We start from the raw sequence: 144,179 nt of genomic DNA, 5'->3' as shown, positions 1-144,179 counted from the left end.
TGATCGCACTACAGCTGGTTCCCATTTGTTTCCCTGTTTGATGTATGTATCATTAAACGGACTTCCCTTTGCCAAACTACTGAGTCCTCGTTATTGAGTTGTGTTGGAGTAAGTGAATCCTGCACCCCCTGTCCTCACATGGTGCAGCTATCTTGTCTTACAAGTTCTAGAGGGTGAGTGCTGACCTATGGTTATGGCCATCGATTATAGATTATCGATTGATATAGTCATAAGACAACCTTAGACCGAAGGCACAAAGTAACTCTGAGCCTTCGGTAAGATCACGAGTCCTTTCGCCATTCCGGCTGAGTAGACTGAGAAGCTTCCCGTGGACAATGATAGAGTAAACATTTCAAAAAATCTGCAGTGGGTCTGAAGGAACCCGCCTTTCCAAGCATAACCCTTCTCATTCCCACGGGCAGCGGATCGGACGAAAACCTTAAAAGCAGGAAGAGGAAGGGGCGGCGATCCCGAAGTTCCAGAGAGGAAATTATGCAATCGGTGAGTGAAACAGTAAACTCGTTACTTTGGCAAATGTCGTGTAGGCATTAGAGCCAAAAAGAGAAAGGTAACGGAGGGTGGTGGAGAAACAATAAAATAGTTAGAAGTAGGGAAGACTGTATATATGTATAGGGCTTAATGACTCGAGCATATGAAGTAAAAACGTAAATCAGGGGGCACCTGAAGTAAAAACGTAAATCAGGGGGGCACCGGAAGTAAAAACGTAAAGATTCGCCTTGTTCCTGCACTTTAAAGAGTGGTGAGAAGGAACGTGAACCCAGAGCCCACAGTGGGGGGACAAATTAGGCTACGATGACCTTTAAAGACGTCATAAAGGGGGTTTGTTCAAATCCCATGACGGGGTATTAATTAGAAGGCAGGTATACGTATGACCAGCTGGTGTTTGTCTAGTCTGTCAAACGTCTGTCATATATGTTCTGTTGTATGTCGATTGTAAAATAATTGCATTGGTGATTGTTTAAAATGCATTTTGGATTTACGCGATTCTGTAACTTTGAGGGAATCACCACTGAATTGATGAGTTTTGAGTAAATTGTTGGTATAACATTTGTCGGGAAAAGATTGCATTGGAGCTTGCATATTTGGTGCTCGCTCATACTATTAAAAGAGTAAAAGAACTGTATAGTTATTGATTGGTGACGGAATTAAGAATAGAGGAAGTTACCCCGCTTGTGCATTTATGCAAGCAACTGCCCAAGCATGCAACAAAGCTGAAGAAATATAGCCAGGAGTGGGTTAAGGGCACTGCAAATAAGATGTTTATGCCATGGCCCCAGAACGGGTCACTCTCTAAGGCTGTTTTACAGCACAGGACCACCTTCCTACATGCCACATATACCGGCAAAAAGCTAGACAAACGTCTTGCTGTGCTGGAACTGTGGAAAATGTTTGAAGAAACGAAGGTGGAAGAACCACCCGCAGATTGGATATTAAAAGTATGTACAGAGGGGGGGGGGACGCCTACCGCGCCACCTGCCCCACCTGAACCAGTAATCGAAGGGAGCAAGTCAGAGGGTCTTTACCCGCTAAGAGAACTTAAGGCAGCCACGGGATACAGCAACCCGGCATTTAAGTCACCTGCATGCAGTGGTGACAACATCAAAGAAAAGGGGCAGGAAAGTAATCTTGCCTCCGTAGTCCCGAGGGACAAGGAGAGACGCGGAGATGGAGGAAAGGATCAGGTACGGAGTAGTACATCTCTCTCTCTCGAGAGAGGGAAAGAAGCAGAAAGGTAGTAGCGAGTTAGCATTCACAGAGGACGAGTGGATGGGAGGTCAGATATTACTAAATCTTGATGGGAAAGGGAGTGATGACATAAGACCGAGGGAATGATCTGATGAGGTGCTGAGAAAGGAAAAGGAGAAAGAAAAGGATATGAGAGATGAGAGGATAAGAAAGAAGAATAGGTTGAGACGAGAACAATTATATCGCGAAGAGCAAGGAATACCGGTCAGTCGCACACAATGCGCAGCCTATAAGAAGTACAGGCAGAATATGCTAAAGTTAGAGGAAGAAAGGAGAGTGCAAGAAAGGAAAGTAAAGAAGCGGGAAGACGAGGAAAGTAGAAGGGCAAAAGAACGTAGAAATGAACGGATGAGGGAAGTAGATAAGGCTAGAGAAGAAGCAAAGAAGCGAAAGGAAATAGATGAGGAAGTGGAACATAAGTGCAGACAGAGGGCACGAGATTTAGAATATTTACAACTGGAAGTTAAAAAACCCAATCCTGTTGTAGAATGGGTAGACATAGAAGAATTCTTTCCTGCAAGCGATGCGGTACCAAGTACAAGCGGGACAAATATTGAAGATGACTTCAACACCACTAGCATCAGGGAAACGATTGATAAAATTTATGATGAGATGGGGCTGGAACTAATTTCCAAAGGGGGAAGGGAGGATGAGTGCTTAGAGAGCACTCTGCAATACGACTCTGAGGATGTCAACCGAAGTAGTGGGAGCATGGGACTGTCCCTAGACAGGCTATAGATTCTGCAGAACGAAGAAGATGCAACAAGTTGCGTAAACTGGGAGTATTCAGGGTCTGACTCCGGTAGGGAAACGGAGGAAGTGGCATATGACAAAGAGAGACAGTGCGAAAAACGGCTCCCAAGGGACCGAGAGGTACAATGGTCAGATGCTAGCGGGTCCGCAAGTAGGACACCGAAGTCCGCTGGACAATCTAGCTGACATGAAGAAACACCCCGCGGACAGAGGGGGGCGTCGGCGCCTGCCTATGCAGACAGGTTAAGGGCATTGCCAGGCAGATGGCAAGGTGGGAATGTAACCCCAGCCGTAGACCGGAAAACTATGGGGAAAGAGAAGGAGGACTGTGCTTTCCAATTCCCGTTGCTGGAAAAGGGGGAAGCAAGACCACAATATATTCCATGGCCACACATGGACCGAGAAAACCTAAAAAATAAGCTTCCAATGCTGACATCGGGAGCCGGAAAGTGGATACATGAGTTAGAGAAAATGACGGAGGGTGTCACCTTAGCTATAGGGGACATTAAGGGCTTCCTAATTGCCATACTGGGTGAAAGAGCCGATGATGTATGGAAACGGGCAGGCTACCCTAGGGTAACCCTAACTGACACCTCCCATGATGGATCACCATTTAATAACTGTAGAGCAGCAGTATGGAAAGTGCTGTGTACACTATATCCAGACACGTCTGATATGGGAGCGATAATGACTCAAAAAATGAAAGAGTCAGAGGATCTGTTGCTTTATATCCAGAATTTTCAAGACGCGTGGGTGCTCGAAACGCATGAATCTTGGACATAATCCATCCCTGTATTCTATCATATATTGTGCCAAGAGTTACCAGAACCGGTGCAAAAACAGCTCAAGAAATTTGTAGGAATTGAAGCTAAACCATGGGCCGAAATCCATTTGACAATTGCACATTATTGCAGATTGCTGCAAGAAAAAAATCGCAAAAAGGAGGCAACGCGTAAGGGGGAGGAGGCAAAGCTGGTGCAAAGGAAGCTCTCGAAGTATGCTCTCGAGGGAGCAATGCTCACCAGCCCGGCCGAACCAAGCATACAGCAAGCGACTAACCCCTCGCAAAATAATCAAGGTAGCATGGGATTTTACCCGAGGGGAAGAGGGTTTGGAAATAGAGGATGGCAGAGTAATCAGGGAGGGTTTCGAGGTAACCAAGGAGGGTTTCCGAATGTTCAAGGTGGCTTCCAGAACACACAGATGGGCAATCCAACTATGCCAGGGCAATCCAACTATGCCAGATGGACAGATGCCCTGACCACCGCCATTATGTTGGCTGTGTGCAATGACTGGACACGTGGCACGCATGTGCAGAAGCTATGGCATGTGGCAAATAACCAAGGGATGGGGGCAGGCATGGCGAATCAACCTGCCATCCCGCAACAGGGTGGTGCCCAAAATTACACAGTGCAGCAGCAGGCGGCAGGCTTGCAGCAAGGTGCACAGCAAGAAGTTCAACCACCGAACATGGGGAGTATGCCACAAGGATAGCCCCAGCAGGCACCGCTGCAGGTGGCTCAGGGCAATAATCCCGGAGGGGGAATTAACCCTGGAAATGGGGGAAACTCACAAGTGTACAGTGGACCAAACCTAGATATAAAATAGGACCTCACAGGAGACACTGATGTGTTCTATCCTATCAGTGACACCAGACCCTAATAGGGAACCTAGGGTGAATGTCACCATAGGGGATAAAGAATATTCCTTCCTAGCTGACATGGTTGCAACACGTTCGTGGATACGAGAAGGCACATTTTCCTTGTCCGGCAAGGCCATAGATACCCAGAGTTTCACTGGAGCTCATAGTAGAGTTCCCTTTACAGATGCACTCCCAGTCTCAGTGGGAGAGCGCGAAATAAATGTACCTCTATTGTATTTGCATCAGACCCAGTAAATATTCTGGGTCGGGAATGATGACTAAACTAAACATGACCATCTCGTTTACCGAGAATGGTATAGTGTGCTCCACCGCAGGAATGCACTACTCAAACGTGTGCGAAGTAATCAGAGCATATTCTGAACGTGCAGCCATGAGGGCTATCCCGCTGGAGCCAGAAGTCTTTGCATATGGCGTGCGGGTGCTTATGGCAGGATTGCCGGGCCTCGCAGACAGAACTATGAGAACCCCTGATGAATTTCTATTCACACCAAGAATACCCATGCACGAAGAGGAGAGACAAGTATTCTCCCTAATGATACAATCTGCCGCAGTGCGAGGGAGAGTGGTATTGGTTGAAGGATATGGCGTGCGAGTGCTTATGGCAGGATTGCCGGGCCTCGCAGACAGAACTATGAGAACCCCTGATGAATTTCTATTCACACCAAGAATACCCATGCACGAAGAGGAGGGACAAGTATTCTCCCTAATGATACAATCTGCCACAGTGCGAGGGAGAGTGGTATTGGTTGAAGGATATGACGATGAAGACAGACAATTGTGTGCAATCGTTGTCATTGAAGAAGGCTATCGAGTGACTGATGTCAGCGATGACGATCTGTTCGAAGAACACCCCGACCTAGAAGAATCAAGGGTGGTACTGAGTCTCATATTTTGGGTCAAAATGATCAAACGGGAGGTGCCACAGAAAATGATGTTGGCACTAATACGCCCAGAGTACTTTGATAACGACATGGCCCAAGTGCCTGCCGCAGTTTGGACTACAGGGCCCTATGATGTAGGTCTCCTGAAATGGGCAGGTGAAGTAAAGATTAAGCTGAAGCCAGGAGCTATTTTGCCGTTAGCATGACAATACCCCATGTCCAGAGAAGCGGATGAAGGGATCGCAAAGACAATTTACGCCATGATGGAACAGGGCATCTTAGTGACGTCAGAATCACCTTGCAACACAGTGATTTATCCTGTTAAGAAATCAAAGGGCGGGTCCTGGCGTTTAATCCAGGATTTTTTAGCATTAAACGATATAGTCGAAGCCGAGTTCCCTCTAGTCCTAATCCATCTAGAATACTATGCAATATACCAACTGAAGCAAAATATTTCACGGTGATCGATTTGAAAAATGCGTTTTTCTCGATTCCATTGCACCGTGACTCACAAGACCTGACGTCATTTACTTTCAGACAAATGCACCTGAAAAGTACGAGGTTGCCACAGGGGTACTGTGGCCCTCATTACAAGTCAGGCGTTAAGGGTTTAACGGCGCCGTCGACGCCATTAACCCTTAACGCCTGATTCACACTTTAACGCCTGCTTTTTGCAGGCGTTAAAGTCCAAGGTGCTAAGCAACCTTGGTGCTAATTACGGCACTGTAATTTATGGTGCCGTAATTAGCGCCTTCCCCATCCCCATTATGCCCTATGGGGCAAAAATGGGAATGGGGAAGGGCAAATGGTGAATGGGGAATTACTGCCCCACTCACCTTGGAATGGGGCGGTAATTCCGCCATCCACCATGGCGGAATCCGGCATGGACCATGGTGCTAATAGCACCATGGTCCACCGGCTGAGTTGTAATGAGGGCCTGTGAGTCCCCGTCAATCTTCAACAGGGTCCTGCAAATGGACCTAAGCAATATCGCGGTGGACAGTGTTGTTTTGCAGTATGTTGATGACATTCTGATCTGCAGCACCACTGAAGAGCAAAGCAGGCGTGATTCTGTCCAGCTGTTGACTATACTGGCTAAGAAGGGATACAGGTAACAAGAGAAGAAATTTAATGGAATTAAGCAATGGAGAAAGGGTTTACAAAGCTCAAGGGGGCAATTTGTAAGGCCCCAGTGCTCGGGATTCATAATTATGCAGAGGAATTCTACTTGTTCTCACATACCGATGGCAGTTTTATGACGGCAGTGCTCGCACAGAGAACCTTGCTGGGGTACAAGCCCCTAGCATATTACAGCGGGAATCTGGACCCAGTCATGAAGGGCCACTTCCCATGCGAACAAAACCTAGCTACTGCCGCATTTGCTATCAAAAAGGCATCGCCCACTGTGATGGGATGCTGCATGACATTGTATGTTGACCACTCACTGTTTGCCATACTAGAGAAGCCAAAGGGCATACTGACATCTAAAAGAGCATCCGCCTATGAGGTGATTATCTCCAACCCATCGATCAAAATAGTGCAATGTAAAACTGTGAACCCTGCTACATTCATAGCTGAGCAAGTCACAGAGGGAGAAGCCATAAACGACTGTGCGAACTATGAGGAATTCTTTGATGAGATCCCCAGGGTAAAAGAAAATGCCCTGGCAGGTGGAGAGATCGTCTTTATTGACGGGTCTTCAAGAATTGACCAAGAAGACGGAAAAATGTATACAGGCATTGCCGTGGTAAAACACATAGCGAATGGAAAGTTTCAAGTACTCGTTAGTGCACAAATACCATATCACTGTTGGGCACAGGCATCAGAACTATTTGCATTGATACTCGCCATTGAGAACCATGCAGACCAGGAAGTAACGGTGTATAGTGACTCTGCCTATGTGACATCCACAGTTCACGCAGGACTAGCGTGCTGGAAAAGGAGGGACAACCTCCGAGCAGACGCCACGCCAGTGCAGCATGCAGCCTTGTTGGACAGGCTGATAAAAGCACTACAGCTCCCAGTGGGCATAGCGGTCGTGAAATGCGCCGATCATACCAAGGGGACAGATTTCGTGTCTCGCGGAAATCATGAAGCGGACACGGAAGCCAAGTGCATGGCATCCAAGAATGAAACAATCATTGACATAGAGGTGGCACGTACCCATGAAAGAATGATGATAGCACGAGCCACACCAGAATTATCTGCCAGCAATTCACCGCTGGGCACACATTAAAAGTAGTGAGAGGAATCATTCCCAGACCAAATGGACCATTCCAGCACCTACATATCGACTACGTAGACATGATTCAAGTGTGCAACGGTACAGGTATTTAATTGTGGTGGTGTGTCCCTTCTCTAGATGGATATAAGCAGGCCCCTGTACACACCCCAACGCTGCCTGTGCTGCTAAGTTCCTGGTGAGGGAAGTGTTCCCTAGATGGGGTGTGTGCGAGGTAATGAGATCAGATAATGGGGCCCACTTTGTAAATTCAGTGTTCGAACAGATTAGTTAATTGCTTGGTATAAAGCACAAGTTCTCGTCGGCGTATCATCCAGAGGGGAATGGGATATGTGAACAGATCAATTGCTTGCTTAAAGAGAGGATAGCCAAATTGAAGCTCACATTAAAAAAGGGATGGCTGCACTGCCTACCACTGGCATTGTATGCACTTCGGAACCAACCAGGCTCTAACCATCACCTCACACCGCACCTGATAGTTACCTGCAGAAGGATGAGGGCCCCTCTTTCCCCCAGAGATAGAGCTAGTTGTGATGTCCAGCCAACTAGAGAGGTACTAGAAGAAGAGATGAAAGCCCATCTGGACTGTTTGACATCCAGTATCTCCGTCATTTCAGGCCAACTGCAGTAACGGCGAAAAGGGGGTGGCGCAGCACAAAACGCAGCAGGAAGTGCTGAAGCAGACACCGAACAAGGAGTACATGCGCCCCTCGTCTTCCCTGGTGACAGCGTTTTGGTGAAGAAATTCACCAGAACAAGGTGGGACGAACCACGGTTTAATGGCTCTTTCATCGTAGAGGACTGCACCCCCTCCGCCGTCCAGCTCCAGGGCAGAAGGGCATGGATCTTCCTAAATGACGTTAAACCCTACATAGGAGAGAGCCCTCCTGCTACATCCAACCGCAAAGAAGCCACAGACAACAGGGAAGAACCTCAGCACGTGCAGACAAGATCCATGGCGAGGAAGAAGGACGCATGAGCAGAACACCAAGACAAAGATCCGTAATGCAAGTGTGGCATAGAACTGGACAGGTTCCCCAAGCAAAGGGGGATAAGGACATAACGAACACTCTGTACATCCCAGTTGCAGGGTAAGGGGAAGCACAATCAAAGCCACAACAACATTGATAAAATGAACTGTTGAAAGCACAAAATGCCCAAAGTGATACAAGAATCAAGATCCTGATAGACTCTAACCAAAACCTTGCTTAAGAGTACAACGCAGTATCCTGAAGCAACCAGTATCGAGACTTCAATCACAGAATTCATGGTACATTCCAGCAGGAATCTCAACTAGGATGTGCTAACCGACCACAAAAGTGATGGGTGGAAGGTTTCGAATTAATCTAAACCGCTGCCAATTGCTCTGGTCAACCTTCCACACCACCGTTTTTTAGCCCGTCTGCGCCATTGCAAAAGGGGACCAGCCATGTGCAAATCAGTCAGCAGCTGCCGCCACCGAAGGTAGCAGCCCAGCCCGAACTGCTAGGCCAGGTCCCCTCTGCACAGAAAATCAAGCAACCCCAGACATGTTTCGGCCTTGTTGGACCTCCTCAGTGAGGTGCAGCCTGGTTCCCTGTGGCGCAGCGAGCGGACTGGGGTGGGGCCAAGCCTGATTTGCATATGGTCTTTCCCCTTCTGTAATGGCTTGGCAGGTGAAGAACGATGGTCTGGAGGGTTGCCCCGAGCAATGCCAGTGGTTAAGATTCAGTCTAAACTTTCCAGCCATCACCTCTTTGTTTTTGTATGTGCTAACCTACTTTCAGCTTGTGGTGTTATCGTACCTGTCACTCATAGGGAGAGGAACCAGTGTCACAGACTTTATTCGAGATCCTGCAAACAAGAAGGTAATCCGGCAACTGCTGACTGTCATAACGGAAGCCTTCATCAAACTACCCGAGCACAGTAAAGTGGCCACTAATGCTCCCACCTCAAGTGATCATTGATGAACTTACATATAGCCTATTTTTCCACATCATAGAGGAATGCCCAGGACTCGTCGGGAGAACCACAGATAACCTAACCTTTATGAGAGACCCAAGAAACAATGACTTTCTCAACCATGTATGGTACAAATTGAAGTACGTGGTTGCAATCCACGCAGCAGGAAAGTGTAAAAACTGTGTGAATCAAAAGAAAAGCTTGTGATCAGGACACAACCAAACAGGGCAAATGTCCCTATCACCTGAGGTCACCCGGCTGGTGCACAATGTCCTGTTTAGATTAGTCACAGTTTATCCGGAGATGGTGGGGAGGCCTGCAGATGTTGATGTCATCACCTTTCTTAGAGATCCGGCCAACGCCCCACACATGGGCACACTCCTCCAAGACATAATGCTCCGGTGGAGCTGTCCAACTTCCAGCGAGAATTCCTAAGAAGATTCCAGTGAGACATTTAGCCGAGAGACAGATCGAGGAGACAAAACTGTTAGCACTGAAAAAAAAGGGGCCTGTAATCTAGAGGTTAGAAAAACAGAGCAAATGTCATTAACACCAGAAGACAGACAATATGCATACCGTGTTTTCTTCCACCTCATTAAAAACTTTCCAGAACTAGTGGGTAGACCCAGCAATGTTGACATAACCGCATTCCTCAGTAATCCAGCAAAAAACGCGCAACTGAACAGACTCCAGAGGGCTATCATAGCGCAACTAAGAAGCAATTATGGACATCCACTGCTGAGGAGAGCCTTAGAAGGAGGAAATCCAAAATAGAACTTTGCCATCATCATTTCACTGTGGAGCAGATAGAGAAGAGGGACACTGTTCCTCAACTTCCCGCCGAGAGACCGAACGAAAGGAGCAGACACAAGAACTTCGCCATTGTATTTTTCCTACTCTGCATCCTTCTCATTTTTTTCTATTTTTTCATATATTGACTTCTGCTATTATTTTGTTCCTGTTGGTAAAACATCTTATTTTTGCGATTTTGACTCATTTTTTATTTTTTCATATTTTTATTTTTTATTTTTGTTCGTATTTTTACAACTTATTTTTGTACGATTAGCTCATCCTTTCCTATTTTAGCTACACGTTCAGCTTATATTTTATTTTTTATTTTTACTTTATCTTTATTTTTACTTTTCATGTTTGCTTTTGTTTTTATTTTTACTTTTATTTTTACAACATTTCATTTTGCGTGATTTTGTAGCAGTTCCATCATTTTGTTTTTCACATTTGAACTGTTTCCAGCACGTCCTCAGGACCAAAGCAAATTTGAGGCGTGTACTGGGACCTCACCTAGTATCAATATGCTTAGATGGACGTGATGTACCAGCGTTGATAGCCTAACCTTTTTCCATAGTCTAGCGAACAGAACCGTGCTGCATACCCAGAGACCGCCATCATCACCCACAAGAGGGGGGACACTGAAAGCACTCGACACTTTAGTAGTAATAAACTTTCAAACTGTGAGACCAGAGAAAAAGAAGGGATAAATAACTGACTATGAACTCATTTGAAATGGGGGCCAGAACAGTAACTTGGTTTTACTCCCAACAGAAGGGCGCCCCCGCTTTCCTGGAAGAAAATGTGCAAACTTTCACTCAGAACGATTATCTGCATATGTACAGTGATCATAATTGTTTTTCTATTATTAACAATCAGAACTGCTTTCTTTATTGGTGCACTAAGTGTCCCCCTATCAGTGCACCCACCAGATAATGAACATCTGGGGCCTACAAAAGCACCCAGACCCTAAATAGTGATTCCTGTTCAAAGAAAATCTAACGATGAAGCAAATGATTTAAAATTGAATATAATTAGAAGTGATACATATACACAGGAGGTGATGAATAAGAGAAAAGGCTGGAGACAGGGTCTGCACGGTATGAATGATAATGTAGCACTGGCCACGTTATTGAGTCATGTCGGAGTAAGTGAATCCTGCACCCCCTGTCTTCACATCGTGCAGCTATCTTGTCTTACAAGTTCTAGAGGGTGAGTGCTGACCTATGGGCCGTCAGCGAAATTCCTCTCCTCCTGAACACATCTCGTCCACCCTCTCATCCGCTCCTCCTCACCCCCTCTCCCTGATACTTCTGGCCCACCTGCAGCCGCCTCTCCTCCCTGCTTCTCATCTTTTCCTTTATTCTACCCCGATGACATCTCCAGACAAGTCCGATCTATGAAAGTCTCGTTAAAACAGGTTCTTCCCTGTATGTCCAAAACCATCAAGGACCACATTGACACCCTTGCTCCAGCTCCGGCAGACTTCTGTAACCATTCATTCACCTGAGAAGCCTTCCCTCCCCTCTGAAGCATGCTCTTGTGCACCCTCTTCTCAAAAAACCCACTGCCAACCCATCTTGCGTGGCTAATTATCTTCTGATTTCTATCACTTCTTTCCTGGGAAAACTCTTGGAAAAGCGGGCCATCTCTCAGCTTAATCTTCACACCGACACAGTTAGTTGTGTCCATGACCATCAGTCTGGCTTCAGAGCTGGCAGAAGCACACAAAATGTTCTCCTGAACATATGTGAAGACCTGCTCTCCAACCTTGACTCTAACATCACCTCCGTCCACGTCCTACTCAATCTCTATTCTGCCTTTGACATGGTAAACCATGCCATCCCGCTCAACCATCTCTGTGATACCCTGGATATCACTGATCAGGGCCTGGACTGGCTGACCTCTTTCCTCTCTGATCAACCCTCCCAGGTCTAACTGAGGTAGTTCCTTTCCTCCATCTCACACTCTACTTGTGGTGTTCCCAGGGGTCTAACCTCTCTCCCTGGTGTTCAATCTATACCTGCCCCCCTTGCTCACCGCATTGCCGCTCTCTGCTCCAACTTTCAGTGCTATGTGGATGACAGCTGTTTTCAGGCTTCCCTCCGCCACTTCTTCTCCCTCTCTCATTGCTGACTGTCTGTCTTCCATCCAGGAGCGGTGTGCCACCAATGATCTCTGCCGTAATGCCAGTAAGACGGAGATTCTCCTCATCGGCACACCTACAACCTCCTTTCCTGTCACTCTCTGGCCGGCCTCCCTTGGCCCTCTTCCTGCTCCCACCAATGAGACTAAGAACCTCAAGGTCATCTTTGACTCCACATTCTTCTTTTCTCCTCACATCTCTGACGTCTCTAAGAAGTCAAACTACCAACTTCACCTCATCAGAGGTATTCTTCCTTTCCTCTCCTTCCCCCAGACGCTTACTGTCTCTAGAGCTTTGGTTCTCTCTAGGCTTGAATACTGCAATAGCCTCTTTCTAAATCTGCCTGCTTCTACTCTCCGCCATCTGCAACTCATCCAGAACAGGACTGCAAGACTTGTCCTTGGGCTTAAGCCCTTGGATTGTATTCCTCCAGTCCTGAAATCTCTTCATTGGCTCCCAGTGGCTGCAAGGGTTAAATTCAAGACCCTTTGCATTGTCCACAAGGCTTTCTGGGGCCTGGGTTCAAAATACCTTAAACTCTCCCTCCTTCAATACCTTCCACGCAAGCTCTTCAGCCCTCCACATCCAACTCTCTCAGGGTCAGTCGCTTCTCCAAGCAACGAGTTGGGGTTAGATCTCTTTCCTCTGCTGGGGCCTCCCTCTGTAACAGCCTCCCTGCCACTATGAAACTTGAGGAGAACCATCTCAGGTTCTGGAAGCACCTCAAGACCTTCCTCTTTGTTTCTGCCTTCTCTCGTCCTCTCCCTTGTTGATCTGTATGCTTTGGCTGCATGCACCTGGCTACCCTCTGACTTTGGGACCATGTCCCTGCCGACCCAGCCACACACCTGCACTGCCTCCTGGCAACCCTTGCACTTGGGTCTGTATCTGTAACCCTACAGTCCCCTTAACTGCACTTATCAGACACCCCTTGTCTGCGCGTTAAACCTTGCACTTGCCACCATTATGGCTGCACTATCAGTTGTTGTTGTTTTTATCCCCTGTTCAGCATTTTCCACCTCTCCCCACTCCCTTCACTTTCCCCCATCCCTCTCCCCTGCATTTGCGCGTTCTCAATGTCACTCAGCCTAGTAAGATTGTGGTTTTTGTCCTCCCTTGTTCCCCTCCCTTGCCTCGTTGCGCTCTGAAACAAGTGTGTATCAGCATGATACAAATAAAATATCATATCATATCATACCTCACCATGCAACACAGTGATACACCCTATCGAAAAAGGCAACAGGGGGCAGTTGGAGGATGGTCCAGGATCTGCGCCCCCTCAATGACATAGTACAGAAGGAATTTCCACTTGTCCCCAACCAGGTGTTCATTTTGTGCAGCATCCCCAAAGAAGCAAGACATTTCACTGTTGTAGACTTGAAGAAATGCCTTCCTCTCAGTGCCCCTGCAACCAGACTTGGGTACCTTACAACATTTACCCTGGGTCGAAAGCGCTACGAACATACTCATTTGCCTCAGGGGTACTGGAAAAGCTCAAGCATATTCAATAGGATCCTACACAAAGATTTAGTTAACATCGAGTTACCCAGCACAATAATTTAATACGTTGATGATTTAATGGTATGCAGTGACAGTGAGCAAAATTGCTCCTGAGACTCCAACGCCCTATTGCAACTGTTGCCACATAAGGCGTTCAAGGTAGATAAGGCAAAGCTGCAGCACTGCCAATTTTAAGTACTGTACCTAGGGCAGCTTATCTCTGCAGATGGGAAACGTTTCATCCATGACAGGGCAGCAACAGTGCATGCCACTCCCAAGCCACTCACAGTGAAAGACATGCAGAAATGTTTAGGATTGTGCATTGTGTATTCCAGGGATTCTTGACTATGCCACATACACAAGGCCACTCTTATAGGGTCTCAAGGAAACTCAAAAGGTGAACAGTAAGATAGAGTGGACCACAGCCCCAATCCTTGCCACTCCAGATTACACACAGGAATTTTACATCTTCTCACACTCCAATGGCACACTCATGATGGCATTACTCACACAAAAGAGTACAATTGGCCACAAGCCTCTGGCCTGTTACAGCGGTACACTCGACTCTGTGATGCAGGGGCAGTTTGCATGCAAACAGGCTCTTGCTGCTGCAGCCTTTGCAATCGAAAATAGTTCCACATTTGTAATGTTTTCAGTAACACTATATGCAGAGCATTCATTATTTGCGATCTTGGATTGCTCAAAGTCCACTCTCACCACCCAGTGGGCATCCACCTATGAGATTGTATTATCAAGCCCACGCATCCACGTTGTAAGGTGTAAAACAGTGAACCCAGCAACATTTCTCACACAACCATGCACTCCCGAAAATTTGCAACAGCATGACTGTGCAACCTATGAATGTGAGGAAGATGATATTCCCACAGCTAAAGACAGCCCCCTGGAAGAGGGTGAAGTATTTTCTGTTGATGGGTCAGCATCAATTGAACAGGATACAAAACAGAGACATGTTGGGGCCACAGTGGTTTGTCTAGAGGAAAATGAATATGAGACAATTGTAATGAAACGGTTACCCATGCACTACTCGGCCCAAGCAGCGGAACTTGTAGCAGTACTCGAGGCCCTTAGGGCGTTCAATGGGTGTTCTGTCACCATCCATTCAGATTCTGCTTATGTCACCACAATGGTACATGCAGGTCTTTCATGCTTGGGAATTAGGGGCTTCAGGTGGGCGGATGGCTCACCAGTGCAGCATGCCTTACTGCTCAACACACTGACTTCCGCCCTCACAGAACCCTCTGTAGTGGCGGTCGTTAAGTTAAATGCACAGCACACACCAGCAACACTGACAAAAACGGGTTGGGGAACGCAGCCACCGACACTGCAGCAAAAGCTGCAGCATACCTCCCAGTGCCCAAATCGGCTGAATATGTTGTCACAGTAGTTACAGCAAGACCAGAAATAGACGCATACACAGCCCTCCCTATAGCACAAATAATAGAGCTACAGCGTGGGGCACCCAAATAAGAGCAGGAGATTTGGCTCAAACGTGGGTATCTGCAATCTCCAATTGACCTATTGTGGAGGCAACAAAGCACAGGAAAAGTAGCAAAGTCCATGGAATTATTACGCACAGCTTTTGAGCAGTTGCATTACCCCTCTCGTAGCTCTAAGCAACACATTGCAGCAGACATTCAGGAAGATTGGTTTGTGCCTAATCTCCAAGAACACCTTTCAACAATTGTAGTTCAATGCACCACCTGCCAAGTGTTTAGTACAGGAATGACACTCAGAACATTGCGAGGCTGCCTTCCCCAACCAATTGGGCCATTCCGGGAGCTGCATATTGATTATGCAGACATGGGGGAAAGATGCAATGGAGCAAGATATCAATTGTGGTGGTATGTCCATTCTCCAGTTGGGTTGAGGCTACTCCATGTGCCCACCCAGATGCAATGTATTCATGAAGAATCCTAGGATGTGAGATTCTCCCCAATGGGGAGTATGTGACGCTTTGAGGTCCGACAATGGCACCCATTTTTTCAATGGACCCTTCAAAGAGATCACAGCACTATTGGGCATAAAGCACTGCATGTGTTCGATTTACCTCCCAAAAGCAAATGGGGTGGTAGAACGGATCAATGGCTTACTCATAGCAGGCTCTCCAAATTGTGCAACACCCTGAAAAAGAACTGGGTGTATTGCCTACCCCTGGCCCTGTTCAATTTGCGTACACAGTCCTGTAAAGACCACTATCTCTCCCCTCATGAAATAGTGACAGGAAGACGTATGCAGACACCCAGCTCACCGGTACGGAGTGCATCAGATACCCATAGAGCAGCAGCAGTTCTGGGAGAAGAATTCAAGCAGGTCTTGACACACCAGACACGGGTGATCAGGTGCGTGTCTGGACAGATGGCACCACCACACCCAGAGGATGCACGAAATATAGCAGATTTGCAAGCTGACCCAGCACCCGCCCAACCATTTTTGCCAGGGGATCAGGTGTATGTCAGAAGCTTTGTCATAAAATGGAACAATCCCAGGTTCCATGGGCCCTACGAGGTTGTATTTTGCACCCCTCTCACAGTAAAGGTAAAGGGGCTCTGACATTGGATACACCTTTCAGACGTTTGCAGGGCCCCAACCAATTCCGCACCCACCACACAATTGTAAGAAACAAGTCTACCTCAGTTTGAGTAGCTCAAAGCTGACTATTTAAGTGCATGTACAAGAGATAAGCAAACATGCATTGCTGCTAAAAAAGCATCAGCTACCGAAGGATTAAAACTCTCTCTCCCTCTCTCTCCCTCTCTATCCCTATCTCTTTCTCTCTCTCTCTCTCTCTCTCTCTCTGTCTCTCTCTCTCTCTCTCTCTCTTTTCCTTTCTTTCCTCCTTACCCCCACCCAATTTATCCATGCTTACTCTAACTTCCCATATCCTACCATCCCTTTATTTGACCCATTTTTCCCTACTACAGGTACCACAACGATGAAGACTTCAACGTCAAGCTGTTCTTTGTCTAGTGATAGAAATATTGGTAGGAGCACGAGAATATATTGATATTATTGTGGCCCACACTTCACAGCCATTTTGTTTGCAGTTTTAATGTTTTTATTAGGGATATATTGGGGGATATCTTTTTTCTGGGCTGCCCATCTAAAAGAAGGGGGGGACCATTGGCGCCTGGATTCAAAGTATACCCTCTAATTTAACTGAATTGACTCCAAGCCTAACCCTGGAAGTCTCAATGAAAGCACACCCTTAAATCTGACTGACCAAGCAAATGCAACTATATATACGTATAACATAACCCCCAAAAGTGACATCAACACCCCATGACTGTGTGCACCAGTAAACTGTTTGAAGTAGTACTTCCAAATGTTAAAAACCTTTTATGTGGTGTAAATAATAGTGTAAATGTCACAAACAGCAGGAATAGAGTTGCAAATAGACACATATTATGCCATAACAGAATAAAAAGACAAGCACGAAAACCCAAATATGATGCATACCATGGCATAGGCTTAGATGCAGTTGAAGATATCTGTCATCCCGAGCACTCCAACAGTTGGTATTCTGACATGAGTGCAGTGGGAAGGCGAACAACCAATGGTAGTTGCTATGTGTGCTCCTTAATACCGCACGCATCTGGGGCACCTAAGGTTTTAGTACTGCAGGGAGTACCAATTGTAGAGGCACAATGCCTAATTTATCTTCAGTAATGTAGGATCAGAGGCACTTTACAAGCATGCAGTGTCTACTTAGAACTTGTTGATCTAGATGCTCAAAAATGCAAAATGAGTTCGACCACAACCAACTGTCTGAAACAACCCTGCTTGTTGATCGAAGGGGCAAAATACATAAACAACAACTGGCAGGAAACAACGCCCACGTGCTAAACTGAAGGACTTTTAGGGCTTCCAGAAAAGACTGTGTGGGCCTCATTATGAGGAGGGCAGTAAGGGGTTAACGGCGCCGGTAAAGTTGCCAGAGCTGTTAACCCCTTACCGCCCCATTCTGAGGTCCGCTCACGGGACCTGCTGAGGACGTCTGGTTTTACCAGACACCCTTAGCAGGTCCTGCGAGCGGCCCAGCCTGCTAACAACGGGCCCGTCAATAACGGGCCCATTGTGAGCATACTCCCCATTCCCATTAAGCCCTATGGGGGATCAAATGAGGATGGACCAGATCCGCGTTGCCTGAATGGTGAAATACCGGGCCCTCCAAGGTCGGAATTGCCTGGAATTTCCCCATTCAGGGAACCTGGACCCCGGTTTTGGGGGTAGCCATGTCCTTATTAAGGGCATGGCTACCTCCAAACTTGTAATGAGGCCCTGTGGCACTCGTGAAACAGACTTGCACACAATCATGGACAGGGAATGTCACAAGATTGACATGCATTGCAGCCATAGAGAAGCCTGTAAAAGTGCACCATGAAAAGATTTATGAACTCTGCTTTTTCAGTGAAGGAACTATTTCTGTTGGCTCAAACGAGCGGTGTAACAGAACTCTGCTGATTCCAGACCTCAAGAAGCCAACCGCAGTGCTGATGGTCTACTACTGTGGGGGTGGCCAACAAGAATATGTGCACCTCTCCCCCTCCTGGAAGGGCTATTGTTCTCTAGCTATGCTGCACTCAGCCCTGTGAGTAGTCACAGAAGAACACCTGAATGGGCGGCCACTGCCTGACGAAGTGCCCACAACAAGCAAATCACAGCACGCATTGCCACCACCAGACTTTTGCATCCTTCCTGAGAAAGAGCCATATGATCAACTGCAAAGAAGAAAAAGAGCATCAATTTACATATCAACAGACTTGACCGACCTGCTTACACAAATACCTGATGAATGCAAGCTCTACAAAACCACAGAGCAATTTTTCGCATCCCTTCTACCCAGTAGGCAGACACGAGCAAACACCAAACGGCTCCAGATTGTTTGATGGGAGCTGATCCAATTGGCCAACGATACTGAGCAGGGGTTCAACGTCATAAGAGTAGAGCTGTGCACCCTCAGGCTGATGAAAATGCAGAACCGGTATGTACTGGATCTGCTGACAGCAATGGAAGGTGGTGTTTGCAAAAAGATTGGAAGTTCATTGGAATTGGAAGCTCATGTTCTAGGGGTGAAGATGAAAAAGGAAGCTGGCATTCAAGAAGAAGATTGGTTCTCACTGATGTTCTGGTGGCTCCATCCTGGGCGGAACATTGGTGAAGATTGTGGTGCCCATCATCGTGTTCGTTCTGGTGATTTTCTGCACGTGCTATTTGGGCCTCCGATGTTGTGCCAAAGCATTGCCTAAGAGTGCAATGATGAGGGTTTCTATTGGCAGTCCTAAAGTACATTGTAATACAAAGGAAGTAGAAGTGCAGACTAATCACCCCATTACTCACAAGGTCCACATCCCTGTGGGAGATATAGTTCACCGATTGTATTACACAACCAATGTCCCTCCCCTGACCCCGAGAATTACAAAGAAGTATGGGTTGACCTTCCTGGTCATTTATATGACATGTACACCTGAGGAGTATGCTCGAGCAGAAGGAAAATTGAAACATGTAAGTAGGGCCTGGATGCCGATAAAGGGAACAGCCGCCTATGAGGAAGCAGTGAGGAAAGAAAACAAGCGCACATATGGATAAACATTAATTCCTGTAGAAGTACCGAAAGGGGGGGATGTTGGGATGGAAATTAGTCTATCCCACCTTGCAGGTGCTTTGAGGTGAGACTAATCCCATATGAAATTGTGTAGTATGCACAGGGGGAGAGAACAGTGCAAAGAATCGCAGCACATATATAATATAGCATGAACGATAGAGGCATAACCATAGTATGTGCATAGAAAGAAACGCCATTTTGTAATTATGGTGGATGCATAGTCTTGCTTAGCCGGACTGCACAACTCTTAGCTCCATGAAACGGCTCAACAAAGCGCAGATCATTAAGGCAGGATGGGTCCGCATAACCAGTTCTCACAGAAGCAGCCTCTTGACCCTCTATTGTTGCAATTACTTAATATCATTTTGAGGAATGCGCCGTGCAATGAGGTGAGACAGCAGGCTCCTCACAGTGCCCATTCATAACGGCCAAGCTGCCAGCAGGCCTCTAGACCCCACAAAGCCAACCCAGAGCCATGACCCACACCACTGACCTGATCCCCACATCCCTGCATTCTAAGATAGTGAATGACCCAGCTGACATCATAAACCTACTGGCCATAAAAAATCTAAGCATCAGCCACTGTTTCACCTCGTCACATAAATACATCCTTTGTAATGCAAGGTACAGGGAGGGATAAATTATAGATCAAAACGAGGGTGATAGCCTTGGGTGCAAGAGGAGCAGTAACAACAAAGCACAGAATGTGTGGGTCACTCTGACTGTATTTCTTCCTCCCACGCTTCCCAGGTGCATGCCACAGTGATGTAGTAGTAGGCTTAGTGTATAATAACAGTTTTTACAAAGTAACTTATGAGAGACCTGACTTTTACTCCGTGGAGAGATGAGCCCAGCTGACCCATGTGGGAACTGACAGACGGCCGATAAGGGAACCAAGTGTAGCCTGGCATCCCCTATGGAGCAGGCCCATGTACATAGTCTCACCAATCAGTGATGCCAGTTTTTACTGTATACAAGTGACGCATGTCAGTGTCCTTTGCTGATATTCTGAAGTCTGTACAATTAAACCTTGTTATCCTTGCAAGCTATCTCTTGGCCTATTTCCCTAGAGGGTTGTATTTACTCTGGTGTGAGCGTAAACAGGGACTTGCCTTCAATATATTCCCCAATGTCATATCTGACTGGTAGGCTATGTATAACAATCTTAATGATTTCTGGTGGAAAATGCACTCCATGAGTGTGGGTTTCCCTTATGTCAGGACAACGATTAGCATCAGCATGTGATTTAAGCACACAGTACAGAAAAGGAACCTCTGCATAATGTTAAAGGAGAACGTGTATACTAACATATGAATATTTTTGCAAATGAGTGTAACTGTTTCAATGTCATTTAACAATGCTGCTGGGCATGGTGTGGAGGCTGTTTTCTCCTCTCATTTGGTAAAGGGTCTTGGGCTTCATTACAGGTCTGGCGGTAACCGTGCCGGTGATACCAGCAGGTTGCCGCTGGACCGTAATGATTTACTGGCGCCTGACTTCCCGGTAACACCGGGGTATTACAATCCTGGCGGACCAGAAAGTCAGGCGCCAGTACATTGGAATTCCCCATTACCCTAGAGGGGACCACAGAAGCATCAGCACCATTAATAACGGTGCCAGTGCATCCATGAAAACTCTGCAGGCAGGTGCCATTCCGCCTGGCAGGTCTGACATGCCGGGTGGGACGGCACCTGTCCGCAGACATGTAATATGCTGGTCCGGGAACAAAGGTGCCAGCAAGCTTAACACACTGTTGTTTCCAGACCAGCAGGCCCAGAATGAGCTCCCTTGTGTTATTTCTTGTAAGGAAAAAACAGCAGTGCCTAATCCAAACAACAAGGTTTCATGGGTACAAATAAGCACCACACAATTTTTGAACCATTCACCGTAGGAGAGGGTCAGAGCAATTAAAATACGCATACGGTTGCAGTAAGAACCTGGGAGCTTAAGAATTTGACAAAAATGATGAAATGGAAACATTGGAAAATATTTTAAATAGCAAATCTACACTTTATTTATTTATTTATTGTTTTCATAAAGCGATGCACGCTCATAGGCCTCAAAGAGCACACAAAACAGAACAATACTTACAGAACAACAAATTGTAGGACAGGGTGCAGAGGAACCTCATCTAGGCTATTCTGATCAATTGTCTTGGGACCGAATCTGGATCAAGGTTGAACAAAAGAGTTTTAAGGCTTTTGTTGAACTCATGGCAAGAGTTAGATTGCCTGAGTTCGAACGGGAGTTTGTTCCAGGATAGAGGAGCCTAAAATCAAAAGTAGAGCCACTGAAGGTTTTGAGGTTATACCTTGGCTGGATGAGCTTAGGGGGTCATAAGACCACAGATTGCGACCTGACGGCAGGGTGGTAAGGTGGTTCATTAAGTATTGAGTGGCTTCATTGTGACAAAATGTATAGGTCAAGGAAAGTAGCTTGTGCATGACCCGTTGTTTAACAGAGAGCCAATGGCAACTGCGTCTTGCAAGATTGATATCAAAGTCAATATGCCTGGTTTGGCCAATTTCGAGAATACACTTTTTGTCCTGTGTAGACTTTACAAAGAAAGCACCCTCTAAATTAATAAAACCAGACCTGTGGATTTTTCAATGCAAGTATCTCTACTGTAGATCTGAATGTTTTCAGCACATGTGCATTTATTCATTCGTTAGAAAGCTGCGAGTAGGACAGACAATCAGATTAATCTGAATTCAATTTGCAGATATTGTTAAAGCACTGCTCTGCAATCTCAGAACAGAAAGCATTCATATCACTGGCAAATAGCAGAGGATGCACTGTGGGGGGAATAGGCAAAACCCGCAACTGGTATTGTATATTCTTTAAATTGCATTGGGCCTGATTCACAAAAATGTTTGAAAAGTCCCCTTGAAAACATGGTTGTGAGTCAGGTCAATTGTCTTTAAATTGATGATGGAGGTGTGATTGTAAATAGTTTGGCGCAATATCATCTTATAAATGCAATACTTTACCATAATCAATAACAGCACACGTCGGTACTGTTCAATTATACAGTGAATATTTGTAGGAATATTTCCTGCAAATATTCCAGTTAATGCAGTGCACTGCAGAGGATCTCTGAAAAAGTTGTTGACTGACATCATTTGTAAAGCACTGAAGGTGTACTCTCGTCCCAATACCTTAATTTGCAGTGGCTTTTGTAGGCACCATTTGCATTAATTCACCTGCATACTACAGCTCAAATTTTGCTTCATAAACATTTCACCTCATTGGTGAACGAGGAGGATTGCATTTTTGGCACAAAAACGCTTAACATGGTCGTATACAATGGGGTGATAGAATGTGACTTGAAAGCCAGATGTTGCCGGGGAAGGTGGAGGCATAAATTAGGGACGAGGACAGGACAGAATGACACAGGAACAGGATGGTGGAGAAACTCCTGAATTAAGGATGGAGGGGTTGACGGAAAATGATGCAGGGTTGTCCGTGAAGAATATGTAGAGAGGAACACAAGGAAAAAAGGTTCTTTGGAAAGGAGAGCTTTGAGGTTGGATTTAAATAGTGATAGAGTTGGAGTAGTATGGAGAGGGAGAAGAAGGGCATTACATAGCAGGGGTGTGAGGAGAGAGCAGAAATGAGTGGGAGAACAGGGGGCTCGAGTGGTGAGGTGAGCTGAGGATGACCTTAATGAGCGAGGAGGAGAGTAGGGAGTGAAATGAGTAGATAGTCGAGTGAAAACTACTCGCTCTAGGATTTCGGAATTGTGTGGAGGAAGAGAGACAGGGTGGAAGTTGGCAGGCTAGTTAGGATCTAGACCAGGTTTCCTAAGGAGTGGGATGACAGTAGGTATTTTATAGATCAGGGGAAAACCATTGTCAAGAGAGGAGTTGAACAAGGGTATTGTGAATGGTAGAAATTTTAGACGCGAAGTAGAGAGCAAGATCATTTGCAGAAAGAGTACAGAAGATGGAAGTGGGTTTAGGAGGTTACAGAATTGAATTGAGGATTTAGGCAAAATGAGAGAGATGAACTTCATGCATTATAGCTAGCTGGAAGTTTGTGACATATTATATTTGACCTTTTTACACAATTTATTTTAGATTGGGTAGCATGTTTATGATGACAAAGCATGCAAAACATATATAAAATGTATGTCTGAAATTGGTACACATGTGTTTAAGCCTGTGTCATATTTTTCATTAATGTGTATGGCGGGGAGGATGCATGCCACAAAATTGCCTTTTCCACATCCTCCATCCTTTCCATCATACAAAGGCACAGGCATTTATGCCAGCATGGCATTTTCATGCTAGTGCAAATGCTTTGGATTGTTATGGAATCGGACTGCTTTTTGCACCAGCTAAAAGCAGGTCGAATTCCAAAGGAATCCACTGCAAAACACTGCTTGCTCTGCATCAATGCAAAGTGGCATTTACTCAATTTGCACTATAAAGTGAACACACTAACACACTAATGCATACAGGAAATTATACTTGCAAATACACCTTTGTTTTGCCCTTAAGTGTACATTGCTAAAATTGCATACATGGGACCTATTCACACATAAGGGCAAATGTGACAGCTCCGATCTTTGCAATTTACATTTTTAAGTGAAGGATCTCCTGTACAATTGGAGATTTTTCTGGCTATCATTATTTAAGCAATATGCCCCGAGCGGCAGGGGCATTACCGACTCGGGTAATGCCCCAGGGCCCATAGTTATAGACCCGAGGGCACTAAAAGCATTCTTTTCTGTCCTGAAACGCAAAAGAAACGACCAAGAAAATGGCCGCTGGCAAAGGGAAAATGGAGTGCATTTTCCCTTTCCATGGCGTCCATCGAGAGCGGACGCGCTGGGAACAGAAGTCTTCCAAGCACATCTGCTCCCGATAAAAAGGAGCAGAAGGTAAGTGGGGTTGGGGGTATCTCGGGGAAGGAAAAAATGTACCTTCGTCTCTGGCAGGGGAGACGACAGAAGCCTCCAGCCGAGTGGAGGCGCGGAGCGGGGATGGCCCCGCTCTGAGTCTCCACACGGCTGGAGGCTGCCATCGTCCTCCACCGGGGACGAAGGAGCAAAAAGGTAAGTGGGGTGGGGAGGGCAGGAAGGAGGGAGAAGGGAGGAAATGGAAAAAATAAATAAAAGAAAAGCCTTACCCGAGGCCCCGGCGGGGGGCTAAGGCAGCCTCTCAGCCGTGGGGAGGCTCGGAGCGGGGATGGCCCCGCTTTGAGCCTCCTCATTGGCTGAGGGGCTGCCACGCCCCCTGCCGAGGACAAGGCGGCTGGAATCCCAGCCGAGAATCCTTCGACCCAGTGAGAGCCAATCAGAATCCGTGTTGCATTCTGCTTGACTCTCGCCGGGTACAAATGATGGTTATATTAGCCTTGTGACAATCCTACCATACATGAGCAAAGGCAAAGGTGATAAGTTCAGGGGAGGAGGAGCAGGGGCCGGATGGGAGGGGTGAAGGGCAGCACTGGGGGGCACAAGAGGGTGACCGTTCACTGAGGGCGCCAACTAGGGCAAGTGCCCGAGGGAAAAAGGGGGAAGGGCAGATAAGTGCAATGGACAGGGTGGACCAGTTTCGGGCTAGTTCGGGAAAGTGTGCTTGAAGGCAAGTTCTGGTAGGGGATGTTGGGGGAGTCTGGCCAGGGGTGATCTGGCCGCTGTATGACTCTGAAAGGACCAGGCATCAGTCACAGAGGCAGATGGACATTAGCATGCGAGGGGGAGATGGAAGGAAGTGGAGAAAAGGAAAGTCTTGAGAAGTTTCTGGAACTTAACTTATTCCAGAGGGATCTACCTCCCCCTCTCTGCTTGGAGAAACGTTTGACCTGCAGTGAGTTGGAGCTAGAGGACTGAAGAACTCTAGCAGGGAGGTATTTGGGGACAGAGAGCTGGATGTAGAGAGATTCCCAGGCCCCAGACAGCCTTGTGAATGATGCAGATTTTGATTCATGCAGTCACTGGGAGTCAGTGGGGAGAATTTAGGGCTGGAGAGATGCGGTCCCTGAGCTTGAGGCCAAGTATACGTCTTGCAGCCCTAAGTGTTGTGAAGGGATTAAAAAGGGAGATTGAGGAAGAGGCTGTTTCAGTAGTTTGGGAAGGTGAGGAAAAGAGAATGCCTCTGAGGAGGTGGAGCTGAAAATTTGACTTCTTTGCAAGATCTGTGTTGTGTGGAGGGAAAGAGAGAGAGGAGTCAAAGATGATACCAAGGGTTTTTGCCTCACAAGAGAGTGATTGGAGCAGGGCAAAGTAGAGCTCAGAAGGTATTTGGTCTTGTGCCCAATTTGCAGAGTGCATTAAAATCTTATGTTCACTGCTTAAATAAAGTTTGTAATCTCACTATGGGCCTCATTACACGGATGGCGGTAAGGGTTTACCGGTATCGGTAAGGGTATCAGTGCGGGTAAACCCTTACCGCCTTACTACGAGGTCCCTTTGTGGGACCCTACCTTAACGGCTGGTTTTACCAGCCGTTAAGGATGGGACCCGCAAAGGGACCTTGGAGGTAATTATGGTACCACAATTTGCGGTACCGTAATTACCGCCTTCCCCATTCCCATTGAGCCCTATGGGGCAAAAATGGGAATGGGGAAGTGCCATGGTGAATGGGGAATTACCACCCCCATACACCTTGGAATAGGGCGGTATTTCCGCCATTCACCATGGCGGACTCGGTAAAATACCGGCGGCAACCATGGCGCTAATAGCGCCATGGTTACCGCCGTCCGTGTAATGAAGCCCTATGACTTCATTTAAATGGAGTCCATAGAGATCATTACGTTTACACTATTAAATAAGACTGCCTTACAGTGGGACAGATTTCATGATTTTAAGGAAAGAAAATGGTGTCCCTTGTGCTACTGCAATAATGGCCCCCGAGTCTGCCACTGAGAATTGTATTATTGTTGCAGTGACCATTCCTCAGATCCCACATGACTAAATTTGACAATCGGAAATATAGTCTCACCAGCAAGTCACTGCACCGGGGAATGTTCCATAGCAGACTGACATTGATTTCCTACCCTTTTTCTGCCAATCTCCGAAGTTGCCATGGCCATTCAGCATACTACGACAAAATGAGAATGAATGAAGCTCTTTGCTGTGTTTGGTTATGCTATGTTATTGAGCCTTCTCCCTTTTTCACGGTTACTCAGAACTTTAGGATCTGTAAGTGCTGGGCTAGGGGACTAAGACAGAGCAGGGCAAGACTACTTTTCTGCAATGGTGATGTGTGCAGATCTGAAAATATGTGGCTGTCTGTCTTGTGTAAGTTTAAGTTTTTTAGTGACTTGTTTAGAGCAGTGGTTAATTTGTGTACAGGTTCGTAACGTAAATTGTTTATGTGGTTGACTGTGGTATCTGTCATAGTCGTGTTTAAGGAGTGTGGAAAGTTGTACCAGTGCATCTGTGGTGGATTAGTGTGCTGCTTAGTGTAAATTAATATATACATTTGTCTTCAGATGTGTACTTTTCATTGTGTAACCTATTTTGTTTGGCTGCTGCAGTTGTGTGTCAAAATGTTTTTTTAGGCCAGAGTATGCTACATCAGGTGACACTGTCATGACAAAAATTCAAGGACCACAGTATTTTTATCTCGGCGGTTTCAGGGACCTCCCTTCTGACTGTCCACTGATACCTCTAACATGTTCAATCTTACATGGGAATATGGTACACTGCAGCAAGACATGCCTCAGAACGAACAACTGACTTATTTGCACCACAAAACAACCACAGCAATAGCACTTATCAACAAAAATTAGCATTTTGTGTTTAAGACAAATCATGTTTTTGGGCAATATCACTTGCTAGTACACCATTGGTTGTTAATTTGACACTAGTTTCCAAAACAAGATACAAGTACCACCCACGCCCCCAGACAATGGGCCTCATTATAACACTGGTGGTACGTAACAACGGTGCCGGTAAGCTACCGGCACCGTTGCTACCGCAGTACCATATTACAAGTCCGGCTCGCAGGTGCCAATTTGCCCTCCAGGTCTGACCTGGCGGGCAGACCGGAACCCGCGAGCAGAACATGATGGTAGTACTGGTACCGTTATTAACGGTACCAGTGCTATCGCCCTCCACATTCCAATTGAGCCCTATGGGGCCGAATGGGGATGGGGAGTCCCCTATTACCGGCATCCTCAAATGGGCAATTACCGGGTCTGCCAAACTCGGCATGACCCGGTAATTGGCCATTCGCGGGTGCCGAAAAAATGCATCTCCGGTGGCAGCCGTGACTGTTTTACAGGCACGGCTACCGCCAGGGTTATAATGAGGCCCAATGTCTCTTAATGTAGCCCCTCCCCTTCCATTTGATGCGTTAGCCCTCTCGTCCCAAAGGTCCTGGTCTTGTTTCTCGGGCTCCCCTGAGCACAGGAGGCTCCCTTCTGAAAGCAAATGCCCCTATTCTCTCATCACACAACACCTAGAAACGCCCCCAAACGCATGGCTCAGGGTACTGACTGTTAGAACCCACCAACACAACAGAAAGCGATATTGCATTTTCCGTCTTCCACTAACCCAGCAGACTTCCGCTCCTTTCAGCTCCTCTAGAGTGCCCCAAGCCCAGGCAAAGGACAGCAATGTGCATTATAGATCCCAGTAACAAGATACAGAGGGGAAGGAACGCTGAGCATTCTAATGAAAGACATATAAAGTCCCAAAGCAAGTTGTTGATGAAAGAGGAAAGTCTCTAGATCATTATGCTCTTTATAGGCCAATGGGTGAGAGCAGTGGTGAGGTTGTTTTGTGTATTAACGACAACGATGACGAATCTTAGAAAGCAGACATCAGACCAGATGCAAGTGCTGACATCCACGATGGACAGAAACATGTACATTGTCCTGTTCATAACCATTCTTCTATGTATCATCTTTAGATGGTAAAGCAAGGTCGTAATGTTGAGAACAGTCTGTAATGGCACTGGCAAACCTATCGCAGGAAATGTTAATTTTGCACCCTGTACTAAAACACAGGAGTGTAAGTATGATTACAAAATACACTTTGGTTACTGCAACAGGTTGAGCATATTAGAACACGGTTCTTGTCTGTTATTAATAGTTGAAGCCGTGTAACCTTTTGAGCTGTGCTTTCTTTTTTAGATGTGAAAACTGCATAGAGGTATGCAGAATTATGCTGCTGAAACAGCTCCACTGCCATCAAGTCATTCAACGCGTTAAGATATAGGCTATCATTAAAGCTATATCAAATTTAAAAAGTCCGAAAAATGTTGTCTTGCCAGCCAGAGGCACGATCTGGTCCCAACCACCTGTGCCAGCTGGATACAACATACATACATATGGGGAGATGTCAAATGTCGTGCAAATACGCAAATAGACCCATCGTAAGATAATGCAATCATCCTTGCAAATAATGGGTTAAAGGCAGGCTACATTTGGAAAGCGAACCGCGTTCGTTTTCACATTCCGAGCACCCATTCTATCATGTCAATTGTCGGAGGCAGGCAATGGGGGTGATGGGTAATGCCTATTGGAATTTGAAAAACCAATATCTATGAAGACTCCTAAACTTGATCTCCCATTGGCCATTGCTCACCTCAGTTTAAATTAAAGTATTTAATTAAAAACACATCACATGTAAACAAGGATACGACATTATTAAATCAGTGCACGCCTTTGTTAAAACGCCCTGCACACATTGGATGGGAAAGTGTAACATCCCAACTCTTCACATCCTCCCAGCCTCAGTGGAGCAAGGACAGGAACGTGACCGGTCACATATGTTATCTTGACGTTTGCAATGGAGCTCAAAGATATGTACTGAAGGGTGAAGGAACAGCCCTTCGCAAGGGTTGGGCGTCATCCAAATAGTCTTGTCAAATCATTTAAATACCGCATTGAGATATTTCTGAAGTTGTTACCAAGTTACTCTTGGCATAAGGCACGCATTCGCTGGCAGGTGCTTGCTGCATGGAGCCGTTTTTGTGTAATTTGCCTGCCTCAGCACTGCTTCTGGGGTGATCTCTAACCTGCGAGCTTAGCAGAAAAAAACGACTCCCCAAATGATGCCTTTGGGGAGTCTTTACGTCGGATTTCTCACTGGGTTTCAGTTCTGCCTTTCGGGCGCCACAGTCTGAGCGAATACTGGAGCCATATTGTGTCTTTCTGCTTGGTGAGGCCCGCGGAGCTGCATTCAGCAGAAAAGAAAACTCACACTGACAGCTTTTTCACTCTTTTTTTCTTCTTTTTTTCGTTGACTAATTTTAGTATGCAGAATTGGCAAGACCGGCCTACAGAAAATTACGCAATTTCCTGGTCAAGTTGAAACATGGGCTATTGATAGGTGTATGTCAAAGTCAAACTCACTTTTAAAGGTTTGACCTACATGACAATATTTTTTTTAATTTATTTTTTAACTTTTTTCGGCGTTGATCCATAAAAGTAAATTTCAACAATGCCATAAAAAGATTCTGCGAAAAACATTATACATCAGCAAACCAGAGTAAAGGGCATATAATAGCAACTCTAAAATGCTTACTAGGCATAAACATTACTTACGAGGAATACAATTGTGAAGTGCTGTTGCTAATGCAAAATACCATTGGTCCATTTCATTCTGGGCGCCATAGCAACAGCTGCAAGATTTAGAGCATGAACAACATTGGTCAATTGGAAAGTTTCTGACTTTTAAGCCTGCTTCCCATAACACAACCAGAGCGATCAGGATATAAGAGTACATTTAAATGAGGGGGCGGAGATAAAACACAGTATCCAACGTGCTTAAAAGGGACAGGTTAGGGAAAATCTCAGGCCTTTGCATAGCACAGTGTTATCATACTGTTCACATTATAGATCCAGTCCATTTCGCAACGTTGGTCTTACGAGCCTATTTCTATTTAGTCATGTTCGATGGAGGAATATAGCAACAAAAAAGACTCTGTTTCGGTCAACTGTGTTTTTGCAATACAAAGTTGCCAGGTGCGCTTGCTGTATGTTCTCAAGTCTACACTGCCTCAGGTCCTTATATCCTGGACAGAGTAATTAAAAGTGAATGGCTGTCTCTTCCAGCAACCCACAGAGCCTACACTCTGGACTAGTAGTATTGTGCCAGTTCTTTGTGAAGGTTGCTAATTTTACTGTGTCGTTCCGAAATTGAATGAACCATGCTCGCGGAAAACGCAGACTTATAATATCAAGATATATTTCAAATCCATAGGTGGTCTTAGTACTTAGATAGCGCTGATCTGTATGTAACGCTTGGCATCCTTCCAGCATCTGGTGAATTAAATCCTCAGCACTGGCTTTTTTTCAGATCTTTTGCCACCCCTGTCTTTCTCTCTGGTACCTCCCATAGTTGAACAATATTCAGCTTTAATAGCCCAAGCCACATGTGCTTGAGCCATGGGAGAGCTCGAGAACCCTTCAAGGACATTACGTAGGCTAATACTCCTCTGTATTTAGATATGAAAGGAGTAGACCATATTCTTGCCCAATAAAGCAAAGGTTTTAGTCCTAGGAAATCTGATAGTGGGCAAAGGTCACATTCCATTCGCAGAGTTGATGAGGGAGCACAAATTGGTTGCATAAGTATTTGTTTGAGGAATTGATTTTCAACAAGAGTTAATGCATAGGTGTTTGTGTTCCCCCATATCTCAGCACTGTATGTGGCTGCGGATCGGGCTTGCAATCTATACAAGTGAAGTACAGGCATCCTCGCTCCACCCCCATTAACTGCATGGAATTATTTTATCCTGCCACTGTGAGTCCATAAGCAATTCTCTTAGAGCCTGGTGCCTAGATGGTCATAGGCAGACACTTGCACCAGGATGGTGCCATCAATATCAATGGTCAATGTGGTACTTTTTGCCCACCTATGTCTCAAAGCCATTGTTTTGGTTTTCTCTTTAGTTCAAGACACGGCTGTTTACACTTCTTACTAAATACATCTAGTTTGTGTTTTAGGCCAATTGGTGTGGTGGCTAACAAGAGTGTGTCGTCCACAAAGAACATAGCTGGGAATCTTTCATTATCCATCGTTGGGGGGTCTAGGGTGTGTGTGACTTGCTCTTCAATAATCTTGTTGATGTTCATACAAACAAGGAGGGGAGCTAGCACACAACCTTGTGTTCCTCTCAACACTTCAATGGATTCTGTGCCCCACCCCAGTGCCCAGTACACTAAAGTCTTGTTGCCTTCATGTAAGAGCTTCATAGCTGCCAATAGGTTCCCAGGGATGTTCCTCTTTAATAGTACCTGACAAAGATGATTTCTGGGAACGCAATCAAAGGCGATGCTAAGGTCTACAAAGATGGCATACACCTTGGTTCTGTTTGATAATGTGTTTTTTTACAAGATCAGTTCAAGCCAATAGATCTGGTGAAGCATGCTGTTGCCTTTCAAGAAACCAGATTTCAGGTGGTTTATTATTCCATTATCATCCATCGAGTTCTGTAGGTGGACAAGTATAGCTTTAGGATACATTTCCCCAGCATTATCTAGCAGAAAGATTGTCCGATATGTCCCTGGTGAGCTTCTATCTCCCTTAGAGAATTGGCACAATCTCTGCTTCACGCCATGATTGTGGGACAGTACCACTTTTCAGGGCTGCGTTGAAAATACAGCACAACAGCAGGGCCCAGATCTGAATCTCATCTTTGATGAGATATATTGTGATTTTGTCTGGGCCTGGTGCTTTTCTGACCCCGAGAGCCTTTATTACTCCCTCTACTTCTTTGACGGTTAGGTATAAAGGCTTGCCAACCAAGGACAAGCCCCCACTGCCTGCTGCAGCTAATGAAATGTGTGCTGGCTGATCACAGTACAAACCCACAAAGTGGTTCTGCCAAATTACTGCAACAATTTAAACTGTAAGGACTCCAATCGGGCGTCACACTCTGGACCAGGACCTTCGCCCTCAGCCTAAGATGTATCGCGTGACTAGAATGCTTTTTCATAAATTTTCAATGAATTCAAATTGAGCCGATACCCAACCCATCTCACACCCCTTTTAACAAATACCCCGGGTCACAATGAAACATGAACCAGGCCGGTGGGTGGAAACACAATATTTATTTATTTTAATTTCACAGAAAATCACACCATTTTTATATTGGGCAGCAATCACCACAGGGTGATAATTACAATAAAAACTACTGAAATACACTTGGGTAACCTTCTACAAGAGCATATCCAAAGAACAATTGAATAGGAGCATGTTTTCAATTAGGATAGATAGCCCCAGAGTTAAGGTTTCCCCCTGCAATGTTCCTTCAACCCACAAATAATCTAATTCTGATATTAGGCAGCAAACAGAATCAAAATCCGACCTTCCCTCACAAAATAAGAGGCAATGGCCTAAAATGACACTCAGATTTTAACAAATAATTAATTATATGTGTAATTAAATAATGATGTACATATGTTTTATCACAGTGTTAGGGCTATCATATCACTAGTTAATATAAGGTAAGGTATCACAAAAGGCACACAGTTCACAAAGCAGGTTGAAAGTGAAAACACGGTTCAGTTAAATCACAAATGGAAAAGTTGCATTTTTTCAAGTTTGCAGTTTTAAATGCCAAAAGGTTTTTTTCAGAAACACAGGTGAAATACTCTGAATTGGAATGCAGTATTTGGACTGGGGGATAGATGCACGTCACAGGGAGAACATAGACGTGAAAGGAGGGCCATAACTGAAGAACTGGATGAGCTTTGCAAGATACAGGGAGTTTGGAGTTTGGGACAGCCAACGGGGTTCTGGGCTCAAAAAGGTTCTGGTCACGAATAGCGGGCTTTCCTGGCAAAAGACAGCTGGGCAAAGTCTGGTTACGGCACAGTGACGCGTCAGCTGGATGGAGCGGGTAAGCAGGTCAAGTAGGCAGCACTGGAGAATCCCAAAGAAAGCTCAGTCACCTTTCCCCTTTCTCCCAGAGGTTAGTGGGATTTTGTTATGGTGTTTTAGTGCTGAAGTGTGGTTCTGCCTGGATATGAAGGCCTGGGTGAACTATCCCTTTTCTGGCAGTGGAGTCTGAAATCTTGCAGAGTGAAGGTGGAATATCTGTATTCGCAGGTGCTGAACAATTCAGAAGAGAGTGTGTCCAGAGTTCTGTCAGGCTCCCTTATTTATAAGGCATGGTGACATCATAGAATTATATGGTGGGTCCGGCTTAAGCTAGGCACGCCTCTAACAACTAGATTGGCAAGGGGTGATTGTTACCGCCTTGCTGTCAGCTGGTTGGATTGTTAGGGGCATGACATCAGCTTTGTGATGTGGCTTTACAATGCCAAGGATCCTCCCACAGTTACTTTATCTAAAATCCAGTTTTGACACACGTGGCAAATTTTTAAAGTTGTGACATCTTAATAAATTACATAGGCAGATTACATATTTTATGAAGAGCATGGCAGTCCCACCCTCATGTCTGTAGGACTTTGTTTTGCCCATCGAATAGTTTTTTTTGCGATTTTCAGTGATAAACATTTGACCTAAAATTCTATAACTTTATACATGGGAATAGATTATCATAAGGCATGTAAGTATTGCATTTCATAGTGGCATCATGTACACTTTCCTCAAACTGTCCAATTCTCTGCCATTTCTGTTCCCAATATGGCAGTGAAGGCTACCACGTCTTAATTTAAAAAACACACAATTACATTTAAACTGTTAACATTTTACATTGCTGTGAAGTCCTGTTGCAAAGATACAAGTCTTAAAAGTTTATTTTATTAATATAATACTCTTAAGAGCCAAAATGGTCAGCATTATTCACCACATAAGGGCATAATTCCAAGGCTGCTCTTGAGTTGGCTTTGAAGCTCCCAGTAAAAGTTGCTAGGATGTGTGATTTCCTATTTCACATGTCCGTGTCCCAGAATCTCTATTGTAAAAGGCCTCAGCCCAGACAAAAGTCTGATGAGCCTGTCATATGCAGCCTTTGGGCCCATTCAAAGTTTTCCAAAGGTAGCAATTAACATGCACTTGTTCTAGAATCTATTATTGCTCATTCTTTCGGGGGTTAGGCCACTCCTGTGGTCAGCCAAATGTCCCTTGAGCAATGGCATAAACCGGTTTGGCTAGTTATCAGAAGGCAACCCATGTCTTTATTTCTTATTTTATTTTATTTTGTTTTAAATCAAAAGAAGGCCTGTTGAGTAAAACATCCCATACATGTTTTCCAGCAAAAAAACCCTTTACATTGCTAGGTCAAAACAGGACCTTCTTTTAACATTACACTTTTAAAACAGGCATTTTTCCTTATTTGCAAAAGTGCATTTTAACACATGGTGAAGTCTGCTGGGCTGACTACTTTAAAAGGGTTTCTCTCAGAATTTCCCACATTGTTTTGCAGCCCTAGCCAGTTTCCCTTATACAGCAATCTGTTTAAGACACAGGCTCATTGAAATTGATGTAGTCCCAGAGAGCCAGAGTCTCTTTTGCAGCATTGATATTTGACATTTGTAACTCAAAAGTCAAGCCTTTTCCCATGCAACTGAAAATAAAGCTTCTTTTGATTTCTTAGATTTGGCTGACACAGCCTGTCATGCAGGGATAATGTTCTATTTTGCTGGAGAACAATCTGTATGGCAGGGTCACATTGATGAAAGCAATGTGATGCTGACCAGATGGAAATAGCGTCAGGGCGCCATCATTATAAAGGCCAAATATTTCCTTTTTCAAAGGGAATGTGGATCAAGCAGCAAAGCAGTGCTGCTAATCAATTTTCTCCTTGGTGCATGTAAGAAACACACTGGCAGGCTTTCTCAGTGTGTCCCCTTGTTCCATCCTGCCCAATGGTGCTTGGCAAAACAGTCCAGCCATCCTTTTGTATCTGCAAAATGCAGTTTTGAGGCAAGGCCCTGGTGCTCAAAGGATCCAGCGCAGCCATTTTGCTGGTTCTGCTGAAGTGCAGCTTGGTGATGTGGGGAAGTACTGCTGAGTGGGTAAATATATCCCACAGGTCCATTAGTTCCCTGAAGTTTCCAGAAGGAACACAAGTCCCCATTCTTACACGCTATTAGCATTTAATCCCATCTGTTCTTAATAAATTGGTCCTTCTTGGTTTAGACACATTCCCGGAGGGCCACTTGGAGTTTGCAGACTCTCGGAAGGCCACAACACCTTCCACATGACAAACGGAGGACTCAATCAACAGCAAGTTCAAACTGTGGTTTAATACAAACACAACCCACATGGATCAGCACAGGGATAAAAGAAATCCATGGACATCTCAACTTCTGCTGGCTCGCAGGCCAGTTTTGATGTAGCAAGTTGGTTTGGAAACCCTATTTGTATTGGCGCAGGAACTAAGTACACCTGGATGTGTTTCAAGTCTTGATTTATTAAGCACATGAGTGCTGATGTTTAGTTTTTCATGTGTAGTGCTTGGTCACATGAGAAAAGCCAACACGTGTTTCGACCAGGGTCTTTATCAGGGCATGTGGTGATACATGTTGGTCCTTGAATAAGGAAGGTGGTTAGCCACTGATTAGCCGGGTGGCTCAGAGGATTGGCGGGTGCAGTGAGGTAATCTTTCGAAAGATCCCCTCACCGTACCCGCCGATCCTCAGAGCAATCAACGCAGTTTTGATGTAGAATTACGTCACTGCTCCATCACTACCTGGGCCTTCCTCCAAAAACCTATTGATGTCTCGGATTGGCCGTCAGGAGCCTAATAACCAATATGGTTGCCTATATATGTTATTCTACTGGCTTTCCCATGTCAAGTGGCTGGCCTGGTACATCCCCAAGTCACTATCTAGAACAATGTTGCAGTATGAGGGAGCTACCTTTGGTTCTTGCCCGTTGCTACCCAACCCTAGGATACTGAATTGTGATTTGCTAGAGCTGACTTGCCCAGGCCTGGAATCTGCAAAGGTTCTCAGCTCTTGGTGTACCTTTTCAAGGTAATAAGAATGACTATGTGTCTGCATTGTAACTGGTGTGTACCACCTCAGTGTATCAGAGTTCTCTTTTCGCACCATGCAACACTTGTCTCACATTGTAACATTTTTGTTGCAGTCTTCTCTCTGGTAGCGTGAGATCCGCTTCCTTTCCCAGTGCTGGTCACTGCCCATTGTCTGCGTCGGCTGGGTCACATGTTTGGAGACCATGATTTGGGGCTGTGCAGCTCTGAATTATGAAGAATTATTCATATTTACTGCAGCTGGTGCTTTTATTGTTTAGGGAATGGAATGTCACACATATCTTGTGGCCTTGGCAGCGGGTCCTGTCTCACACATGTTTCTCTTTGTCCAGCCTGAATTCAGCTCAGCTCATCTCTGGCTGAGAGGCCTGTGGCCTGCTGTAATTTTCCTAAACCATTATAATGCGGTTTCTACAGTGTTTGTGCTATACTACATTCTCCATAGGTTAGTCACACTTGGTTCTGTCAGGTCCCGTAGGCGCTCCTGCAGTTCCATAAGGTTATTCCGATGTAAGCATCTGCAAACTTTGCTCAGGATTTCTTGCTTCTTGCGGTTTCTGCGTTGCTGTGTTTGGCTGACGATAAAAATTATAAAAGCAATGACAGTATGTATATGCATCTGTCCTCTAACTATAGAACTATATGCTTGCGTTCTTCATGTATTCGAGTGTGTGGTTATGTCCCGGAGTGCGGATGGCACGTGTAATTCATGTCTAACGCTTCTAAGTCATAGTGTCTCTAACGACGTCAGCAACATGGCTTCTTGGCGGTTTAATCAATACTGTCAATTGAGGTGTCTTTAGTTGCAGCCTGGAGCTCCATGTCCACTCTAGGGTAAATTTGTACCCCACCTGGCCTGTAGGGCTGGCTGAGTGGGTACTAATCATCGCCTTGTTATTAACATTAAAAAGACTAAAGTTATGATGGTAGGTGCACAATCCAGGAAAAAAAGAAAACCTTATTCATGGAAGATCAACAATGAATGCCTGGGCGTTGTGGCTATGTATTCGGATCTGGGCATGCCGGTTGTCAGTCATTCGACTGTCTCAACAAATAAAAACATATTATCTTGTAGGATGATTAATTGTTGGAATGTTAACAGAAGGCAAGTTGCAGTAAGGGGTGGCCATTCTATTGAGGGCTTGATTGGAATAAATAAATATACCACTATTCCCGGAGCATTGTATGCATTGGAGGTTTTAAATGAGTAACATGTTCAATGGCTCGATGAACTTGATGGATGTTTTGGAAACCAGTTCTCAAACTCCCTGGAGCAGTCCCAATAGAAGCAATCAGATATGAGTTAGGAATCGTTTCGCTGTCTACTCTGAGGAAAATGTGTTGTGTTAATAACGTGATAATAGTGTTATACGGTCATCTCAATCCAAGATTCTCTTTGGCATTATAGCCAATGCTACTCGCACTGGCCACATGAACACATTTGTGAGTACTCCACAACAGATTGTGAACTCTTTTCTTTTGAACATTAATCTTAATAACACTGACTTTAATAATGAGGATCCTTGTTTGAACATGCTAATGAAAAGGAAAGCTATTGAATGCGACATGATCAACTCCTTGGACTATTTGAGCACTAAAAACATTTGCTTCCTACATCACACACGGTTGTCAGCTTGGTAAGCCATTTCATTATTTGTTAAGATAAAGAAAAGCTAATTTAAAAAGATTCATGATGTTTTTACAATTCAACAATCTTCCTTGTAATGAGTATACTAAGGGAAGGAGATTGGTCCCGTATGAGTCCAGGAAATGCTGAAACTGTGGTACCGAGGTAGAAACAGTGAAACATTTACTTAACAGGTGTTTTAAACTTGGCAGATTATATTTTTAGGGCTACTCCCACCTGGTATGTAATTTGCATATGATAACCTTGGAAAAATTCAGGGCTGCTATTTACGCATCACAATCTCAGGTATATATTGGTGCAGCATATTACATATGGAAGACGATTGTATGTAATGTATATGATTGATATGGATATAATGATTTTATCATGTATGGTGCATTGTGTGCTATATTTCTTTTATGATTGTTATTTTCTTAATGTGATACTGTTTTATGAAATTCGTATTTCTCTTTTAATACATGTGTTTGTGTTTAAGGTTTTAATTAACCTATTTTCACAATACAGATAATAAAAATGAATCAGGTGAAGTAATCTAGACAAGAGTAAAGTCCTCTTCAGCAAAACAATACATAAGATTCAAAAAGACAAAACCATCCTGAAAATAAGTTGCAACCAATACAATTAACTTTCTCTGAAACCACCTGATAGTAAATATTGACATTCCTTTTCTGGAGCTGAATCACCTGTAAAATGTTGGACAGCATTGGTTTGTAGCTTGGACATCGTTTCACAAATGATTGGTAGGGTTGAATTAGAGAAATACTTGGGTACAGGGTTGAACCCTTTATTTTGGTGGGATACATATATTGGAGCATTAAAGGTCACACAAACAAAACATTATACATTAGAAATAGAAAAGGAATCAGTAATTTAAATGGAATTGTCATAGGGAGTCCACTTAAGGCAGAATCATATTTCTGTGAAATGTTGTTTGGAAACAGATGACAAACATCATTTAAAATGACATTATTTTCTTGGGAACAAAGGAGAGAAACTAGTCTTCTTCAGATTCCACATTGAGGAATATAAAGCTCTATTCAGTATGTTTCATTCATGTAAACTGTTATTCACAGGTCAGGGAATTTGGCAATCCCTAACAATATATCAATCAGGTTGTATACCATATTCCTATGAAAACCCAGAGAGAGAATTAATAATTGGTTACTGTCAGAGACAAATGGGGCAGTGCAATTTTGGATACTCTGACAATCTATTTTAAATATACGTTCACAAATTATAGTAACATAGCTTGTAAACAGGGTTCCCCCGATGCACTTTCAATTGATATCTGAGATCAAATAATTCTCTCAGCATTTATTTAAATGTCTTCTGGTTAGTATACACATTTTTCGTTTCTATTTTAAATGTCTTAGACAGGTAGGGACATCAACAGCTAAAGGCAACTGTTGCAGGTACTTTCAATCTTTCCCCCAATCCCAAATACCTCTCATGCAATATGCTTCTGTTTTGGGAAAATCTTATGCATTCAGTCCTTCCTCGAAAAGATCATCTGAAGGAGGATTCTATAAATTACATCTAGGTGAAACCTCAATCAGCTTTTCTCCATTTGGACTGATGATCTTTCTTTGATGCTTTGCCAAAAACTGTCTTCATATGTGTTTAGCTTTAAATAATCAACACACTCTACCCACACAGCATCATTTGACACAGCTATTCCGGATTGGGAAAAGTCTGGATAGAATTGCTTCACTTACTCGCACACCGTAGAATCCTCCCCTTTGCTTCATTTTCTTCCAATTTATTTTACCATGACATACGTGTATATATTGTGACAGGGTCATGGCCCTGAACCTGTCAAAGGGTGTGGGTGCCCCCCTCAACTTGAGGCAGGGGTACCATTACATTGTTTGCCAGACCAAGTCCTGTTCCAGAGGTAGGTTAGATGTATTGGGAGTGCCCGAGTGTTTGTCCTCTCTACATGAGCCTCGCTACAATTGGCAAGTACCACTTATCATCACCTCATAACTACCATTCCTTTTTCTGGCTAGGGTTTTTGTTATTTTCCTCCATCTCAACAAAGCCCAAAAGTACTTGCGCAGGAGCAGGAGGAGGGAAGACTCAACCCACTAGCAGGAATGCTGGGGATGAACAGCAAGGCAGCTGAGTAATACACGCTGCAATCCGATGAACAGTACACTCGAGACCACAAGAAGAAGAACAACAAAAATGACTTTTTAGTTGTGGAACAACCCAGATAAAGATTTTCCAAGGGATAGGGTGAATGCCAGGAACAATGGAAGTAGGAGGAGTATTATAAAGAGGCACAGGCAGTGTGGGTTGTTATGATGATGCCAAGGGAGGTGACGGTATTGCCAGAGAACAGGCAGAGGACAGACAGTGCATCAGATTGTGGAGGAAGATTGCAGAGAGTGTGTGCAAGGTGAGGTATTTGTTGGTGAGAGAAAGTGGCACTTGGGTGTGTGATTGCTTGTATGCCGAGTGAGTGCCGAGTGAGTGAGACTAAGTGGGAATGTACGGGAGTGAGTGAATAGTGAATGAGAGAGTGCTATTAGGCTGACTTTGAGAGAATGAGGCATGGCGTTTACTGTAGAGTGGGAATAGACTGTTGTGGAGGGTAATTGAAGGAGTGCAAATTTGCATTTTTTATGGTTAGCATAAAGTAATCCATTCATTCATTAATGTAAACTCTGTTTAGCAGTATGGTTTTTTCTGAGCTATCATGGATCAAGATTTGCTGAAAACCATGGAGAAAGATATAATGTATTATACTTGTTATTTTGTATAGCACAAATTCTAGTTTCTAAGTGCTAAATGTGTTTGTGTGCCAATGTGAAAATGCTGAATGCAGCTGAATACACTGTAGAGATGTTATTTAGAAGAGCGTTTCTTTTGGCAGACTGTCAGCTATTCTCAGCACAGAGAAACATCATTGGCTACAGAGAAAGAGATAGCATGACAAATGTTTTCATTTTTGGCAGAATTGGAAAGTCGTGTTACCAGAGAAAAATGCTCACATAATATGTCTTGCTTTCTCCGAATGTTTCCGGACTACATATGTTCCAGCACAGTGCATGCTATAATGAAAAGTATTTACGTAAGCAAAAGCAATGATGTTTTTCTAAAATGCTTCTACGCATGTAATGTACATCACTGCCACTAAAAAGAGTGGATTCATTTTCTGTAGAAGGGGGGCTTGGCTTGTTAGTGATCAGCTGACTTAGCTGGCTTAGCTCAAACACTCACAAGCCACTTCACTACTACCCTTGGGACATGTTGAACATGAGCCAACATATGGAAAATATGTTTCTCGTTTACTATCTCTGTGTCTCTTGTGATCTTATTTTATATTCATAGGTTTATAATTTTGGGACTTACAAATGGTGTCCAAAGAGGAACCCTTCCAAGGTTGATCGAGGACAGTGTTTGGACCAGGGTACCAGGGATCCTTGCCAAGTAAAATGAAGTTGCTTGCAGTTGCTACTCCTGATCCACGTGTCGCCAAGCGATCACCTCTAGTGAGGGTTTTGAACCTTTGCAGCCGTATGGATGTTTTGCATCTTTTGAAGATCATTGAGCACAGCAATTGAGTTTTCATTTTACAGGAGATAGCATTGCCTTTCTTTGATATCAAGTAAGCTTGCTCCAAGTTCTTTGAAAAAATGCATGCATATATTTTGCCAGGCTAGAATAGTTTTTTTTAAAAGATGCCTGATGTTAGAAGATTCACACGTGTTGTGCAGAATTTTGTCATGATAAGAAAAAAAACACTGGGTTAGAAAATGCAATAATAATGAACACCTACCTCAGTGAACTACGAGCAATACAGGGGAGTTTGAGGAGTAATTTGGACAATTGGGATGTGGTCCCAAAGTCAGTACACCCGTTTGTTCAAAAGAATAATAAAATAGGGGTTGCCCAGGATCAGAAGTTACAGAGGACACCCTCATTCTTGATAGATACCGTGTCACAAAAATGCTCCATTGATTCCAGATATTTCCCTGTTAGAGCAAGAGAAAGTTTCTGTAGGGTTTGCAGGTACACCATTAATATTCCCGGTGTCTCAGCCAGAACCCATTACTGTTGGTCCATTACAGATCCATTCTACTTCTTGGCAACATCCAATTGTGGAGAGAACCTATTGGGATTAAATATGTTGAAAAAATTGTACACAATGATTCATTGCAGCACTGATGGTGTATACTTAACAGTGTCCTCACAGAAAAATGTTTCCTCACAGTATTTAGCATTGCCTTCTGATCTAATGAGGAAAGGGGTACTTAAGTAAATATCTGACAGTAATTGTAACAGCACCATTTTGCAAGTTTATAAAAAGGGTGACAACATTTGCCCTACCGTTTTGCAATTAATTTAAAGGCAATTGACAAAATAGTTGTGTCACAATTTCAACTTATCTCTGACATTGCCACCAGGTTGACCATGATTCCTGCTCTGGGAACATACTTTAATGTGATTGTTTGTTTGTTTGTTTTGTTTGTTTTATTTGCTTGCATAGCATGCCAAGCCCAAAGGTATCTGGGTGCTTTTCTTAAGGTACATGGTTGTAGATTTATATACAATACAATGCGAAAAATACAGTAAATTATACATTAGTGGGAAAAATATTGGCATTTTCAAATATTTACACGTATTTACAAGATCATGGAATTTTTACAAGAGGTACAGAATGGCTTGTTCTTGGTTATAGCTTAGGTAGGAGTAAGACTGGCCGTATAGGCCTGAGAATGCTTCCTACCGTGGTGCTAGGCTAAGTCAAGAAGGTTGCTGAGGTCTGGAAGTCACGCTAGAATGAGGTGGTTGTTTAGTTAGATTGCAAGAATAACCAACATTTTGTTTTGTTCCAAAATTAGAGGAATACAGGTTCAGTTCTTAATGCAAGTGGAAGCTTATTCCAGGTTTTAGCTGCTAACACAGGGAAACTGGACCCTCCTGCTTTATTTAATTTGATCGTTGGAATGTTTAGACAGTGAGAATATGCAGATCTGGATGGCCTAGTGGACTCTTTCCTAGAGAATATGTTCATCAGGTACTTAGGGACTGAGTTGTTGAGGCACTTGTGTGTGATCATGAGCGTTCTGAAGGTGATCCTGTCTTGGATCGGCAGCCAGTTGGCGTTTTGTCTGATATGTGAAATGTGGTTAGAATCGAGGGATGTTAAGGGCAGCCCTGAGAGCATTATTTTTCAATACTTGTAAATAGTGCAGAATCCTTTGACTGGTGCCCAAGTAAAGAGTATTGCAATAGTCCAATTTGGACATTATAAGGGCTCTGGCAAGGGTGAGACAACTGTTGGTGTTCAGGAAAGGTCGACAGGCATTTATCAATTTTGAAGTGTATGGCATTGAGGAGGCAGTGGCATTAATCTGTCTTTGAAGGTTTAAGGCGGAATCAAGGTAGAAACCTAAGGTTTTAGCTACCTTGTCTGCTTTGATGAGGTTGTCATCGATATTGAATGACAAATATTTAGGGCCAAGTTTGCTGAGTCTTAGCTTGGAGCCGATGACGAGGATATCAGTTTTATCGTTGTTGAGACAGAGGCCATGGTTGGCCATCCATCCCTATATTTTGCTATAGATTTCATTGAGGAGTGTAGTGTCAGATTGGTAGTTACCTGATAGAGTGATGAGTATTTGCGTATCATCTGCGTAATTCGTGTATGATACGCATAATTCATCTAATGGTCAAACAGAAGCTTTGTGTATATATTGTAGAGGGTGGATGATACGCAAGATCATTGGGAGACTCTGCAGGTTATGCGGGATGGAATAGCTGAGGCGATGGGGGAAAAAACCCTCATTGATCTGTCTGCTAGGAAGGAGTTGACCCAGGCTGCAACTTGGCTCGGGAGCAAGGCAGCTGTGATGAGATGGTTGGTTAGGATGTTGTGGTTGACTAAATCGAACGCTGACGACAAATCCAATAGGAGGAGTAGGGCAGGCTTGCCATTGTCCCTTGCCTCATCCATTTGGATTTTCAGTTCCAAGAGGGTTGTTTCTGTCCCATGTCTTGGTCTGAAGCCCGATTGTCTGAGGCCAAGTAGGTTGTTTGATTCAAGGTGGTTTTGAATCTGAATATATGCCGCCTTGTCTAAGATTTTTAGGAGGAAAGCCACAGTGGTAATTGGACGGAAGTTAGTTGGGATATTAGGGTCAAGGTTTGGCTTTTTGATGAGTGGCATGACCCAGGCGTCTTTAAGATTTTTTGGGACGATGCAGGAGGCAAAGTAAGCGTTTATAAAAGAGGTGATCAACGGAAAAAATTCTTTGTCACCTTCTTTTATTATGGCGGCAGGGCATATGTCACCTTGACACCTGGACGGTTTAAGGCTTCTGATGATAGATTCCACCTCTAGTAAGGTGACAGAGGTGAATTTAAAGTCTGTGTTTGGAAAGGTGGGGGAGGCGGATAGAGAATTCTGGTTGTATTGCATACCGTTGGGGGTGCTTGCTTTGGCAAAAGTGGTAGAGCTCAGGTTAAATTGCGTAGTTTCTGGAGTACTTGTTTTGGTAGTAGCCGAAAGGCTTGCTTTTTTTGCTTTAATTTTAGTTTGGAGTAATGTGATTTTATTGAGAAGAGTCTTCAAGATATTGGTACACCAACAGGTGTCTTTCTTACAAGAGTCAGGTGGTGTGATAGGAGATTCTAATTCTTTGAGTGTGGTGAAGAGCTTCTTAGTATTAGATTTGGGGTTGGAAATTCTATTGTTGTAGCTCTCCTTTTTGGTTTCTATGATAGCAGTTTTGTAGGAGGTCGAGGCGATAATAAATTTGTCATTGTTTTGAGCGGAAGGTTTTTTTTTCCAAGACGCTTCAGCGTCTCTTTTTACTTTCCGTAGCTATTTCAGCTCAGAAGTAAACCATTTATTGAGGTGTGCTAGAGGTTTGGCTTTCCTCGATGCATTTACCTTTAGTAGAATACGATAAGGATACACTGAGAGTACTAGCATTTACACTAGGGCTCTTAAGGAACAGGTAAATACATTACAGTTGCCACAATACTGCACATTTTTACTAGTTGCAGCAGACTACTCTGAAGCATGCCAGAAGGGCACTATTAGTGTACTAAAGGATCTTGCAAATACAGGTCACAAAGTTTCTTTGAAAAGGTTCCAAAATTGTCAGCATGAGGTAGCATATATAGGGTACCTCTTGATGCAGGAGTGTAGGAGCCTTCCTTCAGAGAGAGTACATGTTGAATCACCATTGCCATGGGATGCTCACTGTCAGACACTTTTGTCACTTCCTGAACTAGCACACAGTAAATTGGAATGGCCTGAAACCCAGCTCCTAGCATTGCTGTCTCTGACACCGACTAGAACAGGTCACACATTCTATAAAATTGTCAAGGGGAGTGTTTATGCAGTATAAAGCAGGAATTAATGGCATTGACCTGTTTGAAAACTGTTTAACAATGTTTGCCATACCTGAAACTGTACTTTTTTTTGGTTTCTTGAGTTACATCTGATGCAGGTAGACTGGTCTAGTGATCGGCATACTGACTGGCCTAGCAACTGAACAACCATGCCAAGTGATGTCTCCGAGCACAGCACAGCTGATCTGTGGAATGCGTAATGCCTCAGATACAGGCATGTTAACAGCTTTGTCTGAGAAGTACACAGTTCATGATGCTGCTGGCTCAAATCCCAAGGCTGACAGAGGCTGCCTCATAAAAACTGCCTGCAATTGAGAGATGTACTTCCCTGCTGTTCTTCGTAATTGACATGTTTGTCATAGGTACATTATACAAGCTGTTCAAATGGACAGCAAGAACAAAAGAAATTGGATCCATGCTGCACATCTGAAATAAGTACCTTTGCATGTGCCTTATGACAACTGGAGAGGGTAGGGGACAGAGAAATATGTACCAAATACATACCCCAGTGTGCCCTTCAGTGAAAGAAAAAAAATACAGGCCCTGGTTTTGAGCAACCTGAGAGTCCATTGAGATTGGAATATACCTGAATGAGAGCCCGGAGTGACACGATACAATCTATGCCAAGGGAAGACTAGGGAAAGACTTTTGGGGTAGGAAAGTGATGCAGCAATTTGTGCGACATCTACAAGAAACCAAAATATGTTCCCTCTATACATGCCCCAAGAAGCCTGAGGTAGAGGGGGTTAGGGAACTGAAGACTTGAATTAAGAAAGGACATGTGGTCAGGTGCCACCCATGGATGAACTTCTAGAGCATATATCAGTGAGGCTTCTTAAAGGACACTGATAAACTATGCCCATTTTTAGTTTGCACAGAAGTGAGGATTTGGACATTTTTGCCACAGAAATGATCAGGTCCAGGAGACCATTATCAGCGAGAGGAATATGTGATACATGGTCTGATAATACCGGTGCTAATGATAATAATGACTGTCTTTTCGGTGCTAGAGAATGCACACTATCTCAGAAAACTGTTGCCCACGTCCATCCCACCCACTATACTATGCTATGCTGTGCTTCCTTTCTTTTCAAATACACACAAGTTCTTGATCCTCTTCATCTTGAGCACCAGGTTGATAAATATACATATCCTGATTTTATCAACAGCTTGCTTTGCATCCTTTAGAGCAGTATTTTCAGATAAATAGAATGATAGCACCAACATTTATGTCTATGTACATGTTCCAGAGATCTGGCACACTTACTGGCCATAATGGTAAATTGCCAAAGGTTTACCTTCTCTCACCAGGACACTACTAATAGAGTTTCATTATGCTGTTTCCATTGTGTTACTTTCCCAGTATCACTATTCCACTGTCTATGTTACTACATGAGTGTCTAGCTACACTTTCTGTGTCTTTTATCTCTGTTTTGACTGACCTCTCTGTCATGTAACTTCACTGATGTCAATGTACCATCTCCTCCAGACTACTGCCCAGCATTACTGTCCTAGAATTGATTAGCTCAGGCTAAAAGGAGCATTTGTGATTCTGCATCGATATTGGTTAGCATAAGCCAATCCATTCATTCATTAATGTAAAGTCTGGTTAACAGTATGGTTTGTTCTGAGCTATCATAGATCAAGATTTGCTGAGAGCCATGCAGAAAGATATATTATAGTTGTTATTTTGTATAGCGCAAATTCCAGTGTCTAAGTGCTAAATGTGTTTGTGTGCCAATGAGAAAATGCTGAACGCAGCTGAACACAGTGAAGAGATGTTGTTTAGAAGAGTGTGTCTTTTGGCAGACAGTCCGCTATTCTCAGCACAGAGAAACAGCCTTGGCTACAGAGAAAGAGATAGCATGACAAATGTTTTCATTTTCGGCAGAATTGGAATGTCTTGTTACCAGAGACAAAATGCTCGCACAATATGTCTTGCTTTCTCAGAATATTTCAGAACTACATATTATGTTCCAGCACAGTACATGCTATTACGAAATGCATGTACGTAAGTGAAAGCAATGATGTTCCTCTGAAATGCTTCTACGCATATAATGTACGTCACTGCCACTAGCTCGAATGCTCCTGAGCTCACTTCACTACTTCCCTTGGGATGTTTTGAACATGTGACTTAAGGAGAGTAGAGTGGATCGTACTGGGGAGTAGGAGGTGGTGAAACCAGAAGAGAAGGGACTGGAGAGTAGTAGATAGCATTGTAGTAGACTGATGCACATTGGAGGGACAGCGAGAGAGACAGAGAGTGAAAGAAACAGCAGCGTGCAAGGAAGAGGAGGGAGAAGAATAGAAGGAAGGGAAAGGAAGGAAATAAATCAGAGCATGGAGTATAAGAGCATGAGAGGTAAAGACTGAGTGAAACCTGGGTGGCTGAAAGGCACCACTTCCTCACATCCTCTGTATTGTGAATCCAAGGCTAGGATCCACCTTGAAATTACCTGGGAGAGAAAAATAAGTTAGCTATCTATAGGCCCTAAAGGCTAGATGTACAGATTTAGATAGTAGGTGTTACCAGTCTGTAGTGACGTTGCTGGTAATTGAGGTTACCGGGACAAGGGAGGGAAAGTCTACAAGAGGGAGCGGGACCGTAGTCAGACCCTACTCAAACATTTTAAAAGAATACCTTGAACTGTCTTCATGAGTTGGTATGTTCTTGAACCCAACTATGTCACATGGTCTTATTGTGGGAAAGTTCAGACCCTTATATATAGATCAGCCATAGCCAATGGGGAAGTCAACAATAGTGCAAGTTGACTTAGACTGTCAGAGTCCTCACTAGAGCAAGACAAGAAGACGAGTAGTGGGATGCAACCTATATGGCAATGAGGAGGTTGTAGTCACATACAGGTGCATGATCCTAGTCAAAACTGCACTGAATAACTAGAAGGAACATATAGGTGGATAACTCCCAAATCAGGATTGGCCCATGAACATCTCCTAGATGTGGGAGCTGGAGCCACTGATGTGGACTACCTAGGGGTGGTCAAGGTAGTCCTCTTTAATCGGGGAAAACTTGCATATGTCATAAAATTCATCCAGACTATATATCCCAACTGATCTGTGAGAGGATATTGATTCCAGAGATTGAAGCATTGGAAGACCATGATAATACCAAGAGGACAGATGCTGGGTTTTGGGAAATGGCCAGAGGGGAGACTCACAAACCATTGAAGTCTTGGCCCCACATCAGTGGAGTTCACAGACGCTCAGAGAATGTATCATCTTCTGGAACAAGCTCACAAAAAACTTGTCTCCAAAGCTGTTAGCTGAACCCCGAAGACCAGCCATCATCCCTCCATTCAATTGACAGAAAGGCACTCCTGTACTGAGTGGACATGAATCCAAGAGAAGAATGTGCCTATTAGTACCAGCTCTTGGTCCATAAGCAAGTCCAAAAGGTGGTTATGTATTTAGCTCACTCCAGCCTGATAGCTACACATAATTTACTCATCAGTTTCTACTGGCATGGCGTGTATTGTCAGATCAAACAGTTCTGCGCAGTCTGCCAGAAAACCTTGCCAGATTATATACCCAAAGACCCCCTCCAACTATTGCCTGTCATAGAGATTTGATTCTACTGAAACAGCCTGGATTATTTTGGCCCCTGGAATCATTCAGAGTTGGGAACAAGTATCCTGGGGGTTTTCCATTAAGGAGCAATAACACTAAGGCTATACTGAAGTTTCTCATTGCATTCTTCATATGAGGCTGATGGGTAAAATGAACAATCCCATAAAGATCAATAGCCTTAGAACATTGGTATACCATTCTCAGAATGATGTGCTGGTCGAGAGGTTTTACCAAACATTAGTACCAAGCGAGGGTCAACCAGAATACAACATGCATTCCGAATGGCCCTCGCCCGGGCATTACCCGGCCGGGAATCCCTTGCACGCTGTACGTGCCTTTGGTCCCCAGTGGGAGGGCATGGCAGCCCCTTAGCTAATAAGGAGGCTCGAAACAGGGCAATACCCGCTGCGAGCCTCCCCATGACTGGAGGCGGCCTTTGTCCCCCGCCGGGGACTCAGGTACGTTTTATTTTTCCTCCACCCCGTCCCCTGCAAACTATCCTCTCCTCCCCCTCCCAACCCCACTTCCCTTCTTTTTTCTTCTTTTCTCGGAAGCGGACGCGCTTGGAACAGAGTGTTTCCAGCGTGTCCGCTCCCGATGTCCACCATGGAAAGGGAAAACGGACTACGTTTTCCCTTTCCAGGCAGCCATTTTTTGACTTTTTTTATTTTTATTTTTTTTCTGTTCCGAAACGGGCCGCGTACTAATGGCTATAAGTCCCTCAATGGTGGGCCAATACTACCCACGGTAAGGCCCTCAGGGCTTCATTAACGTCCTTGCTATGCTCGTGCCTGTAACTACAGCCCCGGGGGCATTACCTGGGGTGGTATTGGCCGGCCGTCTCGTGGCTTATTGCCACAATGAAGCATATCTTGAGTAAGCTGGTCACAGAGGATGGAAAGAACTGGGACAATTTAATCCCATGGGATATTTTTCCTGTGAGGAAGAGACCTCTGTCATCCACTGGATCCTCTCCTTTTGAGCAGGTGTATGCCTGGAATCCTCAATATGTCTTCAATATCACAAAAGACCTGATATCTGACAGACTAGCGATAACACCATGGTACAGAATACACTGGAATAAATGGAAATGGTACACAACCTGATAAAAACCCATCTTGAAACAGCCCAGTCCTGACGTAAAAAAGCATACAATAGAAAAGATAAGGTAGGCACCTTTCAAGTAGGGGACATGGTCATGGTGGTACTCCCCACCACTCAGAATAAATTACTGGCCACAAGGCATTCACCATATATCATAACTGAGGTTGTGTCCCAACTCACATATAAAGCCCAACATGCTGATAGAAGGAAACTATCTGAGATGTATCATGTCAAAGTTGAAAGCTTGGTAATAAAACAGCAACCTACAGATCCTGTCTCTCTATGAGAACAATATCCTAGAGACTTCATTGCCAGCTCAAGTTTACATATGGTCAGATTTCCACCAGACATTCCTACACCCAGCCACAAAGAACTGCTGAAATTGCTGGAATGATATGCTGACATGTTCTCTCTGAACCCAGGAAGAGAATGAGGTGTAGTATAATAGACTGACCAAGAAGTGTGACCAGACTGAAAATATACCGTCTACCTTAGTCCAGAAAGAAGCTTGTCAGAGAAAAGCTGAACTCAAAAGATCCTATATTGAGTGGTCCTCTGTAATTGTATTGGTACCAAAACCAGATAATCGCTGGTGGTGTTCCATTGATTATAAAAGATTGAATAAAGTATCAAAGATCAATGCCTACCATATTTCATGAATAGACAACTAGCGTAAACCATAGGAGATGCACATTTCATTGCTATGTTGAACCTCACAAAGGATTATTGGCAAGCGCCCCTTGATGAAAATGCCAAATGAAATACTGCATTTTAAACACCTCAAGAACACTTCATTTGATCCAGCGGTTTGTCCTCCATGGGACTCCCGCTACTTTCCAACGTCTATTGGTCCACATCTTTTCTCTCTGTCAGTCCTTTGCTGTGGCCTATTTGGACAATAACATTTTATACTGCAAGACCTGGGAGGATCATATCAGCCCCATAGCAGCGGTTTGAGGTTGACTGAGAAAGGCCTTCCCATGGCCATCCCTACAAAATGCCACATGGCACAGTCTTCTGAGTAATATCATGTTTTCCAGTTTGGGAATGTGATGGTGCCTCTACAGAACAGTAAGGTGGTGGTCATTCAGAGTGTCCAACAGCTCCTAACCAAAATGGATATTCAAGTTTTTCTGGGGCTGGGGTTATTACCAAAGGTTCATCCGCAACTTACAGGAAAAGTAATGTCTTCAACCTCAGCATTGCTGGCCTGCCCGCTCTCCATCATAGCTCTTCAAACTTGAGCAACTGGTCAACCCATCTGGCAATTCCTTTAGACATTAATCACACCAACCGAATCAAGCATACCCATCAGAAACCCAGCAAACAAGCCCTAAAATCATTCAAGAACTTCCCAGTGGAGGCTCCCAAGGAAGGCGACACTAAACCCTTCATTATATGGGCAGATCTACCTCTGATTAATCAAGACTGAGACTCGCATTTTCAAGTACTCAACACCACCATCACAAACAAATTCAAGGGCCATGCCCCAGTGAATCAATACACCGTTAAGCCAAAACCTCCCTTAGTCTGGTACACATAAGAACTCAACTGCAACAAACTATCCACCTGAAAACAAGCAAAGGCAAAAAAATCATACACAGCATCTGATCTTGCATTTCTCTAGGAACTCTGTGCTACACATAAATGACTTAGCACCACTGCCAAGGCCAACTACTACCAAAACACCGTGGACAAGACCAGCAATTAATTCAGAGTCCTCTTCAAGCCATCAAGTACTGCATAAATGCTCATACCAACCTACCTGTAATGCACTCCAAAACTCCACCAACATCAACTCCTTCCTTATCAATAAGAACAGCATGATACACCAAAACATATAAAATCAATGCCACAACTGACAGCAAACAAAACAACCCATCTCGCAAAACCACAACTACCTGTACAACTTTCAAGACATTAGCTATAGAAAACCTCACTGCCACCCTAACCTCACTCGAGGCCACTTTCTATGGGGATGACATCCTAACTCCGGCCTCACTAAAGACCTTACTGAATGAAGCACTTCCCCCTTTGCTGTCAATCATTAGTAACTCACTAACTGAAGTCACCTTCTTCTCAACCCTCAAGACCGCACAAAACCTCCCTCTTCTCAAGTAACCAAAACTGGAGCCTCATGACCTCAGCAACTTCCATCACCTGTCTTCCCTTCCTAGATAAGATCCTTGGAAAAACAGTAGCGACACAACTCCTCTGACACATCAAATTCAACAAACTCCTTCAGTCCTAAACGCAACACAGAAAAGGCTACCATCAAAGTGATGTATGACACTCTTAAAATCCTCTTTGCCCACTTGTTCTCCTTGACCTCTCAGCAGTATTTGACACAGTAGACCACCAGACATGCTGAAACAATATAATTTACGCATGGGGATCAGCAAGATCATACTTAGCATGTTCAAATCCTACCTTGATAACCATCACCAGTTCATACACATGGATTTGTCCAGATCACCAATACTACACATCACCATTGAAGGTCCACCTGGTTTCATCTTCTCCCCTTGTGATATTCAATATTTACATGGAACCACTCAGAACCCTCCTAGCTCCACACAATATCCACATTCACCAAGATATCGTCCATTGAAGACAGCCACAGGCTGAAGATCTGCTTCATAATGATTAATTGCTGGATGTTCAGTGCTTACCTGAAGGTTAAGCCCTACCAAGGCTGAACTCCTTCTGCTGACAACCCTGACATCTAGTCCTGGCTCTCTGCTACAAACCTATACAACTTTCACACCCTAGCTGGACACTTTCACCAAGCCTCTTCAGTTCAACTTCAACAAACATCTCCCCTTAAAACAGCACATAGCAAGGTAGACACAGATGGCTTGGTACCAACTTTCTCTCCTGTTGAAAATCAAGCCTTTCAGCTGTCCAAGCTTTGGTCCTTATTCACCTTCAAAGGCAAACATGCTGTTTTGGAAAGCCTTCCGGTGACTACCCTGTCACCTCTCAGATATATCCTGAATGCTGCACCATAACTTATCAAAGGACTGACCATCATCAAACTGTACTGGCACTCACTGCAAGCACACATTATCTTCAAATCCTGCTGCATCATCTACAAGGCTGTCAGCCAGAGGAGCACATGGCACCTCATTGAGAACCACAGAATCTCCAGAAGCGTATGATCTATCAGAAGTATGGCGGTGTGCAGGAACAAAAGAACCAGGAGACAGCCCTTTCTCTTTATGCCCCAAGACAGTGGTACTTCCTACCAATCAACACCAGACTCTCCCCCTCGCTTCAACTTTTCAGGAAGGAGTTCAAGAACATCATCTTAATGCAATTGTTCCTCCCTAAAATCTATGTCCACACACCCTCCACAAGACTGGGTGATCTACTTCCCACTGTTTCCTCCTCTGGTTGCTTGCTTGTAGATCGCTTGCAATCTATACCCCTCTTCACCCTCCCCCATTGGTAGGTGCCTACTCCCTTGTATCTCTGCTTCCCCTCACAGCATTCTTCCCCCTATTATTTGTAAGGTGCTCTGTTGCATCCGGAAGTTCATTATAATAATAATAATAATAATAATAATAATAATAATAATAATAATAATAATAATAATAATAATAATAACTTTGCAGAATTAGCAGCAACACTAGCAGACAAACTGACCAAGACCCATCCCAACCCTGTATGCTGGCACCAAGAGTTCCAAACAGCATTTGAAAAATTAAAGACACAACTTTGTAAAAGCTCTGTGTTAGCCAGGCCCAACTACTCACAATTTCTACTCCAGACAGATGCTTCCTCAGTAGGGCTGTGGTCCAAGATGGGGTGATAAACCCAAGATGGGGAGATACGCCCAAGCCCCAGCCCCAGCCCAAGTTCTTCTCTAGGGAGAAAACCTATCCAGTGGTGGAATTAGAGTGTCCTTACATACAATTAGGTGTTCATAGCCAACACTATTGCCTGACTGATCATCTGTTCATATTAATTAACAGCCATGTCCTTTGGTATGGATGGCATGGAACAAAGACACCAACTATCGAATCCTAAGACTGTTCTTGACCATCCATCCATACTCATGAACAGTCGAACATAGGGCCAGTGCAAAACAAAGAAATGTAGACATTCTTTCCTGATACCCCCAGGTAGCCAGATGCCCCAGGGAGTATGGTGACTTTGAAGAAAGGATGGAGGCACGTGACATGGTTAGGCAACTGATACTATAAAGGGGGATTAGAGAAGCCTCTCAACTTGGGGCAAGAGGCCTACCAGGGATTTTCTCCAGAGACAGTCCTGCCCCAGAGGCAGGGTAAGGGTGTGGGAGGGCCCCGTCTCTGTTCCCTGGCTACAATTGGCAAGTCTCAGTTATCATCACAACATCAAGGGCTGGTCCTTAGTGTGACCCTTTTCAAACATTTCTGAAAAAACCCTTGCACTAATGTTAAGAGTTGGTGTGATCCTGAGGCCATCTATTTCCATATCTAGCTGTGAGATAGCCATCCCCTCAGGAATGAGGAGCAAATTGGACTCAAATATTTATTTCCCATGTAATTTCTTGTATCAACCTGTGCCATTAACAAGAGCTATGTATGCACAATTGCCCAGGTTGGACTCAATCCTTTGAAGATGGCCAAAAGGAGACAAGGTGTTGGGGATTAATAAAGGGGCAGGAGTCTCCAGTTTTCAATTGGGGCTGGGAGGCATTCAACCCATTTGATAAATTGGCAAGTAACGGTAAACATATATGTGTTGCCTTGGGCAGAACAAATCGCTGCTGTAATGAAATTGATTTTCATGTTTGACCACAGTATTGCCTTCATTTCTTTGTGGAGGAGCCCAGTGAGCTGAGAACGTGTTTGGAACTGTGCATGCAAACACCAGACACCCCTTGAAATATATATGTTTAGGTCATGGGCCATGTGTGGCCAATAAGCAACCTCACATAGAATCCCCATCATTTTGTAAATCCCTGATGGCCAGCTGTTCCTGCATCATGGGCATAATTTAACATTGTACTTTGGAATGAAGAACCCATTGATTGTGTCTAAACTGTGGTTTTGAATCAAACAGTACGTCTTGGATCTTAAATCATGTCATCAAGACTCTTACATCTTCATTTCCCTGGTTATCCTGTTTGGATAGGGGATCATGTTGCTAATACTAATATTGTCCAGTGATTGGATATTCTTTTTTGAGCAGTAAGTAAATCAAAACACATACAACATCTACTTGATTGTATTGTGGAAACATTACTTTCAGCAGGAGATTGTGATTGAGTTTCTTCTTTTATGTGTATGATCCTTATTATTGGATTCCCCTGGGAGATCTCCACTTTTTTCTAAATGATCTGCAAAATCATTTCCTGTTTTGTCATGACCCTTTAACTTAAAGTGACCATTAATTTTCCAAGAGAATGGAGAAATTCTATAAGGCATCAAGAGAGTACCAGGATAAGTGAGATCTTGGGATCAAGGTGAAGAAGCTTATGCCACAGAATGGATGAAGATATCAAGTCAGTTTACTTGATATCTTCATCCAGGGGTTCACAGGTTTAATTCATCCAAACATTTATTTTGCCAGCTACTAATTCTTTCTCATTATTTTCTGTGATTTGGTAGGAATATCCATCCACATCAACTATGGTCATCCCAGGAGAGGCGTTTTCTTCATACACATTGTGAGGGAAAGTTATATGTGCCTCTATATCATTGGTTGTTTTCAATTTGACATCTTTTAAATAGTTGTGCTTGACAAAGGCATATAGGTATGCTCTTTCATGAGCCACTGGGCTCTTTTTAATAAGTCATATCTGATTTTTTCAGGTTAGCCTTAGAAAGAATCAATCCAGGAAGTAATCATTCTGTAGTGAAGGAACCAAGTACCCCCACCTCAAGCAAGTCACCGATATTGGCTATATGTTGGGAGCAAGAGTGTGAGACACGTGCGGTGCCAGTAAGAATACCCATACCAAAGGGAATCCTGGAAGCAAGGTTCCCATTGAGACAACCATACCTGCTTACGAGAAAATATGATGGCCAAATCCCAGAAGAAGCAGAGCAAATGGATGGCCAAGATGAATGGTGACGTCATATAGAGTCATGCTGACAAGCACAGAAAGGATGCAGAGACAAGGGAATGGAGAAATTCTATAAGGCATCAAGAGAGTACCAAGGATAAGTGAGATCTTGGGATCAAGGTGAAGAAGCTTATGCCACAGAATGGATGAAGATATCAAGTCAGTTTACCCATGTACATATGCAAAGAAATGTAAGCAGACAAAGTATTCTTGAGGCTAGCTTTATAGTGAATAGATTGCGGCATGCACCTACATATACATATATGCATATGTGAGTAAAGGATGGATGATTCCACTACATGTTATAAAGGAGATGGGCTAAAAAATAAAGGCCTCTTTTCCAGTGGGTCGCAGTAAGAAAACAAATGAATTACAAAGTGAATCTCAGAAAGGTGAGCCATGAAGCCAAGCCAAGAAGCCAATGTCTTATCAGGCTGGGGTGAGCTGACATTGGATACAAAATCGTGTGAAAGAACAAACTCCTGTTCAGAAGGCATGAACAAAACAAGAAAAAAGGTCAGCAATATGCTTCTGATAATCCTCAAAAACTCACTCACAACAGTGCTCCGTCTTTGTTGACATTCATGGCCCATATAAGTATAAAGTGAGTCAGAACCAGAAGCCCACATTTTCTGATAACGATTTAGTTGCTTTCATAAGACTCGACTCTTTAAAGATTGGAAGCCCAACGCCCAAAAAATGGATGCTAGGGGTACACAGTACACATTGTGGCAGAAAGTATAAAACATTCTTCCATACCAGTACTTTGTAATTGTCCATTTTCTCCATAAGCCATATGGTAGTACCTCCATACCAAAAAGGAGCTTTGGGACCACCTTCCCTCTATAAAACTGAAGTATAGGCAACAAGGTAAACTTCCCATACTTCCTACCAATTATTCGCATTTGGCACGCCAATTTGCGGCTCCTTTCTTCTCAGCATATCCCTTAAGAAAGTTTTGTGAGGCCACATTATTATGGGCACTCCTAGATGAACTAGCTGGCCAACTACCTCAAACATAGTATTACTTAGTGAGTGCACACATTTTCTAAATTTATCTTTATTCTGCCTAATCTTTACGACTTTTCATTTCGCTGGATTTATCTTTAATCTATTTGTGGCCATATAATCATCAAAAGCAGAGAGCAACCGCTGTAGGCCGATTGGAGTTTCATCAAATAAAATAAAATATCTGCGTAGGTGAGCCAAGTAATCTTTAGATCCCCGATATGAGGAGGAACAAAGGAGCCTTCTCCAGGCATTCCCCTATTCTAGCAACATACAGCTTAAAAAGGGCTGGGGCCAAAACACACCCCTGCCTTAGACCAGTGTATGTGAAGATATTCCTATTTAAGTGGCGCTCCCTGTCCAGTCTAACCTAGATAGATGTTCCTGGTACAGATGTATAAGGATCTTCAGCAAACCTTTATTCAGACCCCAATGGTCCAATTTTACCCACAGCAGATTTCGGTCCACTAAATCAAAGGCAGCTGTTAAGTCGAGTGAAGCTGCATATGTAGGAGAAGCCCCTACTCGCAGGACAACTTCTGAATACATGAGATAGTAAAGCAATCATAATCCACACCAATTTGTCTCCTTAACCCTGCCTGATACATTTTTAGAATTCTGCTATCACTTCCCTTGTCTCCAGTTATTCCAGCAACAAAGCAGCAAACACTTCACTGTCTGCATCGAGCAAAGTGATTGGCCGATAGTTTGTCAGTGATGTTCGAATACACTTTTAAAGATTTTAATAACAATCGCATTATGCCATGTTGGGGGAGTGCTTTGCTGCCGATAATATTGCATAACAAAATATATACGACGGTCACCCACATTTCAGGATCCTGCTTAAGCATTCTATTTGATAATTGATTTGGGCCACTAGTTCTAGAGCTGTTTGATGATCTAATAATACTTTCAATATCACTTATAGTAAACCCAAGGACCATTTTATTCCTCTCCAAGATCCAATAGACCAACATCATTACTCTGCACACTATAGAGAGTCATATTCTCTCTCGCCATTGTAAAGGACCAATGTCCTCCATTCTGTTATCAAATGTTCAATTGTTCTCAACATTTTTGAGCCAAACATGTATTGCTTTCCTTATAAATCATAAATAAATGAATGAATGAATAAATAAATAAATAAATACATGACTTACATTCTCTTCTTGTTCCTTCACATATATTATAGTGATGTCACAGACATGAGTGTTTTGGAAATGGGAATGCTTTCAATCAAGTGACAAGTAGAGCTTAAACTAACATAATTGGACCTTCTTTTTAACTTGATTGGCTAACTATTGCAATTCCGCTTGCCATGTTTAAGTTTGGACAATGTTTCTGAGAGTCTCAGAATCAGATTTTCTCTGTTGGGATATTATCTTTTTAAGCAATTAACTCCTTCACTTGTTTAACCTGACAATCAAATTGGCAAATCTTCAATCCAGTCTCTTGACCGCGTAGTGATCTCTTGTCATATCTCAATTCCCCCCATGCAGTGCTCCAGATAGGATTTTGAGGTAGGAGTATTTTACACCCGAATTTTATTATTTGACAGTACATGTGATTTCAAAGGAGTAGCAATTAGTTGTCTCCTTGACAAAAAATGTAAAAGTATGCAACAGCCGGTGGACTCCTGGAAAAGGTTAAAACTGTATGGAAATCATTATCATGCAGGTCCATATCATGACAGAAAAGCAGGTTTCTCTCATCATTAACAGAAAGCACAGTGTGCAGTAGTACTCACAAATGCAACGGATGAGCAGTAACATTTTGAGCTCACCCTGCATGCAAAGAATAGGTGTGACAGCAGCATAAACTGTTTAACACTTTCCTGACACCTAACAAGTCAGCTTGAGTAGGAGCTATTCAGGCTTCCCACGTGAAGAACAGATGGATTGGATCAGTGAAAGGTAATGCAAGGGTAGAAGATACCCACACAGAGGACATATAAGACATGTGTCTCAGTAGAAGCCCCCCCTCACAAAGAAAAGGTGCAACATAGGTTTCAGGAGTGCACACTCACCTCCTACTATAGATAAGGTAGATAAGGCCTTCTGCACATGGAAAAGAAACATTGTGGGTCTCAACGGGACATCATTAGCACAGATAAATCATCTGTCTCAACAGCAGATGTTACACTTGCATAGAGAAATAAACTGCATGGGTTGGGGCAGTGCAAGCGCCTGCACACTGAACAGGTAAATAAAGGGCATCAGACATGCCAACTACACATAGAATGGGAATAGCATCGGATTTGGCAGTCCAAATTCACATCACAAAGAATGTGCTCAGCAGGGGCTTAGGGATCTAGGTCACACAGAATGTGAATAGCATAACAACATTTTGAGCAACACCCAAATAGATCAGGAAACGTTATTTGGCTCTGCAGTGTAAAAGCATCATAGAACTAGTATCACATTGATAGTGACTAGTTCAAATTTAAAGGCTAACTGCTTCTGAAATCAGAAAAACTCCAAATAGTAGCAATGTAGTACACCATAAGGAGAAGCAATTCAACCTTACAACGAAACATGATTTGTATACCGTTTCCAAGCCACTCTAGAGCTGGTTTACTTCCTAAAACATGTTGCAGACGGGAATGTTTATATTACAGGAGGAAAAGTCACTCAATACGCCTTTCAATTTTCCTTTACAAAGGTCTGACCATTTGATCTCTTGTACATATATTTTACTTTTTAGGATACCAACAAACCTAACCAGTCACAGAGTAAAGCAAACATAATTTTTATTCTTTTGTATGAGATTTGATAGCAGAATTGTATGTTGGTGATTTATAAAGTCCTCATTTACTGGAACTAGTATTGCTTAAGGTATGCCAGTGTTGTAATACAATAGCGCAGAAAGGCAAGAGCCCATTGCTAAAATCTACATCTAATCCAAACCTTGGCTGGCCAAAGATATCCTTACATCTGTCAGAGGTCAGTAAACTGACCATCGAATGAGCTAATAATCATCACAGCGCTTAGAATTTGGAGGAATCCTGGATGAAGCGGTACATACAAATTGAATTACTACTACATGCACATGTTTCGATAAGTTTCTCTTTGATTTGCAAATGCAATCATTTAATTCCGTTTTTTAACAGTGGTTGCAGTGTCCTGGGAGTCCGGTTTTATATGTTTTGAAGTCTAGTATGGAAGATTTGAAAGTGACTCTGACCACATGTGATTGATGTAATGACAATCACTCACCCTTGCTGTCACTGACCATTTATAGAACCATTTACCACATTGACGCCAAGTTAAGGTTTACAGGATGTTTAAACTAGTCTTTGCATACTCGTCTGTGCACCAGATAAGGTTTTAAGGTGGAAGCATTTTCCACACTTTTGGAAAATAGAGTGTCAATTAAATTGTTGGAGTAAACATAATTTGCCTCATCAAGAGTGTACAAAGTACCCAACAGGCAACCAGAACATTATTTAACATAAAACTGAATAGAAGACATAACTGAAACAGTTGTGTAGCAAAGATGACTAGCTTTAACAAGTTATTACATTTGTAGAAAATGTTCTTCTACACGTTAATGTTTATGAACAACCCACAAGATGCAACTTTATGATAAATGCACACAACCAAGGAACTCTGAAAAATACCTTAGTGCAATTGATGCAAGCATTCACTGGAAAATCATTATTTGTTTGTTAAGAGTATACCTTCCCAATTGCAACTAAGTTGTCAACCTTATTACTGCTACAATCCTAAAATGCTAGAAACATAAAAATGCAAAAGAAGGTCTGGGTGTCGCTCTGCCGCATGAACACAGCCCATTGACCTGTTCTTGGGTGGATGACCCCTGGGAGAGTCTTAACCACGCTTTAGCTCACTGCACTTTTCACAGAGGAGACATTTCCATATGCATATCTGTCCTTGTCCCACCCAAAGGCAGTCCAGCACCGAAATGCTATGCAAATCTCTTCTAAACGAGAGTACCAACAGCAACCCCAGACACGTGTTTCGGCCTAGTCGGGCCTCATCAGTGAGGTGGAGCTGTGCCTCTCTGAGCACAGTGAGCAAGGTGCCCACGACTGGATTACCCTGGTAACTAAGTGTGAGAACCCAAAGTACCTCAAAACATGCACAAAAAAGGTCTGTGAGTCACTCTACCAGCACAAACACAGCCCATTAACCTGTTCTTGGGTGGATGACCCCCAGGAGAGTCTCAACCATTATTTAGCTCACTGAGTGTTTCACAGAGGAGACATTTCCATATGCATATCAGTCTTTACCAAACCCAAGCATAGTCTAGCACTGAAATACTAGGCACATCTCTTCTGAACAAGAGTACAAACAGCAACGCCAGACACATGTTTCGGCCCAGTCAGGCTTCATCAGTGAGGTGGAGCTGTGCCTCTCTGAACACAGTGAGCAAGCGGTCCACGTCTGGATTACCCTGGCAACTAAGGGTGAGAACCCAAACAACCTCAAAATATGCAAAAGGAGGTCTAGGAGTCCCTCTACCGACACAAACACAGCCCATTGACCTGTTCTTGGGCAGATGGCCCCCGGGAGATTCTCAACCACGCTTTGGCTCACTGTACTTTTCACAGAGGAGACATTTCCATATGCATATTTGTCCTTGTCCCACCCAAAGGCAGTCCAGTACCGAAAAGCTAGGCAAATCTCTTCTGAACAAGAGTACGAAAAGTAACCACATACACATGTTTCATCCTAGTCGGGCCTCATCAGTGAGGTGGAGCTGTGCTTCTTTGACCACAGTGAGCAAGTGGTCCATGTCTGGATTACCCTGCATGCATAATGCTCCTCTCCATTAAAGTTGAGCAGAATATAACCATTCATCATCTCAATGTGTGCTTTTTCTGACAGGCTCTGTGCACACATATCAGAGGAAAACATCTGAACCACTCCTTAATGGCCTGACATTTCATCCATGCAGATAAGAATCAAAATCTGTGTTCTGGTTTCAGTCACATCACCTGACCTTTGCCATGCCCTCTGCTCTTGACTGGTGCGTAAATGGTATGCATAGAAATATAAAAGGTGTTGTAGTTACAAGATTATAATGTGTAAAATGGCCTGGTGCAATACTTATCGAGAAGCCTGCTCCCTTGGAACATAATTTTCTCTTCATGGAGATTATTTCTGTTCATTCTAATTACTGTTGTTGTACATTTTGCTCGGTCTCCACTCACCCTGATACTGGCATCTGTTATCCTGTATCCTAGCAGGAACAGTAGAAAAGTTGCCTTGATAACTTGTTCTAGAAAGAGGTGATTTGTTATCTTTGGAGGCATTCAGGTATTGATTTCCCATGGGAAGCTGTTTTTTCTTCTTCTGTGTAGTGATGGAATATATATATGTAGCCCAGAATATATCAAAAACTTAACTACTGGGGACTAATGTAATTCTCTATATTAATTGATTCTGTGTTTTGCATGCCAGGTGGATAACTAGATATGATATATGATATGATATGGTATGATATCATATGGGATTTATAACGTGCCTATACACAAGTGTTTCAAGGTGAGACGAGGCAAGGGAGGGGAAATAGAGGGAAGACAGATACAACTATCTTAGTAGGCCAGGTGACATTGAGATTGTTCAATTGCAGGAGAGGGGTAAGGGGGAACATTGTGGGGGAAAGGAGGAGGGGGCAGTGCAGTACATAGGATAATCAGTAAAATAAATAATACAATAAATAGAAAGGGTGGCTAGCTGGTGGCAAGTGCAAGGGTAAGTGCAGACATCAGTTATCAAGTGCTGGTAGGGGGTGTAGGGATACAGAAACAGCCCCTGAGTGCAAGGGTTTCCAGGAGGGTAGTGCAGGTGTGCATCTGACGGGGAGTGCACATGGTCCCAAGATCAGAGGGTAGCCAGGTAACCAGTGAAGTTTCACTTTCAGCCAAGAGATCCACAGGCGAGAGGAGGAGAGAAAGCTGAAGCAAAGAGGAAGGTCTTGAGGTGCATCCAGAACCTGAAATGGTTCTCCTCAAGTTTCAGAGAGACAGGGAGGCTGTTCCAGAGGGAGGCCCCAGGCAAAGAAAGAGATCAACCACCAACTTTTTGCTTGGCGAAGCGACTGGCTTTGAAGGAGTTGTAGGCGGATGAGCGAAGAACTCGAGAAGGAATGTATTTAGGTAGAGAGAGTTGAAGGTATTGAAGTCCCAGGCACCAGAAGGCCTTCTGGACAATGCAGAGCGGTTTTAACTTAATCCTCACTGCCCCTGGGAGCCAGTGCAGAGATTTCAGTCGTGGAGAGATACGATCACTGGACTTGAGGTCAAGGATAAGTCTTGCCGTCCTGTTTCAGATGAGTTTCAGAGGACGGAGAGTAGAGGTAGGCAGATTCATAAAGAGGCTGTTGCGTTAGTCCAGTCTAGAGAGAACCAGAGCTCTAGAGACAGTGAACTTCTGGGGGAAGGAGAGGAACAGAATAATACCTCTGAGGAGGTGCAGCTGGTTGATGTGACTTCTTAGAGACGTCAGAGATGTGAGGAGAGAAGGAGAGTGTGGACTCAAAGATGACCGCAAGGTTTTTAGCCTCACAGGTGGGAGCAGGAAGAGGGCCAAGAGAGGCCAGCCAGAGAGTGACAAGAAAGGAGGGAGCAGGTGTCCGATGAGGAGAATCTCGGTCTTACTGGCATTAAGGCAGAGATTATTGGTGGCACACCACTCTTGGATAGCAGACAGGCAGTCAGAGATGAAAGAAAGAGATGAAGTGGTGAAAGGGAGTCTGGAAATGAGTTGAGTGTCATCCACATAGCACTGAAAGTTGGGGAAGTGAGCGGAAATACAGTGGGCAAGAAGTGGCAGGTATTGGTTGAACAGACAGGGAGAGAGGTTAGACCTCTGGGCAACACCAGAGGTAGAGATAGATATAGAGGAGAGAAAGGACCCAAGTTGGACCTGGGAGGGGCGAACGGCGAGGAAAGAAGTCAGCCAAGCCAGGGCCTGATCAGTGATACCAGGTTATCACAGAGACGGTTGAGCAGGATGGCAGAAGAGAGATCAAGTAAGAAGAGGACACAGGAGGTGTTAGAATCAAAGTAGGAAAGCAGCTCTTCACGGATGTAGAGGAGAGTAGTTTCTGTGCTTCTGGCAGCTCTGAAGCCAGACTGATGGTCATGGAGACAACCAACAGATTCAGTGTGACGATTAAGCTGGAAGATGGCCAGCTTTTCCAAGAGTTTGCCCAGGAAAGGAGTGATGGAGATTGGGCAATAGTTAGCAGGGCAGGACGGGTCGGCAGAAGGTTTCTTATGAAGAGGGTGCACAAGGGAGTGCTTCGGGGGGAAGTCTTTGTCACACTGTCATCTCTAATTCTTACGTAGGAGTGCTCTTCACCTTAGCTACTATAATCGTGTTTGGGGCATGCATCTGTTTTATTTGTGTTGGTAGCTGTTGGGTTCCATACTTCAAAACTCCTTGTAGCTTGACTGATGATCCATTTGAGTGAAGTAGAGTCAACAACATTGTAATGGATTCACTACTTATTTTGGAAGTGCATGGAAGAATGTTGTTTTAAAGTTCTTACTTTTGATGTCAGCATATCAAAAAAATTTGGCAAATGCACACTGGAGCTCTTGAACGAACACCCTGGGAGATTTATCCTCACCACACATTACATTTTAGGCTACCTTCTGGTCTTCTTGGGGTTTCCATGAGTTGAAAAATATCTTAAAATGGCCTACTTCGAAGAGGCTCATCCATAGTAATGTTCGTCTTCCAGTCCAGCAAAGAAACAAGAAAACTCTGGAAAAAAGTTAATATACTCAATATTGTTCTGGTAGCTCTTCAATCCATGTGATGTCATCATCTGTTCCTACAATTCGGAATGTACCAAAACAGAATATTTTGCACTTTTTCTGTGAATGGGTGTTTTCACCCACAGCCCACCCTGGGACCCCTTTGTCTCCCTCAGTCTCATGATGCCATTGAAATGAAACTGGAGGTTGTAGCTGTAATGAGGGCCACCGCTACTAGTTTCCGATATTACTTGCATCAAGGAAGGAAACATGAAGCACCCTGTTTGGGCAATCCAGCAACAAATTGCCAGGTCCTCACTGAGCCAGAAGGCTGCGTCTGCCGTTTGACAAGGCTGATTCTCTTAAGGCCAAGGGGACACTCAGCAGCTCTCCGCTGTACATCAACTCCTGCTGTAAAGTCTCCAGAGGCAGCACAAAGCCTGACCTCCACTCGTTATCCATAGGTAAGCGTAAATCTGGTTCCGTTTCCATGCTGCTATAGAAAATTGCACCTCCCTTGATGTTACCTTATTGTCCTCATCTGATCTAAAGACCACATGTACAAATAATGATTTACTCTAAGCCGCCATGCTAGCTCAATCTTCTACACCTTCAGGCTTCCACGCTACTATGATATCGATCATTCCTATGCTCCAAACTCGCCTTCATAAATCCCTGCCCAATACACCTTCCCCCTCAAATCCCTCAAATGCAGTAATGATGCCTGTATGCTCTCAGCCATGCTGCATACATCCATGCCCAACACAATGCTGTTACAGCTGATCAGCACTGCACAGAGGTTTTCTCCATCCGCCACTGTTCCTCAACCACGCCGAACCTTCCGGCAACTTGGTAGATGCCCCACTCAAGTCATTCACCACATTATTCTACTGGTGCACAATAGACTAAGGCATTTGGCCCACATAACCCCCCATGATCACCACATGAAATTGCCCTAGCACAACCTGTACCTTTTCTGCCAACTCCCCCTACCAACCAGGCCACACTTAAGGTACCGCATATGAAACCTAAACGCACCATGCAGCTAACAAGGATCACTCTGTCTCCCAACAGGCCAATATCAAAGGAGGGTTGATAAATGTGAGATCTCTACCTGCCCATGACTTGGAGGTCCCTTATCCCATCACTGCACTAGATTTAGACCTCCTAACCATCACTGAATCATGGCTACATCCATCCTCTTGTCATGCCTTGTCCCTAGTCATTCCACCTGGATTCACTATCTTGAGTGCAGAGAGACAGGACACCAGGGGAGACTGGGTTACACTGATACAAAGACACCTTGAAATTTAGTGTACTTCTAAACTGAAAGAAAACTTGAATTTACCCTCCTTAAAACTCACAACTTCCCTTACTAGCTCTATACTTGCTCTAAACTTCTTAACCTAATATACAGGCCAACTGGACAACTTGGCACTTTCGAGGATCACCTCCTACATCTGCTCAATGCTAACCTCAAACCAACTACCAAAGTCATTCTCCTAGGGGATCTGAACCTGGGCCTCAATCACCCTACAGATGGTAACACCGCCTCCCTAGCAAATGCACTGAATGCCCTGGGCTTCTCGCACTGTGTAAACACTCCTGCCCATGTCAAGGGCAGTCCCCTGGACTGGTTGGAGGACCTCAATTGTAAAGTAAACTTCATTGCTGTCTCACCATGCCCCTGGTCGGTCACTTGTTGTAACTTTCACCATCCCCTAACCCCGGGAAAACCCACATGCCAGTGCCCTCATGCCACCCATCTGAGCTAGGAGCTACCTCAAAATCATGAAAGACAGTATCACACCACTTCTCTCAAACCTCCAACCAGCTTATCTCTCCCACCTGGCCAATAACCCAGTGGCATTGGCAGGCATCTATCTAAAAACACTGGTTACTGCAGTGGACAATGTCACTCCCTTGGCAGCATATAAGGCAAAAGTGCTCTCTCACACCAACTCCTGGTACACAGGTGACCTTCAAGACCTGAGAGCAAAGAAACACCAGGCTGAAGCATCCTGGAAGAAATCTCAAACAGATTAACATAAGGCCCTGTTTAAGTCTATTGCCATGACCTATAAACTAGCTATCATTCAAGCCAAAGCTTCCTCCTATAGTAACAGAATCACTAAAACCAACTCCAACACTAAGGAGTTGCTCACTATCCTTAAGGAATCAGAAGCCCCAGCTACACAGCCCGAGGCATCACAAAAGATTAAACCTGGTGTGTGAATATCCAAAAGGCCTTGCTAAAGAAAGTAGCCACTCAACAGGAAAAAATCATCTCCAAGCAAACCTTGATTAAAAAAAAGAACTCCTCCTTCCCTGCCTCACTCCAACCCCCAGGACAAAGCCACCTTCCACCTCCATCAGGTCTCAGAATCTCAAAAGCCTCACGCCTTCCATATGCACAGGTGACACCAGCCCGGGACAGTCATCAAGGATTGTGCTAAAGCTCTTATCCCGCTGATCACCAGCTTCATTAATGCCTCCCTCTCTTTGAACACAGTTCCCACTTCCTTGAAGGAAGCGTGGGTCCCCCATCCCATCACACGGCCCCTTTCCTGCAAAAAATCTTAGACAGGGCTTCATAGCTACAGATCCAGCATTAACTAGAAAGCAATCAGGTCCTGTGTCTACGCCAGTCCGGCTTAGGCCAGACCATGGAAGCCAATCAGCCTTGTTGGATCTAAAAAAACAGCTTGATTCTCTCAGAATTGAAGGTAAGCCTGCCCACCTCCTCTTACTAGACCACTCTGCCACCTTCGACTTGGTTGACCAGAACATTCCTTGCCGACATCTTATTTCAGCAGCCAATTTTTCAGTCGAAGCCATGTCCTGGGTAGCCTCATTCCTGGCTGGAAGATCAATACGAGTCTTCTCAGAAGTTGCCTGTGCCCCCCATCCCTTATCTCATGTGGATTGCCCCAAGGCACCTCTGTTTTCGCTACACAATCCAACATATTAACCAAACCCCTTTTCAACCTTCTGGACTCCACCTGCATCTCCTACACCAACTATGTTGATGATATGCAAATTCTGCTACCTCTCACTGGCAACTACACAGAAGACTCTTGCTCTCTAAACACAATCTACTTAGCCATCCAAGCCTGGATGGAGCCAATGGCCTATGCATTAACTATGAAAAGACAGACATATTGATGGTCGGGTGCCCACCAGATATCTAAAAACCTCTGTCCTCAATATGCCAATTTCAGCATAGACAGTCTTCTGATTCCTGCCTCCGCATCGGTAAAGACCCTTGGTGTCTACCTGGATTCGTCTCTCTCCTTGACATGCCAGGTCAATGCCATTTCCACCTCAGCTGCCTACATGACAAAGCTAACTAATGCCGCCAGACCCTTCTTAGCCCCAATCAACTGCCTTAACTGTGCCTGAGCCATCATTGGAGCCAGGTTCGACTATTATAACACCCTCTTCGCCAGCACATCTGAACACAACATTCATAAACTACAACTCTCCACAAATCCGATCACCACACCCACTACCATGCGCCATCCAACCCCCAAACAACCACACATGCTGCTTAAGGGAATGTTCAGAGCAGTACGCTGAACTGCAAGTTTCAATTTCTTCTGACACAATTATTTTGAAATGAAACCATTCCGCAACAGTTTCTTTTTAAAATAAAAGTATAGGAATGGTAAATAGAGGATCACAGCTCCCAACCGCTCCCACCTACTTCCACCACTGCTTTCCTGCCCAAGACCCAAGCGAGTGAAAAGTGGAGGTGCCAGTTTCCCTTCCATGGCCGCCCACTAATGAAACTTACTCCCACCTCACCTAAGGTTGGAACATTCTTACTGGGCCTTCAGGAAGGCTTTTTAAACCTGGATTTTTACCTACAGCCTCAGACACTGCTGCACTCTTTGATATTCTGCTATTTCTCCTCCTACCCTACCCTCTACAAGTTAAGTGTACCTGGTTGTAAAAGCGCCTTGATGCCCTAGGGTTATGTGCACTCAATAAATCGAAAAATAAATAAATACATCATTTTATTTTCTTACCACCTGATTCACAGAACGGTTTCCTATGGGATTGTGCCATTATAAAATGCTTCTGTAAATCAGGCCCTATATGTTATGTTATGTTATGTTATTTTGCATTTATATAGCGCCTTATATACCATTGGTATGGTCTGAAGGCGCTGGTAGGTTGAACGCCCTTGGGAACCGAAGTTCAGATCAGTAGAGGGAGTAGGGAGAGTCAAAGGTGCGTGTGAGCACCAGGTATGTGTGCAGCTTGAGCGTGTAATAGCTGCTTCTTAGCGATAGGTGTGGTGATTGAGGGGTCAGGAATATGTGTTCGTTCTGGCAGGATTTATCCAGACCGGATGTGGCTGTGTATGGCCAGAGGAGAACACTTCTCTGGGGGTGTGAAAACAGCAGTGTTTACATAGAGTAATGTGGAGTATGTGGCGGTTGTAGGTATGAGAACAGTTATACCGAATTACCGAATGGTGTTATAGTATCTCTGTGTTCTAGTTGAGTGGTGGTGTAAAGGAGAGAGTAAGCATATGGTGGGTTATGTGATCATTCGAACGTTTTCAGCATTCCAACTATCCTTTGTACTTCACAACATCCGTTCCATGCACCCAATCCACTCCATGCACCCAGTCTGTTCCCAACATTCCTGTCCGCTCCACGCACACACGCATTCCTGTTTGCTCTGTGCGATCTAGTCCATTCCGTGCGCTCCAGACTGCCCCGCGCTCACGAGTCTGGACCACACAAGCCCAACGTCATCATCCGTTCTACGCAACGCCTCTGCTCTACGTGGCACATCGGTTTGTTCCAGGCACTCCTTTGCTCGTGGTACTGCACTCCTTCGCTCCAGGCACTCATTCGCTCCAGGCACTCCATCGCCTTATGCTCTTACACGCACTACGCATTCATCCCCTCCCCGCACCCGTCCCCTCTCTGCACCCATCCGCTCTCTGCACCCACCCGTTCTCTGCACCCACCCGCTCTCCGCACCCACCCGCTCTCCGCACTCACCCGCTCCCCGCACTCACCCACTCCCCGCACTCAACCGCTCCACGCACTCATCAGCTCTACGCATCTATGCATCCGTTCCCCGTGCTCATCTGCTCCCCGTGCTTGTCTGCGCCCCCTGCTCATCCCCGCCCCGTGCTCATCCCCGCCCCGTGCTCATCCCTGCCTCGTGCTCATCCCCACCCTATGCTCTTCTGCTCCCCGCGCTCATCTGCTTTATGTACTCATCACTTTCCGGGCATTTAACAGCAATATCCCGTTCTACATATTCATCTCTATACTCATCCGCTCTATACACTCATCCACTCTATACACTCATCTGCTCTACACACTCATCCACTCTACACACTCATCCTCTCTACATACTCCTCTTCCCAGCATTCTACACTTTCATTCGCAGTCACTCGGTCTACACACTCATCTGCTCTATGCACTTCTGCATTCTACGCACAACTCTGTACTTACGCATTTATCTGCTCTACGCATTCATCCATTCTGCACATCCAGCCGCTCTACACACTCATCCGTTCAACATATTCATCTGTTCTATACACTCCTCATATCTACACACTAATCCGATCTACACACTCATCTGCTCACCGCTTTCATCCGCTCAGCGCAGTCATCCGTTTCACATGTTTCGTCGGTTCTAACAATTTCATCCACTCCATTCACTCCATTCATTCATCATGCATTATATCCATTTCATTGATTTAAATCTGTTTTTGTACGATTTATTCTTATTATTCACTTCACTGCTTTACTCTACTTTACTCATTCTATTCTGTTTGTCTTTTCAGTTTATATTAGTGGTTATTAGATGTCGATTTCTCACATCTGGTAGTTTGTTGGGTTGGTGTCAATGAGGTGCTTTTATTCTGTTTGGGTCATTTCGTGTACGGATCGGTTCTAGGGGAAGAGCCAGGTTTTCAGCAGTTTGCGGAAAGACTTTAGATCCTCAGTAAGGCGGATGTGGTGTGGGAGTGCGTTCCACAGTGTGGGGGCCAAGGCTGAGAATGATGATCCACCTAACCTGACTGAGTTTGTCTTAGGGATGACTAAGAGGCCGGCGAAGCTTGATCTTAGAGTGCGTTCAGGGTGATAGGGTTTTAGCTTGTGTAGTCGAGTCTTGATATAACAATTGATTGGACCGCAGAGAGTCTGTTGGGAAAGGAGAGATATGGAAAGATGCGCCTAAAGGTTTTAAGGTGGTAGTGGCATGACTTTGAGATGTTGTTGACTTGGCGCGAGAGTGTTAGGTCAGAGTCAAGCGTGTATCCAAGGTTTATCAGAAACCATAACCAGGAAATCTTCCCTCCGTCCTAAAAGAAGCCACCATGCCAACCAACGCCAAGTTCCCACCATAAGAAGCCGGCGGCATTGGCTTCCTACACATAGCACCCAAGCTCTGGAACGACCGCCCCACCTCTCTCAGAGCCGAACACTCTCTGTACTCCTTTTGTAAATCCCTCAAAACCACACTTTTCACATAACCTGTATCCTCCTCTATCCTCGCCCTCCCCCCACTGACATTAACTGTACCTCAACGTTTTGATGTCTGTACTGCCAGCTTATTTAACTAATTATGCAACTGTAAAGCAAACTGCCTTGTAATTATCAGCCTTCCTTTGTAACCAGCCTAATGTTTTATATACAACAGCGCCATGATGCCTACAGGCTGTTGTGCGCTTTAAAAATACGAATAAATAAACTCTGAACCACTCTGCTATTTTCCAAATGAGAGGTCAAAATCTGTTGCTCTGGTACATCAGTGTTTTCCACTATATTATTAGCCTGATCTTCATTTATCAATAGGCATAGTTCACTCAATTAATCTTCCTTTTGTTCATGTGTGCTTACATTTAATTTGTTGGATAATTTTTGCTGATTTTCCTTCTGCACCAATTCTTTCAACATCAGCTGCTCATTCATCTTGGTTCAAACGTTTAAAAGAATGTCTACGGTAGTTAAAAAATCAATTTTTCCATTTAAACTGAGCGTACTATCTACCTCTGAATCCGAACCACACCAAGATTCATTATCTTCATCTAACGTTATCGCTCACCAATTTTTCTAAATCCGGCGTGATAGATATATTAGTCCAATTACATTATTCATATCGGCCAAAGTCTCTTCTCTCATGATGTATTCTTTCCTCATTACTGACCAGCCCCATGGAGTCTACGATATTCGTGCTGCATATTTGATAGAGTTCTATCCTCCTTACTTGGGTGGCCTGAAGGCTGACCCATTGAATGGCGCTGAAAATCCTTAGAGATTTCGAAGGGAATTATTATCTATTACTGTACTGTTCCCTGAGTGTTGGGCTAACTCTTCGTTAAAGTCTTCCTTCCCTTCCTTCTTTTTTAGTTAGGTAATACGAAATTTTAGTTTGTTCCAAATTTGTCCAAGTCATTTTCCCCCATCACTTTTGCATTTGACCTAGTAGTTAGTTTTACCATAGCCCCATTGGGAGTAGTTTTGATAACTATTTCTTCTCCCTTTATGTGATCTTAATTTAGGAGCCATTCTATTCCGAGAGGAAGGTTACTACTAACTTACTATGTACAATTTCTATCAGTTTCCCAGCCACAACTGTCTGTTAGATTGGGTCTTCCACAACATATGATTGTGATTCTTTTTTTCTGTGTCTCCTTACTAGTGTCCAATCTTCCCCATCAGAGTCAAAGGCACTACTTCAATCCTTTTCCCTGCTTACTTACTTGCTCAAAATCCGCTTTTCCATTTCTATCTGGGGATTCTGGGGTTTCCTCCTAATCCTTGGTACAGAAAGAGACATTTAAGAAGACTTTTCTGGGTTGTATTCCTTGTTTTTCAAAGTGAGCTAGAGGTGCTAAATGATCTCTCTGATGGATCATAAGATGTAATTATTATCTTGGCTCTTTTTAGTCAATTTCTTCTCTGATTCACTGTGTATCAGACCTCTCATTCCTCTCCTTTATATTTCTGCTATACTAAATGGGCTGCTTCCTCCTCTCCAGATCTAGAAGGTCTAGATATTCCTCTGCATCCAACAAGGAGTTTGGCACTTCTGGTCACTCCATGTGTTTGGGAAGGAGGAATGGTGTATCAGGCCCACCTATGTCTTGGCTAAGACCAGCTGTATCAGATCATACAGTTGTTATCATTGAAAAACTGGTCAATAGAGAGATAATCTCAGAAATATGATTAAGCATCCCTTCTTCCATGAAGCTTGTCTCTGAACTTTAGCTACTGATTTAGAAAACAATCTATTTTCTTTAATGTTGTGTCTTAATTTGGCATTATTATCTCTCAATTATCATTCACTTTTTTTACAGTGCACTAATGGTTCCCTATGTTCAATCAGATAGTCCGATGTGAGGGCCAGTGTTTCTTGTTTGTTTTGCAACTCCCTTTGTAAAGAATGTTTGTATTACTGACAAGCATGTATTTTATTTTATTCACTGCCTCTTCGTTTGCAATCTGCCAGCTAGCTAAATCTTTCTTCAATTGATCAATCTGCAATGTTGCACTATCAAGATCCTTCAGTACGTTTCACTCAAGGTCACATTTTCTTCTATTCTTCTAACTAGATCTTGCAAAGACAACTAACGCCTTGTACCTGTGCTTCTGTCAGTTTTAATGTCAGTTGGTGTATTTCTTAAATAGCTGTGTATTTTCCTTGTACTTACTGGGATATCCACTGTTTGATTGTTTTCATATTAGGTTGTACCTGATCAATTCCAGCTTGTGAATCTACATATCATATGATGAATTTGGCAGCTGTTTCCTGACTATAGGAAAACCTGGCCTATGAATGTCATTAATATTCAATGCTTCTCTTTCTAATCATTGTTTGGCTTCTCTGCACACTTTCAGATTGTCTTGTATTGACTCAAAGAGACTGTGGGTGTCATTATGAGTATGGTTCAGGAATAAAGGTGGTGACATGGCAGTAATTATGTTGCTGCAGCATTACCACTGTTACCACACCACTATTCTCTCAATTTGGTGGTAATGCATTTGGTGAATTTAGTGGTAAGGTGGAGCACACATCTCTAGAAAAATGCTGGAGTGAAATCCTCCACAATACAAAGAGGCAGAATTGGTGGAATAACCACTGTCATAATTACTGCTGCCTGTATTTCTGCCGAAATACCCATGGAGTCCTTGGACTCCAGAAATGGGGATTTACACTGCCATACCACCTCGTGTAATCTCACTGTAAATCTGCAGGATCTAGTGGTCAGAAAGTTAATAAAGTTTGACTGCATTTTGGTGGATTTACAGCTGAGATACTGGCAAACTAATAATGAGGTCCTGTGTTGTTTCTGTAATGATACCTGGGGCAAGATTACAAAACTGTTGCACGGGTGCAAATGCAAAGTTGCACAGTATTAGCACGAGAGCATAGTTTGCCTTAGTGCGATAAACAGTGGGTTCATGTTAGAAACCTTTGCACCATGATAAGTGCAATTTTGCATGATATTAGCACTACAATAAAAAATCACCTAGTGCAAATAAAATACACATTCAATGTATTTTTGATCAGGCCAAATTTTGCCTTAGCACTAACACAATTCTCTATTAGCAATAGGCAAACTTTGCTCTGTTGCAAACATTTATTGAAAGAATACTTTTTTTATTGAGCAAAGGGTTAACAAAGTTAGAATCAATAAGGTGTTACCAGCAAGGCTGGATAGACTTTCCCACAGAAACCTCCAATCATTCACAATGTGATGATCCAACCAGGTCGAACTTTGGTTGAACTTCTCCAAAGGTTTTTTTTTTTTTATTTGGCACCATAGCTTAAAGTGGAACATGTGTCTAAAACTCCTGTTCCATCTCCGGTAGCTTTAAGATGGGCAGGAGTCTGATGCAAGATGCACACTTAAGGAATTCAGGGAAGGGCTAATAATCTGAAGGGCATTTCAAGTAGTTAAGTAGGAAGAAGGATGGGGAGAGGAATTGAATGACTGACATCCGAGTCAGAATATTCAATTTTGGGTTGGTTTTCGATATGCAGTGCTGTGTGATGCATTCAGTGATTTGAAGTGGTCAAAACAACAAGTGCCATCACCAAAGGTTTAGGTTTGGATTTAGACACCAGTCAGCGGCTGTCTCTTGAACGGGTGGACAAGACATTTGTAGTTGGGTAATACCTGGGTGGAGGAGTGAAATCAACAGACAATTTCCGAGGGAAGTCTGTGGGAGACAAATACTGACATTAATTTGCTGGGATGAAGATGCAGAGATCTGAGCAGCTGGAGACAAGCCATTCAGTGATCTTTTCTTCGAGCAAGAGCGTGAGACTTATGCAATTGGGTGACACTTAGTTGGACGAGTGGAAAGAGTGGGTAGTCCCTGACTACAGCTTGTGGGAGAGTCGGGCTCAGCTGATTTTTTTGTCAGGGAGGAGCAGAGGATCGAGAACAAAGCATGTGGCACACGAGTCAGTGTCCATCCCTAGAGTTGGGTGGATTACGCGCATGCCATTGGATGATACCAGGGGGAGGACTCAGAGGAAAAGGGAATCTTTGAGGGCAGCTTGTGGTAAAGTCACACTTGCATGATTTGACTGTGAGGGAGCAACAGAGATTTAGGAAGTGAGTGTATGTACTTGTGGTGTTTGTACAAGACACATGCCGTTGGATCACACATGCAATTAGGTGCAGAGAATCAAGGAGGGCAGATTGTGGGAGAGACAGGCTCAACTAAGTTCCCCATGATAATTCCATCAAGAATCGTCTGAATTACCATGACAGTAATTCTGCCAAAACTGTTGTAATTACAGCCAGGCGGAAACTGCATTCCCTGGGAAGTTGATTTGCAACATAAATCCACCATCTGGTCAGAGATTCATGACAAGGTGATGGCAGTAGGATTGTACCCAGTGATGTGGAGGATCTGAATAATAGGTGGAATGACCTGAAGGCCAGGATGCATAGTCTCCTTTACCGACACCACAGGGAGACAGCTGCCACAGGAGGAGGCACACCTGGTCTTGACCCCCTAGGAGGATATGGCCAGCACCATACTCCACCTGGGCTGACTGGTGGAAGTAGGAGAGGGTAGGAGGAGCTGAGTGCAGAGCTGGGAGCTAACTTGATATTGGTAAATACAATATGAAACATCAGACTGACAACAAAGAGCACACGGTCTCGACTGCTCATCAACATGCTGACTATGGGGCTGGGGACAAAATGCACAATGGCACACATAAATGAGCAGGCCAACGCACACTCAAGCAGACTTGACATGCATTGAGAGGACCTTATTGTGAAAAGTACTGTATGTGTAACATATAAGTAGCCACATCCTGTCCACCCTCTCTTTCTCCACCTCCATTTCCTCCTCCTCTACCACTCCAAGTCAATCTGAGGCCGACTCTTCTCCTCCTTTCTCCTCCTTTTCCCTGTTTACCCCTGTCAATGTTTATAGACAAGTCTGATCTATGAAAGTCTTGTCAACGCAGGTTCTCACCTGCTCATCCAAAACAATGAAGGACCACATTGACACCCTTGCTCCAGCCTTGACCGATTTCTGCAATCACTCCTTTGCCACTGGAACTTTCTCCTCCCCCTTAAGCACTCGCTTGTGCACCCACTTCTAAAGAAGCCCTTGGCCGATCCTTCGTCTCTGGCTAACTATCACCCGATCTCCATCACTCATTTCCTGGGGAAACTCTTGGAAAAGCTGGCCATCTCCCAGCTTAATCTATATACTGAATCTTTTGGTTGCCTCCATGACCACCAATCAGGCTTCAGAGCAGTCAGAAGCACTCCTGAACACTGTGAAGACATCCTCTCCAATCTTGACTCTAATCTACCTTCTGTCCTCATTCTCCATAGTCTATCATGTGCTTTTAACACAGTCAACCATGACATCCTGCTCAATGTCTCTATGAAAACCTTGGTATTACTGATGAGGCACTGGCCTGGTTGACCTCCTTTCTCACCGACATACCCTCTCAGGTCCAACTGGGGTTTTTCCTCTCTTCTAGCTCTCTCTCTACTTGTGTTGTTCCCCAGGGGTCTAACCTGTCTCCCTGGCTCTTCAACCACTACCTGGCACCTTTTGCCCAACATCGCTAATTTCTGCTCCACTCTTCAGTGTTATGAGGATGACAGCTCTCTTTCAGGCTCCCCTCAGCCACCCCTGCTTCTTGACTCATACAAGACTGTCTGGCTGCAATTCAGGAATGGTGTGCTGCCAATGATCGCTGCCTTAACGCCAGTAAGACTGAGACCCTCCTCATTGGGACACCCTCTCCCTTCTTTCCTCTCTCTCTCTGGCTGCCCACTCTGGGCCCTCTTCCTGCACCTTCCTGTGAGGTTAAGAACCTTGGTGTCATCTTCAACTCCACCTTCTCCTTCTCTCTTCACATCTCTGACGTCTCTAAGAAGTCAAAATATCAGCTGCTCCTCCTTAGAGGTATTCTTCCTTTTCTCACTTTCTCCCAGAAGCTCACTCTCCGCAGAGCTCTGGTCCTCTCTAGGCTGGACTATTTCAACAGCCACTTTCTAAATCTTCAGCCCTCTACTCTTCGACCTTTAGAACGTACCCAGAACAGGACTGCAAGACTTGTCCTTGGCCTCAAGCCCAGGGATCGCATCTCTCCAGCTGTGAAATCTCTTCATAGGCTCCCCATGACTGCAAGGATCAACCTCAAGACCCTGTGCATCACCACAAGGCTCTCTGGGGCCTGGGATCACTCCACCTCCAACTTTCTCTTCCAAAACGTCTTCCTTCTCGAGTTTTCCACTTATCCACCTCCAACTCTTTGAGGGTCAGATGCTTCTTTAAGCAGAGAGTTGGGGGCAGATCTATCTCCTCGGCTGGGGCCTCCCTCTGGAAAGGCCTCCCTGCTTCTCTCAAGCTTGAATAAAACCACCTCCAGTTCCTGGAAGTAACTCAAGTCATTCCTTTCGGCTCCTGCTTTCTCTCTTCCTTTCCCCTGCTGTTGCATCTGACTGATGCATGCACAGTTCACCTGGTCACGCTCTAAACTCAGGCCCAGGCATCTGCATGCCCAGTTGCCCTCACACTGCCTCCGGGCTCCCCATCACTTAAGGGTCTATATCTGTAACCTTACAGTCCCTTCTCTTTGCATGTATGAGCCACCCGCTGGCTGCACTTGTGAGTTAACTGCATTTCCGCCTTCCCCTGCCCCCTGGCACTTCTCCCCTTCCCTCTTCCCTCCACTTGCGTTATCTGAATGACACAAGGCCTAGTTAGATAGCTATTTTGGCCTCCCTTTGTTTCCCCCTCCTTGTTTTGCCTAGAAACACTTGTGTACAGGCACGTTATAAATGTGGGGCTTATGCCAGTCATCCATGCACACACAAGTCACATGAGGGATGCTGCACACATCCATGAAGTCCTACTAAATGAAAATGCAACCAGCCTTATCACCACGACCAATCCCCATGGACACTATGCAATCCCTTCAGTGTCACACCACCTATTGCATTCAGGCAGTCAATATGCATATACCAGTTGCATGGTACAAAGCCATCAAGTCCCTAGCATCACATATGATACACTGACACCCTTCCCCATATGAACTGTATTGAGTGGGTGGGCTAAGCACAACACTGTAATGCAATGCATAAACATTCCATTATGCACATTGGATCTGAATGCATGCCACTTATCTCACCACAGGTGCCATGGCAACCAGGAGCAACAGGAAGGCCGCAACACAGCAGGCACTTCTGGCATCACTATTACAACCCCAGCACCACCCGTCCAGCCACACCACCAGGGACTCAGGCCAAAGTGCTAGCAAAGGGAAGAAAGGCAAGAAGTCTGCTTCAGTCATCAAAGTGCCAGATACCCTGACAGAAACAGCAGCTGCGCCTGCCATCACTGGTGACAGCAGTGTCATCCCACCCTCCAGCAGCTGTGATGCTATGGCCACCACTACCACCACCATCACCATAACCACAGCCATCTGTGTCCCCACAACAGCCACAGTGGTGAGCACTGGCACAGCTGCAGCTGTCTCTGTGGTTTCAGCCACTGGTGTGCCGATTCTCAGCGACAATGGTGGCAGTGGACACCGAGGCAAACATTCCCCACACTCCTGCCATCATGAGGGGACTCTCCATCACTTCTGTCCCTCTTCCCTCTCACCACAACACCTTTGCCCACATACACTGGCCAGCCTCTGCATTGGCATCATGATCAGAAGAGCAATTCTACTCCTGATGATGATGACACAGCATATGGTGGGCCACATGCATATGGGGGGCATGCCCCATGGGCCACCATCACCAGTACCCACAACAACACTGGAGGTGATATGCCAGAGACTGAGCCAAATTGAGCAGAAATAGCAACACATGGAGGCCATTGCACAGGAGTACCTTGGGCATGCTCAAGCCAGGCAGGATTAATTCAGGGGGGGCTCAAGAAGGGTGGCAACAGCTGTGGAGAGGCAGAGCAGGAGGGTTCACCAGCTCATACAGAGGGACGTGTCAAGAGCCAAAGGAGATTTGAGAGACCATGGAACAGGTATTGTTTTGGGGATGTGGGTGGTGGGTGGGCAAGGGACATTTGGGGGTGAGGATTTGGGGAAGGGGATGGTGTTGGGTATGAGGGTTTGGGCAGGGGGGTGGTGTTAGGGATGAGGGTGTGAGTAGGGGAATGATATTGGGCATGAGGGTGTGGGGAAGAGGATGGTGTTGGGGATGCAGGTGTGTACATAAGGTATTAATCACTGTTGAGTTCAGTCATGTTTCCATTGCTCATTTAATGGAAGTGAATTCAGTGCATGGTCACAATACTGTAAGAGATGCATATCTGTGGAATGACAAATAGTTGTCTATTAGGTCCTGGCGGACTATGTGATCTTCTCTCACCTCCCCACATATGTGCTTAGGTGCCAGGATGTTACCTGCAATGTTTTTGTCATCATTGCCAGGCGGAAATAGTCCTCCTCGGCGGCAGTGGAATGTTCCATCATATGCACAAGTTGTGCAGTATTGCGCATATCATGACAATTCTCTCAACTTTAAAAGGGCTATACATGAGTGCAAGAACTCTCTGGTGGAGGCACCTAAATATAGCCTTTAGCAGTCCAAATGTGCGCTCAGTGCATGTCCTGGACCTCCTGAAAGCCTCATTATAGGTTCTCTTTTGTGGTGTACCAGGGTTGCTCATAGGTGTCATCAACCAGGGTAACTGAGGATAGCGTGAATCACCTAAAACAAATTGTAAGTATAGCGTTGAAAATAACAGTTTGCTCACATTCATACTCAATTTGGTCTCCATGTGGGCCTCTGTGCCATATCATTGAAAGATTGTCCACTAGCCGGATATGCTGTTCTCAATGATCTTGGGGTATTCATGTAACTGGTAGGGGGCTGTTCCTCTTTATAATGGCATTGTGGGTGGCACCTAGGAATCGGGCACAGAAGTGGCTGATGGTGAGACCTGCATCACATGTAATCTGAATGTTCATGGAATGATACAGTTTCTGGTTCCTATATGCCTGCTCCACAGAATGGGAGGGGGCGGCATTAATGCCACATTTGTGCAATCCAGTGGCACAATGATCTTGGGGAATTGGGCAATGGAGTAGAAACGTGCTTTAGCAGCGTGCACCTGAGCCTGGGTGGTAGACAAGGATATTTGCTGATGGGCATGCCTCATGAGCGCACCCAAGGCTTGTTGCAGTTATTTGGAGAATGTTGGCTGGGACATCTCATGGAGCATCCCAACAGTTTGATGGAATCTGCTTGTGGCACAGAGGTGTAGGATGGAAAAGCCTCCCTGCTTCTCTCAAGCTTGAGTAGAACCACCTTCAGTTCCAGAAGCAACTCAAGACATTCCTTTTCGCTCCAGCTTTCTCTCTTCCTTTCCCCTGCTGTTGCATCTGACTGCTGCATGCACTGTTCACCTGGTCACGCTCTAAACTGGGGCCCAGGCTCCTGCATGTCCAGTTGCCCTCACACGGCCTCTGGGCTCCCCATCAATTAAGGGTCTCTATCTGTAACCCTACAGTCCCTTCTCTTTGCATGTATGAGCCACCCGCTGGCTGCCCTTGTGAGTTAACTGCACTTCTACCTTCCCCTGCCCCCTGGCACTTCTCCCCTTCCATCTTCCCTGCACTTGCGTTATCTGAATGACACAAGGCTAGTTAGATCACTATTTTGGCCTCCCTTTGTTCCCCCCTCCTTGCCTTGCCTAGAAACACTTGTGTACAGGCACGTTATAAATGCCACATCATATCATATCGTATCATATCATGTACCCTGAAAGGACCAACAACTCTAGCATAAAGCATCACCCTCAAACGCAGAGGCATAGCAAACATGCAATGCCAAGGGTCCGAAAAACATATATAGGGCATATGCCAGTCATCCATGGACACCCAAGTCACATGAGGGATGCTGCACACATCCGTGAAGTCCTACTCAATGAAAATGCAACCAGCTTCACCACCACGACCAATCCCCATGGACACTATGCAATCCCTTCAGTGTCACACCACCTATTGCATTCAGTCAGTCAAAATGCATATACCAGTTGCATAGTACAAAGCCATCAAGTTCCTAGCATCACATGTGATACACTGACACCCTTCCCCATATGAACTGTATTGAGTGGGTGGGCTAAGCACAACACTGTAATGCAATGCATAAACATTCCCTTATGCACATTGGATCTGAATGCATGTCACTTATCTCACCACAGGTAGCCATGGCAGCCAGGAGCAACAGGAAGGCCGCAGCACAGCAGGCACTTCTGGCACCACTTTTACAACCCCAACACCACCTTTCCAGCCACACCAAGAGGGACATACGCCAAAGTGCTGGCAAAGGGAAGACAGGTAAGAAGTCTGCTTCAGTCACCATAGTGCCAGATACCCTGACAGAAACAGCAGCTGCGCATGACATCACTGGTGACAGCAGTGTCATCCCCACCTCCAGCAGCTGTGATGCTATGGCCACCACCATCACCATAACCACATCCATCTGTGACTCCACAGCAGCCACAGTGGTGAGCACTGGCACAGCTGCAGCTGTGTGATGGAATCCACCTGTGGCAACAAAGTGTAGGATGGACACAAGTTGTATCAGCGGTGGCATGGAAGTTCTGATGGCGATGGTGCTCTGGAGGTCAGCCTCGATCAGGGTCAGCTGGTCTGATATGATGTGCCGGTCTTAGTGGTAGAGTGTGACTATTTGTTTGTCAGTCTGTGTCCAAGGTGATGGATGGACATGTGGTATGGGTGGCCTCCACAGCACACATCTGCTCCACCCTTTGTTGTGCTTATCTCCTCACCTGCTGTAGCCTTGCATTCTGCTGTAGCTCAATGTACAGAAGCAGGCTGTGGTTCCAATAGCTGGGATCTGATTGTAGCTGCATGTTGCATGCATGTGTGTTTGATGAAGGTGTGGGCCTTATGTCGTGAGTGGATTATGTGCACCTGCGGCTTTTTTAGATACCTATATTCGTTTACCTCGACCTCTGAGGTTGGGCAACTGAAATGCATTTTGGTGGAATTACTGCCTGTTTTATTGTGGCAATTTAGCAATATTTCCCCTTATAATTCAGTGGAAATACTGTTTTTTTTGGTGCTAATTCCAATTACCAATGGCGGAATTACCACTGTATATTTGGTGGTAATTCTGCTGGCGCTAATTTTGCCAGTGGAATTAGCGCTGGCAAATAACTGCAGTTTTTTTGTTCTTGTAATTTGGTGGTGAGATAAATATGGAGGTAACGCAACTACTGCCACTTTTTACTGCACCATCACACTTATGAGGCTAAATGGCCTTACCTTGAAGCAGGTGAATGAGATGTATTCCACAAGGTGACAAAAGGAGAATGAGGAACAGCAATCTGTGAGGGCAACTCAAGGTAGAGTCACACTTCTGGCAGTGAGCAACAGAAATTGAGGAAGACAGGTAATACAGCAGTCAATGGGCCTTATTACAAGCCTGCCGGTCCGGAAACCACGGTGGGGGTAATCCCGCCACCACCATTGTCTCCGGACCGGCAGACTATGAGTTCTGCAGGCCGGTGGTGTCACTCCCGACAGATCTTACCTGGCAGGAGTAACGCCACCCACCTGCAGACGGAAATGGAATGGAAACACCAGCACCGTTATTTAGGGTGCCAGTGTTTCCTTTGTTGCCATCCTCCATGCGAATGGGGTTTAACGGAATTATGCCTCCTGAATTACCGGGTCACTGGGGTTGTAATACCCCGGTGATTCCGGCTATCACGGAGGTGGTAATTCATTCCGCGTCCGGCGGCAGCCTGCTGGTTTTTCTGGCACGGCTACCGCCGGACTCGTAATGAGGCACAATGTCTGTCAAATGAGGAAAGGTGACAAGACATATGCCATTGGGTGATACCTTTTAGAATGTGTGTGAGGAGGAGGGAATCCATGATCAAACTTGTGGGAGAAACATATTTGCCTGACTTTAATGGGAGGGAGCAGCAAAGGTTTGGGGATGTGGGAGATACACCAGCCAATTTTCTTATTTTGCTTTAACTAGATGTGACACATACGTCTGAAAAAAGGTAGAAGGGGCAGGATAAAGAGGGAATCCGTTAAGACAGCTTGGGCTAATGCTTGATTGGATTTCCTGGGAGTGAACACCAGAGATTTAAGGAGGCAGGTGATGCACCAGTCCATCTCATGAAGCGACTGTATGAGACCTCTGCCATTGCATGACATGTGGGAAGAGGAGTGGGAGGAGCAGGAAATATCTGAAGGAAGCATGTACACTGTCTTGTGAACAATATACACTGTCATGAATCTTCTGGGAGGGAGATGCAGAGATTTGGGGAGGTGGGTGACACACCAATCAGGGTGCATCTCTTGAAGTAAGCAGACATGACATACACTTGTATGACAACTGTGATGAGGGGTTTAGGAGCATCCTGTGGGACAGTCCCTATCACCAGAATTTTCTGTTAGAGAGCAGCAAATGTTTGGGGAGCTGGCAGGTGACATACTGTCAGTTTCCCCCTCTTAAAATGTGTGAAAGTGACACATGCCAGTGGGAGACACCTGGAAGGAGGATCAGATGATCAGAGAATCTCTGAGGTGAGATTTTGTCAGAAATATGCTTAACTGAATTTGTAGGGAGGGAGCATCAACAATTTGACTGGTGCTTAACACACCAGTCAGTGTTCCTTTTTTGAAGTGATTGTATGAAACACTTTTAATATTGTAAGAAATAGACAGTTGAACAACAGGAGCAGAGAATCCCTTAGGGAAACTTGTGATATAGACATGCTCACCAGATTGTCCTGGTAATGAGCATCAGAGATTCAGGGAGGTGGTTGATGCAACAGTAATTGGCAGTCTCTTGAAGAGAGTGGACAAGACACATGTCATTTGGTAACATAAAGGAGGAGGGGCTGGGGAGTCAGGAATCTCTGATTGTAACATGTGGGAGAAATTATGGGAGAGTAATGATTGCTTGATTTAGCCAGGAGGAAACAGCAGTGGTTCTGTGAGTTGGATGACAAAGCAGTTTATGAATACACAGCACATTTGGAACAACGAGTGAGCAGCCAAATGAGCATGAGGTAGCGGAAGATGTGCTGGCCCTTTATGCCTGCAGTAGAACATGCTCTGTGTGCTGAGGAGGCCATAATTACATGTTGTCAATTGACGGTATCATCCAGCTTGTTTTCCACTCAACCATCACATGTTGCGCTGGAGTACAAGCACCAGTACCAATAAATACACAGAAATTGCACCACAATGATGAAAATCCACCAAGACCATCAGGCGAGGTTACACGTTCTGAACAGTATACTTTCTCATGTGTAGGAAGGGAATTTTGCAGATCTTATCTACTTATTATCAGGGAAGAACACAGACAGAGGGACTGATTTATAAAAGTGTTTTACACTGGCACAATCCCATTGAAAAAAAGCTTTATAAATCAGGTAGTTGAACAGTGGGAGGAGTTTGAAAACACCAGTTCTCTATCTGTTCTGCCCCCATTCAATAAAAAGTCAGACAATCAGGAAGATGACATGATTGATGATTATCAAGAGGAAGTTTATGATCCATCAAAGTACAGACCAACATGCGTATTGCTGGTAGAAAGCAGCAACAATGAGGGGAATCTAAGTAACATCACAAATGCAGATGATTTAGTGTACTTTCTCTTCTAGAAATAGTCCTACATGGCAAATCAAAAAACATATCACATCATTGCATGGCATCTAGAACACCAAGAACACCACCTCTGCAAGCATAATCAAACCCACATGATCATGGCTTATGTGACTGCCCACAACAAATTTGAAATGTGAGGCAGTACTTCAAAAAGAATAAACCGCAACTGAATCTGGCCATGTGCCCACTTTTCCAGACAGAGTTGTGCCGAGTGAAGGCAGCGGGCAATTTGGGTTAAACATTGATATGGCACGACACACAGACATGGAACAAAGTAAAGTAATCTGAAGATCATCCCTCCTCATACCATAACACATGCAACATACCTTCACCAGTGCACACAAGTATTCCTGAACATTGTAGGATTTTTTGTGTAGATCTGGGGTTTGGCGGTATTTTCTTACTGCCAAAAGAAGGGTGGTAATTTGGTGATAACTTATCCTTGCATCTAGATTGGGTTTGGCCTTACCTCCTTCCAGTGACCACATTGTGTTACACTATATTGCAAAATTTAGTAATATACACTATTGGCAGTATTTTCTGGTGGTAAATTACATAGTAGTGAGCATCATTTTCCTCCCCTTCTTATAGCCCTATCATACACAAAATCTTCCTTATTCTTATAATATTCTTGTGATTTATAGAGAGCCTTGGACCTACATTCAGGGATGCCACACTTTCACATAGAGTGCCCCCTACAACCTGTGGCTGTTATCACTGATTTATCTACACCAGTGAACTATGCGTCCATAGGCCTCATTACTGATTCATTACTGGTTCATGGACCCCCAGTAATCTATATATTGTATTAGATTTCACCTAGACAGCATGCACTGGGGAACACACGCATACAGCTATTTATTACTGCTAAGTCTTATTTTAGGACAGCTTATTCTGTCTTTTATTTCATCTACATGGGAAAAATGACAAATGTACTACCTAAAATAAAAATCTTCCCCGTGTCATAAATGCTATTCCAAATGCACCAAGAAAAGTGAACAACAAAAACTCTCTACACGTTCTGCTTTAATATTGTGTGTATTATAAACAATTGCAATTCAAAACAATATTTTACCATGTACATCGCGTTATTTTATGTAATAGAAAACAAGAAAAGAAACAATACAGAGACAGAGCAACATTCACTTTGCAACATTATCATATGACAAACTAACTGCAGGGGATTTCCTTTGGCTACTCTACCTACATGACATTTTAGATTGTTACTGTTCATTCACACAAAAGTACACAGCGACCCCCTAACTTAACTTTGGCTGCTTACCAAAGATCTGTGGTTTTCTCCCCCAGGAGACCTCCTTCAGAAGAGCGGGCCCAGTTGACAGGGGTTGCCTCTGTAATCTCAATGTCTGATATGCAGGGCGAAAATTCCAAGCCAGTGCCAAGACACCAAGATCATCTGTCTCTCGAGCCCAGCAAAAGCGAACTGCCTCTCCCTCTGTCAGACTTTCCCCAGCAAAACACTGCACCTTCCCCTTTTATTACGTAAAATCACTGCAGATGCTTTGCACCAATCAGATTAAAAAGGCTGCATCAACCTTCCTTCCACAAAAAAGGGCATTTGTATAATGAGAAACTGTAACTAATATCATGTCCTGGTATGCAGATTCTGCTTACTGCAAACACAGTGAAAAGAAGAGAAAACAAATATTCTAGTGCACATTTGAAAACAAATTTCAGAACATGTACTTTCACCTCATTTTTCACATAGAGATTATAATATAATGTTAATGAGTTAGCACTAGTGATTAGCAATTGTTAATTAAGTCAGTTAGATGAATAATGTAGTCCCCTATGTATGAGGCATTTCAAAGAAGAGAAAAGAAACATTTCTGGTGCACTTTTAAACCTGCAGCCTGTCTCCATCTGCATACTCATATGTTATGCTAGCAACATATGACTGGCTGTATGTGTATGCCACATTATTGCTGGCAACAAAATGCCATCACATTTAGTGAGTTTCTATACCCCAAAGTGCTCTATATTATACTACAACATACTGCAGTTGGGATAGTACATGGGATTGGGACATTACACTCTGAATCCTGTAGTAAAACAGTGCATAGCAGTTTGTCCCAATTACATCGGCTAGGTATTGTAAAAGAATTCAAGTGCGGCCAAATATTTCACAAGTCCCATGATGGACAGTGCCTCATTGATAATAACCTGTCTACAATTTTGATTGTCCTGCTATTTTATGGAGAATCTTAGACTCGGCTGTCTCATTGAAATAGCTGCTCACTTCTGGGAAGTTTCCAACTGATCTTTTCTCTCTCACACAGCAATTCTGGGTTTGCACAATGAGGTTAGGGCTGATGAGGGGTGGGTACTACAGTAGTTAGTGGGACAAAACATTACACGTTACCCTGAATATGTGAACCACTGGTAAGAGCATTGAAAACCTGGCAGTCACAAGACACCTGGTCAACTTTCCTTCCTCTAAGATCAACGAGGGCGACCCAGAGTAGATAATGGGGGTAGGTGAACGCAAAGGTAACTTTATGCATGTAAGCGTTTTACAACATAAACCACATGGAAATCACTTCTACAGGAAGTTGGATGATGTGGAGACACAGTGACTAAGACCGTATTGTTGCATTTGGGCATTGATGAAGCATAACATGGATAACATGCCCATAATGCTGTGTAAATTGACTAGACATTGCACATCCCATGCTTTGTGCATGTCCTTCACATGTGGTCACATGCTTTATCAGCAATTATGAGTCTATAAAAGAAATGGTTACTGTCACCCTGAGGATCAGCTCTCACTCTAGCAGGATTTACCATGCCAAATATGCACTTCGCCAACTGCAGAGGAACCACACATTGCCAAAGTGCAAACTGAAGGCAACAGTTGGCACACATTGGAACCCTTTATGAGCGGTGCAACACCATCACTGGGTAAAAAAAAAGCAACTTTAGTCTAAATGGGGCATTTCTATCAGGTGTATGGCCTCTCTTGGCTAGTGTCTACTTCCGGTTAGTCATCACAATGTATCACAGAGGGAGGTTCTCCCTCTTATATACCTGCCACAGCTCAACTTGACCAAAATGCTGAGGGCCTCTGGCTTGGTAGCTGATGCAAATACAAAACAGCTGGTGAAACACCGATTTCAAACTTGCTTGATAATCCATAGTTATTTGGATTTTAATGTAACTTTTAGTACATGCTGGCTTCCTTTATGGGGTTCCTTTTCAAAGTCAGAGTGCCCCTTTTCATTTGCATGTCTCACAGAAGGAGGATGTGCAGCAAGAATTAGGAGGAGACAGACTTAAAATGTGAAAGGATGCTTTTCTGCACCACTTGCAACATCAATTGAAGACAGAATGCAGGCAGTAAGAATAATACCAAACACCAAAATGTTGCCAGATGCACTGAACATGTTAAGCTGAACATGCAGTACATCACTGACAACTGTTGAAAGAAGTGTGATCAGTTTGAGGAGATTCTGTGTGACAACTTCATCAGTGATTCATGCCTTTTGATTACAAATGGGCCAAAAGCAGGATAGCCATATCAGAACATCAGCCTAACAGATGCTTTATGGCTATCTACTTGACACCTGATGTGTGGGAGGGGTTTAAAACCCAGTGCAGTATTCATACAGTAAATGGCATATCTATCCAGAGGCACTTCTGTGAGTTGTTTTTCAATCACTCAGCTGCTCCCCAACCAGTGTGCAGTCCAAGAGAGATTTTCATGCAGCTGAGACTTTTTTCTCTAACTGTAGGGGAAGCTTCACAGTGCGACTTGTTGAAGAATGGACACATACAAATTAACATTCAATTTATTAGGGAAGACAGTGAAACAGCATTTACCCCTAGCCAACACACCAGCCCAGGGATGATGATTATGTATTACCTTGTTCATGTCAGACAGTGAACAAAGAACAGAAGTTGTTGTTAGGAAACCAATAGCTAATGATTGAGAGGCCTGGAAGAATTGCTGTCTCACACATGTACTGTTTTTTAATCATTGCACTGTGTTATGAAGAGTACACCACTTGCCAAAAGTTTGGTTGTTCTTCCACAGTGCACAGTTTCCCCTTAAGCTTCTCTGGTTCTCCCAAATGGTGGCACCAAATACATTTCTTGGGTTCTTGCACAGGGCACAACTACCCTTCCAGGTTCTCAGGTTCTTCAACAAGGAACAGCCACTGCATAATGTTTTCATGTGTTTCAGAGGGCACAGCTGACTACTACAATTCTCAACCACTCCCACATGGCATCCTTAAAGTTTTCCAGTTCTCCCACTTACTGCTGCCAATCAAATGGGTGGCAAGTCTCTCTCTGATTCCAGTCCCATCCGCATACGTATTGCTTCTATTTGCTCAATGTCTTAAAGGAAGGACATGTGGAGGAGTTCAATGCGTTTCATCGAGTTTCACAACTTCCCTCCCTAATGCAATCAACCGTGCTGGTACCTCCATGCCTCAAGATGTAGTTGATGGGTTACTTCTAAGAGGTGAATTCTATGAGTGGTTGCAGGGGCCTGCTTTGAGCTGACCATGATAACACAAAAGTGTGAAAAACCAAATAAGCTCTGAGAACAATGGCAAAACTCAAATATACCAAGTAAACTCATAATAATATCTACTACCCGATATTATTACAAGAAACACTACTGGACAAATCAACATACCATAAACTGTGAAGATGAGACAACAACAAACATCCCAAAGGGAAACGGGGACAATAATTTCCCTTTTTTTTTTTAAATATATTAAACTAGCAACACACTGGGCCTCATCACGAGTTGGGCGGTAACGCCAGTGCCAAAAGCGCCGGCGTTATTAGCCCTACCGCCAAACCCACTATTAGCACCGGATCACGGGTTTGGCGGAACGGGTATTGCCCATTCCCCATTGAGCCCGTTCGGGAATTCCCCATTCCCCATTGGGCTCAATGGGGACATTTTGTGCTTTTACTGCCGGTGGATTTCCCGCCGGTGGTAAACACACCGAATATCGGCAAATTCTCACTGGATTTCCCCCCAGCTCGGAGTAGCCAAAGCCGTGGTTTGGCAGACCCTTAACTGCAGCGGTAACAGCGCTACCGTCGCATTTAAGGGCTACCGCCAAACTCGTGATGAGGCCCACTGTCTTCACACTGATCAAACATTGAAACAAAGAGACAGATGTCCTACAAAGACATAGTAAAGAGTGCGATATTAGACAAAAGGCCATCATCAAACAGTCAACAATCCTCAAAACACACCGAAACACTCCTCAGAATGCCTAGTCAGCCCCCAAATGTAAGCCTACCCTGCGTACTCCTTACCTCACAGTCTAGCAAAAATCACAAAGGTACATGTAGTCAACTAGGCCTTATAAAGGGTCTGTGACTTCTTTTGGGATATTCTAGGGCTCTGATTGGCTGAAGAAACCTAAAGAAATGCAACAAATCAGCCTATCAGCTAATCAGGGTTTGTTTGGCAGGATGAGCTCAACAAAAAATTGTATAATTCTACATGAGGTTCAAGGCTGGTTAGTTGAATCATTGTGTTCAACAAAAAGGGAGTGCCCCCTCAATGAACAAAAGGCCCCCCAGCAGGTCAAGGCAGCCAGTGAGTGCTCCCCCACTTAATCACAGATATCCCAAGACACTAGGGCAGACAGTGAGTGCCCCTTAAGTAAACAACAGGTCTCCCAACAACAAAGGCAAGCAGTAAGTTCCCCCTCATGAAATTACAGGCTCACCAAAACACCAAGGCAGTCTGTGAATGCCCCCTCATTACACAATAACCCTCCCAGCAAACCAAGGCAGCCACCTGGTACCTTCCTGGCTGCTGCTCTTTTTCACCACTTAGCAAGCTCCGCCCACCTGGTGCCTTCCTTCACTATCACTGTCTTGTGGCAAATGCTGGATTTGACTTTTATGGACTTCATTCATTCACGGTGCGTCACTCTTTCTCAACTCTCATGCTGGACTTCCTTTGCATCTTGTACTAATTGTGAACCTGAATCATGCTGTTCCCATCTTCATCTTTTATCCTGGCTTGCAACATTATGTGTTGCTACTGACTTCTGCAATTGTATTCGCTCTCCACGCTTGCTTCTCCTCTCTTTTTGACTGCTTACTCTCTTTTCTCTGCTCCTTTCCCTTCTGCCTTTTCCTTTCTCCTCCCCTTACTTTCTTCTATGCACTTACTCTATCAGAAGTGTCCCTGGACCTAATATGATAGCAACCTCGTCTGTTTCCTCCAGCCTCCCATTACTGTTTTTTTCCTCCACACCATCCCTCCAGCACTATCTGAAATGTTGTCAGGCCTAGTATGATAGTCGCTTGTTTTGTTCCTCCCCTCCCTTTCTGCACCCCTCTCCCTCACCTTTTGTTTTTCTCCGGATCTATCAGAAATGTCGTCAGGCCTAGTACGGTAGTCGCCTGTCTGTTTCCATTTCCTTCCCACTCTCCCTCTACTATCTGAAATGTCGTCAGGCCGAGTACGATAGTTAATTTCACATCCTTACTGTTCATGGCCTGTAAGAATGTGGTTGTATTTTCCCTTGTTCCCTCCCTTGCCTTGAAGCGCTTTGAAACACATTGTGTATAGGCGCTATAAATGAACAATCATAATCATAATAATCATAATAATAATCATAATCAGTGAGTGCCCCTCACTATTTAACAGTGCACCAACAGGACACCACAGCCACTTAGTGCCATCTCTAAACACAACCCCCCCAAACATACAAAGAAAGCCAGTGAGAGCCTCCTCACTAAATAACAGGCCCCAACCAGCCAAGACAGCTAGTGAGTGCCCTACATTAAAAACAGGCTCCTAGGAGGCCAAACAGTCCGTGAGGCCCCCACCACTAAATAACACCCCTACCCAAACATGACAATGAAGCCAATGAGTGACCCTCACTAAATAATAGGCCTCCCAGATAAGAAAGGCAGCCAGTGGGGGCCCCCTCACTAAACAACAGACCTTAAAAAAGGTCAACACAGCCGATGAGAGTCCTCTCACTCAACAACAGACCCCCAACTTGACAGGGCAGTTAGAGAGGGCCCCTCACTAAACAACAGGCACTCCAACTGGCCAAGGCAGACAGTGAGTGCACCCTCACTATATAACAGGAACAACGTCCTCATATGGACCAGGACCTTGCCTCACTTTGCAAAGAGCTCAACAGCACTTTAGCAACCAGCATCAACCATCATCACTATGTGAAAAAACACCCCCTAAACTTAAACCTCCCACATTGTGGTACACTCAAGATCTCAATCTCACTCAAAGAACCACCATCATAAATATTAAAAGATATAGTCACAATCACTCATTTCAACCTAATTGGCTCTGCTCAACACACTAGCAACTGATGAGCATTAACGATTCCAAATACTATCAGGACACCATAGCCAACGCCAACATGAAACCAGAGCCCTCTTCAAAGCCATCATGAATTGTATGAACCCTCTACATTACCCACATGTAGAGCACTCCAACTACAAATCCACTTTAGCCAAGTGTTGCTTCATCAACAGAATCAGCAAGATCTACCAGCAGATATACACCAACACCACAACTAACAGCACACCACACAAACCATAGCACAAGACCAATACTACCAGAACAACTTACAAGGCACTCCCCATGGAAGATCTTACTGCCACCATAGCATCCCAGAACTTCGTAGACATAGGATAAATGCCAATGAGAGGGAATATCCATGCCCATCTAGCACAATAAAACAAACAAACAACTGAAAAACAGACGTGTAGCTATCACCAAAGTAGATTTTTCACAACATACAATTGCATCCTGTGGGAATTCAAACCAGACAACAAAATGAAAGATAATCCTGACCAAACATTTCACATGGCATTGTACATGTAACTTACCCAATGCACAGGCCCCTCATTTCTGCAAGAACAACCCATCGATTCAAACAGTACATGAGAGATTTTTAAGAAAACCTTGAAGACCCACCTTTTTAATTAGCTATCTTGAAACTCTCCCTAATGAGACCCCCCATACTTGTATCAATACCCTGGGTTAATGTTCCTGCATTCTTGTGTTGTTTTTGTCTCGTAGCGCCCTCACGCCCTTGGGTCCATGGCTGCGCTTTACAAATGTTATAAAGTAAAGTAAAGTACATGTGACTGAACCGCAAGCCCTAAATACACGTCATTTCACCCTGTCACATGACCCATACAGATCACCTGAGTCCCTGCAACTCAAAATAACCACAAACATGCTGATACCACCCCACATTGGCAACATCCCAGTATGAATGGAATGTGACCTGCATCACAGGTATGGTGCTGCCAACATGGATGTGTACTAGAGGAGACCTGCCCAGGAACCATCTTAAAATGACCTCAAACACATTCACACCTCACCCTTTGATGATGCAGACACCCACCCAGACTGAAGCAATCACAGCAGCATGGACACATACATGAGTGCAGCTTTGACAAATTGTGGCTCAAATATCTGTTTGATCCCAAAAATAGGCCCTCAAAAAGTCCCATAGATGAGACCTCATACGTGAGTCCCCTTAATTTAAATGATGCAACAATGTTTGGCATGAAGGCTATGATTACTATTTTAGCCATTGGACTTGCCAGGCACAGCCCTAATATGGCCAATACACCATTGTTCTGCTGTTGTCATATGTACAAATGTAGCAATGTCAGGGAAATGCGTATCCCGTGTCCACAGAAACGCCAAAATGGTTGGCTTTGTGAAGACTTGTTTTCAAATGGCCCCATTCTCACTGATCTGCCTTTCATTGTCCACTGAACATTTTCTAGCTCCAGCTCTCGTTTGAACTCAATGCCCATAAATCAATCTCTCTCTCTCTCTCTCTCTCTCTCTCTCTCTCTCTCTCTCTCTCTCTCTCTCTCTCTCTCTCTCTCTCTCTCTCTCTCTCTCTCTCTCTCTCTCTCTCTCTCTCTCTCTCTCTCTCTCTCTCTCTCTCTCTCTCTCTCTCTCTCTCTCTCTCTCTCTCTCTCTCTCTCTCTCTCTCTCTCTCTCTCTCTCTCTCTCTCTCTCTCTCTCTCTCTCTCTCTCTCTCTCTCTCTCTCTCTCTCTCTCTCTCTCTCTCTCTCTCTCTCTCTCTCTCTCTCTCTCTCTCTCTCTCTCTCTCTCTCTCTCTCTCTCTCTCTCTCTCTCTCTCTCTCTCTCTCTCTCTCTCTCTCTCTCTCTCTCTCTCTCTCTCTCTCTCTCTCTCTCTCTCTCTCTCTCTCTCCCCCCTCTAGGTTTTCCTGGACATTTTCCACCTGTTTTAATGCAAGGCTTTCATTAAATTGCATTCAACAGTTCTGAATGATTCTTGCACCGGCTAAACATTATGTAATGTTGCCTACATAGTTTACAGTTTTATAATGAATTAATATCAATTATTTTGATGTTGTTTTTCTTTTACCGACCTTTGGAATAACGAATAAGCTAAGGCAAAGTTTGATTCCAAACCGGAATCTTAATGTTTTCTCACACAATGCAACTGGTGCATCAAACATCCAGACAGCCATACACTTGCAGTATGCCCTCAACATTGCACAGGAACTACAGGAACACGAACATTGGCTAATGAAGATGAACTTTAAGGTGCTGATTTTAATTAATGTGATCTTTATATGAAACACATTCTAATGAAAATAAACTTTAAACTGGTTATGGATCGGCGAATTAAGCTACTTTTCTAAGGGAAATAAAACATCCATGTCTTAAAGGCTGTACTTTGCATCAAGATATATTTTTCAAAAGGAATTTAAAAAACTGTTTTACAAGGTGAACTGTGCAAAATAATTGACTAGCATAAGTAGTAAACAAATCCATACTTTTTTTGTTTTCAAGTCCCAAATACACCTGTTTGTCAAATTGAAAAATGTTTCTTTTTTTCCTTTTAACTGAAATGATACACAATCGCTGAAAGACAGTCACGTCTAATATGATTTTTTTTAAACATGACACATGCGCTCAGAAATGCCTAAGCTCTGTAATGTATACTTTTTGAAAATATTGATTCCTTTTTTTTATTTCGAGATGAATGATTTCAGAGTATTCAAATAAAAAAAAAAAAGGTTTTTCCTGTCATTTATCATAAGATGGAAACGTTTCCTTTATACCACAGATGTCATTTTTAACAAAGTGGAACCATTAACTCAGATATATAAATGTATTAATACATTAGTAACCATGCTTTACAAAATGCCAAAGTCGGAATTTGCCATAACGTTTTCTAGTGGAAAACACATTTAGAAGCAACACATTTTTCTTGAGAAGCTTGTGGAAGAAAAATATCCTTCAGCATTTCGAGTAATTTTCCTTTAGCCATGCTGTTCGGAGTGGGCTGTGTAAATGCTATACTGTGCATTACGTATGTGAGGTGCAGCACATCCGTAATTTTACAAAAATATGATTCATGTGACAAAGTTATATTTGAAATATGTTTGTCAACAAAACCCTGAATTCTTTCAAGTATGTATATGTATTCAGCTATGCGAGTTTAATCCATGATGTTGCACTTCTTGTTGTTGTTACTTATCTCACCAACATCCACGATCAACTGTATATGTCAAATTCAGTTCAGTAGGTAAGAGCACATTTTCTATAAAAAACGATGCACCCATGTTCATGTTGCCTGCACCAAATGCCAGCAATTGTCATGTACCTGGCAGAGGGCTAAAGAGATTTATGTGAAACTGCTGAGGAAGTATGTCTCCTTCCATTTGCAAAGTAGTGCTCTTTTCTGAAACCCCATCCCTTGATGGCCTTCACTTTTCTCTTCTCCCTTCCTCTACTCCTTCAATTGTCCTGTTCAATTTTAATCAACATCTTTCTTCTACTCTTCCTCTGCTTCCTAATCTCGATTCTTAACAACTCTCCCCTATGCCTACCCTCCCATCCCATACCTCTGGCTCTCATTTTGACCTTATTTTCTCTTCTCCTTTATAGATTTCCTCTGTCTCACCTTTTTCCATATATTCTTCAGATCACCAGCTTCTCTTCTTTTCGATCATTCCCTCGTTTATTAACCCCCCTTCTCTTGCCTCTCCTTCCCTCCTCACATGTATTATTACCATGAATTACGATCCTTCAATACTTCCTCCTTCATTTCTTCTTGTACTTTCCTTCTTCCATCTAATACAGCTTTTGAATCTCTCTCCACTGATGACGATGCATCCTCCCTTTCTCTGATCTTAACTTCTACCCTTGACTTGCTTTACCATGCCTCTCCTGTGTCTCCCACTTGTAAATCTCTTAGCTTCAATCAGGAGTCCAGGTTCTGGTCTGTCTTGCTAGTTCTATTGTAAAAGGCAGTTAAATATGAATTATATTCTCCTAGCAGTGCTCCTTGATGGAGGATGGTATTTTCTGCTTCAGAAATGTCTGGTCCTTAGCTCATGTGCCATAGCAAATAGATAACGTAGTATGGAATGTTTCTCTTCTTAGAACAAGATATCCTTACCGAGCCAGAGCTCCATGTTCCTCATAACAGAAAACTGTCTCTGCTGCCTTTGCTAGAATAACTAATGTTTAGACTAAATGAATATTTGTCATAACGTGTCATAATTGTAAATCACTAAACCCTAACCTGTATGACATGTATAAGGGTGGATCGAATAGCTTCTAACTAATGATGATGTATGATGTATATATACTGCGGCTTGAGCGCTGTTCGCTCTCTTGTATCTCACATGGTCTGGGAACATATGTTGTGATGTGTTGAGACCCAGTCTGCCAACTGAGAATATCTGAATGAACCCAGACTTGTCAGGAAAACGAACCTCGCGTCTGACGTGTCATTATATTATATGGTTAATGCACCAGTCGCTGCTCAGAATGTCGCTGGCGTATGTACAACTATTATTCTGATTCCTCTATTCTGTCAGTCCTTCACGCTTCATTTGATGCTGCTCTTCTCTCTGCCAAGCAACCTTATCATTCTATCCTTCTCAACTCCTATGCTTTCTACCCGCTGCCTCTTTCAAACATCGGCTCATATTCTTTCTCTGTCTTCGCCTGATCCTATGCTTGCCTCATCCCTCTCGGTCACTGATCTTACCTCATACCTTTCCTCCAGGGTGTCCCCTCCTGCATGCCACTATTACTCCTTCTTCTTCTAATTCTGTCTATTCTGCCCCTCTCATTCTGCATTTGTGTTCTTGTTTCATCCGACACTGCCCTTCTTCTGTCTAGTGCCCATCCCATTTCAGTACCTTCTGATCCAATTACTACCTCCTTCATCTTTAACATCTATCCTGCTCTATTGCCTTATCTTGCTGCTCCGTTTAATGTCTCTTTCTTATCTTCATCTTTTCCTTTATTGTTTAAGCATGCTACTATTCTCCCTAGCCTTAAAACTATCTAGCTCTTAATCCTCCTAAGACTGAGGTTCTTTTCTTCCCTGCTCTAATTTTCTCTCCTCTGCTGTCTCCTGCTTCAGTTTCCATTCTCCATCCTCACTTTGAATTTCTCTATCCACCCGTAATCTCTGCGTCCACCTAGATTCCCCTCTTTCCTTCACTGTGCACAGGTAATTTCTTTGTAGCTTTTGCAGGGTTCATCTTTTTAATATCCATAAAGCCTGAGATTTTCTCACACTTCATTTTTCCAAGTTGCTATTTTCCTCTCTTATCTTTTCTCGTCTCTTCTATTGCTCCTGTCTTCTCTTTGGTTGTGTTCTATCAAGGCTAACACACTCAATGTCCATTTACAACTCACCTATCCACCTTCTCTTATTGCTTTCCTCTCACAACTCCATTTCTTCAGCTCCCTCTTCTCTTCGATGGTTACCTTTTCATTCTGGTCTTAAGTTTAATTTTCTCTGTCTTGTCTTTAAGGTTCGTCGCAATCTTGCCCTCCATTATCTTTCTTCCTTGCTTTCATTTTAATCTCCCTCTCATTCTTGTCACTTCCAGTTTCAATTACTTTTATCAGTTCCTAGACCACCCTGCTAGGCCATAAAGACCGCATATGGAAACTAAGGCACAATAACCATATACTATAATGACACGTCAGACGCGAGGTTCGTTTTCCTGACAAGTCTGGGTTTATTCAGATATTCTCAGTTGGTTGACTGGGTCTCAACGCCTCACGACGTATGTTCCCAGACCCCATGAGATACGAGAGAGCGAACAGCGCTCAAGCCGCAGTATATATACATCATAAATCATCAATAGTTAGAAGCTATTCGATACACCCTTATACATGTCATACAGGTTAGGGTTTAGTGACTGACAATTATGACACGTTATGACAAATATTCATTCAGTCTAAACACTATTTATTCTAGCAAAGGCAGCAGAGACAGTTTTCTGTTATGAGGAACATGGAGATCTGGCTCAGTAAGGATATCTTGTTCTAAGAAGAGACACATTCCATACTATGTTATCTATTTGCTACGGCACATGAGCTAAGGATCAGACAGTTCTGAAGCAGAAAATACCATCCTCCATGAAGGAGCACTGCTAGGAGCATATAATTCATATTTAACTGCCTTTTACAACATAACTAGCAAGACAGACCAGCACCTGGACTACTGATTAGGCGCAGCTTCTGCTCGGCTTCAAGGATGTTAAGTAGGGAAAACAATATATTTTTGTACAGTCCTGCATTCTTGTCTTTGTTAGCATTTCAGAGTTCAAGCCATGGCCTCGCACCATGTGTGGATCTAAGCATAGAATACATTTGCAAAGCGTTAGAATAGAGAGAAAATGGCCGGCGTTACACAAAATGGACTCCCTTTGGTTACATTCAGGTTTCTCGGATTGTGATGTTTTTCACATGATGTGATTCGCTTCTGGCCAACATATTACAAGTCTCATTCGGCTATGGGGTTATTTTTCAGTATAACAAACCCTCATTTTGGCCTTAAACCAATAGCATCAGCCAAACATTGCGTCTTCATCGGACCAAGTGTCCAAATATGAGCTACCCATGTCACTATCTTCATCATCAGAATACTAATTGCCATAAATTCTTTAATTATTTCATTTTCGTGCTTTGTGCCATCATTTTTCATACGAGGAGGAGGCTTAGTACTAATTGCATATACACACTCATTTGTAAATTGGGAGAAAATGACTGGCAGGCCTTGCATGCAACAACAGCAGAATAGGATGAGCCCAAATATCAAAACGAAGATAGCAATTAGCTTACATCCCCAGGATCGTAGCAGTTCCCAGAACCATGAACTTATATTCAGATTCCAACCACCTGTGGGGACATGAATTTCGGAGCTTAAGACATGCAATTTCTTGATTGCTTCAAATATCGTAGGAGAGGAGTCACTTACGAATACACAGCATGCTGACCCCACTAATTTGCATACACCTCCACGATCAGCCAAAATAATGTCAAGTATCATTCTATTTTGTAGTGAAACTAATCTAATTCCTTTTGGTTCCAGTGTCATATTCTAAAGTATATCAGTTGTTCCATTTATAGTTTTCTCTAACACCCTGGACCGTTTTCTTATATTCCATGAGTTTATTGCTTGTCCCCAAAATGGTATAAACGATTTCGCTATATCCCCAACAATCTGCCCAGCAGTATCATCTCGTGATGGCCGAGATCTAGATATTTTTGCTATTTCAAAAGTTTTGGCAAGAAATACACCAGGTAAAAGTATCCCTAAATAACAAGTCCCTTCCCAGTTTCTATGTAACCATGGATACGCCTGATCTCTGCACACAAAATGGACAGAACCTCCTATATATATAATGGTTTCTCTTCTTGTTCAAGCACAGCAGTATTCATACATCTAGTAAATGTTCCCACTGAGTGAGAACCCTTTTTCCGCAAACAAAATGGAACGGAATGTGGACTATGATCAATGGTATAGGAGGGGGCACAGCATCTTTGTTTCCCACTGGAGACATTTTAAAAGTGATTAGAGGCTGGTAAGGCCTTGAGAGCTTATCTATTGGCTTAGTTGTTACAGTTTTATTTTGCTTCTGTTTGTAAACACAGAACAACCTAACAGTTCTAATATCAATCTTTCAAATTCATTTGTATTTGTTCCATCGAATTGTCCAGTGACATTATCATTCCATTTTCCAAAAAATAATGCTCTTAATGAGGCATAACAGGCAGTAATAAGCAGTGCTGGGGTAAATGGGATCAAACCCAACAATTGGACCTATTCAAAATAGCATGTGTCATATTTAATCAGCAGTAAAGTGTTCATCTCGTAACCTTTTCTATGTTTCACTTCTTGTGACGTGAGAGTATAAGAGTGCACATGGGCATGAGCACTCATAGTGGGTAGTATTGGTAGCCGACAATATAGTTTTTAAGGGATGTATAGTTTCCAAGTACCAAAGCATAGGGATCAGTGTAATTAAAATGCAAAGAGGTATCATAATTAAGAACACAGTAGTCTTTCTAAACAAAAGCGTTCTTGGTGCAGACTTAATGTGAATGTCTATATTATCAACAGCATTGGTGCAGGCGGGAACAGGAGCAAATACAGGCATAGTCTTTCTTGTTTACTTCAGTGTCCGTCGGAGAAGTTCTCCACAGCAACACATGTTACCAGCAAAAAGTTCAAAGTTCAAAGTTCAAAAGTTCAAACAATTCAGGTCAGTCTACTTAAGATAGCATCAAGCTGACGTTTAATTTCACAGAGCTCCAAAAAGGCTGGAGCAAGTATCAATTTTATAGTGTCAGTACCATATGCCCCCACTTGTCCGCGTAAGGTTGCAAAGGCCTACACTTTCAAAGATAGCACCGGGAAACCGCGTGTCAGAGCTCTCAACCGATACAGCTCATATGCTCCTTTTCCCTAGGCCTCTGTTCCCAGCTTCATCCGTGAGCTAGAAACAAAGATGAAACAAAAGCTGATCACTTCCGATTTCGCGAACGTAGATTGTACCTTACAACTCCAGGTAAAGTATGATCGATGAACAATGCGCTGTTATCTCCAGATGCAGGATCAATGCCAATTTCAGATTCAATAAGTGGTGATGACGCAGTAGTTGCACAATGTTGAGGCAACACTGGTCTTTCGATTTTCGTTGCAATATCCCCAGACCCTTTCTCGGGCTCAGGAAGGACTTCTGGCTGGAATTTGGCAGTGATGTCTTTGTGATCAGGTACTGCTGTTCTGCTTTTGACGTCAGGATCATCGATCTCTTTCTCATGTGGCGAAGGAAACGGAATTCTTTTTGTGTGTGTTGCGTGGATCCAATGCTTTGAGCCAGTCACTCGGACTGCAGTCTGCGTAGCCAGCAGCACCTGGAAAGGCCCCTTCCATCGCGGTGCAAGCAAAGATTTTCTTTCAAGATTCTTGACTAAAGTCCAGTCTCCTGGCTGCAGAAAATGTCGTGGCCTGTATATCTGACAGGAAGAACCTCCTGCACCTGCTGATGAATCAAACGTACGGTTTGAGTCAACTGTTTACAATAATCAATAAGCAATGGATACTCAACATCTCTTAATTTTTTCGAGCGTGGCACATTCCAGACATTGGCTGGTCTCCCCATAACTCGTATGAGGAGAGGCTGGTTCTTGCCTGCACAGTTGTGCGCATGCACAGTAAAGCCAGTGGCAATGCATTGGGCCATTTCAAATTGCTCCCTTCACAAATGTTACTTAATTTATTTTTCAAGATACTGTTTTGGCATTCCACCAAACCGTCCCTCATCGGGTGTCTGGCCGAATACAATCGTTTATCAATTTGGAGACCTGCCTAAATCTGCAATATCACGGCTGCTATAAAATGCGGTCCATTATCTGACCATATGACACGGGGTAGCCCAATTCGGTGAAAGTACTCTTTTAATATGCATTTAGCTGTGGACATAGCTGTACAATCTTTCAAGGGATAAGCTTGTATCCATTTGCTGAATGTGCAGACCACTACGAGGACATATTTATAATTTTGGCACCTCTCCATTTCTATGAAATCAAAATGGATGACTTCAAATGGCATAGATGGTGGGCCAAAACTTCCTACTAGTGTCACTGTTCCCTTTCCAATGTTATGTTGCAAACAAGTCATGCAATTCTGAACCAATCTTTCAGCAGTTTTCCTAATATTAGTTTTCTGCCATACAGAATCAAGGTGCTGAATCATTTTTCTCGCGCATATGTGGGTTTAACTATGAGCCATATTAACCATGGCCATCACATAGGCATTTGCAACATCCATCAGTTATTCTTTTTGTCCACCCAACAACCTTCAGAATCTAATTCTGCTGGATCCTTAGACCATTGTTTTATTTCATCTAGAGTGGCTTCTGCTTGTATCTCTTTAACTGTTTCAATTCCGTCCTCTATCAAGCAAGACACTCCTGTTGTTTTGACATACATTTTTGTATGCAACTCATTGGCAGTTAGTTTTACGATTCTGTCTGCAAATGTGTTTCCCTTTCCAACATTACACGTTATTTTTTATGTGCTTCACATTTCATTATTGCTAATCACTTGGGAAGCGCAAGTGCTGACAACAGGCTCACTATCAACGTGCCAAGTTGAATTTTGGTTCCATGTGATGTCAGGAAACCCCTTTCAGCCCATAATCAACCAAAATTGTGTACCACCCCAAATGCATACTGACTGTCAGTATATATGTTTACATTGAGGTTTTCAGAAATTTCACATTTTCTAGTTAGCACTATTAATTCTGCAGCTTGTGCTGAGTTATATGGGATTCTTTTGCTATCTACTATAGTTTTCAGCATCTTAATGGCATAAGCAGCAGTTGATGTGCCATTTGGGAGTTTAAAACAAGAACCGTCACAAAGCAGTTCTCCTTCTGGCTCTTTCAGTGGAGTATCAATTAAATCAATTATTCCTTTTGTCTCTTGTTCAGTAAGCATTAAGCAATCATGTGAGAATTGTTTTTCACCCCTATTTTCACTGGGGATAGGCATTAACTTGGCCAGATTAGAAGCACAACATCTCTTAATTTGAATATGCGGTGCAAATAGGATGATCTCGTACCTTGTTAATCGGGCAGATGTGAAATGTTGCGTCTGCGTTCTATTTAAAAGAATGTCTGAATGAGGTACCATCACGGTTAAAGCATGACCTAAAACCATTCCCTCGGTTTGTTTTACTGACGCGGCAGCTGCAGCCACAGCTTGCAAGCAACGCAGCAATGCTCCTGAGTCAGAACAGCCAAAGCACATCCATCATTTTCATGCACAAATAACTTAAAACATTTGTCGTAATTTGGCGTACCCAAAACTGGAGCTGAACATAGCGCAGCTCTGGGTAGGTCAAATGTTTCTTGCCAATCCATGTTCCATGGCAAAGGTAAGGTAAAATCCTTCCTTGTCAATGCCACTATTGGTTTCACAATCATAGAAAAGTTTGCAATCCACTGCCTACAATATGAAGCCATACCAATTAAAGACTTATGTCTGCATGTTTGGAATAGGCATATCAGAGATACTTTCTATACTTTCTGGTGCCAATCTTCTTCCCTCCTTCGATAGGAGGTAGCCACCTCCTGTCAACAATACTGACATTTTTTCAATGATGCCTTGTGACCGAGTGTCGCTAAATGTGTCAATAATGCAACAATGCTTTGTTTACAAATATCTTCGGAGTCTGCTGATATAAGCAGGTCAAAATATTGCAATAATACACACCCTGAAGGTAATTCTAGTGTATCTAGTTGTTCTTTCAATGCTCTACTGTAAATACTTGCACTTTCAGTGTAGCCTTGTGGAATACGTGTGAATGTAAATGAACATCCTCCTAGAGTAAAAGCAAACAAATATCTACTATCTGGATGCACTGGAACACTGAAGAATGCATTTATCAGATCTATTACACTAAAATACGATGCCAATGCTGGGATCATAGTTAAGATTGTCATCACATCCGGGACTAATGGAAATTGTGGATCAACCACTTTATTTACACCCCATAAATCAATTATAAAGCGGTAAGGTATATCATTACCTCCTTTCTTGTAAACTGGAAGAATCAGACTATTGCAAATACTACCAGTAGTTTCTTCAATTACATTCATAGCAATCAAATCTGATACAATGCACTTCAAAGCTCTTTCACCCTAAACTGAAATTTTGTATTGTGGAATACGCGGTAGTATAATTCCTTCTTTCAACACAGTTTTTACTGGTTCTACTCTGAAAAATCCAACATCATTATCATTTACTGCCCATATACAAACCGGTACTTTACTCAATTTGGTTGGCAATGGCATGGATACAAATTGCGATACTGGAGTCTTTTGCAGCGAGATTGTCAAATACACTCCATCAGGAAAACAATAAATGACTGCATTCAATTTCTTCAACAGATTTAATCTCAATACATTTTCACCACAAAATTTTGTTAAAAGAAACAGACAAGACTCAGTAAATGGACCTAGGTGTGATTGGCACTGGTTGTGAGACCGGAATAATTACTGGCATACCTGAGAACCCTACTGAGACATTCCTATGCCCTGACAGTGGTATTTCTGGAACCTGCTGATGATCAATTGAACATTTATGTGCACCTGTGTCCACTAAAAACATGTGCTCCCTATTCCCAACCTTCATTTCTATGTAGGGCCCTTTCTGGTCAACGGGAATAGGCACTGGGTCCAACCCCTGTGTCGGGCTGTCCTAGGGGAACAGTACATCGTCAGAGTAATATGCATTGGACGGGTTATCAAAAATATTTCCACCATTCATGTTGCTCCGTTGTTGATTCTGATTACCCTGAAATTGTGGCTTTGTTTGATTTCTATTTTGCCCTAGTATTCCTGTACGACCTCTATTCTGTCTTCTTGGAATAGTCCCATTTCTATTCTGTATATGCGGGCTCTGTGCTCGCCAATGGCCTTCTTGACTACAATAGGCACATTGATTAATACCTATTGGACCTCCTTGCATGTTGGACATTAATGCAAATTGGACTCTAGATGGTGCGTTCCCACCACCTCTGTTGTTGTTCGCTACCTGTTGTAACAACACTCTTGTTTTCAAATCTCCTTTTTCTTTACTTCCTTATTCTTTTCTGAATTCACTCTATTCTCACAACATTGGGGCATATGTAATACTTCACTTTGTGTTTTTGCTTGCCATGCACTTTTAGATGTCGTTATTAATGCCTGAATTTTTGGTAACAATCCTCGCACAAATTTATCAACAATCTCTTCCTAGGTTCAGTACTTAGATCTTGACCACTAAAACCTGGAAGTACCTCTTCAAATCGATTAAAATAATCCGTCGCTCCTTCTGATTTACCTTGTAAGCAAGCAGTCAATGTATCCCAAACTATTCTTTTTTCAGGCACTAAAGTTTTCAATTTCTCTACTAATTGCAATGGTAAGCCAACATTACTTGCAGCGGTTTTTCTCCAGTCTTTATCTCACTATCAATTTTAATCAAATTCTCCCATCTATTCCCTAACATTGGCACGTCATTTATACCTCTAACTTGCTTCCATACATCCACATGGAGAATTACCAGAAACAAAAAATCAATGTCACTGAGCGTAAAAACAGATGAATTCAAAATAGATTCAATTTCCTTGTAGAATCCTGCCAGATGTTTCCTAATGTCAGGGACCACCTGCTTTATAGTATTTACTTCTTGCCTTGAAAATGGGACATGTACAAACTGTGCGATATAATGAGCTTCTATCGTTCGTGCTGGAGCATCGGCAGCAACCTCTACTTTCTGGACAAATGTGGGAGGCACCTCTCTCATGGGTAATTGCAACATAGGAGATTCTACATTTGTTTGTCTATTAAGCAACAAAGCTAGATCAAGAGAAAAAGCAGTTGTTCCGGTATCAGGTGAAAATGATCTTTTATAAAGTGTCATTAAATCAGCAGGACAACACATCTCATTTTTTATACTTTCATCCTGTAAATACTCCACCATAACTTGCAACACCTTTCTTTGCATTTCTGGTGTATACTGAATAAACGTATCATGCACTTCAATTGGGGAAAAGGCGGCATCCATAATCCATCTAGGCGCATCTCGCATACAAATTTGCATCTCTTCACTAACAGGTTTCAACGGCGGAAAAAAACTTTTCTGAACGTACGACATATGCGGTGCATCTTTTTCATTATTTCCTTATGCAATCGATCAAGTTCTCGCTTAAACACAAATATTCGCCTTACATGTTCTCGTACTTTCGCCGCATTATCTCGTAAATCCAAAAGGACAACCAAATCACGCAACTCTTGCGGTACCACTTTATCGGTCAAATCACTCCATATGTAAACCAGATAATTCCCATACATTCTAACAATACCTGTTGTTCACCAAGGCCTCTATGATTAGATATGGAACTTTGCACAGTCGCTTCATTGTCATCATCAATATACATTTCTGCCCACTCTTTCAGATCTTCTTTCCTTCCCTTACTAATTGTACCACGAGTCTGTCTAAGACTTCCTCATTCAGGCCCCTTTGTTGTAGAACTGCCTGCTAAAATGGACAACTCATGCTCTGAAGGAGGTGGAGGAAATGATGTCACAGGCACAGATGGAGAGGGAATGCTTACTGCAGGTGCGGATGGAATCACAAGAATAGGAGGTACATAAGGAGGAGGTGCAACTGGGTCAGTACTTTGATGTTCATTTCTTCGCTCATTTAATATTTTGTTTATTAGTTCATCTGATGTATGCATATCTTGTGAAGGATATATTTTCTGTATATATAATTGGAGGTCCCTATCCATGTTCCTAATGGCTTCTGTCTGCTGGTGCTGATCATGTTCTAACGCTTTCTCTGTATTTCTTGTATGTCTATGAGCATTTTTCTCCCCAATTTTCAAACAGAGATTAGCTTCCTTTCTTCAGTCTCTTACAACATCGAACGCTGCAGGTCAGGCCTTTTTGCGTAGCAATACTGATCCTAAGTGTTCTATGCGTGCTAATTCAAAGCTTCCATTATTAGGCCAATAAAGGTATGATACACGTCTTGTCTGCCTATGCCAAACCGCATTGAACATTATTACCCCTATTCCATATTTAATGTACATCTCATACGCCGGCGACCCTTCAGGTTGGCGCGACCTGGCCAGTTTCCAAAGATTGTATACCGCAGTGAAAAAAATTCACTAAACAGGAAGACAATTTCCCAGGCATGGTTAAATCTTACTCTTTTCTTACCCTGGGCGTTTGAACTTGCAAGTGCAACACTCGACCAATATCAGGACGTTTAAGAATCGGGGCACAACTCACCGGATCAACCAAATCGTCACTCAGGACGCAATTCACCCGTATACAGGAGCAACTAAAAATCATGGTGACTGTGTCTCTGGCTCAATTTGCCTCAATTCCAGGACCCTCACCTCGATGCTCTCTGGGCACAGCTCGTCGATCAGGGATCGGCTGTGTACAGCTCTAAAGAGGAGTCACACATCACTTCTGCAGTGGTGCCCCGAACACCTTTCGATCCCGGTCCGACGGCTTAGTCCTCGAATCGTTTTTGCCTTCCTTCAACCTCAACATATGCGATGGAGCATTAATGGGAGGGTCCCTGTCCGGGCGCCATATTTGCTAGGCCATGAAGACCGCATATGGAAACTAAGGCACAATAACCATATGATATAATGACACGTCAGATGCGAGGTTCATTTTCCTGACAAGTCTGGGTTTATTCAGATATTCTTAGTCAGCCGACTGAGTCTCAACGCCTCACAACGTGTTTTCCCAGACCCGTCAGATGCGAGTGAGCGAACATCGCTCAAGCAGCAGTATATATACATCATACATCATCATTAGTTAGAAGCTATTCGATCCGCCCTTATACATGTCATATAGGCTAGGGTTTAGTGATGACAATTATGACACGTTATGACAAATCTTCATTCAGTCTAAACATTAGTTATTCTAGCAAAGGCAACAGAGTCAGTTTTCTGTTATGAGGAACATGGAGCTCTGGCTCGGTAAGGATATCTTATTCTAAGAAGAGAAACATTCCATACTACGTTATCTATTTGGTAAGGCTCATGAACTAAGGGCCAGACAGTTCTGAAGCAGAACATACCATCCTCCATGAAGGCGCACCACTAGGAGCATATAATTCATGTTTAACTGCCTTTTACAACAGTGCTAGCAGGACAGACCGGTGCCTGGACTACTGATTAGGTGTGGCGTCTGCTCGGCTTCAAGGATGATAAGTAGGGAAAACAATGTATTTTTGTACAGTCCTGCATTCTTGTCTTCATTAGCATTTCAGAGTTCAAGTTATGGCCCCGTACCGTGTGCGGATCTAAGCATAGAATACATTTGCAAAGCGTTAGAATAAAAAGAAAATGGCTGGCATTAAACAAAATGGACTCCCTTTGGTTACATTCAGGTTTCTCGGATTGCAATGTTTGTCACATGAAGTGATTCTCTTCTGGCCAATATATTATACGTCTCATTCGGCTATGGGGCTATTTTTCAATATAACAACCCTGTGCTGAATCCCACTTTTCTTCTCATTCTTTCTTGGTCCCACTTCACTGGAATGTGCTCTGCTTTCCCTTTGCTCTCCTTCTTCTTAACCTGTTTTTTCGTTCTGGTCTTGAGTACCATCTACATTCTTCTTAACATTGGACTATCATGTCATTTTACCACTTGATTTGTGCTGCTCATTAAGTATGTTTTGGTAATCACTTTGGCGTAAAATACTCTATAAATCCAAATAAAATAAAATACAAAAGTATGATGCACATATGCCACAATGCCAAAACGAGCATGCCTCCTAATGCAGGGGTACCAAGGACATGATTGTCATCTCCTCCTCAAATAAGCAGGAGGGGCATAGCATGTTTATTCTCCCCAGAAAATCTCCACAGACCATGCAGTGCTGCCTACCCTATGGGCCTTCCCTGATGCTACTGCAGTTAGGTTGAAAAACATGACTCATATGATGAATGAAGGACACCAACTTCAGCTCCTCTGCAGTCCCCCATCTCAAACACCTCCTAGGTACCACTGTCAATTCTCGAAGAAACCTGCCAGAGAGTGAGGCACAAGGCAAAATAGGTATTCAGATTTGCATTTCATCTTTATTCCCCTTGCCTGTCCACACACCAGATACTGCTGTTGAATATATGTTGGGGGCAGCTAAATCATGTTTCACACACAGACTGCCCCAGCTTATCCTTTCTCTTGTGTCTCAATGCCAAAGGAGAGGAGAGTAGATCTATGGAAGTGCAGATACGTTAGAGAGGAAAACCCAGAAATTGAGTGAGGACATTACCTTTGATGATAATTGTATTAAATTGTCTGAGAACCTTAAAGGGAAATCATTAGAAATCGATGTGATACCTGTCATTTGATGGCTATCAATTACATTTGTGTGGCAAGCTGGGTGTGCTCAGTGATTACAATCTTCATTTGAATAAGTTACCTGACAATATCTTAGTAGTGGAGTTCAATGATTTCCCCTCTTTGGACCTGCTGATACATTGGGCCTCATTAAGAGGTTGACAGTAATCTGCCGGTGCTGCCGGCACGTTGCTGCCAACCACATAACACTGATTCTGCCGCCTGATATCCTGATGCCACCAGGATATCAAAAGTGGTGATGGAATGGTAAATCCCCTTTCTCATGGAGTCCCTTAGAACTCCATGGGAACAGGGACACTGAAGCGCCAGTACCACTGCTTACGGTGCCGGTTCTTCAGTGAGAGACATGCTGGTATGGGCCTGAACTCCCAGCAGATCAGATCTGCTGGGGGATCCGTGCCCCTACCAGCATTCTCGTAATTTGGCGGTCCATAAAGGGTGCTGGTACGTTTCTACCGGTACCCTAATTTCTGGATTGCTATACTTGTAATGGGGCCGATTATCACCATAACACCCTACATTCATTTTTGTCTACTGAGTCATAGTACAGTACAGTGTAGTTATGATATGATATGATAAGTTATTTATAACACGCTTAATACCCAGAGGTTTCTAAGTGCGTACATGAGGATCAAACCAGTGGCACTTCCAAGGCGAGCACATTGCCCCTGAGCTATCCTCCTGAGACAATGGTTCACTAAGCAGAGTTGCTCTACCATTCCAATTGTAAGTCTTTTCCAATGTTCTGAAACCGTCATGCTCTCTCACCTATCTTACTATAATGAAATGCCCAGTAGTTAATGTGTAACCAGACACTGGTTAGTCTAAATTAAAGGTTGCCTTTTCAGATGTTTCCATTTTGTGCACATCTAAACCTGAGGAGCTTTCCTCTACAATCAATAGGACAGATCTGAAAATTGCTGATGAGGTGGCCACTCAGTAAAACACAGGCATAAACCTGTCTCAAAGCCACACAGATTTTTTTAGGTTCTTCAAGATTAACCCCAGATACCATGGCCACTGCAACATCTGTTTGAGACTAATCTGCAAATCTCATCTTACATTTCTAATCTAGTTAGCTTCAAGCTAGGACAAAAACCGGTTGAAAGCATTCAAAAGAACGATTTACCGCAATATAGAATTGCATGAATTGTGTGCCCTTTTTGTAGCATTGCTTTTCTCTTGTTATGTTATGTTGATTTATACAGCTCACCACTACCACCCAAGGGCAGTCTCCAGGCGCTCACGTGGCTCTACAAGAAACAGGCCATGGGTTGGTTATTGAGGGAAGAGTGATAGGATAGCTCCAGAACCAGGAGAAATGTGTGTCTGTGTGTGTTGGATTGCAGATTGTTGGTTGTGTTGGCTTATTGTATCTGTACAGGTATGGTCCAATGCCTGGGTGGTTTCTGTGTGACTGTTTGTTATGTAGGAGTTTGTCTGTGTTTTTATGTGCAGATTGGATGGTATTTTAGATTGTGTGCACTGGCTTTTTGTATCCGTACGGACATGGTCCAATGCCTGGGTTGTTTCTATGTGACTATTTGTGTGTTTTATGTGTAGATTGGATGATATTTCAGGTTGTGTGCACTGGCCTGTTGTATCCATACGGGTATGGTCCAATGCCTGGGTTGTTTCTTTGTGAATGTTTGTTATGTAGGAGTGTGTCTGTGTGTTTTATGTGTAGATTGGATGGTAATACAGGTTGTGTGCACTGGCTTGTTGTATCTGTACGGGTATAGTCGAATGCCTGGGTTGTTTCTTTGTGACTGTTTGTTATGTAGGAGTGTGTCTGTGTGTTTTATGTGTAGATTGGATGGTATTTCAGGATGTGCACACTGGCTCGTTGTATCCGTATGGGCAAGGTCCAGTGCCCAGGTTTGTTGTTGTAAGCTTGAGTTACATGTGTTGGGTGTGTGTTAGTGTACAGGTTGGCTAGCCCAGTGGGTGTGTATAGTGTTTGTTGGTTTGTTAGAGGAAGCATGGGCGGGGTGGTTAGTACATTGGCTACTCTCTAATTCTTCTATGTGGTTAATCTACACTATTCCATATAGCGATACTCATGGTTAATTTTACAGTCTATTCAAGTGTGACATGTGGCTAATCTTCAACAATTGTATCTAAATCTATCTTGTGAAAGTGAATACAATATATATTTTACCCAAAATATAAGCACATTATGTTAGACATCCCCCTGTATAAAGCCACATACTATCCAACATCAAGCCTCATATGCCATCTCATTGTGATCCTAATTGTTCAGATGCTGTATAATTTGTACTTAATGTTCTTCCATGATTCTCCTGTTTCTGATATGATCTTGAAATCCCTACCCTTGGCCAGCCCTACTTTTGTTGTGTGTCTTAGAATCTCCTCCCTTCATACTGTTAATTACTCATCCCACTAAATACAAGAACCAATGCTTCCTCTGCAAAAAAAGCCAGTTTAGATTCCTTTTATTTTGGAAATGTTTGACTGATTAAAGCACTCTCATTCCCCTGTAAGAACACTGAGAACTGTTACATTCTATGCAGAGAACCAGCTCAGTTTCCATCACCTACTGTCTCCTATCATAATGACTGATCATTCATACTGTTGTCTATCATCTTCTTCCTTTATTGCAGGGGACTTCCATTTAGAGTAGGTTAGAGAACAACCCTCCCTGTTTTGGAGTTGCCCAGGGTTCAATACTCTCACATTTCTGTTGTTATGCATCCACTGGAAGATCCGTTAAGGGATGTTGGTGTCCTCGTCCACTGATTTCATGATGGCAGTCAAGATTACGTGAAAGTGTCATCCTTGGCATCAAGGCAAGATGTATCTTCATTCCTTCAAACACAATTCAACAAAACAGAGTGTATGCTTCTTTTCCCATCCAAATCTTTGCTACCACAGCAGTCCTGCCTCTACGTACTACTTCTTTGTGCATTTCTCTTGTTTTTAATTATCGTCTCATTCACTTGCCTTTATTTTGATTCCCACACTTCAAATCTCACATTACCAAAAACAAACAATCCTGACATTTTTCTCTTCCTAAAAACATGTAAAGTGTGCTCTTTGCCTTTTGACCTTCGACCTGCCCTACACTTGCTTATTGTCTCTTGGCTTGACGGTTGCAATGCTGTTAAGCATGAGATTCCAGTTTATTCACTGGCGCTTCTTAATGATGTCCTTCACCTTCTATTAGATCAGTGATAGGCATCCTCATTTTTGTTCCCTTGTACAGGACCCACTTCTTTCTTCGTATTCAGTTTAATATATTCTGCCTGACACATAAGGATTTTGCCCAAGATCAACCCACCTTCTTGTCTTTCAAGTTAAATATTTCTCTTGGCTCCCTTTTATTGTGCAGTGCACATGTCCTCTCACTGCAGATTCCCTATTTAGGAAGTCCCAGTTTGTAACCTGGTCATCTTTAGTGCTGCCACCACTGGGCTCTGAAACTCGCTCCCTCCAACCCACACATGTGCTTGCTGACACAATTATTGGCCTTGAAGAAGGCCCTTAAGTCCTTCTCGTTAATGTTACCTTTTTTTATTTCCCTTATACAGTGTTTGACGTTATAACTGTTAGTATTATTCTGTCTAACATTGTTGTATTGTTTTCTGTTTCCTCCTGCTGCGTTTTTGGTTTTACTTCTTGAGTGCCATTCTTTACTATTTTGAATGCAGTGTGGGCCATCTGTAAAGCATACAATGGCCTCTACAAGTTGGGTGGTAAGTCAATTTCATTATATTAAGGAAAACAACAATATCAGGCATGGTGTACATGTATGTGCATTCATTGGCAACATGGATGGTATATATGAGAATACAGTCTGCTAATCAACATTCAATAGGTATACTGATATTAATTTATAGGACACGTATTTAGAAACGTACATCTTGTTTGATTCTGGGCCAACACCTATGATAATCTTCCAAGTTCAAATACAGTAAATCCGGAGTATCATTTTGTGTTGAATCTGGAATATCAATTCTTTTGTATTTTCGTTTAAATTTACATTTGGAACATGGATTTAGTATTAACATATGTGTAGAACAGTCAAGATTAATAGAACTGTTAATTTGTATATTGATACATGGCACAGCCTGGTTTTGAAAATGTAAAATGACAGAAACTCGTGAACTGCTATGAAGAAAGAAGAATCCTCTTTCACGAGCCCACATTACAAAAACAATAACATATGCCCCCTGACTACAATGAAAACGTAGGAAAGACAGTGAGTCATTACCCTTTTTTGGGATGTATTCACAATATATGTTCAGATCTTATTACATGGAATTGCTATCTCCTAAATGGACAGACCTAGACCATTCTGGCATGTTCTGTGTGCTGCCTTCTGTCTAGATCCATCTTGAGGACTATCATGTTGATGACCTCTAGCTCATGATATGTTAAAAAAAGAAACGAAAAGAAATGTATGATTTGCTGGAAAATATAAAAAGAGAACAATGCAATAAAAGCGAAATGTGCACCAAGATGACACATTTCTCATTAATGGAGGTTTTAATCTTGGATTCAAATATTCAGATGTCCAAGCTAGGAAGCTCTTGGTCACACTCTCTGGCCAAGTCTTTAAGCATGTTGTAACTGCCCCATACTTATAACAAGTGCCACATATTAGATTGGGATTTGTATTTCAACACTGCTATAAGTATCATCCACTACATTATGCTGGATTGATCTGATCATCAGGTTATTTGGTTTCATATTGATAACTTGCATTGGAACACCGAGTGTCAATCTTGTAAATCCTTCAGAGATAATTGCAACTTCCTATTCCGAAACAAATGCTCCCTTCTCTTCAGCTCTCTATACATCTAGATGATTTGGGCCACACTATTATTGATAGTTTTTGTCTTCTGTGATCTCTGTGTCCCCTCTAAAAAACGTGTTAAGCCTCGGGCCCGCCAATGTCTGTCTATTAAATAAACGAATCTAGCAATCTATCCACAATCCTAACATAGCAAATAGATGACTAAGGGCCACCACAACGAAATCACAGACTGCACAACTTGACACCTTTAGGAGCCATTTAAATGCCCCCCACCATGCACGCACATGCCAGAGGGAATGTATAACTGCTTGCACTGTGAAGTGCAAACATGCACGGAACGCAGCCTTCAATCAGATGTCCAGGCATTGTTTACAGTTCATGAATTAACATGGATTTAAAAAATAAACAAACTTGTTGACACATTAGCAGCCTGTGATGAAAGTGCCCTTATGTGTAACTGGTGTCTACAGTAAAAGAGAGCTGCACATATTTAAAAAGAATGTCATGTCTACTAACTGTATCCTTTTTCTAAAGGTGTGAGTTAAACTGCAACAACATTTTGCAAACAAAGTGCAAAAAAAGATTTAACAAAAATGTCAAAAATGCCCTAAACTTTTTGGGCTAACTGCACAAAAACACCCAGACTCGCTTGTAGTGGAAACAGTTGTTTTAATGCGACATGCCACAGCTCACAAATAAACGCTAACCTGGCTCCCTGGCCTTACAGACTAGCATATCTGTTTTTAACAAATTGCCAAAACAATTTAGTAATTAAACAGTTTTCATTCCCCTACAATTAAATAATGAAAGCATTTCAAATTCCTCCCTTCCTATCCCTTGCTCCCTTCCATCTCCTTAACATCTTCTCTAACCTTCCTTCCTGCTTTTTCCCATCTTCTCCCAGAGGCCACCCCTCTCCATCTTCAATACCTGTTCCCCCCTCTCTGTACCCCCGGGGTAGCCCGTTCGTGCAAAGAGCACCACCCCCTTCCTTTACCGCGCTAGTACTCCATTGTGCTTCCCCCCTCCAAAAGGCCATGTCCCTGGCATCAAGCAACTTCTTACCCCTGCAACACCCCTCTACACCAAACTCCTCCTCCCTATGACCTGCAGCCAGGCTGACCTGTCACATCAGCAACAAAGAACACTTTGCGTTCCCCCCCTGGCCCCGCTTTGGGCTTACTGCACAAAAGCAGCCAAACTCATTTGTAGTGGAAAAGGCTGCTTTAATGTGACAGGCCACAGCTCACAAATAAACGCAAACCTGGCTCCCTGGCCTTACAGATTAACATATCTGTTTTTAACAAATTGCCAACACAGTGTAATGATTAAACAATTTTCATTCCCCCACAATTAAATAATAAAAACATTTCACATTCCTCCCTTCATATCTCTTGCTTTTTCCGTCTCCATAACATGTTCTCAAACCTTCTTTCCCTCTTTCTCCCATCTTCTCCCCGAGGCCACACCCCTCCATCTTCAATACCTGTTCCCCCTCTTTGTACCACTGGGGTAGCCCGTTCCTGCAAACAGCACCACCCCCTTCCTTTACTGCACTAGTATCCCATTGTGCTTCCCCCCCTCCAAATGGCCATGTCCCCTGCACCAGAAAATCCCTCTAATGAGGTGTTCTTTCAGCCCCACACCCCAACTATGTTTCCTACTACAACCAACTTTTTATTATTTCCTGCATTTGCAAAGTCACATCCACCAGGTATTAACTGTTCCCGAACACTGATAGATGCATTCCATCCTCCAAGAAGACCGAAATATCCTCATAAACTATCTTTCTATGGTCCAGTACTTGCACTGTCGCCAAAATACAAAATTGTCTCATCTCCCTGTTAATGTTCTTCCTTGTTATTTCCACTGCCCCCTCATTCATTGCTCCCCTCCAAACTCTCCTCGGCACTAACTTTGTCCAGACCAAACTTACCTTAGGCCATATCTCCCGTAGCCATGCCAAGTCCCTTTTCATTTTCCACAACAAAGCCACACCTGTGTCTCGTACCAAATCATTCTCCCTGCATGTATAATTACCCCTTCTGGGACCCCATAACGCTCCATCAATCCCACCAACATGTGCAGCAGTTCGTCCCACTGAAGCCCCCCTAGCCCCGACCATCTCACTAACGCCACATTGCAACTGTAACCCAGATGAGTACCAAAAATCCTATGTTTGGCCTCCTTCCCTGCTCATTTCACTATTGAATGTCCACAAATCCAAATCTGCAGCAACTCACCCCTCCTCCGAGCCGCATCTGCAAAAGAAAAATTATGCTGTGAATTTCCTCTCCTTGAACTCTCAAAAATCTCCCCAGCCCGCCCCCTGTGCCAGTCCATGCTCTCAAACAGCCCCTTTTCCAAAATCTCTGATATATCCTTTGTACTTCTCTGACTTCCACTGACCCTCGCTTTTAACCTTATTCTCTGATAACCCCAACCTGTTACCTTTGGATGCCGTCCCCATCCTGAACGAATGAGTTCCAAAATCCTCTGCGTTTTCCCCCCACTGCCACCAAAGCCTTCCTCATAACTCCCAGCACCTGTGCTGCCAACACTGCCGCCCCATCCTCATGCTGAAAAACCAACCCCACTCTTCCCCCACATGTCTCCTTCCATGCCAAACCTATCCTTACCGGGCACAACACCTGACTGCCCCAGCCCAGTAGCACCCAAGATCCCCTTCCTTTTTGGTCCGTTTCTGACCTCCTAATTTTAATATCCAATCCTAAATCAGAGAAATAAATATCCTCCCCCTGTAGGCCCCCATCCCCTCATTTTCCACCCACCAGTTTGGACACCCTAAATGCAACCAAGTGAAGCATGTTGAAAACATACACCCTCCAAGCCGACCAGTAGATCCCATCTAAAGGACTGCATAACCTGACCAACAATGCCGCAGAGATCGTCCTCCTGCTGTCCTTCTCCCTCCTATTCTCCCTCGCCCAACCCTCTAACATTCTGCTTGCCATCTCGGCTGAAAGCCCCAGAACCATTTCCCATATAAAGCAATGCCCGCCAGCTTTCCCGCTATTGTTGCTTTTGACCAGCCCTTGTCCATACACTTCAATAGGAAATTAATCACCTCATCCCTTCTCCTCTCCTCCGCATCCTCCCTGCCCTTCCAGCTATGCACTGCTCCCTTTATAAGTTCTGCCCATGCCCTTCTGTGTGCCGTCCTAGATGCCGGGGCCAGCAAACCCTCCACTAACAACAGCGCTCTCAATTTCCTATCCTCCACAGCTCCTCCAGGATCCGATGCCCTATCTGGTCATTTCCTCGTGCCAGTCTATGGAATCTCTGCCACTGAAAACGAGATAATGCATCAGCGTTGCCATTATCCTTCCCTGGCAGGTGCGTCTCTCTAAACACCACATTCCATTCCATGCAACACAGTACAAACTCTCTCATTAATCTCGTCACTCTCTGGTCCCTTGCTGACTGCCTGTTCACCACGTTAACCACAGATTCATTGATATTGAAATTTACTTTCCTGTTTCTTAATTCCTTTCCCCACAACTCCATTGCCATTATCAAGGAAAAAATTCAAGAAAGGCTATACTTCTGCCTTCTTTCTACCAATGCTGAAACCACCTTTCCGCATACCATCTGCCCCACATAAAACTCCAAATCCCCTGGCCCTGCCGCATATGAAAATATTTGCACTTCCCATGAGACTGGATCACTCCGAAGCCACATATAACCCCGTTAAAACCTTCCAGAAAACACAGCCAGATCCTACAATCCTTCCTAGCCACCCCCGAAAACCTTACCCTATAATGTGGGCACATAGCTCCCGCCATAGACCGCGGGATGTTCCTACAGAAAGTGCGCCCAGGGGCCACTACCATACATGCAAAATTCAAATGCCCCACTAGCCTCTGCATATCCACTAATGTCACTTTAAGCGCTACTATTGCTCTTTCCATCAAACCTACCAGCCTGCTCACCCTGTCATCCGGCAAGTGTGAGGTCATGGCCACCGAATCCAATTCGATCCCTAAAAAGGTCAACACCACTGCTTGTCCCTCAGTTTTGTCCGCCGCCAGTGGCACCCCCAACGCCTGCATCAGAGTCTGAAAGGTCCCTAGCATCCTCTGGCATTCCTGTTCCTTGCCCACCGCACTAATGAACAAAAAAACATCCATGTAATGTAACACACCTTCCGCTCCCAAACTATGTGTAAGGACCCACTGTAGAAAGGAGCTAAAACGCTCAAACAAGGCACAAGAAATTGTGCAACCCATAGGGAAGGCCTTGTGTATATAAATGTGTTCCTCAAACTGCATTCCCAGCAGCCAAAAATCTTCTGGGTGCACCGGTAGCAACCGCCTTGATGTCGCACTTGGCCATGAACTCCCCACAACCTGCCTTCCTCACCAGACCCACTGCCTGATCCACGCTCGCATATGATACCCCACAATCCTCTGGGGCAATAAAATTGTTTACTAACATGCCCTCTGGCCACGATGAATGGTGTATTAACTTAAATTCCCCTGACACCTTCTTGGGCACAACCCCCAGTGGTGATACTACCAAGTCACCTGGCATGTCTGTAAATGGCTCTATCACTCTCCCTGCTGCCACTCCTTGTGCAATTTTTCCCTTAGCACTTCAACATTCTGCCTTGCCGACTTCAAATTTTCCAGCCATCGCCTCAACCTTGGACCCTGACAACCCAACCTAAAACCCTCACGAAAACCCTCACCCAAAATCTTGGCCCCTTCCCTGTCCGGGTAAAAGCTGAGCCACTTCTTCAGAAGCTCCACCCTAACTGGAGTATAGGCCTTTCCCCACAACCCCCATCCCGCTCCTTGCCCTCTCTCCCTGTCCCCATGTTGGAAACATTGCGTAATCGGGTGCCACCCTGCACATCTGCTGCACTTGTGTCTGAACACACTATCCCTGTGCAGCTTTCTTTATTGAAGGCCCAACATGTTGCTGAAGGCTGGCCCTTGCCTCCGCCCTCTGCCCCCTATGGGGCAGGGCAACCAAGAAAGGGCCGGTAAGACACGGGTCGCTGTGTGTAACGTTAGAGCTGGTTTCGTCAGTGCCATCTATTGCAGCCAGAGATCCATATCGATATCACGCCACAAGGCCTACCTGTCCTCTGCCATCCTTGCCCTGAACTCCTCATCATATCTTACTCACGCAAAGCCCCCAAAACATGTGAATGCCTTCCTTATCACATCCATGTTTTTCAACAGTGCTATGCACCTCTCTGGGAACTTCTCACAGTAAACGCTCACACAAATAATAAAAGCTGACGCCATCAATCATGACCGGCATCTTTGGATGTGGGGCCAACTCCCTCTCCTCTTCCTTAGACCTGTAGGGATATTCATGCAAAAAGAGCAAAAGTGGGGGTTTCATTGGGTAGTATGTATATGCAGTCATTTCAGAGTAGGTGCGAGGTAGAGCTTTTTAGCAATAAAAGCATTTAGCTAAACCAGCAAAATGGGTTTAGTTTTAGAAGCATTTAGTACAGTGTTATGTAATTTTAGAAAATGTGCATATTATACAAGTTGGATGTTTTCATCTGTGTGGGACTGCATTAATAAAATGTATAATTAACTAATACTATACTAATTTGTCACACTAACTCATTAACTGTTCATCTAACATATAATACAGTAAGATTCATTCCATGTTAGTTTTTCTATGGAGAAATATGCACCAGCAGGAACCAAATGAAACAATTTCAAACTGAAATCTTCATTGTTCTAAACAGGTGAAGAAATAGTGCAGAACATTCTTGTAATTTGATTGGTAAATGAAGGGGTTGAAGAGCTGATGTGAAAAGAGGACTGACCTAAGAGTGACAGACACAGAGAGTTTTTTTAGTGAGCTGAGCTAAAAAAAAAATAGGCAGAGCTGCTTGGGATCTGAATGTGAACAGTTCTGCCAGAGATTTGAGTGCTGTCGGTGTCTCCCTGGGACCTTGGAGCTAGGCTTCCGAGATGAAGTTTTGAAGATAGCTGATATGCCAGGCAGAAGAGGCTGTGCCGGGCTGCTGGCTTCGAAGTAGAAAGAATTCCAAAGGCGGTGTCCGTGGGCTGAGCTGTGTGAGGGAGGTTTGCATAGATAAAGCTCCGGTGGCAAGTGCTTCAGAATTCACACATTTTGGTGAGTCAGGTCAAAGAGGAGGAGCGTGAGAATGTATGAGATGCATTACACTTATTGAAAGACAGGGGGGGTAATTCATAGAATTTGGCGCACAAGTGGCCCACGCGGCTGGCGCACAGAGTGCATGTGCGGCAGTCTGCGCCAGCCGCGTGCGCCAAAACCCATTTCGGCGCACAGCGTATTCATGGATTTATACATCCATAGGCAGCCGTGGCACAGTGTGGCGCAGCGCCAGTTATGCCCCCAACCCCGCCCTGTGCACCAAAAACATTGCACAAATCCAGTACATGGCGCAAAGGCCAGTGGACCAGCATACAGACCCCCAACCACGAAATTGCATGTATAAATCCACACACACCCCCTGGAATCCATGTACCCTGCTCGCGCCAGCGAAATCGCGTGTATAAATCCACACGCACACCTCGGAACACATGTACCCCACTCGCGTTAGCAAAAATGTGTGTAAAAGTCCACGCACACCCCGGGAATACGCGCAGGCAGAACATCCACCCTCCCCATGCCCCACATGCAGCCCACACCACAGGGGGGACTTTTTCCATGCATTTTACCTGATGCGAGCGGGGTACGTGTATTCCGGGGGTGGCAGGTACTTTTACATGCGTTTTCGCTAGCGCGAGCGGGGTACGTGTATTCAGAGAGGTGCCTGTGTTTTTTTACATGCACGTGGGCTACAGGGGTAGCGTATCTCTTTTTCTTGCTTTTTTGGGGTGCCTGAGCATTGCGTGACATGTCATTTCTCCTAGGGGGCCACATAAGGAGACATTCATCGTAGCTGTGTATACGTGTTTGTTGTTTGCACGCAGTTTTGTAATGCACAGTGACTCTACCGCCTGCCTTCGTGTGGCGGACGTGTTTAGGCCTGTGCATGTCTTTGGCCATGCGCGGGTTTCCCCTATTCGATTCCATGAATACGTGTGGTACGCGTGCGTGTGTGCGTTCCGTGTATTTCCCTGCAGTACTTCCCCAGTTACGCCTTTTTTTCACACGTTGTTCCCCATCCCGCGTGTTCCTGCCCGTGATCCACCCCCGTTTTGGTGTGTGCTGACATTGTGCGCTTTTGCTGTGCGCGTCGGATTGGCGCACATCCCAGAGTAAACACGCGCAGGCCCTTCCATGTATTGCACGCATGCGCGTGCACTTGCTTTTTCACGCTTGCGCCATGATTTTCGGCGTACATTTGTTCCATGAATCGGCCCCAGTGTAGTGAGATAAATTTCAAAATAAAAATGTCATGTTTCTCTAAGCATGTTTGCGCTGGCTAAGACAATAATTCACATTGAGTTCATTTTGCGATGTGTTTTATTTTGATATCTTTTTGATGCATTTATTTTAAAAAGAATTGAATACAATGTTTTTATTTCTTCCATATTTCCATATGCTTGTTCTCTTCACTCTGTTTATTTTCTAGTAGAGGAGGTTATGCTTGCTGTTGGTAAGCTTATGTGTAATTGTAATATTCTGGATTGTGTATAACATATATATATTATAACAAAAAGCAAAGCTGGTGCAGCTTAATTGGTTTTATTTTATGTCTCCCATATTAACTGTATTAGGGGAAAAAGTCAATGGGTAATTCTAGTGTTATACCATTGTGGTAAAGAATTTTGCTACCTCATTTACCACATGGGGCAAGCATAGGACAAGAGTAAATATAAACAAATAAGCAAGACATAAGGTTGTGTGTGAACGCGCTTTTCAGTGCATGCTGTGAAGAGAAATTGGTGCATCATGGCACATAGGTTGCTGAATGTACATAAGTCAGTAACATGGGTTATATACAATAAGTGGCATTCTGAATAAACTCACTGGGTTCCCTAAAGGTGCTAAGTCCACAGCACACCTGCAGACAGCCAAAAAGGGGGTCACAATTGTAATAAGGGAGGGTTTGTTCAATGATGGGGCGGTAGTATTAAAAAGATATGCTCACCACTATACCACAAAAATAAAGTAATTCTAAAAATACCCCAAAAATAAGATACCACTAAAAAATGATCACCAATATAAGCTAACACCATATTATCACAAAAATAGGGTAATACTGAACTATCTCTAATGGTACGGCCAGTTTATCGGCAGTTTACTGGCAAAATATCACAGTAAGAAAATACTCCCAAATCCCAAATTCACCCCAAAAGACAAAAACCCCTACAGACCCCTCTGTCGCTCTTACTTCCCTATGCAGGAGCTTAAAAACGTCCACAAATTTCACTGCCCATATCTTATCCTTTGTTGCCCCCATCAAATGCACACCCAATGGCTTTGTAATGCCCATATAGGGCAACCTTTTATCCTTCTCGCTACCTTCCGCAGCCTTCTCCTTTGGGGCCTGTATTACCTTGGGTGCCACGGGTTGATCCACCTTGTCCGTCTGCACCTCCACCGAGGATACCCTCCTCTCCATCTCCATGGCCTGTAAACCGTTTTCTCCCCCTGTCCCCTGTGCCCCAACCCCTTCCCTTCCTGGCCCTACCTCGTGCCCCCTGTGCCAAGCTACTGACCACTCCCCTTCCCACTCACCTCTTTCTGCCCTGCTCTCGCCCAGCCACAGCCTGGCCTCCACTCCAACACTCCTCACCGGGCTCCTGCTGCGGGGACAAAACATATCAGCAGTCTCCCCTAACCAATTTCCCCGCTGTCCCCCTGGACTCCTGCCCCCCGTTCTTGGCCTTCCCCTTCCCACCTTAAACGCCCTCTTGCCATTTCCCTCCCCCTTACACCACTGTACCCCTCATCCTCCCACTGTCCCACATACTCCTCCTCGCCTTCGTCGACCCCGGCACAATACCATGGTTGTTGGAGAGCATGCTCGGGCAGGGAAAACTCCTCTTTTTCAGGTATTTTCCTCCCTTACCTCTCCGCACTGCCGCCCCCCTCTGGTACTCAACAACCCTGACTTCTCTCCTAGCCTGCTTTGCACCCACCTCTATTCCCCTTCCACCATATGCCTCCACTGCCTCTTTTGCTCCCAACCCCCTGCCTGACCCTTCGTCTACCTCCCCCCCTCTACTGGCCACTCTCCTAGGTACCCCTCCTCTGCTCCTTCTGACCCCCTATCCCATAGCTCCCCCTACCAGCTACAGGCCACGACTGCAGATCGGACCCCATCTTCTGCCTACCTTATCCCCGTAACTTCCCCCACCGACCCTTCGAGTTGGGCCTTGTTTGCCCTGCTAATAATATCCAGGGCCTCCCTCAGCGCTTGGGCATCTACCAAACCCTTCTTCTTTGACCCTTGCCCCGCCATTCTGCCGCACCAGCAATGCTTCAACTGGGTGCACTGCCCCCGAGCCAAATGCCTGCCCTTGTGAACTGCCTTACTGTTGGGGGAGTACCAGGTTTCTTAATTGAAATCTAAATAATTCCCCCTAGTACTCTATAATTAAATCATCCTAAAATTATTTATCTATTTATTTACTTATTTCTTATATATTTTCCTTTATTTTTTATTTTTGTATTTTTTTTAATTTACTGACTGCCGCCCTGAAAGCTGCACAATGCGCTGCCAACGAGGCCCCTGCACTGCCCCCTGGTGGTATAGCAGCAGCACCGTACTGTTGTCTGGGTCCAGGGCAGCCTCTGCAAGAAGCAGCCCCTGCGTGATAGCTGCAGTAAAGTTGGCCCCTGCCCTCCTAAAATATTCCTGGCTGCTTGAATGGGCACGCCCTTTAAGGCAGCCGCACTGCCACCTGTCTGCGCTGGCCATTTAAGGTGGCCACCAACATAAACTCCTGTGAAGGGCATTCCAAAGAAACACGTAGGGAAATTCCTTTCACCTGCTTCTGAAGCGCTCTCCTATTCCCCTGCCTGCTCCGCTCCCACTTGCTCCTGTCACTACTAAGAGGAGGACCGCGTAAACGGACCTCCCTCAGCCGGCAAAACACGTGACCCATGACGCTTTGGCATCCTACCTGAGCCCTCCGCTGAAAATCCCCACTACACCACGGACCACACTCACCACCCACTTGCAGCGATTGCCGTGCCTGCAAAGGGAACCCAGCAAGGTTAGGTGGGGGTTACTTTATTTACAGTACCCCCAACCATGTCAGTATGAATATTTAATGAAATATAAACTCTCTCACTACTCTTCCTCTAGCTCTCCAACTGGTATACTAACTACCTCCTACCGCAAAGTTCTATGCCTTACAAGGCTTTGCATTCCCCCCTGACCCCCTCTTCTTGCACTTCGTTTTGCAAGAAGTGTAAATTCGATCTGCAATTTACAAATATTAAACTGCATTTATACTGGATTCCTCTAAAATCTGTTTGTGTTTAGCAGATGCTAGAAAAAAACTGGATTCAATAGAAACAAAGATCTTTTATGCCAACATGAATATGTTGTGCTAGTTCAAAACCATGGGCTTTTTGTGTGCAGAGCAGGGATGCACGCAGGAAAAGGTCATCCCATTCCAAAGGCTCTGACTAGCACATAGAGTAATAGGCCCATGGCCAAACCAAAAACACAAATTGCTGGTGTGGGCCAGGTTTTTGGGTCAAAGTGGGCCAGTTTGGTAATCGTTTTGACAAGTGTTGCTGCATAAATAATCTTTAAAATGCATAATTTACAACACATTTTATCAAAAAACTCCCCGTTGGGTACTATTCCATCAGTGTCACAAAAAGAATGAAGAGCCATTTCCAACTGTGTGCCACTTTTTCAATGGGGACCAATACATTTTTACAGCCCAGGCCGACACTGCCATTCCGTACCCCCACTCCACCTCCAATGATTTTGACAAACCCCTGGAGCAAAATGCTTTCATCTCCGGTTTCAACACCTTTCTATATGCTCTAGTGTACTCTAAAATGAACCCTTTGCTTTGTATTCATGTATAATAATGCCTGAAATATGCACTACAGACAACTAAAATATATTGATTTTCAAAAACAATTTAAGTAAAATAATCCAACAAATATGTACTACACCTGTTTTGCTTTTCATTATTTCCAATATTGTTTATCATTATTATCATCATTTGTATTATTATTATTATTATTATTATTATTATTATTATTATTATTATTATTATTAATATTTAGTAAAAACGTTGTTAAAGGGATGTTATGGTTAAGTTGCGCTACTAAAAGCCTATCAAATTCAGTGAAAAAAATGTTAACAGGACGTTTTGGTTCCAAGTAAAACCAAATAACCCCAGGAATTCGCCGGTTATGGTAAGCTAAGCAACCATAACTTGCACCACCACCGGGCACTGCTAAAAGTAACACCCAAGACATTAAAGATGACATCACAAATGTCATTGATACTAAGGAGAACTCAGAAGAAAACTACTCTTTCCATCCAAAAATGTAAGTGCAATACTGCCATAATGTTCTAACTGTTTGTATTTGTATTTGTATTAGTTTTATTTGTATAGCTCAGCCAGGCCCGAAGGCAGCCGGGCGTATCTCTTCGACAGTAATTACAGGAATGACATATGATCAAAATAGTAATAACAATCCTGGCAGATTTACAGTTAACGTTACAAACATCATATGCATCGGCAAGATCAGTCGAGTGCGGGAGCAATACAGAGTCCCAGCAGGCATGCCGAGAGTCATGTTGTACACATATTCAAGTGGATAGTTGCTCGTGTGTGGTAGCTAACCAAAGCTTGGCTTTGTGTTTGAATAGGTTAAGTGAGGGTAGATTTCTAATGGTGAGTGGCAGGGTGTTCCAAAGTTTGGCAGCCAGGACTGGGAAGCTAACACCTCCAGCTGTTTGGAGCTTGTATCTGGGGATCATGAGACCTTGAGTTTGGGCGGATCTTATTGCCCGCGATGGAATGTAATGAGTGAAGCACAAGGCTAGATAGATGGGGGCCTGATTGTTTGCACATTTGTAGGTAAGGGCCAGTGCTTTCAGAGAAATCCTTTGGGTGACTGAAAGCCAGTGAAGGTTCTTCCTGGTTTCTGAGATGTGAGCTGATCTGGGGATGTTGAGGCCCGCTCTGATGGCACTGTTTTGGGTGATCTGGAGTTTGTTGAGGTTACGCTGGTTGGTGCCTTGGTACATTGCATTACAATAGTCCAATTTGGACATGACTAGAGTCCTAGCCAAGCTGATGCAATTTTGAGTAGTGAGGAATGGGCGACAGGCTGTGATTAACTTGCAAGTGTAAGCCCAGGCGGCAACAACTGCATTGGTTTGTCGAGTAAGGGAGAGTGTAGAGCCTAGGTAGATTCCTAGGGTTTTGGTATCTTTGGATACTTTAATAGGATTGCCATCAACATTGAAGGAGCTGAACGATGGATTCAGTTTGTTAAGTCTCTGCTGTGTACACAAGATGAGGAGCTCTGTTTTATCATCGTTGAGACACAACTCGTGTTGGGCCATCCAAGCTTGGATGACTTTGTAAATGTCATTCAGGGCTTTGGAGTCAACGATGTAGTCACCAGTGATGGGAATGAGTATCTGGGTGTCATCCGCATAATTAGTGTAGGTGACGCCTAGGTATTCAAGCACATCAAACAACGGTTTGGTGAATACATTGTAGAGTGTGGGGAATACATAGGACCCTTGTGGGACTCCGCAGAGGACTGATGTAGGATCTGCAGAGGAGGTAGGTGAAAATACTCTCATATGCCTATTGTAAAGGAATGACCTAATCAAATTAGTGGCATTGTCGGAGAAGTGGGCAGCAGATTTCAGGAGCTGACAGAGAATTTGGTGACTGACCAAATCGAAGGCAGCAGATAAGTCCAGTAAGAGTAAATGGCAAATTTGCCGTTGTCTTTTAGGTCCTCAATTTGAGTTTTGAGGTCTAAGAGAGATGTTTCTGTCCCGTGCTTTGGTCTAAAACCAGATTGTCTTGTGCCGAGGAGGTTATTTATTTCCAGATAGTTCTGTATCTGTAGATATGCTTCACTGTCTAATATTTTTAGAAGGAATGGGACGGTGGTGATAGGCCTGTAATTAGTTGGTATCTCAGGGTCTAGAGTCGTTTTTTTAGAAGAGGGATGACCCAGGTGTCCTTCAAGTTATTGGGTACCGTACCCGATAGGAACGAGGAGTTGATGAAGGTGGTTATAAGGAGAGCAAGGTCATGTGCTGATTCCTTGATGATAGGTGCCTGACAGGAATCACCTTGGCAGTTAGATGGTTTTAGGTTACGAATAATGTTTTCAACCTCAGAGATGGTGAGTGGAGTGAAGCTGAACGGGGTGTGAGAAAAGGAGTCCGTTGTGGGCGTCAAAGATTTAGTTAAGGGGGAGGTATGAAGGGTGGTTTGTTTGGCATTCATTTTAGATTGCAGGGTGGTTATTTTGTTGAGAAGTGCATTTTGGATGTTGTTGCACCACGTGCTGTCTTTACTGCAGGTATCGGGTGCAGAAGAAGGGTATTCTAATCTTTAAGAATTTTAAATAACTCCTTCGTATTGGATTCCCCTTGGGATATCCTCTGGTTGTAGGTCTCTTTTTTGGCTTGTAGGATCGCTTCCTTATAGTTGAGGGAGGTGATGAGGAGGCGGTCTTTGTTGGATTCACAAGGAAGACTTTTCCAAAGAGCTTCAGCCTTGCGTTTTTCTTTGTGCAGAACTCTTAGCTGCGGGGTGAACCATGAGTTTAAGTGGGCTTGTTGTTTGGCTTTCCGTAGTTTCAGCGGTGCTATAGTATCAATGGCTTTAAGCAATGTTTGATTGAAGGCGTCTACTAAGACGGTGGGGTCATTGTGTTGAGATGCGTGTTGAGATGCGCAGTTTTTCAGGATGGGAAGGATGAGAGGGAGTAGTTTGTCCCTGATAATGTCTTTTTTGTTCCTAGTGGGAATAGCCTGGGCTATGGTAGGTTTGGTGTGAGGGTTGGTGGCTGGTAAGTGGAAGATAATGATGTGATGGTCTGACCATGCAGAGGTGAGGTGGTGTCTTCTGTGTAGTGAACTGTGTGATGGCGGTGCGGATGCACTGGGAGCAGGGGGCATGGGACAGTCTAGATCTAAGTCTGAGGTTCCTAGAGTGGAGAGTGCGAGGTTGATTGGGTGTGGGCTTTGTGGCATAATGTTGAAGACACAAGGCCGGGTCATTGAGGTATGGGTTGCCTGAGATGTCAGTGCTGTGAAGCATGATGCAGGGATGTGTAGTCGGGTAGTAGTGGTTGGTCTTGGCAGTGCTAATAGAGAGGGTGCAGTGGGTAGCAGTTAAGTACCCTACGATGATAATGTAAATAAAGTGAAGGCTGATAGCTGGCTGCAGCCGCATGTCGTAATCGTGGTGTCCTAACTGTCTGTATGGTGTAGTGCGAGAGCACTGACATGTATACGCTGTGGTTTTATGCAAGTTGGCAATCAATTACTCAAGGCAGTTGCTCAAATATGGCCGACTAGGTAAGTACATGTGCAAATGGAAATCAATTACTCATGGCAGTTGCTCAAATATGGCCGACTGGGTAGGTACATGTTCAAATGGCAATCAATTACTCAAGAGAGTAGCTCAAATATGGCCGACTGGGTAGGTACAAGTGCATGTTGACAATCGAGTTGCTCTAAGGTGCTATGCACATAATGTTGATAAAAATATGTGCAGGTTAATGTGCAGATGGTGCCAGGCGCAGCTCTGACAATCAAACTGACGGTTCAGTTTTAGAGATGGGCGGGCGGAATACTAATCATGCTGGACTTGCCACTAATTGATTAGCAGATTTGTTAGAAATGACCGAGGTACAAAACAGAGCATATGCGGGAGCCATGTGGTACACACGCGATTGGCAGGAGAGTGTTGCCCCGCAAGGAGGAGCTGTTGCTATAAGTAATACGTAGTTAGTGAGCTCCGAGAAGGAAATGAAAGGGAGTTTTATGAGCAGGTAGTACAGGAAAAGTGCGATGTTCCTGCGACCGTGCTGGGTTTAGCGAGATGAAAGCAGCAGAGAGTCTGACCAGATTTGTGACGTAGTGGAGCCCGTAATAGACTGTGTACTGGATAGCTACCGCAGTTAAAGTTGCACGTGGTGAGGGCGATGCTGCGGACAGGGGCAGACAGAAAGGTGCGTTGGACACAGTGTGCCTTAGAGGAGGCGGGCCAGTTTCCGCCTCTAACTTGCCTCCGGGCCTATAGGCGAGCGTGTGGAGCGTGTGGCCTGGTTACTAGGCAACCAAAGTAAACAAATGATGCGCATGAGATGCGGCAGCCATTTTAAATTTGAAATTGCTGCGGCTTCGGCGGCGATCCCTCATGGGTCTGTCGAGCATCTGGGGGTGCCTTTGGTGCCACGGAACAGTGGTACTTAGGGTAGTGCCTCAGTGAAATAAAGGATGCAACTTACATCAGCAGTGATCCAGCGATCATACGGCAGTACTCAAACACTGTAGAATACTAGTATTCTAGAACAAACACTTGTATTAACCCTGCAACATTAGATTCAGTATTAGTGCTTCCCACCACCAGCTTCATACTTTGTATTGTAATCTGAACACCAGTATCATAACACACAAATACAATGATACCCTTCCCAACCTGATATAGCAGCTCATTGCACAACCACACGCCTCTACATACATCCTTACCATCATACTCAGACACTCATGCACAATACAGATACAGTACATTAGATCCCAACCCACACTTGTTTTTTTTTTCTCCAACAAACCCCAAGGAATGCCTACCAAAAACCAGCTCTGTAGAAAGCCACGCAAAAGTAAACAATATCTAACTAAAACTCTCCAAAATAAGCATCCACCTATAGCAGAATGTGTACAAAAAGTTCAAACAAAACAGCTAATACAGTCATAAAGCGAAACAAAACAAGCTTTCAGTACAGAAACTTTGCCTCCTCTTTCAAAATGTAAAACGAAACAGAAAGTGATTAACACGACTGCAGCTACCACTAGTGCTAACAGTGCACCAATAAATTTTGATGTAGCGGCAAGTAGGCATACGAACAACATTATTTTACAAAAAATGTGACGCCAAAGAGTCCTTCAGAACCTTATAAAAATAGGAGAGAAATCAAGCACAACCCTTAAAACCTACCATAGAAAATGAATCCAACAAGCTCTCATAAACGGTGCAATCCTTCTCAAAAGAAAATTATTTATTTTACTTTTAAACAGAATGAAACCACAAACAAAAATAAGTAGTAAACTACAAAAAAGACTTCTCAATAAACGGAATATCAACAAAGATAGCTTCACAAACATCTGTGGAGGTGAATGGAGTTACAGCACGAGCACAGAACCATATTTCAATGAAGCATACAAAGAAAAGCAAATAAACCCAATTGCCATACATAGCAGTGGACGAGGGTATGAAAAACGTAATAATACCATTATGGAACAAGAAACGCTGCTCACAAAATATCCCCAGAAAGCTCAGTATGAACTCTCCATTCCACTGAACCAATATGTCTAGTCTACAAATGGCTGTGCACATCAATGTGTAACATTGCCAAAAAAGCTTTCTAAACTTTACGCCATTTCCTCAATCAGTATGTGAAAGTCAAAGACAAATTCAAAATGAAACTACTACAAAATATGTGAAAAAATTAAGCAGGGCGAGGCGTGCACTTCAGGTCTTGGTCAATTAAACCTGTTGCAAAAAATATATATCTTGGTTAAATCCCAAAATGGACAGGTATTCACCAGGGTTAAATGCCATCTGCTGTAAATCCCAAAGATGAACAAGTATTAACAGGGTTAGATACCTTCTGCTACAATTCAGTTGCTCAGTATTAACAGGGTTAGATCCTATCAGCTGCAGTTCTGTTATCTGTAGTTGTTCTCCTCCAAGCGCTTTCTTATCTCAAATTATCATGTGTTTCCTTAACCGGTGTTACTGATTAGACTCAAAGGATTCTGGTAGCTGTAGTGAAAACGATTTTCAGTTCAGGTGACCAGATACCGACACCCCTCCAAAAGCAAAAGTCCTTCCCAAGTTTGGGGGAGGGAAGAGAACCATCTTTATGATTCTCTAAAGTGGGGCACAGTAACCCCGGTGCCTCTGCCTCTGGGGCTCAGGACTCCCATAGTATTAAGTGAAAAAATGATGCACTTGAAATGTACCAAGTGCGATAAGCCAAAGGATCTCCAATCAGCATATGGGGAAAAAATATAGAAGTACGTGCCTTTCCTCTACGCTTTCCTACACAGAAAGGAAGAAGGTACGATGATAGACCCACACAAAAAACAGCATCAGAATACCGCTCTTTAAGAATGTATTCTGCAGACCCCAGAATCAGACAAAACGTGGAATACATATTTCACCTTCTCTTTGAAAGTGAACTAGCAACTCTATGCTATGGAGTTGCACACACATTTAAATCAGGTACCCATTTTCTAAATATGTCAGCTATGCAATTACTACAAAAAGTGCAAGAAAAAGATGAGGTTTTAAAGTCAAGCATTACAAATCTTATAGAAGCATGTGTGGTACAAAAGAATACTGGTTCTGACGTCATGGGAAAAACCATACACCTACTCAATTCCGCGTATTGAAATCAAGGAAAGAAATATATTGTACCACAATGTAGAAAGTTTTCTTTTTAAACCAGCATGGATTATTTTCCCAAAACCCAATGATTTAATCAACAAACACAGGAACTGAGAAAATTGCACAGTATACTTCCACTGGTTTGAAATATAGTACTTCTAAAGTACTAAATATGAGGGTCGACAAAATACTGAAATGTCTACTATGCAATGCAATACTCATTATAAACTACCTACACTAACATGTGATTTTTTCTTTTATCACACTGATTGAAAAGAAATGTCTGCTCCAACTACCCAGGTCATGAAAAAACTCATACAACCACATCAAGTCAAACAATAAGTATATAATGATTGGGCTCACAAAGACCACAGCATAACACACCCATTCAAGCAAACACCTGACCATAAACCACAATCTAAAATGTTTGCTTCCATGGGTATCTTATGCTGCAGCGCTTTTTGCCAAACACTACAATCTTGACTGCATGGCCTGGCCAAAACTCTTCATATAGCCTCAACAAAAGAAACAGTAAGTATATAATGATTAAACTCACAACCACCACAACATAACACAGCCATGCAAACTAACACCTCACCAATAAATACAACCCAAAATGTCTTCAATACCATACCATTCTGAACACAATCCAGTAAACAAACTAACACACATCATCTCACTATCCTATAATTACTATTACAACACTACCAATCAGTACGCACATTTTTGAAAACATATCCCCTAAGCAGCCCACATACCACAAAATCTTTCATAACATGGGTGTATTATGCTGCAGTGGTTGTAGTCAGCGTCTAGAGTCTTGGGTGCATGGCCGAAGGCCTCCGGCACTTCGGCCATGCACCCAAGACTCTAGGCCCTGGCCACAACCACCGCAGCATAACACACCCATAGACACGAACACCTACCAAATGACCACAACCCAAAAACATACTACATCCTCTTCAAAACCTATCCACTTCAATTGACATTCTAAAATAATAATTACAACCAACGCACAAACACTTCAATACATACTCTCTTCACCCAGTGCTCTACTAATGACCCAAAACCAACATGATAGCAAAGTCAAATAGCCATTAGCGCGCCCAGTGTTTAGTATGTCTGCGGACAACCGCAGTGACCGCAGATACCGTGAACACATCACAGCCTTCTCCCACCTAAACAAATACAGCATTTGACCCATCTCTTACTCCCACACCAACCCCAAGCACTCCTACACACCAACACACTCCCCAAAATTGGATTTATGCTCACTCCCATGCCACGCTGTCCGCGGATCCAATATGGCGGGCGCATCGAAACAATATAACGCACCTCACGCCCCATCCCAGCCAATCAGAGAACATGTTGCGTGTCCGCGGACATGACGCAAGCTGATTGGCCAATTGGTGTCCTGTCCACGGAGCGAACAGGGAAGTGTGTCCGTTGAGCGGACGTAGATATCACTATTTTTTTTCCCTTACGTTTTGGTCGTTTAAAAAAAAACTACTGGATGGATTTACACAAAATTAATAAAATAATGCTTTCGAGACCAAGACGCTGCTCCTGCCACTCATTTGGTGACAATCCGTCGAGCGGTTTAGGCTGCAGGCGTGACAGAAATATTTTCCCATTATGTCTATGGGAAAAAAAGAATTTTGGAAACCCCCCTATAACTTTGCCCCCCTTGACCAAACCTCACCGAACTTTGCAAAACGAGTGGCCCATATACTTTTTTGCAAAGTTTGGTGAGGATTCGTCCATGAGAAGTGAAGTTATAAGCCCCCCAAAAAGTCATCTTCCTATGGGTTTAGCAACCTAACCATAACTACATGGCCGCTACCGCAGTTTTCTTTATTTCCTATATTGTTTATCATTATTATCATCATTTGTATTATCATTATTATTATTATTATTATTATTATTATTATTATTAATAATAATATTCAGTAAAAACGTTGTTAAAGGGATGTTATGGTTAAGTTGCACTACTAAAAGCCTATGAATTTCAGTGAAAAAAATGTTAACCGGACGTTATGGTTCCAAGTAAAACCAAATAACCCCATAAATTCGCCGGTTATGGTAAGCTAAGCAACCATAACTTTCACCACCACCGGGCATTGCTAAAAGTAACATCCAGGACATTAAAGATGACATCACAAATGTCATTGATGACATCACTGATGACATCACATGTCTGGCTCTCTCTTTTTTCTTTTAATAACATATGTAGGCCACATGGTTTTCTTCAGTAACAGTCAGGAACTAAAAATTGAAAATGTATATATTTGTAGACTTATTCTTCAAATGTGTTCTTACAGTAATTCCCTTACGGTCCAGTGCCATCATGTGAAACATATATATAGAGGAAGACACAGGCTTGAAAGACAGCTATCCTTTCTGTGCATGAAGATAATCAGTGACGTTATCAGCACTTTCTGATAGTTCTGTTGTTTTTTCATTACTGTACTTTCCCTGTATATGCTCATATTGGTATACATTGTACTCACACTACTTTCCTTTGGTTTCAGTGACATCATGTGATACATATACATAGGGGAAGTAGCAGCGTTGAAACAGAACAATCATTTCTGTGCATGAAGATAATCAGTTAGTTTATGAAGTCTTTGTGGAAGTACTGCTGCTTTTTTGCTTACTTCACTTTCCCTGTTTATGCTCATATGTGTATATGTTGTTTTCTCTTTGTGGTTTGTCTGTAATAATGCAATTATATAGTAAGCGGGTTGTATTTGCTACTTATTACATGGTTCACAGTACGCAAAACTCAAATAAGAAATAATTTATCATTTCACTACTCAACATGGCAAGATTATGAATATTGCACCTCCATCCATCCTCATGATTTTTATTGCAATGATCCTTGACACTTTTTTGTCAACATCATAATAAGAATCCATTCTACAGACTTTTCATGAAAAGTAAATGCACATGTGGTGTCATCAGTGATGTCATCAATGCTATTTGTGATGTCATCTTTAATGTCCTGGGTGTTACACTTAGCAGTGCACGGTGGTGGCACGAGTTATGGTTGCTTAACTTGCCATAACTGGTGAATTTCTGGGCTTTTTCGGTTTTACTTGCAACCAGAACGTCACTTTAACAAAGATTTTTTACTGAATTTCATAGGTTTTTAGTAGCGCAACTCAATCATAAAGTTCCTGTAGCACATTTTTTTCACTGAGCATAGATATAGATAATATAAATTTGATAAATGTTTACTAGGATTCCCTTAGTTTATATACATATAACATAGAACATTCTGAACCCCCTACACGCGCTAGTGCTTCTGGAGTCTTTCGGACCATGCACATGTCCGCAAACTGATGTGGTCAACAGCAACACTATGCAAAAACTCAGGGGGTATCTTACATTGTTTCTATCATGCAATAAAAACACTGAACATGTTCAAAAGGCAGCACATAGATACATTTACATTTAATAATAAATAAGAAGTGGAAACTGTATATGTAAGACACCAACCGTTCAATTACATAGCATATGCAACATAATGGAATATACCAAAACAAAATAAAAATGCCTCGAACAGAATTTCCTCACAGAAACTGCATAGCAAAAATCAACAGCACACCTACACAGCAGTAACAGCAAAACGTAGCAAGAAACTATTGAGTACACTACATTTATTATATATATAGTTATACTTTCTGTATTAAGTACACTTAGGGCCTCATTACACGGAAGGCGGTGAGCCATGGCGCTGTTAGCGCCATGGCTCATGCCGGTAAAATACTGGCACCGCCTTGGCGGAAAGGGGATTTACCGCCCCATTCCAAGGTTGGAGGGGCTGTAAATCCCCCTTCCGCCATTGCCCTTCGCCATTCCCATTTCTGCCCCATAGGGCTCTATGGGAATGGGGAAGGCGCTAATTATGGCACCGCAATTTTGCGGTGCCGTAATTAGCTCCGAGGTCCCTTAGCGGGTTGGTTTTTAACGCCTGCAAAAAGCAGGCGTTAAAGCACCAACCCGCTAAGGGACCTCGTAGTAAGGCGGAAATGGTTAACAGTCACTGTTACCATTAACGGTGGCCGTTAACCATTACCGCCTTCCGTGTAATGAGGCCCTAAAAGTAATATATATTTTTTTTTCACAGAAATGTCTAGTACTTTGGAATGGCTGGAAGACAATTTTCCTCAGGATGAAATGAGTGAAAACAGTGATACTAATGGTAAACACTACACTTCTCTACATAAACAAATTAATAACCATTACTTTAAGTGCACTTAAATATTTTATTTTTTCACAGACCATACATACATAATACTGACACAGAGACCTCATCTGCAGCGAATGGAGCAAAAAATAAATCTTTTAAAGTAATAGTGCGCTCTGAAATATTATTGTCTGGAAGGTTCGGCTTGTGTTTTTAAGCATACGTTTATCGATCGTAGAAACATTTCGTATGCACCTTACCATAATTTTCCTCTTTTTCACATATGCGAAATCAGGGAGCAGGGCGTGGCCATCTTGTGATAATGTTATCAGTTGTTGCATCGCCCAAGGTGGACTGCCCTGGCAGCACTAATTCATATGCTCCGCCCATGAGGCTGACATCACCAAACATATTGATAATCTCCGCCTATCTCCAGGACGTTATTGGGCAGCGTAGCCAAACGCGCCCAGCCATCATTTACGTGTTAACGTTAGTTGACGCACAACCCGGAATATCAACACACATCATCTCACAACACAGCACGTCCCAATTTTGAATATAAAACTATACTTTTAAAGGAATAGCAAAACTGTACAATTTCCAAAGTACTTTTATTTCACAATAAACGCTCCAAGAACATCCGGCGATTGCCATATTCAAGCAAATGGTTACTTTTTATCTTTGTTTTCCATCCACAAATATTTATCGTTAGTCAAGCGGTGTTCCTTTTGGTATAAGAAGCGCATTAGAAGCAATGTCAATTGCAAGGCTTTGGCATCAGCTTGACGCTAGGCCAATGTAAACAATGTCAGGTTGCTCCTTATCGCTGGTACCGTGTAAGGGCATATCGGCTCGTGGCGATTTCCCCAAAAAAGCATCATTGTGATCCAGCCATTCAAGTGTATGTGCTATCTACAGCTGCCAGTTAAAACACCCATCAGTTGGTACCTGGAAACGATGACAATCGCAGAAAGGCAGGATGTAGCTGTTTCAAAAACATAACAGAAATGTGTGTCAGTAGCCGATCTTTATTACAATGTTTCATTTTACAAAATTAATTATGCTACATGTTAAAAGTAATGATGAACACAGACGTGAAACAATGGGAACACAGAAAAAACAACGTGGAAATTAGTCCACAATTTGCTTCAGAGGTTAGTGCTATTGAGTATGTTCAGCTCGAAATGGGATGTGGGGGCTGATGCTACAATCAGGGAGCAAGCTAAGTGCAAGAAGAACACATGGGTATTTTAATTAAATATTAACGTTGGATTAGGCGTTTGTGGAACCTGGGAGAACCCACTGGTGCACTACATGCATATCGATGCTGGACTGGTCATGTGGCCAGGACAAAGACAAGTACACACACAGGTTGTATTTGCGTGTCATTGCAATATGCCACAAAGAACAACCAAGTACAATGTAAGCCAGCAATAATGGTTGGCGAATGATAAGTTGACTCGTTGGTCTATAAAATCGTCAAAAGTAAAATGTACATAATATTACATCTTCCTTTGTCCAGTTTCGGAATGGTGACCCTTATCATCGGTATTCCACCCCTTCCTTCATTCATTCCTTTTGGAATCCTCGCTGTCTTTCAAGGTCAAAAAACAATTGAACCTTTTACTTTGTACGATGCGTGGGTTTCCTCAGCTCGCTAGCAAAAATTCACAGCCGCTGACCTTCACTCAAAATGGGAGCCAATAGCCCTTCAGACCATAGTGGCATTGGAAATATTTTTGAAAAACATATGAATTGATTGCTACCATCCACCAATAATGTGCATAATTTCTAGTGATATACTTTGTTCCTCTGGAGAACTTCGCACTCTGCCAGCGACTTCCACAGCCAGCCCACACCACCTGTCAGCTCAGCCCATCTCCTCTTTACACTGTAAATCACATAAACATTTTTGCAAGGAGCAAGTCTCTAGCCCTGATAAAATGTACTTCTACGAGAATGTCCAAGCAAGCCCTTCTACAACCCCCTCCGGCCCGGCCGCGGTCGTCTGAACCCATGACTGCAGTTATATATTAGTGGCCTATAGGTTGCACTCGTGTGTTTGTACTATCCCATTTTGGGTCATTAGCGAGGTGAAGGGTGTGGGGATCTTGCCCCTGAGACAACCGGCGGAGGTCGGAATTGATAGCTGCCAGGTCTGGGACATCAGAGCTAGAAAGGGGTGGAGTAACACATTTTAGTTTATGACAGATTATACTGTGAGTGGGGTCTTGTTTTATTGGGAGGAACTCTGGGGTGGTCCGCAAAGGAGTGTCACACTTCTAGTACATGAAAAGAATAGCTTTGGAGGGGCACAAGGTTGAACCTGCAGTCATTTTCCAGGAGCGGGGAAAATTTCTTGAGATGGATGAACAACTACAAGTCATGATTTGACCCTGACACACACAGGACAATGATGTCAGAGGAAGATTTAAATTAATACATTCTTAGTTTGACAGAATGACAGAGTCAGAGACACAATCACAGAATGCGGTAAGGGCCGGAACACTGCTGAATGGACACACACTTGATTCACTGAAAGATTGAAACAACCATTGATGAAAGTTCTATTGTGCTTTATTTTGTTGCTGATTTTGATGGCACAAATGTACTACACATATAAAGTTCTGGTTGCAGCACAGTGAGGGAAAATCCCCTGTACTGACCTCTGTCACTAGGGAAAGTTTCTCTAATGGCACCAACAACACAGGGAGGAATTACTTGTTGAACACAGTGTCCAAGTCTCCCATGAAGCCACCATGTAAACGAACGATAGGCCACCAGCCTGTACCATCTGTGAAAATGAAAGATACAAACTGTTTGAAATGAACAATATAAGTGTATTAAACCTTAGTTGACAACGACAAATCTGGTATCCAATGGCATTGTTGCCAGTATGCATGTTACTTAGACACTGTATATTATTGAAGGACTATGCATTCCATTACATTTGGGACACAAAGAAATATTGCTTCATGGCTGTACATGAAATAAACATAGGTACACCACTATGATGTCCCCAAATTGTGAGTGATGAATAGAATTGCAAGAGTACCTTTGTTTGGCATTGATAGATCAAAGTTACGAAATTATAGGAGTCAACCATAAAATGGTAGTGGGCTAAGTGACATCACAACTAGAGTACACTTACTCGTTACTTGGTTTGCGAGAGTGAACTGTTGCTCGAAATTCGTGCATAAGCACCATCATAAGCACTTCCACATGAGAGAATCCAAGAAGTGCAGCACTCCACAGCGATCTGCATGCACCTCTAACAAATGTACCAACAAATCTCACAAAATCAGGACAATCTGCTTTCTGAAACACCCAGCCATAGCTATATGCTCTCCTCTTAGGAAACGCACCCAGTAAACCTATTGATCAATCCCTTGTTTGTTTGTTTATTTATTTATTGTGTACCCCGGACCCTGAGGTATCAGGGCGCATATGACAAGAGGGCTTACAGCTTGGTTACAGAAGTTACAAGTTTGCAGCACATGGTAAAAACACTTTTCTTGACTCCACAGGGTGAGGGTAGGGCAGTAAAGTACATGTACAAACAGTATGCAGACAACAAGTCATCATATAGCTGACATTTACATAATAGAAAATCTATATCAGGAACAATACATGCGGTAGGTACGTGGGCAGAAAGCGGGTTACATAACATTCTCAGTGTGCCATTTTATTGTGTTCTTTCTGAGTAAGTCTCATTTGCATGCCTCCCAGCCTCAAAGTCCCTGTATGTGATATGTGTGTCCACGGACAAATCGTAAAATCTGAGCATGGGGAATTAAAATGTAAATAGTGTGCCCCATTTCCGCTTTGCGGTTGGCTCTGAAAAGACCCTTTTTTGTTTTTATTTGCAGATGCTTCAGAAACACCTTTTAGTTTGGTTTTTTTTCTTCTTATTTTCCTCCAAAAATCTTCACATTAGTTTCTCCAAAACAGCATGGCATTTCCCATAAAAGATAAAGACATGCCATCTTCTTTAAAGTAATCAACATTACCAGAGTCAATGTTGTGATTGTTGAAAAACAGCATGCCAGCTCTAGTTATAAAAGCAAACATGCCTCAGTTAATTAACCACCTAGCAACATTTTGCTGAGGACAAAAAACAGAACTATTGTCCCATATTGCCATAGGTATCAAACCAGAAAAAATGATCTTGTCATTTGGAAGTAGTTTCATTACTGCCTGAACCAAGTTCTGCAGATCTTCCAACAAAGTAGGGGCACTTACATAACCCAAATGCTAAGCACCACAGTGCAGGACAACCACATGTGCACTGTTAACCCCAGCCATAGCTTGAAAAACTTCTACCATTGCTTGCAAATTGAAACCAGGCACAGTGCTCCACACCACCTCCACTCCTTTTACATCAAAATTGTTTCCCACATTCCTACATTTTACATACTGCTCCAAACCATTCACAAACATATCTCCAACACCCTGACATTCTCCAACTCTGCCACCTTCACTGCACACAGCCTCTCTCAATACAAAGCAGAACCTCAACACCTGATTGGCTAATCCCCACAGTCCCCTTTCCATCATGGATTTGCTGAGAAAACCCAGATGTGTCATGCCCTCTCCACGAACAGCCGCGGTGTCCGCGGAGCACGTAACACTGGGGCAGCCCTTCTACCCTTTCCAATTTACTCTCTGCACCATTCCCTCATTGGCTACTAATAAGCACTTACAGAACCATCCACCAATCACATCCAACACTTCTACATCTAACTCCATCATCACAATTCAGCACTTTAGATGTACTGTTGATCACTCCGAGTACATTTGGGCTGTGACTGCAAAGCACCTAAAGCAACTACTAGTAAACTCTCCAACATTTCTAGTTGCAGAGTCATGCACATCTACATGCATTAACACAAACTACAGGTATGAATATTTACTGCACAGTACATGTACATCTCTTGCATAAATGCATGTAAACAGAGTAACTGCAATTACCTTGTATAACCTGTAAAACAAGCTTACTTTAATTTCTCCCATCTGCTATGATGAAGTGTCGCTTGCAAAGTTGTCTGATCTCCACATTTTTATTTACCCATATTATTAACTGCAATGTGCAAACTGTTATGTTCTTCATTCTATCATTTGTGTAAACACTACCACCTATTTCTCCACATTTCAACCATATAAGTAGTTCATGCATTATAGTGCATAAGATGTACATACAATTTCCTTTCTATACATTCTGCATATTTAACATACATTCTATCATTTCCACCTTTACAAATGATTATAATAGTAATCAGACACAACACACACAGCTATCTAAAAGAGTGTCATTTCATGTTAAAAGATGGGAGAAATAACAGTATAATTATGCAAAAAGGCTTTCTAGTGTGTTCTAAAATGACACAGACCCAGGATGAGTACATGCATCTATTTATGCACACAGATAGCAAATATCATTTGAAAGGCTCCCAGATGAAACAACACCACTGCCTCTTCAACAATTCTTCCAATCTAGACAGCTCTCTCATTCTAGCTGGTTGCCCATTCCGTTCTAGAATTTACAACAACATTCAACTACGCACAGGTGTTGTAATGTCTATCACATCATGGAAAACTATGTACAGTGTTGTAAAGCAAGAAATACAACATTCCCCCCTTCCTTTCAGTCTACAACAGAAGCACCAGATCCTTCCTTGCAACCCTTACTTTATTTCAGACTCTCCCATCTCCAAGCACTACAAAATCGCCCAGTACTTTGGTAATGACCTACTAAATAATAAGCTGCTGACCCCATCAAATCCTGCTGCTTTATTTCCCACGCCTTCACAAATGCATACATTGCATAGTTTTCCATATAGTTCCTGCCATTTACCCTGTAAAAATAGCAAACAAAGCATACAATTATTTCTTCTATCTCCTAACATCCAATAACACCGCCTATGCTCTGTGCACTTAATATTGCAATCATTTCTAAAGCACATTCAACTAACAGATTCTAAATGAAATATACATAATGCACATAGGCAAAGGAAAGTGCATGTACATGCTATGCACAGTTATCAGAAAGCAGAACTACTGCAAAAACAAAGAAACCCATGTTTACATTAACAACAGTGCTATTAACACACATATTTACTAACTTCTTTTTTTTCACAATTGCAGTGAAGACCAGTCCCCTGAAAAGCAGCAGCATCTGAAGTACTAAGGAGAACTCAGAAGAAAACTACTCTTTCCATCCAAAAATGTAAGTGCAATACTGCCATAATGTTCTAACTGTTTGTATTTGTATTTGTATTTTTTTTTATTTGTATAGCGCAGCCAGGCCCGAAGGCAGCCGGGCGTATCTCTTCGACAGTAATTACAGGAATGACATATAATCAAAATAGTAATAACAATCATGGCAGATTTACAGTTAACGTTACAAACATCATATGCATCGGCAAGATCAGTAGAGTGCGGGAGCAATACAGAGTCCAAGCAGGCATGCAGGGAGTCATGTTGTACACATATTCAAGTGGATAGTTGCTTGTGTGTGGTAGCTAACCAAAGCTTGGCTATGTGTTTGAATAAGTTAAGTGAGGGTAGATTTCTAATGGTGAGTGGTAAGGTGTTCCAAAGTTTGGCAGCCAGGACTGGGAAGCTAACACCTCCAGCTGTTTGGAGCTTGTTTCTGGGGATCATGAGACCTTGAGTTTGGGTGGATCTTACTGCTCGCGATGGAATGTAATTAGTGAAGCGCAAGGCTAGATAGATGGGGGCCTGATTGTTTGCACATTTGTAGGTTAGGGCCAGTGCTTTCAGAGAAATCCTTTGGGTGACTGAAAGCCAGTGAAGGTTCTTCCTGGTTTCTGAGATGTGAGCTGATCTGGGGATGTTGAGGGCCGCTCTGATGGCACTGTTTTGGGTGATCTGGAGTTTGTTGAGGTTACGCTGGTTGGTGCCTTGGTACATTGCATCACAATAGTCCAATTTGGACATGACTAGAGTCCTAGCCAAGCTGATGCAATTCTGAATAGTGAGGAATGGGCGACAGGCTGTGATCAACTTGCAAGTGTAAGCCGAGGCGGCAACAACTGCATTGGTTTGTCGAGTAAGGGAGAGTGTAGAGCCTAGGTAGATTCCTAGGCTTTTGGTATCTTTGGATACTTTAATGGGATTGCCATCAATATTGAAGGAGCTGAACGATGGGTTCAGTTTGTTAAGTCTCTGCTGTGTACACAAGATGAGGAGCTCTGTTTTATCATCGTTGAGACACAACTGGGTGTCATCCGCATAATTAGTGTAGGTGACGCCTAGGTAGTCAAGCACATCAAACAACGGTTTGGTGAATACATTGTAGAGTGTGGGGGATACACAGGACCCTTGTGGGACTCCGCAGAGGACTGATGTAGGATCTGCAGAGGAGGTAGGTGAAAATACTCTCATATGCCTATTGTAAAGGAATGACCTAATCTAATTAGTGGCATTGTCGGAGAAGTGGGCAGCAGATTTCAGGTGCTGACAGAGAATTTGGTGACTGAACAAATCGAAGGCAGCAGATAAGTCCAGTAAGAGTAAAAGGGCAAATTTGCCGTTGTCTTTTAGGTCCTCAATTTGAGTTTTGAGGTCTAAGAGAGATGTTTCTTTCCCATGCTTTGGTCAAAAACCAAATTGTCTTGTGCCGAGGAGGTTATTTATTTCCAGATAGTTCTGTATCTGTAGATATGCTGCTCTGTCTAATATTTTTAGAAGGAATGGGATGGTGGTGATAGGCCTGTAATTAGTTGGTATCTCAGGGTCTAGAGTCGTTTTTTTAGAAGAGGGATGTCCCAGGTGTCCTTCAAGTTATTGGGTACCGTACCCGATAGGAACGAGGAGTTGATGAAGGTGGTTATAAAGAGAGCAAGGTTATGTGCTGATTCCTTGATGGTAGGTGCCGGACAGGAATAACCTTGGCAGTTAGATGGTTTTAGGTTATGAATAATGTTTTCAACCTCAGAGATGGTGAGTGGAGTGAAGCTGAACGGGGTGTGACAAAAGGAGTCCGTTGTGGGCGTCAAAGATTTAGTTAAGGGGGAGCTAAGAAGGTTGGTTTGCTTGGCATTCATTTTAGATTGCAGGGTGGTTATTTTGTTGAGAAGTGCATTTTGGATGTTGTTGCACCACGTGCTGTCTTTACTGCAGGTATCGGGTGCAGGAGAAGGGGATTCTAATCTTTGAGAATTTGAAATAACTCCTTCATATTGGATTCCGCTAGGGATATCGGCTGGTTGTAGGTCTCTTTTTTGGCTTGTAGGACCGCTTCCTTATAGTTGAGGGAGGTGATGAGGAGGCGGTCTTTGTTGGATTCACAAGGAAGACTTTTCCAAAGAGCTTCAGCTTTGCGTTTTTCTTTGCGCAGAACTCTTAGCTGCGCGCTGAACCATGAGTTTAAGTGGGCTTGTTGTTTGGCTTTCTGTAGTTTTAGCGGTGCTATAGTATCCATGGCTTTAAGCAATGTTTGATTGAAGGCGTCTACTAAGACGGTGGGGTCATTGTGTTGAGATGCACCGTTCTTCAGGATGGGAAGGATGAGAGGGAGTAGTTTGTCCC

Source organism: Ambystoma mexicanum, chromosome 1p (assembly GCF_040938575.1).
Source record: "Ambystoma mexicanum isolate Mex_15411 chromosome 1p, UKY_AmexF1_1, whole genome shotgun sequence".
Taxonomy (NCBI): domain Eukaryota; kingdom Metazoa; phylum Chordata; class Amphibia; order Caudata; family Ambystomatidae; genus Ambystoma; species Ambystoma mexicanum.
This window is presented reverse-complemented; position numbering follows the sequence as displayed.